The sequence below is a fragment of the Desmodus rotundus genome, chromosome 7 (assembly GCF_022682495.2).
Source record: "Desmodus rotundus isolate HL8 chromosome 7, HLdesRot8A.1, whole genome shotgun sequence".
NCBI classification, from domain to species: Eukaryota; Metazoa; Chordata; class Mammalia; order Chiroptera; family Phyllostomidae; genus Desmodus; species Desmodus rotundus.
In genome coordinates, this window is record NC_071393.1 from 86,710,856 (window position 1) to 86,832,751 (window position 121,896).

General features: G+C 38.2%; 1 protein-coding gene and 1 pseudogene across 9 annotated transcripts; both read right to left on the reverse strand.

Annotated features, from left to right (window-relative positions):
* Positions 1-1,652: 1,652 nt before the first annotated feature.
* Positions 1,653-115,520, reverse strand: NEDD4 (NEDD4 E3 ubiquitin protein ligase). 9 transcript variants are annotated; one of them, XM_053928557.1, is made up of 31 exons: positions 115,363-115,405; positions 102,342-102,415; positions 97,654-97,747; positions 94,729-94,807; positions 94,598-94,636; positions 76,419-76,472; positions 76,242-76,256; positions 47,274-47,324; positions 45,858-45,919; positions 43,390-43,492; positions 38,439-38,605; positions 35,696-35,813; positions 35,438-35,605; positions 31,615-31,680; positions 21,010-21,126; positions 19,544-19,747; positions 17,999-18,079; positions 17,690-17,744; positions 17,539-17,597; positions 16,397-16,462; positions 14,213-14,442; positions 13,344-13,465; positions 13,131-13,201; positions 11,907-12,002; positions 11,503-11,576; positions 11,165-11,225; positions 8,509-8,568; positions 8,316-8,423; positions 7,540-7,636; positions 5,175-5,247; positions 1,653-4,661 (listed from the first exon to the last, which is right to left on the reverse strand). In XM_053928557.1, the coding sequence occupies exons 3-31, from the start codon at positions 97,659-97,661 to the stop codon at positions 4,559-4,561; spliced, it is 2,607 nt and encodes an 868-aa protein (XP_053784532.1). In that variant the 5' UTR covers positions 97,662-97,747; positions 102,342-102,415; positions 115,363-115,405; the 3' UTR covers positions 1,653-4,558. The 9 variants fall into 9 exon arrangements, with proteins under 9 accessions (XP_053784532.1, XP_045057576.2, XP_024423309.2 ...); XM_045201641.3 differs by lacking the exon at positions 97,654-97,747 and having other exon boundaries at positions 115,363-115,520; XM_024567541.4 differs by lacking the exons at positions 76,242-76,256; positions 97,654-97,747 and having other exon boundaries at positions 115,363-115,520.
* LOC112311590 (serine/threonine-protein phosphatase 2A 56 kDa regulatory subunit delta isoform pseudogene) lies at positions 98,465-100,238 on the reverse strand (annotated as a pseudogene).
* Positions 115,521-121,896: the final 6,376 nt, after the last annotated feature.

The window sequence follows — 121,896 nt, forward strand, 5'->3', positions numbered from 1 at the left end:
AACAGCAGACCTTCAAAAGGGGGAATTATCCCAGTGGGCCTGATCTATTCAAGTGAGTTTTGAAAACTAGGTAGCTTTCTCTATGTGGTGGGCAGAAGAGTACACAGAAGGGGACATGGGGGAGATGCTGAGCATAAGGACTGACATACCACTGCTGGCTTGAAGATAGAGGGATCCAAGTGATGGAGACTATGGGTGGCATCTGGAAGTTTGGAGTGGCACCCAGCTGACAGCCAGCAAGAAAATGGGAACCTCAGCCCCAAAAGACAGGATTCTGTCAACAACCTGAAGGACCATGGAAGCAGATAAGAGCCCAACTGACTGATTGCGTGGCTTTGGCCATGTGGGACCCTAAGCAGAGAACCCAGCTGGTCCCGTGTAGACATCTGACCTACTGCACTGTGCGATGAAAAATGGGTGTTGATTTTAACGGCTAAGTTCAGGGTACGGAATTGGTTATGCAGCCATAGAAAACAAACACACCTTGATAATGTTCATTGGATTCCATAGTTCTTGTTGTTACTGTAGTTCATAATCCACTGAGTTTGCCAGCCGTGTGGCTTCAGGTGAATTACTATCCCTTCTTGAGCCTATAAAACCCGCCTCACTGAGTTTTCATGAAGATTAAATGGGATACACTTAAATGTTTACTGCAGACCTGGGCTCTCAGCAGGATCTCAATCAAGCTCCTTCTCTGTATGTGTATTCATATAGTCCCCAATGTCTCCCTAAATACAGAACTTCCTGCATATTGTACAGTGCTGGGGATATGGTGGGTGCTCAGTCCCTGCGCACTGAATGGACTGTACACAGAAACAGTACTCATCATATATTCCACATATATGGTGAATGGGCCTGGTGTGGGCTGGCCGGTGCTCGAGTGGGTTAGCACCAGAGGGGTGGAAGCAGAGGGCAGTGGCCTGAGTCCTAAGGATTTTCTGGATTTTAGGAGAAGGCTGAAACAGCTCCTTCCCAGGGCTGGCCTGGGAAACTTCCAGGTGCCTAGGATGAAGGAGGAAAAGATACTCAGTTCTGAATGAACACTTGGAACTCCTTTTCTCAGAGAAATAATGTGATAAACACTGGTTAGGTTAGAGCCTGGCCTCTTCAATGACCAGTGGCAGTGCCTGAAACCCAGTCCATTTGTAACTTTATTATTTTGTTCTGGATATTTATTTCACTAACAACCCGACGTTTGGAACACGACCTGTCTGTAAAATGGAGATTATCCAGAGTTAACAGTGTCTAATGTATAATGGCATTGTTCATCAGATACAAATTCAGAATTGGCCCTGGCTGGTGTGGCTCGGCGGACTGAATGCCGGCCTATGAACAAAAGGGTCACTGATTTGATTCCCAGTCAGGGCACATGCCTAGGTTGTGGGCCAGGTCCCGAGTAGGGGGCACTTGAGAGGCAACCACATATTGATGTTTCTCTCCCTCTCCTTCTCCCTCCCTTCCCCTCTCTCTAAAAATAAATAAATAAAATCTTAAAAATAATAAATTCAGAATTGTCTTGAGAATTCCATATGTTGCTGCGAAGGACTAGGTCAGAAGATATCACATACACTGGCTTGGAGACATTTCTGTTTCAAATGAATCACAGTTACTTTTTTTTTGTTTTAAATTAGAATAGAACTTTATTTGTGGCATCCAGATTTTATAAGTGATTTTATACTTTAAAATATTCAATAAATTTTGATACACAAATCTTGAAATATATTTACCATATCGGATTTTTAAAAACAAGGACAAATGGCTTCGAATCAGAACAAATTGGGTTAAACTTGAAAATTATATGGAATAATTTCAGCATTACAAATAAAAAATGAGGACAAATACCATTTAAATTTGAGTTAGGATGAAATGCATTTGTAATACAATTTTATATCTGTTAAAACTGATTACAGAGAAAATATAGGCTAAAATTATGTGCTTATAATTTCTAGAAAAATATGATGTCCTTGCTTTAAGAAAATGACCCTACTTACTCTCCAGCCATAGAATGCATTTGAGATACTTTTCTGTCTGGGATGAGGGGCTGTGTTGCATGATACAGGTTCCTTCCAGATGGTCAGCCCCCAACCGGGAGACGGAGGGCATGGCGGTCTGTGGCTGGGGGCTGGAGGGAGTGAGTCTGGTCTCACTAACAACCTGATTTGAGTCACAGGACCATCCAAATGAGTATCAGTCAGATGAAAAGCAAGCTTTATATTTTCTCAAGCTCTGACATCTGCTATGGTATTTTACATAAGTGATATTTAAACAGTCATGTGATAAAATTCTGTTTTAACAAAGATAGTTTTCACATTCAGTTCTACATAAAACGGACATTCTAAAATGCACTGGCCCATGTTAATTAGTTTGCCGATGTGGAGAAAATGGATTCTGGTGGTAAGAGCCATGTCTAGGTAAACATACGTATGTGTGTAGTCAGACATACATGTGTGTATGTATTCAGTATCAGAGATGTTCCTACCTCCTTGCCTATTAGCAGGCATTTTATTTTTAACTAAAGAGATTCCTCTTTGGGAGTACAGTTAGTGTCCACATCTGATTTGACAAAATCTGACGGTCAGAACAAAGCATATTCGGCCTGTATGATACTTTACAAAACACCTCTCTGGAACAACAATCTTAGGCGACAATGAGAGTAGGCATGATGGTTCTCATTTGACAGATGATGAAAGTGGAGCCAAGAGAGGCTGACTACGTTGCTTCAGTTCAAACAGCAGGTAAGTGATAAAATTAGGACTATACCTGGTGGTCTTGCTCGAACACTGGTTAGCACAGTAGCGCTAAAAACACAAGGTGTGTCGTGTTGTGAGCTACTTCCCCTAAGCGAAGCTGTCTGGAAAGTGGTGTTGCTACTGTCACATGCGAGGTCCGCCAGGTGCTGCCCGGTACCCATGATATTATACCGCGCCAACTGAAACCAACAGCCGGAAGCACTTTTTATAGCTCTGAGAGTATATATACACATATGTAGGAGGGTTCATAACATTTATATAGTATTTACAATTATTCCTAAATCCCCAGGATACCATATGGAGAAACAGGTTTAACTTTTTGCAAGAGCATTTTCTATTCATTCCCTCCAAAATAGGTATGAAACATATAAATACAGTCTCAGCATGCTCTTTGACAGGTTCGCTGAAACACTTCCCCTTTCACCTTATTCTGCTCACCCCTACTTGGATTGTTTAAAAACTCATGTGCACACCTGCAAGTTCCTTGAGGAGGAGGGCTAAGGTCGATTTTGGGAAGCTGACCACTCTCACCCCAGGGCCCAGCACAGTGCTCTGTGCTCACAAGACATTCGACAAATGTTTGTTGAATCCCTGTACATGGTTTTCATGTACGTCTATTTGATTAAAGTAAAATTCTATCTGTAGCAGTGTGCTAAAGAGTTTTGGGGTTATAGTAAAACATCATCATTTTCATAGTAAACAGTATTTTTTAAAAGCATAAGAAATGTGGTAATACATTTAATACAAATTATGCATTATAACTATTCTTTGGTTATTTTTTAACAAATTATTTGGTTTTTCGACTAAAGTGACCTACTAAAAATATAAAAAGGCAACTACAGAAATTAGCTTAATGTGTAAACATAATAAACTCTGTAAACATATAGTTACTACATAATTGTGCAAGTGTAAAGAATGACTAGTAAAGGCAAGTACTATATATTTAACTTAGTTCTTCGAGGCATACTTAGAAATACTGCTTTGTGGAGCTTTAGTTTAATGTTGGAGGAAGGAATTCTTTGAACTAAACTACCACCTGAGAGAGCGGTGACTACAGCAATGAACCATGAGGATATGAAGACACGCAGGCAAGAGGACGGCATTCGTGTTTTTCACCCTTTGCAAATCTGAATTTGCTTCCCGTGTCTCATACACCAGTTTGTTCAGTAAAACCACATACTAACAGAAACCAAATACTTTTTAAATGAAGAAGTAAACACTTTTTTTTTTTTTTGCCAGTGAGTCAGTTGACTAAAAGTATAGCTAACACACTTTCCAAGGTTTTACCAAAATTCTGGGCAGTAAGGTGCATAGGCAGGTCTACAAAGGAATAAACAGCTGCGGGCAGCGCTAAATATAGTGTCGTTTACTCAATATTAAAGTATCCTTTTCCAAATCTCAGAATCTGATCCTTTTCAGAAAGCATCAAGCTTTTCACACATGACACTTATCACAAATATTTCACAGTTATAATTTCAGTAGTTTAAGAAAGGACTGCCTGGCAAACACTGGAAAAGAGGTAAATATTAAGGATACAACTCGCTATTTCGGGCACAAAGGACGCAGGTCCTGGAGTGTGAACTCTAACGATAGAATGAAACAACTGTGTAAATGCAACACGTTATTTTAAAGTGGATGAAATACTGGTAAAGCTGTCGCACTATTGCTTCTACTGCTTTTGTATGATGTTCTCCAATAGGTGGGAAGAATCCATGGCTAAGTGTTAGTACTTCCCTGGAAAATTTTAAGTCAAGAATTTGCTTATAAAAACAAGTGGCAGCAAAACACTACAGATTGTTGTTTGTAATCTAATCAACCCCATCAAAGCCCTGAGTGTTCTCAATTGCCGTCTGAAGTTTATCCCACAATTCTTCAAATGACTCATAGGGTGGCAGATCCAAGCGGTTAAAGCTGAAAAACAGAGAGGAACTGGTTAAGACCTACACGGACAAAGCCTGTATCCCCACGGTGAGCACAGTGAGGGGTCATTCGGGATGACCCACAAAAAGATGTTTCATCCTCGGGGGCGGAGGAGATACAGGGTTGCATTCTAGGCATGCACTCTCCCCGTGACTGCGTGGTGAGGTCCTCCTGTCCCACCTCCAAACGTCTGGGTTCCTCTGTCATTTTAAACCCCTAAAAGGAACATCCTAGCCCTTCTTGGGATCGCCCATCATTCATGCGATGGAGGCAACGTATGGTCAACAGTTGAGCTGAGCCTCTCCTGAACTTCAAGCCCAGGCCTACCTGGTAAAGTAACACCCATTCTTGGGTTGGTGTTGCTGCCTCTTGCTCCTCCTCCTCCGTTCCCCGCTGCCCTACATAGCTGCCACCAACAAAGCACAGAGGGGACTAGGCCTTCTGTACCAAGAGGCGATTTGCTTTCTGAGACCTTGTTCTCTCAGGGTGTAAGAAACTGCTTACCATGTATGGGCTCTTGGCAGCTTTTCAGGGGTACCCCACTGTTCAACTGTAAAAGACTGTGGTCCGTTTGAGCCTATAAGGAAGAAGAGTTGCTTTGGTTTTATTTACTCTTTACAGGAAACCCTAGGCATTTCACAACTCACTTTTTCTACTGTAGAACTTAAACATACAGAGAACTAATTTAGTTTCTTTAAACTCCAAAGAAATGGAGGCTGTCCTGGGCTTGATGGCTTTATTGCCCAGCCATGAGGGCTCCTTCCACCAAGTCGCTCTGCCCCTGGGGTGGGACGTCCCAAGTGCTTCTGCTGCTCCTAGCCCTGCATTTCTGCCCACCACCTCCTTCCTAGGAACACCTCCTTCCTAGAGAAAATGAGCGCTTTCTGTCTTGCTTGTGTTCCACTGAAAGTAGCTTTAATTTCTCTGATTATAAAATCTTACTGCAAAACATTAAAGCAATTGAGAAAAATATAATGATGGAAAAACCACTTCAGATTTCGCTATTGAATCTGAGCAAACACCCCATCGTGAATCTTTTGTGCGTGTGCATCTACACAGAATTTTCTGTGTGCAAGGGATCACGTCATAGCTGCCACACTTTTCTTTTATGATGGACATTTCTAGAAACTCTTTTTTCCTTCGGTGTTTTCATTGAGCTCTTTCTCCTCCAATTCTCAAGTCCTCCAACCACCCAGGTAAGTAGTGCTGACAACCCAAGGTGTAACCTCCTGTAATTTTCTCCGTGTCTTGTTTTCTCAAAAAGCATTACTTTTCACACATCACACAATTACGTTCACAGTTAACACTTCAGTACTTCTGCCACTATTTGTTTTCTGTCACGTGACGTCTTCCCTATTTTCCTGCCTCCGGATTCATTCACCTAAACAATCCATTGGGAAAACTCCCACTAAGTCAGTCGATATAAACAACATGTTTTAATTGGCTACATAATATTGCATTGTAATATTAATGTTTGAAGCAGTTTTTTCTTTTGTACATATAAAGGAATTTGAGTTTATATTGTAATGCTAATAACTTTGGCTCTGTGTGTGGGATATTGCTCCCAAGTCTCACAGTTTGTGAAATCAGTGGGTGGCTGTGGGCCTGGGTGCACAGAAGAGGGAAGTGGAGATAGAGACAGAAAGGGGTGTTTGTCGTTTGCTGTGATTTTCTCTAAGGAATGGCCGAAGCCTAGGAGAAGAGGCAGGAAGAGGGAGTCAGGGGAAACCACCATAAAGACAGATGCTAAGAAATCCAACTAAGCAGAAGGAATGAGCACACTGGCTAGTGGCAAAGCTCCTGTTCTCATTCTTCTCACTGTGAGTGGTTATTCTAGGTGAAGTGGCAGTTGCTTGACAGGTTCTGCAAACAAATATAAATGAAGCTTAACAAGGAGACCAGTTTGCCAAGGAGGAGACAGAGGGGGCTGGCAATTCCACCAGGTAGTAACAGCTTTCTCTATGCCTGAAAAAGTCACTTAGAAACTATCTAGGCAGTCCCTGACTTCTACTTCCCAGAACAATTCTATTCTTCTTTGTTGCTCTGAGTAGGGCTCCACTCCTAGCCATACTTTCTCTGAATGATTTGGTCTTCTTGGTACCTTTAAAAGCAAGTAAATATTATTCCAATAAACACTATGTTAACAGATACGAGACAAGTAGTTGTGCCCTATATCAGAAACAGTACTTTTTTTTTCTTGCAAAACACACCTCTAGAGTTATGAGATAAATAGGTCAGAAAATAGATAGGATATGCAGAATTTCACTTTATAGAAAACTTAATTAATAGTAACTATCTGAATAGCAAGAGATATATGCATTCTTATCCCCAGTCCTGCCATTCCCCACGGGACTGAGAAATAGTAGCCTAATGGGGTTCTCCACCCGCCACCCCCACAGGTACAAGGTCTCCATGATCAAATACAGCTTAGACCCCCCCACACTAGTAAAGGTTCTTAAGTCCCAAAGAAATCTATTTAACTTTGTTGGGTCCAGTATTTCCCCATATGTATCCTACCACGCTACTCTTTGTTTTTTCTCTCCAGTTATTAACATGCTGTGGAACTTTGCACGCTGCCCTAGACTCTCACACCACGTGCAACGTTTTCTCCCTAATGGAATGAGGCATTTAAAATTCAAGAATGGGAAGTAACTCAAGTCATTTCATGTTTCCAGTTTCCTTCTTTGCCATCTGATTAGAAGGTGTAAGTACATTTTGGTCTACTTCAGTGTTTCTAATTATATCATTTTCAAAAGCTTCCTTTTTATTAAGCCAAATGTCTGTATAAATGATAGAGGCTTGAGGACTAATCAGCCACAAAGAAGACACCTGGCATTGCCCTGTTTTTAAATGATGTGGAAATCCTTACCGTAGAGTTCCGCAAATCCATTCATAGGCACCCGAGATGTGCCAGTGACAAACTGAAGTAACCTGATTCTTTTTTCTGAATCCATCATTAAAACAGCCTGAACAAGATAAAAACAGCATTTAGGAATATCATTGCAAAAAAGGTAACAAAACTATCCTGAAAAATACGCTATCAGAATTTATTTCGAGCATCAATGATCACTTAGGAAATTTGCATGTTTCTTTTAGTTAAATTTGTGTTTATGGGTGGTTTACAAAGTTCTGGAAAACTTTATTTCCAAGGCTCCTTGGTACTCTTTAGAATGAGATTATAGTCTAATAAAGTGACAAAAATTATTCTCAGGAGTGAGTCAGGGTTTCTAAAAAAATATATTTATTGATATTATTAGACACATTTCTTTTTTCTCTTTTTTTATTGTTGCTCAATTACCTATTTCTCCATAACACTGAAAATCACAGTTAAAGGAGCCATGCAGGAGTCCTAGAGAAATGCTGCAGGTTGTTACAGGTTCTCTTAAGAGTCCCTACTTTATGAAGAAACTAAGAGCCTATGTTAGCTGTCACTGCCGTTTACTCCACCCCGAACATCTTACTTCCCTCTCTCTAAGTGCGGTTGGAGGTTGGGGCCATACCCAGAAGGTAGATGTATACAGTACACAGCAAAGATAGTCTTTGCTGGGCTGCGTTCTGTCTTACCTATGAAGGAAGTTAACTAGTATAGTTACGTATGATTGAATCTATCAAAAGTAATTTATGGAAATAGAAGATTTCAATTACCTTCCAAAACCACTGGATGACTTGGTGGTTGACGCTGTAGCCATTTTTATACTTTGTGTGTTCTCTCCAGTCGTTCACATCGACATCTCCCAATCCACACATAAGAAGCTGCATAATGAGAAATGTCAAACTATAGACAAGAAAAATATAGAGTAAAAAAGTTCTGTTTTAAAATAAAAATAATACTCCTTACCTCTAGTTCATTTTCATCAAAAATTTTGATGAGATCTTGTGGTATTAGTTCAAAAAATCCCTAGAAGACAGAATGTATTTAAAAACCTGGTTAGCAGGGTCAGCTCCTGGGTGCTACTGGAGAAATCCCACATCCACATAGATTCCTACCTTTACACATCCATGGGCTCTCAACTCAACTGAGATTTCAGTATTGGCAAGAAAATAGATGTGACCCTAGTTTGTTCTCTCCTTCACTCCTCAAAGTGGCAATTTTAAAGCTTCCCTGTACTCGTCAAGCCTCCTCCTCCTTTCTGTCACCCCCTCTTTACAGAAGATAATTCCAATATTTGAGAGAGAAAATAGAGGCAATTAGGCAGGATGGAATTTGCTCAACCTTCCACAGCCCCATGTACAAAACCAACCAGCACCAACATCATCGTGGCCTCCTTCCCGCTGCAGTGGAGAAGGGCACCACTCACTCTGTGCGCTCCACCCGCTTCCTCCAGCTCCTCTCACTGAACCTCCTCTTTACCAGCTCACTCTTTATGCATTTAAATCCATTCCCGCCACACCTGCCTTAAAAACAGAACAAACAGCAAACACTCCTTTCTCCTTCTCTTCAAAGCCGAGTTCTCTCTCTTTTTTTAAAAAAATTTTTATTGTTATTCAATTACAGTTGTCTGCCTTTTCTCCCTATCCCAGGCAGTGAGGGACAAATACCATATGATCTCACCTTTAACTGGAACATAATCAACAAAAGCAAAAAGCAAACAAAATATAACCAGAGACATTGAAGTTAAGAACAATCTAACAATAGCCAGAGGGGCGTGGGGAGGGGACAAAGGCGAGTTCTTGACAGTGTTCTATATTACCAAATCTACTTGTCTGCCTCCTGTCAGTCCCTCAGCCCATCGCAATCTGACTTCTAGGCCACTGCTTCCCTGAAGCCGTCCTGGAGAAAAGTTGAAAGCAACTTTGCAGCTAAATCTTATCTTATCCATATCTTATCAGACTTTTCTGCAGTATGGTGTTAAAAACACCTTTGTTTTGGAAACTTTGTCTGCTGTGGATGGTTTTATTCGTATGTCTCTGTCTGCTTATGCTAATTTCCTTTGAAGTTTTCTTTTTCACTGTCCATCCTTTAAATGTTGGTGTCCCCAGATGTCCATGTGTGGCCACTCACTTTCACCTTCCTGTTCCTTCAAATTTTCCATCTTACCAGGTCCACAGCTCCACCGCACATCCAGAGACAATTTCCAAATCCACACCATCACCCCAGTCATCCATCCTTTAAATCACCCTATGCTGTGGATGTCCCCTCCTGAATGCCACTCAAATGCACACGTGGCTCTCTCCCCAGCACCACTGTCTTGGTTCCTAATCCAGTCTTCATCTGGATTACTGTAGGCTCTTTCCCAACTAGCCTTCCTGCCCCTCTAATCTACTACATGTCACTTCTCGAATGATCTAAAATGAATTGAATCCAACTGTTTTATTGTTGAACAGCCTTAAAGGCCACCTTCCTTCCCCTCACTGGACTTCAGAATCTGGTTTTCGGCCAGCTCTCCAGGCTTAGTTTTACCTTTTGCATCCTCTCTTCTACTGTAGAAATTGCTTATACATTCTCTAACGTGTGCACAATCCGTCTCATTGCCACACTTTACATGTGCTGCCCCTCTGCTTAGAGCTACATTTCCCACTTTTCTGTGGCTGAACAATCCCTCTCCTCCCTGCCCTCCGCCCCCTCCCTGCTCTGGTTTCTTCCACTCTTCTGTGCTGCCCTAACACTTTAGGCTCGTCTCTGTCCACTTCACATTTTAGAGTCTTTGCTCCCTGACAGCAGGACCTATGTCTTTTTGCCTGATATAGCACCAGACACACAGTCAGTGAAAAAGTGTGTGATAAATATTTAACAGAAGGTTTTGATTTAGCTTTAAAAATGAACACCCTGACAATAGCCTAAATGTCCATCAGTTGGGGGAAGTCTAAATAACTTGTAAATTTATATCATGAATAAAATGTAGCCACAAAACAAAGGTAGCTGTATATCTTGGCATGGTAAGATCTCCAATAAATATTTTATTTATTTACTTATTTATTTGCGAGGGTAAGGAAGGAGAAAGAGAGGGATAGAAACATTGATGGGGGCCTCTCACATGCCCCCAAACCTGGCCTGCAACCCAGGCATGTGCCCTAACCTGGAACCGAGCCAGCGACCTGTTGGTTCACAGTCTGGGGCTCAATCCACTGAGCCACAGCAGCTAAGGCTCCAATAAATATTTGATAAGAGTAAAGAAAACAAGCCACAAACAACACATATAGTGTGATTCCCTTTAGGAAAAGAAACAAATGGTCTATTCCACTACTCGTATCTGTAGCACTCTTGCTCCTTCGCCCACTAAGTTTACTCCAGGTGAAATGAGTGGGCCCGGGAGGGGCAAGGGGCAGTGATACATGTGAGGGGTACTGTTGAGGTTTATTGCATGGACCTCTTCAATGACTGAGTTTTAACAGTGAACATCTTCTCATTTAATATTTTGTTAACATAAAACTATAAATTGGGTCTAAAAAGTAAGTCACATACACCATTTTCTCTGCTGTGATAAGCCCCAATACTGAAAACTTACGGATCGTACTTGGAAATAACAGAAGAGCGAACGAAAGAGGACGCATACCTCTTTAAAAGCAGCCATTTGCTTCTGGATGCGATTCACAAATCGCCACTGAATTACAAGGCTAAAAGAAACAAAACATTCTGTCTTTTTCACATGAATCAAGAAAAAAAATTCAAGGTATATTTATTTTTTGTTAGAAACAAACAGACAAAAAAAATAAAGACTAGCTAAGCCCAAGGTAAAATATTTAGTGTGAGTGGTAATACGGCATTGTTAAAGAGAAAGAACGCTGAGACTCTAGCTACTGGGGAAAAGAGAGAACGGACAAAGAGTCTTCCTGGAAAGAAGTACAAAATTATATCCAGTAAAGTATTTATTATAAATGGTAAAATACTTACTAAATATATTCCTTTTTGTTCTTATTGGTGACAACTATTTCTGATCCACCAACTTTCAACTCATGCTGATGTGTCTAAAATTAAGCATGATATCTTGATATGTTATTTTAGTGAAAAAATAAAGTATACACATTATAGTTATAGTAGAAACCTGGTGTTTTAAATTAAACCCATTCAAAAGCTAAGAAAACTTAAAATATTAGTTTTACTAAAATAAATACGGAATGAGTCAAATGTCAAAGAAAGCAGAAATTCTTGCTGGGAGGCAGCTTTTGATACTGGAAAGTCAATTTAAAAATAGAGCACAGATATGTTTTGAGTATATACATTATTTAACATCTAAACTAGTTATAACATTTGTTTCATAATTCATGTACCATTTTAATTAATCAAAGTTTACAAACCTGTCCAAAAAGTTCTTCATCTATGACAAACCTGAGGTCCAGTTCTGTTGGATCGTTTTCAAGAATCCATCTTAGTGAATTATAATATTCACTATCCTAGATGGGAAAAGTTACATATTTAACATTTGTACACATGTAAAAAGAAGACACCTGAACCTGCAAAGGAAGTATGCTGAAGTCTGAATGAATAACTGGACCAAAGATGAAAAGGTCGTTGGACATCTTTTCCATGTACACACACGTATTATAAAAAGACATGGACAACTAAGCAAGGGTGGTGGTAAAAATACATACATCAATAAAGTGGTACCTGCTTAAACATTTAGAAATTGACTTCTATGTGGCAGCAGTGGACGTACAAATTTTATTATCCAGTTAAAGCAGATTTCAGAGAAATCGGACTTCCATGGATACTCAGGAACACCTAGCACCTTTCTCACATGGCCTATGGGACTGTGTGAAGTGTTTAAGTGTCTGCGAGGAGGCTGATACTTATACTTATTTATACCTGGCCCAAGTTAAAGGAAATCCTCAAATACAGAACCTGAATTAACCAACTCAAGTAACTGTGCAATCTTACGATTTGTAAAGCATTATACTATTCAGCCTGATATTGTGTCACAGAAGGGGGATAAAAAATAAACGTGGTACCAAGGAGAGGTCTTGGAATCCACGTGCAGACTCAGTGTTTGAAGCTGCTCAGCATGGGCTATGGTCAGGGGTTTAATCCACATGTTTCTGTTTCTTTGTCGTGGCTTAATCTCAAGGCCTTGCCTTTGAACGGCTATTTTGAAAACATAGGCCATTCAGCATAAATGATCACAATTCAAATATGGATGAGAGAAACACATTAAAATGTTGTTGAGCATATTGAAGTATTTAGGGAGGAGTTTACTGATATCTGCAACTTTCTTTGAACTGCATCAGAAAAATAAAAGAGACTGATGGCCGGAGGGGTAGGCAGGTGAAAGGGTGTGCGATAATTAGGCACATAGACAAAAAGCCAATTGTGGAATTTGGGTTGTGGATGCACACATGTCCATTGTAAATTTTATTTTGTTTTATTATCATTTGGAAATTTTTCAAGATAAAATGTTGGGAAAATGATCATTTGTATTTTGGAACATTATAATCTATTAATTTCTTCATCATGAAAAGCTAACTCTTTAAACTATTTAGTTGCCTGTTAAATTATACTCTCTATTATAAGTGAAAAAGACATACCACTGATTCCATATCATGAAGTGTTATTGGTTTGTGGAGCATCATCTTGTAAAATGGGCGGATGAAAAAACCTTGCAAAAATTAAATATTTTAAAAATAATTACAAGTGAAAGAAATCAGACAAATCACATTATAATTATACCATATAATTATGTATAATTATAATGTAATAGCTATAATTATATATGAGAACATTTTAAGCTGCATACTAACCATCCAACAATTTGCCATGATACACTGCCATTCCGGCTACCCGGCCAATAAACTTGAAGTAAGAGAGGTGATCTTCATTACACAGTCCGGAATTCGGATTTATCTGTAGGGTATAATTGTCCCTGCAAAGACAACCACATCTAAATGCTCCTCTTCATATTTCAAATAAAAACTTTAACTTGACAAATAATTGTAAGTTATCTCCCTCTTTTTAGAGTTGTTTACCTCTTTTAGAACAGTATTAGACCACTGGATTTATGGTTTTAAAAACAGTGATTTCTGTCAAAAGGTAGAAACAACCTGAATGTTCATCGAAAGATGAAGGGAGAAACAGACTGTGGTATGTACACACAACGGGATATTATTCAGCCTTCGAAAGGAGAGAAATGTGACCCCTTCTACAATAGGAAGAGCTTGAGGACATTATACTAATGAAGTCAGTCAGTCACGAAAAGATCACACTGCATGACTGCACTTCCGTGAGGCACCTGCAAGTGTCAAATTCACAGAGACAGAAAGTGAAGTGCTGGCTGCCAGGGCCTGGGGGAGTCAGTGTTGAATGGCTACAGAGTTTCAGTTTCGGGTGATGAAAAAGTTCTAGAAATGGATGGAAGTGATGGTGGCACAGCAGTGTGAAAGTACTTACAAGTAATGCCACTGAACTGTACACTCACTTTAAAATGGTTAAAGTGGTAAATTTTATATTAAGTGTATTTTACCACAATTAAAAAAAGTTATTTTTGAGACAACATCAGTTACACTCTTCTTTCTGGCACACTGTAACATGCATTTTCCTTGCATCATACAACTCTGTTACTTTCCAAATAGTGATTTCTTTTTCTGTACACAGTCAGTGGAAAGGTGCTTACGTAGCAGAATATTCAAACAACCCATAATAAGGGTTAAACATCTCCTTTGAGATCAGGAAGAACCATTCTCTGGCGACTCCTCCGTAATCCAATCCTTTTTCACCATCAAACTCAATCCACAGCCGAGCCTTGAGGAAGTCTGCTCTCTTGACACCCATAATTCTCCTGTAAGAGTCCTCGAGAACAGTTGCACGGCGAAGTTTCATTTCGAATTTGTTTGGAATGTCATTCTGAAGACCCAGAGAAGAAAGACTTCTGGTTTAAATCAATTCAACATGACAGCAAATTTCTCTCTCATGAAAGTGATGAAATTCAATTGTATTCTACCCTGTGCCCAAGACCCTTTTTCAGGAAAAACAGGACTAGGAACATTGCCTCTATTTCCTCTACGGTATGAAAGAATTCATGCATTTTCGCTAATCAAGTCATCACAGCGCCTTGTGATTTTTGTATCTGAGGAAGCTACTGATGGTGGTAAGAATGCTCGGGTGACGGCATCAGGAGGGTCACTTAGTAAGCTATGCAGTGTCTAATCACTGGAGTGCACACCTGAAACAAATATAATATTGTGTGTCAACTGTAACTGAAAAATAAAATATGATTAAGAAAAAAAAACTTTTCCCAGAAATATCCAAGTTTAGCTGATGTCTTGGGCCAATTTTAGAAAGTGATATTATTCTAGGAATTTGTTTACATTGATGATTTCAAATAAGTTTTCAAATCCAAAAGTTTATAGTAGTTTTGATTTCCTCTTATACGTCAATTGCTGAAGGGAATGTCAGTTTAGTGCTCCTACGTTTGTACGAGTTGCCTGTGCTTTCACTGTCTATTTTTTCCTCTGAGATGTCCATCATTCTACACAAAATAGTTTAAAACAGCTTTAATTTCACAATTTTAAAATTCCTCTTTTTTACTGTTGCTTTTTTAACTTTATAGATTCCCTTTTAAGTGCTGTAGGTATATTCTGTTTTTTTTTTTTTCTAATTTAAAATTTGATGTTGAACCCATTCCTGTTACCCTTTCTTGGGCAGAGTATAAGGCTATGAATATCCATGAATGTGTTTTGTCTGAATTCTATATCCATTATTATTTAATTCTATGGATTTTCAAACCCCATTATGATTTGATTGTCTCATGCATTATTAAAAGTACTTTTATTCATTAAAAAAATAACAGTCCCTTCTTTATAGAGTTATTGTAGAGATTAAATGAATAATACATGTAACTTGCTAAGAAGAATGCCTGCTATGTAGTGAGAGCTCAGTGACATATTATTGCTTTCATTATGATTTTTGTGTTCTGTGACCTGTTTGTAAAGGCCTTGTTCTGTATCTCCCGCTGTCTGGAAGGCATCAGCAATTAGGTATCATAACATGTCTACAAGTGTTAAGAGTGACAAATGGAGAAGTTAGTCCTTCTATTCCACCAGCATCTTTTCATTAACTGAACATATTTCCCCTATAAATAAATCAACAAAGAATTTTAAGAAGTAGAAAACAAATTTCCAGAGCAATTTTAATATAGTTATTACTGAAGATGAGTTTAAAAAGTTGCTAATATTTTAGGATTTTATTTGGACATAAAAGATTTGTACTAAACAACTGTTAGATTTCATTTTTGTTAAATTTTGGAATGGAAAAAATATCTTGTTAGCGGACCCACCATCTTAAATCTGGGAAAGCAGGCTTCTGGCTTAGAATACAAGAAAGTGTAACCCAATATAGCCACCTAGTGGTAGTATTCCTAAACTGCAGGGAAAGGGGAAAAGTATGAGCAAACTAGAAAAGTGTTGTAAAAAATGGTCATCACCAACAGAGATGAAATAGATGGGTAGGTAATGAGTTTACTTCCAAACACGGAATTGAATCTCCTCAGATTCTACAAAGCCAAATTCTCACAAACCCCATTAGGAAAGTTTGCTTTTTAAAGGCAAAAATTTAATATTATTTTTCTAAATTACAGGATATCTTGAAAAATACAGACATAAAATAATTGTGGTCTCTAATGATAAGTCAAAAAATAAGCATCCTTTCCCTATAAGAAACTATTTTAAATTGTTACAAATATAGAACAAATTCTCTGTTACTTTTTTTTGATCCCCTCCACCCATTTTAAAAAGCATTTCCCATTACTTTTGGTGTATAGAACATTCACTCCTAAGAACTCATTATAAGCATTACTAACCTGCTTCTTCAACTTTCTTCGGAAGAACTCATACTTTCTTTTATAATCCCTGGAGTAGGGCACTGCCTTGAGTTGAAAATTTAAGAAAAATAAAGAAGGTTTAGGTTATTTTATTTTGAAAGAATTTCAAAAGTTCCCCTCTAGGTATTTTATGAACATAAGTTAAAGGCACTGAAAGAGGACATTTGGAAAGAAAAGTTTAATTTAAAGAAACACAAATATAAAACTTAAAAAATTTTAATTTCTCTGTTTAAGATAAAATTGTAGTCAGCAATTCCTATGGCTGTAATTTTCATCATTCAATATTCTTGAAATGCAACATGCCAGAAAGAGAAAATTTCTTCCAAGTAGAGAAATATTAGAAATGAAAATTTCCATTTCTAAAGAGACTTTCTAAGTGATTTCTCCATTAAGGGAACAATTTGAAAAATGTACTTTTCACTTGAACTTTGAGGAGTTGCCTTTTTTATCCATTATTTTAAAAGACTAAACATGGAGACTAAAGAGTAATCTAAAAGAACTATATCTTCATTTTTACCTATTTTCATAAATTAAAAAACAATTAAAATCTGAAAATCTAAAAGTGGAAAAAGTCGCTATATAAAAGAGGATAATGATTTTTCCTCTCAGTTAACCTGACTCAAGAGTCGAATAAACATCCACATGGCGATATTTATACTTAAATATGAGTGTGTCGCATATATAGTGTGCTATATATATGTATATCTTATATCTTACATATACAATAATCTCTACTAAAAGTTCACGATACCACCCTGGAGTGGACAGGGTGCTGTCCATGTCCTCCCCTGCCACACTGCAGGCTCCTCTCTGACCCGCTGTGGCGAGACCATGCCCTGTTTCAGACAACAGCAAGTCCGGGCCTGAGCACAGCAGCCCACGCCTGTGCATTTTGACTGTCTGGCTCACTAGCCTCTCAAAGCTATCAAGTGGGATAAGGATAATGACCTTACATACTTTTTTCTAATAACTGAGACCTGGAGTGGGGGTGGTGACAGAGGAGAGAACTGCAAATGTGCTTTCCTTTCAATGCCTGTAGGGTGATGCCCTTGACCATTCACCCTTGAAGAGACAGGTTAGAGAACAATCCCACCAGAGCATACTAATACAAAGAGACTTACTGGTCCAGTTATTGCTACATTCTGCAACCGAGGATCTTCCCATTGGGTTCTTTTTATATCTGAAGAGAGAGAAAAAAAATATGTTCGTCATTCTTATGCACAAAACTCAGTATTATGAAAATAATGTAATGAAAAATCACGATGCACATACTGTGATTTATGTAGAAGATTCTTCCATCTGTGTGAGTTCTTTCTTCCCATCCTGGCTGTAATAAAGAATGTGCTTCAATTATTTTAGAAACGAGTTTTAGATGTAGGGGTAGAAGAACAGCATTGGTTATATGCTTACTTTAATTTGCATATTTTATTCTTAGTAAAAGGCTTCAACACTTTAATATTACTTATTTAATATTTAATTACTTACTTAATGTTACTTCCAGTTGTTACAGAACTACTGTATTCCAAACTACAAAATGTTTGAGACAGCCAGATGACACTGATAGCAGCTCTGTGAACTTACAGGTAAAGGCCCCAGGTCATTGGAAGGATCAAGTGATGTCTTTCCTCTCAGATGAGCTGGAATTTTCAGTCTTGGATCTTCCTTTTTTGGCATAGTAAATGAAGAAAACAATACACACACAAGTTTTAAGATCACGAGAGTCAATCTGTTACTATGTTTTCTAATATCAATGGATATTTAAACTATTCTCTTATTTCCTTTGCTTAATCTGTAAAGTAATAGTTTCCCCACATACAATGTATCATTCTGAGGCTACAGCATTTGGTTCTCAGATTTCAGAGTTGGGTCTGTGCTGTCATCATGTCTTCCACAGAAACCATTCAGAGTACTCTGCCCCACTCCTAAGAGGCTGTGTTACTACATAGACCTCATCTCCGAATGAAAACTGGTGCGAGAGTAGGGCAGTAAACTTGACTGCATGTTACTTCTGAGGCCCTGAACATGCTTTTCTGCACCTATGTGTTAAGGTACTGATTTATTAATATTTTTGAAAGATAGGATGATAAGCTCAAACAGGTTATTGAAATCAACCAAACTATTGAAAAATATAACAAAATTCAATTTGTTTGGATTAACTTCTATGTATCATTTTAATACAGGGTGTGGCAGAAGTCATGCCTGCTTACGTATGGTTGTAGGGTAATAATATAGGTATAATAATTTATAGGTTTTTTTAAAAAAGATTTTATTTATTTATTTTTAGAGATAGGAGAAGGGAGGGAAAAAGACAGGGAGAGAAACATCAATGTGTGCTTGCCTCTCCCACGCCCCCAGCTGGGGACGTGGCCCGCAACCCAGGTATGTGCCCTGACTGGGAATCAAACCCATGACCCTTTGGTTCACAGGTGGGCACTCAATCTACTGAGCCACATCAGCCAGGGCTAATTTATAGTTTTAATTTGAATATTTCATCTGAAATGTCATATGGTGTGCCTGAGTGTGATATTGTTATGTTACAGAATTACATGCTCATGATTTGGTAATACAAGACTTTGTAATACAGAAAAAGGGGGATTATTTGTGCCAGAGCCTGTATTTTATTAAATTATTTTGGGGTTTTTAGGTACACTGGTCTTTTAAATAAATTGATCACATCTATTTATCTGCTGCTAATTTTTGGTAATTTTTCTATCAGTGGTGAACAAACAGCTAAACAACATTAAGCCTTAAAATTAAAAACCCTATTTTACTTGGCCTCAGAAGAATTTTTTTTATATTAAATGAGGTATGATTCAAAAGTACTTTGGAACTATACAGCCTCAATAAAGGTAAAGGATTATTACCCAATATCCTCCTAAGCATTATGACTAGTGAGTTAAAAACTGGATAGGAAGTAATGTGTCCACATGGCAACCGCCCAAAATATTTAAAAAGTCATAAATATATCTTGAATAGAAATAATACTATTACAAATTCAACAGATCTTTAAATGAATACTAGAAAATATAGGTTGTACTAATGTATACTTAACGGAAACCAAGAACTATACATAAGAGGTTATTACTGTTGTTGTTTTCAACGCAAACTGGACAGCATGAGAGTTACCCAGGTGGTGGTTTTGGTGTTATGGTCAATAAAGAAAGGCCTCCCGTTTGGTGCGTGCCGGACTTCCCAGCCTTTCGGAAGAAATCCTTGCTCCATTTCAGACGGCTGAGTCGCCTGCGGTGCGGAAGCACTTGTGGGGGCCTGTGGTTGCGGGCTTGCAGAAACACTGGGGCCCGAGGGCAGCTGACTGGTCTCCACTGCGGCCTAGCACATGAATTAAATCTTGTTGTAATGTTTTATAGAGAGTGCACAAATAGCTGTGGTTAAAAAGGTAACAACCTGCAGACTTAATAACACTTATAAATAAGCCTAAGCACTGGAGGCTCCTTTTTTAAATAAAGTATTTTGTCCAACTTTGTTTTTAAAATAATTTATAATTTCTCAGCTAATTCTTGGGCAATAAGATGCTAGTTAACGATGCTGTTGGTGCACGTGACAGAGAAGGCTAGGTCAGTGGGCCCGGGCCCCAGCTGCCGGGGGGAGCCACAGTGCCAATTAGAGGAGGTTGTCTTTGTCACTCAAAATACTTATAGAGTGGGGAATTCTCCATACACAGAAGTGGGTTCAAAGGCTGGGTAGACAAAATGAATGGCAAATACCCACGATAGAAATGGATAATTGAAATGTAATATAGTCATCCGATGAAATAGTAGGCAATAATTAAAAGAAGTACACTGGATCTATATATAAAACAACATGGATAGGATTTTATAAACAATGTTGAACAAAAAAAGATTTAGAATTATACAAGACATCTTTGTAAAATTTCAAATGCACAGGCATAAACAATATTTTGCATTGCTTAGCTCTCTTTGAAAGTATATGACATAGGTAAGAAGAATATCCAACAAATTCAAGAAAGTGGTGCCCTCTGGGGAGTAGGACCAAGTGTTTGGTTAAAGTGTTTTATCTGTAAAATTTTATTTTTAAAAATAAAATGTCTAGAAATGAATATGGTAATTTGTTAATGGTGATAAATTCTGGGTGTAAAGAAAGTGGTTATTTGCTATATTATTTTCTGTACTTTTCAATGTTAAAACATCTCTCAATAAGAAAAATGCTAAGATAAAATAAATATTTTCCTGACCACTTACAAGGAAATGCTACAAACACACTCATTGTCAAGGACAGAATGTCATCAACACAAACGTAAGAGATACAAATCACTAAGATTATCTTTCAGCTACATAATGGTCTTAATCCATTCAAATTACAAAATTACCCAATGGATTAGACCATTTACTTTGTTCTCTTATTCCCAATTGGACTTGTTTTACGTAATGTCAAGTGGTAATTCATGCATAAAAGAGATCCACAAGAAATAGCACTTAGCACCAATGTCAGAAAAGAACTAGAACGTGCTAGAAGCATCCAGCATATACCACAAAGTGATGTGAGAGCTTCCACAGAAATATGATGTTTTCAATTACGTGAGGAAACAAGTTAATGGATAGATTGTGGGGTACCTGTACGGGCTTTGTCCACGTGGTAGTTCTGGAATTGTGATCTACATAATATAGTCTTCCTCTTTCATCTTGTTTTTCTTCCCAACCTGGTGGTAGTCCAGATGAAGTAGGCAAAAGCTAAGGTGAAGAATAATGGGAGAATTAAATGTGACTAAGAAAAATCCTTATAAAAGGACCACACTTCTTTGTTACTGCTACCTCTCTTTCAAATGAAACATCTTTCAAATCACACTTTGGAGTGCACAACATGAGTGTGTAACAGCTCACTCAGACAAAATGGTAGGCAACAATGGCAAGCATGGTGACACCGAGAGAACATGGCAGTAGGAAGTCTGGTTCAAGACGGAAGCTGCATTCACCTCCTCTCACAACTGCATTTTTGGAGAAACATCAAACCACCAGGTGACTCAGCCCCTCCTACAGCCCAGATTTGGTGCCCTGCGACTTCTGGCTTTTCCCAAAATTAAAATCACCTTTTAAAGGAAAGAGATTTCAGACTGGCAATAAGATCCAGGAAAAGAGGACAGGGCAGCTGATGGTGATTGCGAGAACTGTGTGAGGTCCCAAGGTGCCTACTTTGAAGGGTACTGAGGCATCCTTGTCCTATATACAATGTTTCTTGTATCTTTTTCAATAAATGTGTCTATTTTTCATATTACATGGCTAGATACTTTATGGACAGACCTTATATATGCTGTCTACAAGAGATTCACTTCAGATACAAAGACACACACAGCCTGCAAATAAAGGCACGTAAAAAGATATTTCATGCAAATGGGAACAAAAGAAGAGTTAGGATGGCAATATTTATATCACGCAAAATAGACTTAAAACAAAGGCAAAATAAGAGACAAAAAGGACATTATATAATGATAAATGGATCAATAAAACAAGAGAACATAACCCTTGTAAACATGCAGCCAACATAGGAGCATCTAAATATATAAAGCAAATGCTGATGGACATAAAGAGAGAAATTGACAGTAAAACAATCGTAGTAGGGGACTTTCACACCCCACTGACATCAATGAGTAGATCTTCCATACAGAAAATTAACACCACCACAGTGGCCTTAAACAATACAATAAACCAGATGGATTTAATTGATATCTTCAGAGCATTTTGCCCCAAAAAGCAGAATATACATTCTATTCAAGTGCACATGGAGCATTTTCTAGGATAGACTACATGTTACGACACAAAACAAGTCTCAGTAAATTTAAGAAGACTGAAATCATGTAAAGCAACTTCTCTGACCATAATGGTATGAAACTAGAAATCAATCACAAGAAAAAAATTGAAAAACATGCAAAAATATGGAGGTTGAATAAAATGTTACTAAAGAATGAATTAGTTAACAATGACATCAAAGAAGAAATCAAGAGTCCTTGAAACAAATGATAATGAGAACAAAACAACCCAAAACCTATGGGACACAGTGAAAGCAGTCCTAAGAGGGAAATTCATAGCATTACAGGCCTACCTCAAGAAACAAGAAAAATCTCAAATAAATAATCTCACTTTACACTTAAGGAACTAGAAAAAGAATAACAAGCTCCAAAGTGAGTAGAAGAAAGAAAATAATAAATATCAGCGCAGAAATAAACAAAATAGAGTGTAAAAGGCAATACAAAATATCAATGAAACCAAGAGCTGGTTCTTTGAAAAGATAAACAAGATTGACAAACCTTAAACCACACTCATCAAGAAAAAAAGAGAGGACAAACTAAATAAAATCAGAAATGAAAGAGAAGTAACAACTGACACCAAAGAAATACAAAGAAGTATAAGAAAATATTAGGAACAACTATATGCCAACAAATTGGATAATCTGAATGAAATGGAAAAATTCCTAGAAACAACAATCTTTCAAAACTAAATTAGGAAGACTCAGAAAATCTGAATAGATTGATCGCAACCAATGAAACTGAAGCACTAATCAATAAACTCCCAACAAACAAAAGCCCTGGACCAGATGGCTTCACAGGTGAATTTTACCAAACATTCAAAGAAGAACTAACACCTATCCTTCTCAAAGTGTTCCACAAAATTCAATAGAAGGGAAGACTCCCAAGCTCATTTTACAAGTCCAGCATTACCGTAATTCTAAAACCAGATAAAGAAACCACAAAGAAAGAAAAATAGAGACTAATATCCCTGATGAACATAGATGCTAAAATCCTCAATAAAACATTAGCACACTGGATCCAGCAATACATTAAAAAGATCAAACACCTTGATCAAATGGGATTTATTCCAGGGATGCAAGGTTGGTACAATATCCACAAATCGATAAATGTGATACACCACATACACAAAATGAAGGATAAAACCATGTGGTCATATCAATAGATACATAAAAAGCATTCAATGAAATCCCGCACCCATTTATGATAAAAACTCTCAGCAAAGTGGAAATAGAGGGACTATACCTCAATGTAATAAAGGCCATATATTACAAACTCACAGTCAACATCATACTCAATGGGCAAAAACTACAAGTGTTCCCTTGAAGTTTGTGAACAAGATGGATGTCCCCTTTCACCACTTTTATTCAACATACTACTGGAAGTCCTAGCCATAGCAATCAGACAAGAATAAGAATTAAAAGGCATTCAAATTGGAAAGAAAGAAGCAAAAACTATCACTATCTGCAGATGACATGATACTGTATGCAGAGAACCCTATTAATTCCACCAAAAAACTATTAGAACTGATAAATGAATTCAGTAAAGTAGCAGGACACAAAATAAATACTGAATGGAACTGGGTGCATTCTTATATATCAATAATGAATAATCAGAAAGTGAAACTAAGCAATAATCCAGAGTTCTAGTCAAGATGAAGGTGTAGGTAGAAATGCTTCACTTCCTCACACAACCAAAAGAAGGATAACTACCAATTAAAAAAAATAAACAACCAGAACTGCCAGAAAACCAAACTTCATGGAACTCCAACAACCAAGGAGTTATAGAAACATTCATGCAGACTGGTAGGAGGGGCAGAGATGGGCAGCTGTAGGCAGAGAAACCATGGCAAGGTGGTGGACCGAACCGGCCAGGCGGGGCTGGAAGACCAGGAAACTAATGACTCAAAACCTCTAGGTGTAAAACATGGTGGGGGTTGCAAAGGTGGGAGAAACTCTCAGCTTCACAGGATAGTTGGTTGGAAAGTGGGGCTAGAGTGAAACAAGCAAATGGCCTTGTTCCTTCTCTGACCCCTCCCCCACAGACAGTGCCACAATGCAGCAAAGAGGGTTGTCCCGCCTGAGTGAATACCTAAGGCTTTGCCCCTTACAACATAACAGGTGCTCTGAGACAAAGAAATATGGTCCAAATGAAAGAAAAGATCAAACTCCAGAAAAAGAGCTAAGTAACCAGGAAATAGGCAACCTATCTGATGCAGAGTTTAAAACACTGGTAATGAGGATGCTCACAGAATTGATTGAACTCGATCACAAAATGAAGGAAGAAATGAAGGCTATACAAAGTGAAATAAAGGAAAATATACAGGGAACCAACAGTGAAGGGAAGGGAACCGGGACTCAGATCAAAGATTTGGAACAAAAGGAAGAAATCAACACCCAACCAGAACAGAATGAAGAAACAAGAATTCAAAAAAATGAGGAGAGGCTTAGGAATCTCTGGGACAACTTTATGTGATCCAACATCTGAATCATAGGGGTGCCAGAAGGAGAAGAGGAAGAGCAAGCAATGAAAAACTTATTTGAACAAATAATGAAGGAAAACTTCCCCAATCTGGTGAAGGAAATAGACTTCCAGGAAGTCCAGGAAGCCCAGAGAATCCCAAAGAAATTGGACGAAAGGAGGAACACATCAAGGCACATCATAATTAAGTTACCCAAGATTAAAGATAAGGAGAGAATCTTAGAAGCAGCAAGAGAAAAGGAGACAGTTACCTACAAAGGAGTTCCCATAAGACTATCAGCTGATTTCTCAAAAGAAACCTTAAAGGCAAGAAGAGGCTGGAAAGAAATATTTGAAGTCATGAAAGGCAAGGACCTACCTCCAAGATTACTCTATACAGCAAAGCTATCATTTAGAATGGAAGGGCAGATAAAATGCTTCCCAGATAAGGTCAAGTTAAAGGAGTTCATCATCACCAAGCCCTTATTATATGAAATGTTAAAGGGACTTATCTAAGAAATAGAAGAAGATCAAAAACTATGAACAGTAAAATGACAAACTCATAACTAACAACAACTGAACCTAAAAAAGAAAAACAAAAACTAAGAAAACAACTAGAACAGGAACAGAATCACAGAAATGGAGATCACATAGAGGGTTACTGGTGGGGAGGGGGAGGAGGAGAATGGGGGGAAAGGTACAGGGAATAAGAAGCAAAATTGGTAGGCGTGAAATAGACAGGGCGAGTTTAAGAATACTATAAGAAATGGAGAAGCCCAAGACTTTATCTGTACAACCCATGGACATGAACTAAGGCACGGGGGAATGCTGGAGGGTGGGGGAGTGCAGGGCAGAGGGGGGATAAAGGGGAGAAAAAAAATTGAGACAACTGTAATAGTATAATCAATAAAATATACTTTTAAAAAAGCAACAATCCCATTTACTGTAGCATCAAAAAGTAAAATAAAATAAAATAAAATACCTAGGAATAAATTTAATCAAGGATATTAAAGACTTGTTCTTAGAAAATTATGAGATACCGAAGAAAGAAACTGAAAAAGATACATATAAGTGGAAGCATACATCATCTTCATGGATAGGAAGAATTACCATCTTTAAAATTTCCATACTACCCAAAGCAATCTATAGATTTACTGCAATTCCTATTAAAATACCAATGGCAGGCATATGTCACATAATTAGAACAAATATTCAAAAAATTTATATGGTACTACAAAATATTCCAAACAGCCTCAGCAATCTTGAGAAAGAAGCACAAAGCTGGAGATATCATGTTACCTGATATCAAACTATACTACAAGGCCATAGTAATCAAAACAGCATGGTACTGGCCTAAAAACAAGCATATAGATCAATGGAATAGAATAGAGAACCTGGAAATAAACCCACGCCTTTAAGGACAATCAATATTTGACAAAGGAGGCAAGAACATAAAATAGGGTAAAAACATTTCTATTCAACAAATGATGCTGGGAAAATTGGACAGATACATGCAAAAATGAAACTAGATCACCTCCTCACAGCATACACAAGAATAAACCCAAAATAGATTAAAGACTTAAATGTCTCAAAACCATAAAATTCCTAGGAGAAAGCAGGCAGCCCTGACTGGTGTGACTTAGTTGGTTGGGCATCATCCCACAAAGCAAAAGGTCACTAGTTCAATTCCAGGTCAGGGCACATGCCTGGGTTGTGGGTTCAGTCCCTGGTCAGGGCATGTACAAGAGGCAACAGGTTGATGTTTCTCTCTCATATTGATGTTTATCTCCCTCTCTCTCTCTCCCTCCCTTCCCCCCTCTCTAAAAATAAATAAATAAAATCTTAAAAAAAAAGAAAACATAGGCTGTAAAAAGCTCTAACATTTCTCATAGGAATATTGTTTCTGATATATCTCCTTGGGCAAGGGAAACCAAAGAAAAAATAAACAAATGGGGCTACAAGAAACTAAAACGTTTTTGAACAGCAAAGAAACCATCAACAAAATGAAAAGGCAACCTACCAAATGGGAGAAGATACTGACTGATGATACATCTTACAAAAGGTTATTATCCAAAGTGTATATAGCAGTCATACAACTCAACATCTGCCCCCCAAAAATAATACAATGAAAAGTTAGTCAGAGGACCTGAATAGACACTTCTCCGAAGAGGACATACAGATGACCAATAGACATATGAAAGGTCACTAATCATCAGAGAAATGCAAATTAAAACCAAAATGAGATATCACCTCACATCTGCCAGAATGACTATCATCAATAAATCAATGAACAAGTATTGGTGAGGATGTGGAGAAAAGGAAACCCTGTTGGTGGGAATGCAAATTGCTGCAGCCACTCTGGAAAACAGTATGGAGTTTCCTCAAAAAAGTTAAAAATAAAACTACCATATGACCCACCAACTCCACTCTGGGTATATATCCAAAGAAACCCCAAACACTAATTCAAAAAGAAACCCCTTTGTTCATTGCAGCATATTTACAATAGCGAAGATATGGAAGCAGCCCAAGTACCATCAATAGACAAGTGGATAAAGCAGAGTGGTGATATATACAATGAAATATTACTGGGTCTTAAAAAAGAATGAAATCTTACCATTTACAACAGCATGGATAACCAAGAGGGTATTATGCTAAGTGAAATAAGCTAGACGGGGAAAGACAAATTCCATATGATTTCACTTATATGCAGAATCTAAAGAACAAAATAAATGAACAAATAAAACATAAACAGGCTCATAGATACACAAAACAAACTGACAGCTGCCAGAGGGGAGGGGATTTATGAGACTGAGTGAAAAAGGCCCAGGGGTTAAGGAGTACAAACTGGTAGTTACAAAATAGTCGTGGGATGTGATATTGTAATAAATAAGCACAGTGCCAGGTGGTACTTGAAATATTGGGGGGATCGCTTTGTAAATTATATGACTGTCTAACCACTATGCTTAATACCTGAATCTAGTATAAAATAATATTGAAAACTAAAATTTTAAAAACTTAATTGGAATGGCTATATTAACATTAAATTAGAATTCTGAGTAAAGAACATTACCAAAAATATAGAAGGCCCTTTTTTAATGACAAAGGGCCAAGTCATCAGAAAGACACAGCGATCCTAAGGGCTTACATACCTAAGAACAGAGTTTCAAAATACATAAAGAAAAAAACGGATACAATTGCCAGGAGAAATATAAAAATTCACGTGCATGGAAAAACTTTCAAAATCCTTTTATTGTGATTGGCAGAACAAGTGAACAGAAAATCAGTAAGCATATAGAAAAGTTGAAAACATACATTATCCACCTGACCAAACTACCCAACTGAACCATAAAACAGGTTAATATATTTAAAAGGATGTAAGTCATACAAAGTATGTTCTGTGCTAAAGTGGAATTAAGTTGGGAATAAATAACAGAATGATGTCTAGACGACCTTTTGAAATAGTTGAAAACCAAATACCACACACTAAATAGCCCATGTGTCAAAGAAATTAAGAGGGAAATTAGAAAGTATTTTGAATTGAATGAAAATAAAAAGACATTAGAATTCATGAGATGCCACTAAAGCAGTACTTGGGGGAAATTTATAGCACTAAACGCCTATAAAAAAAGAAGAATGGTCTCACATCAGTGACTTCAGCTTTTGCTTTACAATAAGAGAAAGGGGAGACCAAATTAAATTCAGATTAAGCATAATAAAGAAAATAAGATAAGAGTAAAAAACAATAAAACAGAAAAATAACAGAGAGATAAATGAAACCAAGCTGGATTTTTTTTTTTTTTTTGGATAAATAAAATAATTTATCTCCTGGCCAGAATGATTAGGAAAAAATGACAGGACAAAACACTTACTTACAAATATAAGGAATGAAGCAAGTGATTTCACAAGAATTGCTACAGATGCTAAAATGCAACAAAGAAATCACATGAAAAATACACTACAGACTAATAAAGTTAGTAGGATTAGAGAGATGTTGCTAAACACAATTTTAGCTAATAAAATCCATTTTCTTTAAAAAACACATGACAGTAATAACAACATACTAAGTGCTTCAATATAGATCATGTCATTAACCTCCACACAACTCTTATTGAGATAATTTATATTATTGACCAAATTGAAGTAATTTCTTAACAGGTCCATTGCTACTATGGAGCTGAGATTTGAATTCAGGTAGTCTTAACTACACAACTTACCACCTATATAGGCCGAGTCAAAGTCACTCCAGCCTTCTTTCTGTAAGAGCTGGGGAGGTGCAGTCTATTATTGTTTATTACTAATGAACAAAGAGGTATGGTTATTTCTAGGTTTACTTAAAATAGTCCAGGTCCGGCCTTCTTTAGTCTTTAGGACCAGATTAGACTCTTCAAGGCTCTGCCTACTCCCCTAATGAGTCTTACACATAAAAACTATCACTAGTCTGTTCACTAGATACACGGTTCCCTAGACACATTGCTGACAGTTATGATGAGGTGTTAGTCTACAAAAAGTGGAATTCAAAGTTGCTCAGCTTTATGAAGATCCAACAGCTGTGAGTAGATAAATGAAGTGTCGTAGAAATTATCTGCACAATGGAATAGCAAGAACTACTGAGATATGCAACACCTCAGAGAAGTCTCAAAAACATCATATTAAGCGAAAGAGGTCAGACACGTAAGACTACATATTGTATGATTCCACTTGTATGAAATTTCTAGAAAAAGCAAAAATGTAGCAACAAAAAGCCGGTAAGTGGCTACCTGAGGCTAAATGTAGGTATTGTAATTGAAGAAACTATTTTGGAGTGATGGAAGGCTTCTTAACCTTTACTGTGGCGATGTTTGTACAACTGTATACATTTCTCTAAAACTCATTTATTTCTACTTAAAAATGGGTAGATTTTATGGTATGTAAATTATACCTCAAGAAAACTATTAAAAAGAAAACACCCTAATCACTGTATGGAGATAAAAAAGGCAGGGAAATAGCTTTTCCAGTGCATAAAACAGAAATCATCTCTAGATGCCGCTGCTCATCTGGCACACTTAAAATTGTTTCTTGGATGAATGCCTGTCAATCAATCAGACATTCAACATTTTCAATGTCTGGAGGACTTAACAAAGACAGTGGGGAAAATACCACGAATCTCTGCTGAAGCAGGCTCCAGTCTAATGCAGGAGGCCAGACAAGTGGCAACAAGTGAGAGTAGGGCTGGTGAGGGTGGCCTTTTGGTGGCATCTGCCTCTTGTTGATGGCCAATACTGACAGGGTCAATTGCACAGGCGGGTGCTGCCCTCCCTCCTCAGCACTGGATCTGTGTCTCTCTCAGTGCAGGGGCACCTTTTTAGATGAATGAGTCACTCTTGGCTTGAGGAATTTTGAGCTTCTGCATTCCTTTGCTGGAACTTCCATAAAAGTGAAAACAATCCCATTTTTCAAAATTAATATATAGACTGCCATTCAAAATCACACATGTTTGATGGAAAAAAAAAATGAGGAGGCCTTTCCAAGTGGGGAAACAGAATGCACACAGACCTGGACAAGGGAGAGAATTTAGGACATGGGAACAGCCTGTCTGGAAGAATGAGCACAGATAGGAATGACAGCAGCAGGAGGCGTCTGTGGGTGAATAAAGAGAAGGGTAGGCTGAAGGGGCTGGGAGCCTGGGAGTTTTCATGTGGTTTTTAAAAAACAAGTGGGGCCCAGGCCCTGGCCAGGTGGTTCAGTTGGTTGGAGTGTCATCCTGTACACCAAAAGGTTGTGGGTTCAATTCCTGGTCAGGGCACATGCCTAGGTTGCATGTTTGGTCCCTGGTGTGGGTGTGTACGAGAGGCAACTGATAGATGTTTCTCCTTCACACTGATGTTTCTCTCCTTATCTTACCCGCCCCCCCGCCCCCAATCAATAAGCATGTCCTCTGGTGAGGATAAAAAAATAAATAAAAATAGAAATTAAATTAAATTTAAAAAGGTAGGGCCCAGTAAGGGACAGATAAACTCAAAGTAATGAGAGTTGAGTCAGAAGGAGGATGGAGGCTGGGAGACCAAAAGAGTCAACAGTCCAGGCATAAAGTTGTCAAGGTTGTACTTGGCTATAAAAAAGAAGAAAGTTTTACCCTTTGCGACAGTATGAATGGACCTAGAGAACATTATGCTAAGTGAAATAAGCCAGTCAGAGAAAGACAAATACCATATGATTTCACTCACAAGTGGAATCTAATAAACAAATTGCACTAACAAGCAAAAGAGTCAGACTCATAAATCGAGAGAGGGACGATAGCTAAGGGGGTGGCGTAGGGGATGAAGGGATTGAGAAAAAGGGAAAAAGGACTCATGGACGTGGATAACACTGTGGTGATTGTAGTGGGGAGGGTAATATACGGGGACTAAATGGTGATGAAAAAGACAAAAAAAATAATTATGGGAAAAAAAAAAGGTTGAAGTCTTGGCCAACTGGTGGACGTGAGAATGAAAAGGAAGGGGGGTGGTACTAATAAACTCCAACCTGGCCACTGAGCTTGCTGACACCAGTACACACTACTGAGTGACTGAACCCTGTGTGGCATTTCACGTGTGGGGCAGAAATGACTGCTATATGCCATAGACTGTGGAAAGAGCCAAGGCCGCTAGACTCCATAATCCCGAACTGCACGCTCCCTGCAGCAGGGACAGCCTCCAGCCAGGACAGCCCTTCAACTGAGAAGCCCGGATATCGCCCACAGTCGCCAGCACTCAAAGATGGGCTTTCTTACTATGGGGGAGATGGTTCAACTGGTTTTGTTTTTAAAGGAACCACCTACTCAATTTCCCCTCCCCTGCACCTCATACCCCAGAGCCTAGATCCTGTGCTGGATCACTACTCTGCTAGGCAGTCAAAGGTCATACTCAGTGTTAAAAAGAAGAAAAAAAAGTTGCTGAGTTTATATTTTTACTGATGATTGAAAGGAGAGGATAAAACTCACCACAGGAAGTGTAGGCTGTTCCTCAAAAGTATAGGCTTGTAAGCTGCCTCTTCTGCTGGAATGATTCTTTAAAAAAAAAGAATGATAATAGTGTTAGGTCTTGGATTTGTCTTTGAGCGGCAGATAACACAGTGGGGGTCGGTATGAGGGGGCAGGAGAAAGAACGCTGGCCAGGAAGCTAGGCAGCAACGTGGAGACTAAGTAAAAGCACTCAGTGCCCTCAACACCAGCACATGCCGATGCTTCCCAGCTTCCAATTCACACTTCTGCCCCCACTCTAGTCTGCCTCCTGGACACTTTCTCTTGAACGTTTAACAGATACCCCCTCGTTGTGCCCCCAACTGGATTCCATTTTTCCTTGTTCGCACCCACTGGAACCTTGTCCAGCAGCTGCCCAAGTCAAATGTCAGTCAGACACTGACCCTCTCTGACCCTTCCAGCCAAGTCAGGCACCAGATCCCATTCATTCTATTTCTTTACTAGCTCTCAAATACATTCCCTCTCTATTTTAGTTCAAGTTTTCATCATTTGTCACGTTGATTATTACTGCAGCAACATCCTAATAGATTTCCTGGCTCCAAGTCTGATTTCCTTAAATCTACTCTCATACTGCATGTTGGAGCCAGGGAATGTTCTATTGTGTGAGCCAGTCACATCGTTCAATGACTTCATACCATCACTAGGATGAAATCTGCAGCCCAGAACACAATGCTTAGTGAGCTTCCTGACCTGGCTCTTCCTGATGGCTCCCACACACCCCACCTCCTGACCTCACCTCTGGACATTCCTGACTATTTGTTTCCCAGAAATCCTATGTACTCTCTTTCCTTGTGTTTTTATACACATGCTGCTGTCACTATCTAAAATATCTTAGCTTTGTTATTTGATGACATCAAAATTTATAATATACATATCAATTAACTCAGAATATCCACTGTAGTATTGTTTATAATAACAGGACTGTAAACAATCTAATATCCCTCAGTAGGAGATGGTCCAATATCTTACAGTTTATTTACACACTGAAATATGCCAGAGTTTGATGACTTTATTTTTGTTAGTGGTTTTAAAAGGAGTAAGTCTATATTTACTGAAATGGTCCAAGGGCTATATTATAGCAAGCAAAAAAAGTAAGTTACAAAAAAGTATACATGAGATGATCTCAGGTTTAAAAAGTTATATAGAAATATATGTGAGCTTATGCATGTTTATAAGTATATAGAAAATGTTCAGGACAGCCCTGGCTGGTGTGGCTCAGTGGATTGAACACTGGCTTGCGAACTGAAAGGTCACTGGTTTGATCCCCTGTCAGGGCACATGCCTGGGTTACAGGTCAGGTCCCCAGTTGGGGGCATGTGAGAGGAAACCGATTGATGTTTCTCTTGTACACTGATGTTTTTCTCCCTCTCTTTCTCCCTCCTTTTCTCTCTCTTGGAAAATAAATAAATAAAATCTTAAAAAAAAAGAAAATGTTCAGGACAATATATGCCAAACCATTAATAGCAATTAAGGAAGCATGTGTTAGAGGTAAGATGGAAGATTTAATTTTTATTTTATATATTTCAATACTGTTTTAATTGTTAACCATGACCATAGAACATTTTTAAAAGAATAAATTATTATTTTTTGAATATGTAACATATGCATATGCTACAAAATTCAAAAGGTACCAAAGATATATGTCCTGCTCACGCTGTTCTTCCCTTCAGAGCTGAGCAATGTTGCCAGTTTCCTGGTCAGCCTTCAAGAAATCTCATACACATATTTATTCCCTGCCATTTAAATAATTTACAAAAAATAAATAGGACATCAAACACACTGTTCTGTACCTTGCTGGTTTGCACTAACTAATATCTCTTAGGGATTGTTCCCTATAACACATACTTCAAAGCTATCTCATTCTTTGCAATGGCTATATAATATTTCATTGTATGGACGTCGTGTGTTACTTTTAAAATAAAATAACAGGAGAAAAGGGAATAGGATCTTATATGATTTATCACTAATACATCAATATAACTTATCCATGGCTGGCGTGGCTCAGTCAGTTGGAGCATCATCCTGTAAACTGAAAGGATGCAGGTTCGATTCCCAGTCAGGACATGCCTGGGTTGTGAGTCTGGTTCACAGTTGGAGCACATACAAGAGGCAACTAATCCATGTTTCTCTCTCACATCAACATTTCTCTCCTTCATTCTCTCCCTTCCTTCCCCTCTAAAATCAATAAGCATATCCTCGAGTGAGGATTAAAAAAAAGTACAGGTAATTAAAAAAGTCAATATAGCTTATTCTTTAAGTCTATGACTGACCTTTCCCACTCCTCTAACAGAAAATAAAAAGAAATGAGTGGAAGACAGAACAGACAGGTAGAAAGAAAGGAGGGAGAGGGAGCAGACTGGCAGATCTGCTCTTGGACATTCACACAAGTATTCCCAGACAGTTGTCTACACTGAAGTTTCTTGAAAAACGTGCTGAAACAGAAATGTGCAAACTTCTGTTAAGGCCAAGAAAGTAAATATCTTTTGCCTCTATTATAACTACTTAATTCTGTTGATGTAGTGTGAAAGCAGCCATAGGCAATACTTCAACATGTGGGTGTGGCTATATTCTAATGATACGTTAGCATATGGTGCCCTGCATATTGTTAGCCCTCGATAAATATTTAGTAATTGAATGAAATGCAGGGGAACTCGAACTAGAATGACTCTAGCATCCTCAGAGAGTAATCTTTGTCTTTCACTGAAAGATCTCTCTTGATGATTCGGATCAGAGAAAGAGCCGTAAAGATCACATTATGGCCGTGCATGTTGGGATGCTTGCTTCTGCTCCCTGCAGACAGCAATTTTTATAGTGGTCACTGGAATGAGAATGTCATCTATCTCTCTGTTGGGGCAAAGTGCATCAGCTCTTACTCACATATGTGTGCTGGTAACATCTGTGGTATAATTAAGGAGGAGAAAAGCAGCCCTATTCCAGGATCTGGCCCAGCACTCATCGGTAGGATAAAGACAAAATCAAGACCACTCTGTAATCATTTCTGAACAGAGACAAAATGTGCACATTTTCCAAGAAATACCAAATATCTCCCTAATCTGGCAAATGCGAGTTACTGCTTCTTCTTTACTAACTATTTCTTTAGCCTTGCTATTGATAAGATTTGAGATACCCTACTCCAGAATTACCCCCACTACCTGATAGCATTTGGGGCACAAGCCAAATCTCGCTTTCTTACACCCTCCCCCAAACTGCCTACACGAGCCCAAATCCATTAAGTCTTTATAACGTCCTCCTACCGAGACACTCATGGTGTGTGCCCTCCCTTGCTGAAATGAATAGTAAACCCAACTTGTTCAGTTACGGGTGGGTTCATGGTGGTCTTTGGCTGAAGAGCATCAACATAATGAACATTTGGACTCCAGCGATCATTTAGATTATCCAAGACCCTGCTCCATACCATAAGTGGGAACATTTGAAAAATGATCATGCCGTAAAGTCCCAAAGTCACTAATACGTTATTATGTGTCATTTAAGACAAATTTTTCTCATTACAAGAAAAAAATTTTGTAAATATTTGAGGTGATGGATGTTAACTAAACTTACTGTGGGGGTCATTTTGTAATATATATATATATATATATATATATATATATAATCATTATGCTGTACATGTTAAACTAACATAATGTTATATGTTAATTATATCTCAATAAACTGGGAAAAGACAAAATTTTATGTAAGTTTGATACTGAATGGATACACACACACACACACACACAAAATATATAAAATCCTGAAGCTACAACAAAATCTAAGAGCATCTTACTGAGCTGGATACTGGCTGACCAGTGGCTGAATTTCCAGAAATAGCAAGTAAGGCATTCAATTCTTCTGCAAGCTGAATCTGAACATCCAAGTTATTTGATGGTGGAGGTGATGAGAAGGCCTGATTGCTATACATGATGCCTTCATCTTCTCTTATAATTTCCCAGTTCTAAAATGAACAGAATAAGCTTAAGCCACACATACTTTAATCTACTGATATAGCATGTGTCTATCTATGAAAAAAGAAAATTATTCATACCTCGGAAGACTCTCGGTTGTCCACACTTTCCATTTCCTCGGATATCTGCCGCCTGGTGGTAAATGCACGCTGTGCTTGCAGCTGAATGTTTCCATCCTCAGCATCTGTTAGGTTGTCCCTATTTTAGAAATACAAAAGCTATCACCCATGTCTGAAGAGAGTTAAAACAATAGTCACATATTCTGTGATCATTTAAAAAATACTTGTATCAGATTGGAATTTACGGTTTTTGGTCAAAAGCTATTTCAACATGCATAGATTAAGTTGTGGGCACATTGGTACCTTGTGGAGTTAAAAATTTTGTGGAAGTATGTATGTAATATGTCTGCCTCTGATATTTTAGTTCGTCACTGTGCCTGTGATAGTGGCTGACATATACGGGCACTCAAAAAAATTGAATGAATGGAAAAGTTGAATGAATCAACTGAATTTCACTAATAATTTTATTATATTATTTTGCCATGTCATTACATCTTAAAGCAGCTCTAGAAAGTTCATAAAAGAGAGGTTTCAGGAATCGCATATACATCTTCTTGAATCAGACAGCAACATTTTCTAAATCAATCTTAAGCCAGGGGGAGAGTTCCCCATGCATGAATGTAGAAGGAGAGTGAACGACAGTGTAAGGACACTGCAATTAAAAAGTTAATACATTAGCTCTGCCTGAAAACGACCACAGGTGAGCTCTGAAAACGGCTCACTATTCACTTGACCCAGAAAACCCCACAAAATCATGCAAATCAAGAGGTTCAGATCTTCGTGTTCACTTTAACAATACTCATGAAACTGCCCAGGCCATCAAGGGTATGCATATTCGAAAAGCCACCAAGTATCTGAAAGATGTCACTTTAAAGAAGCAATGTGTCCTATTCCATCGATACAATGGTGGCATTGGTAGGTGTGCCCTGGCCAAACAGTGGGGCTGGACACAGGGTCTGTGGCCCAAAAGAGTGCTGAGTTTTTGCTGCACATGCTTAAACATGCAGAGAATAATGCTGAACCGAAGGGTTTAGATGTAGATTCTCTGGTCATCGAGAACATCCAGGTGAACAAAACTCCCAAGACGCAGTGTAGAACTTACAGAGCTCAGGGGCGGGTTAACCCACACGGGAGCTCTCCCTGCCACACTGAGATGATCCTTCCTGAGAAAGAGCAGATTGGTCCTAAACCAGAAGAAAAGGTCGCACAGAAGAAAAACATATCCCAGAAGAAACTGAAGAAATAAAAGCTTATGGCCCAGGAGTAAATTCAGCATAAAATAAATACTAATAAAAGCAAAAGCAGGAAAAAAAAAGTTAATACATTACAATTAAATGGTTAATGGCCCTGGTATGAAAAAAAGCATGTCTGGGTTTAGGAAAGGTATGTGGGTGCCATATTGAGGGGCTGGTCTTTCTATTGTTACCTTGGTCATTTATTAGGTATATTAGTCTAGCTATTTGCATTTACTATATCTAGACCATCAGATCAAGATTTTTTACAAATATTTTTTAATAACAAAATTATTAATTTATTTAATGCCCTATAAGCTCAGTATAGTCAAAGGATCAGTACTTACTGTGCTGCTATTGGAGAAGACAAAATTTTGACAGATTTCCCCCCCTGAATACTTAATTCGGGCTAGTCGAAAGTGACAATAACTACAGAGAAAGAAATGTGATTCTGCTCGAGTCAAGCCTGCCTTCATACTGAGTATGCAATAGGACAATTTTGCAGAGTTTTACAGTGTCTTCAGTTTTGCAATGTGTATGTCATTCTGCAGAGATCAGTGCCTCTGAGCCATGGATCACTGGTTTGCTTTGGGAGGATTTGAGAACAGAAAATACTTGTGAAAGTGCTTGGGCTATCATACACAAAATACCAAAGACCAACTTTAGAAGGTTAATGGACAAATAAAAAGTTTAAGTCTGTGTCAGACAGTGGAAGACTAAAGAAAGACTTCAGAAACTTATAAGATAGAAGAAGTGGAAGGATATTTGATAATAAATACAAATAAGGGGAGAATTTATTTACAAATATATAGTCTGATGATAAAAGAAAAATGTCAGTGGGGAGACATAAATTAGAATGAAGGTCATTCTTCTATAAAGGACACATGGACAAAACCAAGGGGGAGGGTGGATGCAAGGGAGGGAGGTGGGTTTGGATGGGGTGGGGAAAAAATGCAGACAGCTGTAATTGAACAACAATAAAATAATTAAAAGGAAAAAAAAAGAATGAAGATCATTCTTGAAAGTCACTCTGCCCTTGATCTGTGTATGGTAGAAATTATGTATACATCGACCATGTTGGCAAATAGGTGTTTAACAAAAGACCCTTGTTTTGAATCCATTATATTTTACAAATAATTTATATTTTTAAAATAGTGTACTGTAAAATTTTAATATATTTTAGGAATAAACTGCAAAAAATCTCTAAGATTTTCTATATCATTTGAAAGAAGAAAATGTACCATTTTTGGCTATATAATATTAAAGATATACATAATTAACAACTTATTAAAATAAAGAAGCAATTACAAGGGTGGTATTTGTGACTCAAATAATTTTGAATATCATCAAATTATTTTTAAAAACAAAGAGCTAAGATATCATTTTTTGAGTCCTGGGCCATAAAAATCCTGGGGCACCCACAGTTTATAGGTCCCTACACTATTATGAATCCATTTGAGACATGACTTCAAAAAGAAAATTAGTGGTCAAAATGTATTCCAATTACAAACGTGAAAGCCATCAGCACATACTGAAGGGTTGGTCTTTTCCACTGTGTTCGTCTAGATTCATGGTTTACATAGTAGGTCCTTCCAAGAACATCCTGTCTCTCTTCCCATCCCGGAGGTAGAGGAGAAGGTTCTTGTTGCTGCTGCAAATGGCAAGCAGCATCTGGTTGGTCCAAAACAACCCAGCCAGGCTGAAAAACAATGTTAACAATTAAATTTATGCTTGATTTTTTTAACCTTATAAGTTATGCTAGAGGAAATAAAAAAAGTTATTAGCATATCTAGTTCCAGAAGTTACACAGAGACAGCATAAGTACACTGTCAATTTTTAGGATCATACTATGAAATTCCATGATAATGAAGACTTTTGTAAAATGATTAACATTTAAATTTTGCTTGAAAATTTTAAAAATTTTCCAAAAATGTTTTAAAACATACCTAATAGGGAAAAATGGATAGAAACAAACAAGCAAATAATAATGGAAAGCACTGAGAAATTGAGAAGCATAATTTAAACTAGAATAAACTTAGGCTGTTCTCTAAATTATAAGCAAACAAATGACAAGCAGGGATGTGTTGTATTGGGCATTGCCTTCCCACAGAGAAGGCACCTTGTATAGGATGGAAATCAGTAACTCTCTGAGATCTGGAAAGGATATTATTAAATGAAGGTGCAAATACGTAGAGGCATGATAAAGAAGTGCAAATGATTTAGAAGTAGTTGCTACAATGAACGCCCTAGTGATTGAAAAGTCAGGACGAGTCTCTGGTGACGTTTTCTCCTCTGGACCCAAGGAAAGCATTTTCATCAAGTTAGAAAGCAGCCAAAGAAAGAAAGTCTTGTTTGTTTTGTTTGAAATGCCTGGAAGGCACTGGAAATTTCCTGGGACTATCGAGGGGGTAAATATTATGAATTAATGGAAAAGGGTAGCAAGAGTTAATGCACATTCTTTGATACCAGAAACCTCAAAATAGAAAAGGGAGTAGGTACAAGGTTCACTAAATATTAGAATGGTTAGGAAAGCATAAATAAACTAGTAAAGGAAACTTACAAATTCCTGAATGAATGAAAAGACTTATTAATATGATCTTGGCTAGGAAGACTCAATCTCACACTGGTGTCAATTCTGCCCAAGTTAATTTACAAAGTTGCCAAGATTCCAATTAAACTACATTATGGATTTTTTAAAAATAATGAGACATGGCAATTCCCAAGTTCAAATGGAAACAGAAACATGTAAAAAATTAGTAGAATTCTATAAAAGAGCAGCACATGGAGATTAACCCTGCCAGATAAAATATACTGTAAACCACAAGAATTAAAGCTGTGTGGCCCTGGATCATACAAAGAGAAGACAGCCCAAGAGGATGGATTAGAAAGCCCAGGAAGAGACTCAAAATTATAGGTATTTGGTACATGATAAAAACATTTTTCAAATTTGTGGGTAAATAGGCCTATTACCTAGAAAATAGAAAAAAAATTACATCACTACCTCCTACTTTATACCAGGATGTTACAGATTGTGCATTATTTAAATATTGGAAAGTGAAACAAAATGTATTAGAACATACCTGGGAGATTTAAGAAATATAGTGTAAGAGTGGGAAAGCCATTGAGTATAATACAAATCCAGAGCATAAAAGAGAAGATTGATACATTTGATTATAAAGCCCCCAAATCTGCACATGGAAAAACATACCACTAAATCAAAGCTTAAAAAATGACAAACTGGCCAACATTTAGTACTATGACAACAGACAAAAATCATTTCCTTAATGTATATAGAGGGTTTTTTTTCCCTAGGCACTGTGGACCCCACACTTAAGAGCTGGTGTGTGTCCACCAGCTGATAGCTTAGAAGATGTAAGATAATACTTCTATATTGAAAACTGGATCTGAACATAAGGAATCAAGAAGAAATGCTGGGAAGGAAAGGAGTGTTTTCTGGCAGCAGGGGTTCCTGCAACAAGGGGCTCCTGATCTCTTCTAGCTCTGGTGGGACTGTTATAGCTGGAGGCAGAACAGTCCTGAGAGGGAGAAGGAGGCAGAGTTATTCTGGGAAAAGGAAGGTGGATGGGAAGTAGCACTGGCTCCCTTTCTTTCTTACTCTCTGTTCTGTTTTCCTTTTTACCTCTTCTATGGGAACCAATATCTCTTTAATTTTTAATTCCCAAACTCCATTCTGTTCCTTCCCTCAGTCCTCTTACTTTTTCTCTCCATCTATGTTACCTTCCTTTTCTCTCTCTCCTTTCCTTTCCATAATCATAACATTGGATCTACATACCTAAAATTTAGTCTTGTATAAATTAAATCAAATTTTATTTCTCCATTTTCCATTTCAAAAGCATGTGAGTTGAATTTTTGTATTTTACTCTCGAAAAAGACTAAGACATAATTTATTGTTGAATATGGTCATTGATTATTTTACTGCAGATTAATGACATTTCTTAATAAAATTGTTCTCACTTCTGCTTTAAATGACTGTAAAAATATTCACAGCTAAAAATATGATACCAGAAAATATTTAAAATCTTCTTAAAGATTTGTCTCTTAAAGGTCTGCTTATTTAATTTCTGTTATCCAAGTAAATCCAGAGGAAAAAACTAATTAATTAAGAACCTGTTTTAAAAAGCCTGTTTCAAGTTTGAAAAAGTACAGCTGTACATTTTAACATTGTTTAGAAAGACTGAGTTCTCCTTTTTACATATAATGTCTCCCTATTAAACATGTATCAGCCAATATTCTTCACAGAATAATTTTCTAAGTGTCAATGAATGTTACTTAATTACTAACCTAAAAGCTGAGATGCAACTGCACACAATTTAATGGAGTCAACGAAGGTCAGAAAGAAAGCATTCAGAGCTACAACATTGTATGTTAATCTTGTAAAATACACCTAAATCTAAAGTTGCAAGGGATACAAAAATCAAGTGTTATATGATTAACTATGTAGCCATCTTACTAAGGAATACCAACTGCCTTAGAGTAAGCCTCTTGTGAAGATCACAATTGTTTTCTTTAAATAGTAGAATTGTGTATATTCAGTCACAAATTAGACGTCAAAGGCAAGACTTCTCTGGTCATTAGCTACACAGAATATAAATAAGCACAGATTCACGTGTCTGAATTCCTATGGCCTTTCATAAATAAACTCCCGCACGCTTATATCCACTGAAGTTATAAGGTGCATTCTGAGGGATTTCAAACATTGAGACTTGAGACCACAAAATGAAGCAAAGCAGCTCTGCCCACAGAAACTGAACTGTGAATGAGGTACCTGTGATACGTCTGCGTGGGCAAAACTTGGAGCAGGTTACTAAATAATAAAATGCTGTTAGCTTTTTAAAAGTTACTAAATAAAGAATTTTCTTTCTTTACAGCAGACATCCTTCATTTCAAACAGAATTTTATTATGCAAAATATCCTGTGCACCAAAATGCCAGAAACTTTGACCCAATAAATATCTTAAAAATGTTAAGTCTGATAAGTCACAGAAAAACCAAAAAGGTACAAAGGTAAATTAAATAAGTGAATATAGACATAAGAAAGGCTACCGAGTTCTTTGGCCACCAAACTAAGGACTAATTATATTCTATGAGTCAAAGAAAAAAGTTCTTTCCCTTATTTCAGATTCCCCCACAAAACAAAATCTCATTTGTGTATATAAAAAATTCCCATAAAGTTCTGTTACAAAAGCTCTGCTTACTCTAGAGCTTTCTTCCTCTTCTGAAGGCATGTGGGTTGGTGAGGTAGAGCCCAGTCTTTGCGGATCCTCAGCTTTACAGCTTTTCTGGAGACCTAACCAGACCCTCAGGCAAAGAGGCCGGGTGACAAGGCACTGTGTGCTTTCAGTAAATGTCACTGAGTAAGATGCTATCTTTGATGATAATGTTCCTGCAAGGGAAGCCTCAAGGGGCAGGTGTTTTTGTCTTCTTTTCAATTTTTGAACTTTTCTGCTGCAGAAACCCTTGACCTCATCTAGCAAAACCGGGTGACTATGCAAATGAAGAACCCGAGGTTCAGAGAAGTTCAGGGCTTGCTAGTAGCAGACCTTGCAGAACAGGATTCCAGTCTCCAAATCCCAGCCCAAATCTATTCCAAACACACAGTCTTGGCTTCTGCCTCACTCACCTCAGATACACATAGGTCGGCCCAAATACTTGACTTGGACTTTCTCTTATCTTGTCACTCATGAAAATTATTAAATTCTATTTGCCCCAAATAAATGTGGCTTTTTATTAGATCACTTGAATTCTCTCTTTTTCTTTCTCCCATTCCCTCCTTTCCTATGAGCTCCATCCCCAACCATGACAGGAAAAGTAACAGGAATTACATTTCATAAAAAGTTCCTAATTAGCAGAGTCACCTCAAAATTTCCACGTATTCAACTTACAAAGTGTTCTTGCTTTGACGCAGAGGAACATGACATGCTTAGAAAACCAAACAACCAGAAACAGTTAATGACAATTATAATAAATGCTCTCATTTATAAACATTGTATTCTCTATTCTCTTACCTTTACAAATGCCATTAATAATGGCCATTCATTCTATAGGAATATCCTTAGAGAAATGTTTAATAAATGCTTGGGTAAAGTAAATAAATATCCAGGTAAATAATTTATATTGAACATTTTAAAAAATTTACTGATTTTAGAGAGGAAGTGAAGAAGTGGGGTGGGGGGGAGAGAGGGAAGGGGAGAGAGAGAGAGGCAGAGAGAGAGAGAGAAGAACACTGATATGTTGTTCCACTTGTTTATGCACTCACTGGTTGATTCTTGTAAGTGCCCTGACCGGGGATCAAACCTGCAACCTTGGTGTATCAGGATGATGCTCTCACCAACTGAGATACCCGGCCAGGGCCTTTATTGCACATATTAACTTCATTGTATAACATTACTTTTTCTTCACAGTATACTAAAATCAGAATTAGGTATTTCATGTTTAGTTTAACCAAATATTTATAAAATCTCACCTCTAATTCCTCAGCCTGTTCTGCGTTATCTTCCTCTGAGCCACTGCTTTTAGGCAAATAAGTCATTTTTAATCTCAGATAACCTTTAACTCTTGATCTGTGACTGTAGAAGAGAAAATAATTACTCACAAAACTATAACACTAGGAAGAAAAGAAATCATGTACTAAGAGTTCATTGAACACCCACCAGCTACTAGAGGAGACTCAATGACAAGTTACAAGGTGGGAAGTATCTAGGGAAAAGAATAAACGGTAGAGAAAAAGGAACATACATAAATAAATAACTGTTACAAGATAATAGTTAAGATACTCAGGAAGTTTGAGTAAAAGATCAGAGAGAATTTAAGAGAAGTTGGTATTTGAGTTGGGACTTGAATTCTGGGGAGGGTTTTGGTCTGTGGCAGTAATGGGACAGGCCTGTGAGTGAAAAAAAGAGCAAAACACAAGGAAATAGATGGGAGACCTAGGGTGCAGTTGAGGAAATGGCAGTAGTTGAATTTGGCTGGATTACAGCGTACATAAAGGAGGTGGAGATGGTGAGATCCAGGAGAAACAAGGGAAGTTGAGGTTTCATTTTGCATATTCTGTGAAGCCAGGGAATTTGGGGGATAGGGAAAGGCACTCTTGGAGATCTAGCCACATTGTATGTGATGACAGAACAGTGAAGAGCAAAGCCTGATAACCGTCTGGAACCTACTATCTTGCTTTGACAGCTGTCTGAATCTGTCCTACAGTAATTCACCTCATCTGTTTTCATATTGTACCACCTCTTTGATTAACGACTTGTCTAACCTCAAGGTTGCTACCCACTGTATTACTATTTAAATTTTTAAAACCCATCTTTCTTAAGCTTCTAATTAAGACTTATCGCCCCCATCAATTGTAATATCCTATTTACTTAAGAAATCTTTGCTTGTCCCACCTTTCTACATAAATTTTTAGGTGATTTTTATAAATATCACCTAAATACACCTGTGTATTATGTAACCAACTAGCCTTTGTCTTTCTAGACAAGGGTCCCAATTCTTTTTTTCTGTATTCAAGTAATACACCTCCCCCATGCCTCCCTTCATTTTTTTAGTAGTTCTTCTGTGTATGTATAGTTCTCATGGATTTGGAAAGTAGACCTACTGAGTGGTCAATAAAATCCCTGATGCTTATATCCAAGGCCACGAACGGTGGCCTGTCACCATATCTAAGGGGCTGGGAACACTCTGACTTGTTGCTATAAAAGACATATACAGAAAACTTGCTCTGATCATGTTTTATGGAGGAGTTTCTCTACAATGGTATGTTTCATGCCTTTCCATGTAGATACTACGCCTGTGGGTTTGGACTTAACGGGGTGAAGAGAAATTTAGGAATGCAGTACGTTTTCTGTCTGAATAAAGCTCTCTCTGCACTTGCAATGATATGTGCAGGCCAGACAGGAGATGTAAATTGTTAGTGTTTAAAGATCAGGATACAAGAAAGCATTTGACAAATTGAAAAGCAGGCTCCCAGGGCAATCAAATAAGAGAAGAAGTATTTATTTTGTTATTCTTGATATGCAGATGTCACAACCAGTGAAAATTAAAGGGAGAAAAGAGACTTATATTCCAAAGCTTCTACTGAAATTAAATATGTGGCTTCTCTTACAGAAAGTAAATATTAATAGTCAGAGAGCACTGTGCCTTTTGTTTTAATATTTCTATTACAGAGTAATTTTAAAATTTTAAATGAGAAAATTTGCTAAGTTCCCATAGTATGCTTTTCAGATGCATTTTCTAATTTTAAAAGCAAGATGAATACTGTTTTCACAGATGTTCTTCCTCCGCTTTACTCTGACCTTCGTGACAGTAAATCCACACACATGTCTTGACTAGATTTTACTTGACTAATTGGTACCGAAGATCAAAAGGAGTTTTACTTAGAGCTTAAACTTTAGAATTGTGACAAAAATCAAGTAATTTAGTTTAGGAAAATGAAATGATGGGTTTTAAATTCCAGTCTTTACTTATGTTATTTTCTCTAAATATTTGAGTTCTCTGAAAGTACTTTTTTTATTAAAGTATACAAAATGGAGTTAGATTTTTCTGAAGTTGGTTTTGTGCATGTTGAGCTGGATATTAGTTCTAGATGAACTAATGTTTGTGATTCTTTAAAACACAGTATGACAAAATTACATATATTTTGTGATGTAAAATCAATATAAAATGACAAATTTTAGCCTTTTAGTCTGGTAAGTATTAGGGGGACAAATCTTTCCCAAAGGGGTATGACCGCTTTTCTGTATTTTCAGAATTTTTGTAGTATGTATATATTAATTTGTAATCAGACATAACAATAAAGCTTTTAAAAATAATATAAAATTTAGAAGTGGATTATTTACAAAGTTTTAAACTTTGAATTTTCAAAGCAGCTACTATAAGATATAATGAAGAAATTTTTTTTGAAACTTAGTACGTTATTATTTTATATTTACTGACCTTCTTGGGTGAAGAACAAAATCCTTAAATGTATATGGTCTCTCCATTCTTGGATTTTCTGTCTAGAATAAAACAGTGGGTTTTCAAGATATATCTACAACACCAAAATAAGAACTTTTCAAGAATATTCATGAACTATGGTCTAAGGCATAGTTAAAATTAAAAATGAGAAAACTGTAGCTTTAGATGAGTGGTTACAATCCACAATGCTTTCACCTTCCAACACCCCAGGAATTTCAACCGGCATCACAACTGCATCTAAAACAAGCTGAGCAGGTGTGCTGTGGAGCCATAAATAGGGTAGGAAGTGAAAAAGCGGAAGAGCCGTGAGTGGAACATGCAGTGTCAGAAAGCTGGCACGGTTACAGCACAGAGACAATTCTAGGAGAATGAAAAAGTAAACGGCATAGGAAATACGACTGAATTCAATATCTTACTAAAAGCTTATCATCACTGAAGACTGTAGAAAGCCAATAAACATTTCAAAAGGCTGATATGGTAAAGTATTCCTTCTCTTTCTTACCAAGTTCAGCAGCCTTTTGTTTTTATTATCGTTTTCTTCCCTGTTACATTTTGCATTGTTAACTACCCACTCAGCATAAAACTCTTGAATTATCATGACATTATTTTACTTGGTTCTTTTCCTGTCTCTCCTTGTCTGTCTTCTCTCTTTCCTCTGACAGACCCGAAACTGTCCAAGGGTCAATGTTTGGCCTTCAATGCTTTCATTTCTCTTGTCTGGACAGCCAAACATTCTCAGAGATTCTGCTGTTACCTCGACAGTGATAACTCTCAATCCTTCCAGTCCCTTTCCCTACACAATTTATTTTCATATCTCTGTCAGCTGCTCTAAGATTTCATTTTTCCTGTTTTCTATTGAAATTCAATAAGGCAAAAAATAAATATATCATATTTCAAAACAAAAGGGCTTTTCATTCTAACTTTTCTACTTGAGTTACCATCCTTATCTCCCAAGTTCAACCTGTATTATCTGTATTTTTTACTTATTTTTTAAACCCCTGTCAGGAACTTGGTCCAATATAGTTTTATTCTAAAATGTTTCTTAAATCTGTCTGTTTTCCTTTATTGCTATATGCTTGGTCCAGATTCGGTTTCATGCCTATATTGTTATAACCTATCTTAGTTTCCTTCTGTGAGCCTAGGCTCTCCCCCTTCTAGTTATTTAGCAGAACATTTCCAAACTGATCTTCCTCAAACAATGTTTTTATAATGTCAACAAACTTCAATGGCTCCATTTCTTATTGGAGTTCATGTAAGGGACCGTGATGATCAAATTAAAACAGAAGATATATTAAGAAATAATAGCATATATTTTAGAAATCAAATATTAATATGAATTTAATTTCTTAAAGTAAAAATAATAAATATAAAAAGTAAAATCACAAATGTACTAACCGGTAATGGGTAAAGAGGAACATCCACTTGACCTAGGAAATCATCTCTTGTCTATAAGAGAAAAGAGAAAAAATAAAATTAGTAATATGCTCAATCCTTTTAGAAAATTTTGATGAACTACTGCCATCATTTACCAAAGAAGTGGAAGGTTTTGTTGTTGTTGTTGTTCAATCCTATACAATACCAATAGAAAACAAAAAGTAATATGCTGGAGCTTCTGGTAGTGGCATAATATATTAGATTGATCCTTTTGCAGATAGTAATTATGTACTCTAAAAATATAAAAATAACTATTTGAAAGCACCATAGATTGACCAAAAGCAGGCAGAAACTGGAGGGGAGTCTATCTTGAAAGAAGGAACATATGGCTTTTCACCTGGTAGTACTCCACAGTTCATATGGAGAAGTGATTAGAACTATACCCAGAAATCTGAGATCTAACTTGCTTGAAGAGTTCTTAGACCTAGTTTGAGGTTAACAACATAACTGGGAAGTGAGGGGGACAATCCCTGAAAGGAAGAAGCCATGAGTCCCTCCAAATCTATATATAAACTCTACCCAAATTCCTAGCTGACTTTTGAAATGCTGAACTGCACATGTGAAAGGTAACGGCTGGAAGGCTGAAAGCACTGAGCACAGATTTCAGCTGATGTTCCCCTGACAATAGACAGCATTCTGTTAACAACTAGCTAGAACAAAAATCAACAGTCTTTAGTGAAAGATAAAAAATCCACTGTCTCCACCATGTACCATACACACTGTCCAGTATACAATAAAAAATGACTAAACACATAAAGAAATATGATCCAGTATCAAATGAAATATAATTAAAAGAAACCAATCATAAGATGAGCCAGAATCTAGGAACTAACAGGGAAACTAAAACAACTATTATACAGATGTTTAAGGACTTAAAAGGAAAATAAGGTCACAATGAATGAATGGCTTGGGACTGTCATCAGTGAAATGGAAAGCCTAAAAAGGAATCAAAAGCATATTTTATAACTGAAAAATATAACTGAATTAAAGATCAGTTGGTGGGCTTAATATATGATTGAAGATGACAGGAGAAAACTTATCAACTTGAAGATATATCCATAGAGTTTACCGTATTTTGCCATGTATGATGTGCATCCATGTTTTTGGCCCAAACTTTCAGGAAAAAAATCTTTCGTTCTAATGTCTTAATTCAATTATTTATTTATTTATTTATCTTTAGAAACAAAATTGATTATCATATTCCATGCACTGGAGGATGTTTAACATCCCTGGACTGCCCCCCCTAAGTGCCAGTACCACTCTTCCTCCAGCTGTGACAACCAAAAATGTCTCCTGGCACTTGCCCCTGCATGGCAAAACTGTCCCTGGCTGAGAACCACTGGTAAAGAAGGTATAAAACAGACTGCTTCGACCAGTGAACAAAAGATTCCACCCTTTTAAAATAACAGCTATATTGAAATGTAATTAGCACCCTATACAATTCACCCACTTAAAGTGTACAATTTTAGAACATCATCATCACTTCAAAAAGAAAACCCATACCCATTTCTTCCCTCTTTCCGCCGGCCTAGGCAACCACCAATCTACTTTCTATCTCTGTGGGTTTGCCTTTTCTGGGCATTTTATATACATGGAATTATACAGTATGTAGTCCTTTACACCTGACTTCTTCCACATACCATAATGTTTTCAGGGTTCATCCATGCTGTAGCAAGTATCAGTACTTCATTCCTTTTTTTTTATTGCTGAATAATATTACTACAGTTATTTATCCATTTATCAGCTGATTGACATTGAGGTTTCCATTTTTGGCTATTATAAATAATGCTGCTATAAACATTTAGGTACACGTTTTTGTGCTAACATAGGCCATATACTTGGAAGTTGAATTGCTGGGTTATACGGTAACTCTGTTTAACCTTTTGAGGAGCTGCCAGACTTTCCAAAGTGGCTGCGCCATTTGACATTCCCACTAGCACCATAAGAGTGTTTCGATTTCTCCAAATCCTTGCCAACATTAATTACTACCTATTTTTTTGATAATGGCCCTCCTAGTGCCTGTGAAGTGGTACTTCACTGTGGCTTTGTTTGCATTTCCATGATGGCCAACGATATGGAATAACTTTTCATGTGTTGTGCTCCTCATTTCTTAAAAACTCTTAACTTCTCAATCTTCCCTAGACATGCAGTCGTCACTGCACAGGCAGTGCCTGGTCACTGCAGGACAGACAGAAAGAAAACATTTCATCTCATATATTCTTGCCACATACTCTTTGTTCATTGATTGATTGCACTCTGTGAACAAAAGCATATTAACAAAAATCTCATGTAATGAAAGTTTCCATGTCTCAAGTCACTCTGGTATATAAAAATGTCATTTAAAAAATTTCTTGTAACACTTTTTGCTTTCATCTTCCTTCTTTGAAACAAGTGATCTGAAAATGAGTTTCTTAACTTCTACTTTAAATGAAATGATTCCAGCCATGGCTGGTGTGGCTCAATGGTTTGAGCACTGGCCAGTGAACCAAAAAGTTGCCAGTTTGATTCCTGGTCAGGGCACATGTGGGGGTTGCAGGCCAGGTTCTCAATTGGGGGTGTGTGAGAGGCAACCAATCTATGTTTCTCTCCCTCTCTTCCTCCCTTCCCCTCTCTCTGAAATAAATAAATAAAATCTTTAAAAAAGAGAGAGAAATGACCTCCAAAAAGCACTGGGGCAACATATTTCTACTACTAGAAAAATGAACAAATTTTCTAAACTAAAAGTCAATACACCTGATCTCAGGAGATGGAGAATATGAAACTAGGAACTATCCTGGAAAGTCTGGGACATACGGTTGGAACATATGGTTGCTATAAATATGGACAATTAGAAGTTCTTTTTCCATTTACAAAGAAACAGTAATAGTTTTAAATTCATTCCTATGAAAGCAAGACAGTCTGTGATGTTCATTAATGTTTCCCTAGCCAACCAATTGTTCCAAATTCTGAATATCAAGCATTTCTTTGCAAGAGTTATTTCCTATATTCAAAGTGCATGCCACTTACTTCATAAAGCAAATTTGCATTTGGTAACATATAATTAATTTAAGAATGCCTGAAAATCTACAAAACAATTCAGAACAGCAGGTGGCTTTAAACTTCAATGGGCACAGTTTAGTCAGTAAATAATACTTTGTCTAATATGTTAAAGATATGAATTTCAATTTCTTAAAAAAATTTTTAGAATGTGAGAAGAGAAAAATCCCAATGGCTGTTTTTGCAAAACTTCAATTAGAACTACAGATGGCTGTAAGTTTAGGAGGACAAACTGTTATTAATTTTGATAAGGCTGAACAGTGACTGAATGTTCTGGTTTAAGAGAATAATATTATGAAAAATCAGAATTTTAAAAACAGATAAGTTAAAGTACCATAGTGTTGAAGAATACTTGACTTTAAAAAGAGTTTCCATTAAATCTGAGTTACAAATAATCCCCCAGGGTAAATGTACAGTAGAAAGAAAAATATTAAAGGAGAATCGCTTCCTCATAACCAGACCCACACAACACTGCCCAAGTTTTCTGCTGTAATACCCAACTTTTCATTTTAATCAGTAAAAGTGAATTTTATACATGAACATTAAATATAGTATAGTTTCAGTCTCAGACTTACCTATCTGCCCTTTTGTAATGAAGATCATTTTTTAAAGTAATTTTAAAACATAGGGTACACTGGGCACAGAACTGAAAGGAAAAAAAGGGCGTCTAGCTTCCAGCTATCTAACTCACCCGCTGTCCTTCCAAAAGGCAACAGCAGTCATTTGTTTTGAGTTTGGATATCCCTTCAGGTTTTTCTTTAGTAGACTGTTATGCATGTTGCTTTTTTCCCCTTCAACAATGTCTCTAGGACCTTGTCCAATATCAGTCCACAGAGAGGTGCTTTACCTCTCTCATGGTTGAATAGCATTCTATACGCCACTGTATAGAATACCAAAATTCAACTAGTTCCCTCCCTATAGATATTCAGGTTGTTTCCAATCATTTGCTATTACAAACAATACCTTCATGAATAAACTTGTATTTGTCATTTTGCATATATGCCAAAGATCATTTTTATTCTGTGTGATAATACAGACTACAGTGAGCTAGTCCGAACTCCTCTGAAATGGAAACAGGTCTCAGTGACTGACTGACTGGCTGTTACAGAAGGAAACAGTGTCCTGAGTAAGCCCAAAAAGACATACAAGTTTTCAGAGATAAAAATCAAGATCGAAGATTCAAGATCAAGAAGTTTGCATTAGAATTAACATCTTACTCAGTGTCGATAACAACTGTTTTCACACAACAGCATTCGAATTCTCTGTGTGCAAATGCCATGGTTCTTCCGTACAGACCACTAGTTCTAAAAAAATGAATTAGGGTGAGCAGTAAAAACACCCTACCAAATAAATTCATAGCTATAAATATGTTCAAACCATTGTTACACATATTATTTAAATTAAGTCAAGAGATCAAGAGATATTTCAGAGATCATAAAAGACGAGTGGAGTTAAAAGCTCTAAAGCTGAGATACTAAAAGTAAAATTATCTGGAAACCTGTTTGTGTAAAGTAGAGTTTAAATTATTATGAGGTAAGAGGTTAAATGTTTATTTGATTTGAATCCATGAAAAGTCAATATTTTTACAGAGGATATTAGCACACGTGAATCTCTGAGAAAAATAGCAGAACTTATATGAATGGACCCATTTATAATATTTTTAAAATGAGGAACCACATATTTTCTGCTTCCAAAATGTTATAAAAACTATTATTTTTAATTAACACCCTCTCAAAATCAATATGACACCCCAGGCATTATAAATAGAAAAAAGGAGTATGAAAACTATTCAAATTTAGCTGAACTATTTTCTAATGTATACAGATCTTATTAAGTAAAATTTCATTGGCATAGCTTCTACCTTCCTACTCACATACAGACTCACTCTGTGCCATGACCTGCTTATTTTAAACATTTTTTTAGAAGTTTAAGATTTATTGATTCAATCTTTTCAGTATGTTGAGAGGAAAATGGTGTTAGCTAAATAAACAGTATAATCTGATCTACGCTATAAAATCATAGCGCTATGGAAACCGGATGTCTTTGCTTAAAACAAACATTCGAAGTCCCAACCTTGTGATTTGCTCAGCCAGCCAGCCTGTCTGGTAGATTTAACTACAAGACACAAACTATACTTGTTCTTTGACAATAGCTTCATACTGCTTGAAAATTTGGGTTCATGCATTCCACAGTCCTTAGCAACCTTCACATTTTCAAAGGTATTTCTTTACCTAAGAGGAGGGGGCAGTGGGGAGAGAGCCAGGAGAAACCTCTCTCTAAATCAGTTTCAGTTTGAGTCTCCTCTGAATTTCAGTTTCTCCACTTTCTAATTATCACAAACTTGTGAAACGGACGATGTACCTTGATAAGTTCCTCCATCTCTACATGCTTTAAAGCAGGGGTCCCCAACCTTCTGCAGCAGACCTGGTACCAGTCTGGGCCTGTTAGGAACCAGGCGGCACAGCAGGAGGTGAGCTTGAATGTAATGAGCTTGAATCATCCCGAAACCAACCCATCTGTGGAGAAACTGTCTTCCGTGAAACTGGTCCCTGGTGCCAAAAAGGTTGGGGACTGCTGCTTTAAAGTTAAGTTTGTAATGTATTATGAGGATTTTCAAATATAAATCATATTTTTCATCTGCTACAAAAAAAGAGAGAATCTAAAGCAGACCAAGAGTAATAGGACTCAGGTTGTGTTGTGTCAAACATGAATTGGATTTAATAATTATTTTTAAAATTAAAATTTACTATATCCAACATACTTGTAGAAGCAATTTTTATGGAATGCCCCTCAGCTAGAGGACTATACAGGTGAGAAGAAAGTCTTGCATTTGTTACAACTTTTCTCCCCTCCTCAAAAAAGGGGAGAAGGTTATTAAGTTTTCCTATTGTTTCAAATTTATATTTCTAAACAAAGGAAAATAACAAGAGGACTAACGTATAGTTATAATTTAACCAGGAAATACCCACAGCTAGATAATTGATAAAAGGGGTAAGCCTCTTCCTCTCAGAGGGTAAAAATATTCATTCTTGATTGAAAATAGACAGAGAGAGTCTACTCTTCTGAGTGTGACTTAATTGTGATACTACCTTTTTTTTTCTTTCGAGGAATGTCTCCCAAGCTACCAGGGAAGGAAAAGGTAAACTTTCTTTGAAAATTGATTTTAGTGAGAGAGGGAAGGGGGTGGCTGAGAGAGAAGCACCGATTTGTTGTTCCACTTATTTATGCACTCATTGGTCGATCTTGTAAGTGCCCTGCCCGGGGATCAACATGGCAACCTTGGTGTGTCAGGACGATGCTCTAACCACCTGAGCTACCTGGCCAGGGATGGAAAAGGTGAACTTTTGAAGCAATGGAAGCTAATATTCTCTGGGGAATTTTATCTACGGTCTAAATGAAAACCTAATCTAACAGACAGCTGCCACTGGTAAGATATAGTAGCTTTAATTCTAAGAAACCAAAGAGCTGTGTAAGATCTCAGATATGTAATTTATAAACAAGTAAGTATGAGATGACCTAACATAATCATTTTAAAGTGGACAAAACAGAAGCTGTGGCAGCTGAGGAAGTGTCTAGAAGCTTCGGCTCCCAACCTACTATAGAGTTTCAGAAAGTTTAGGTTAGTCATCTCAAGTGGTTTTCAAACTTCAGTGGGTGTCAGACTCATTTGGAGGGCATATTAAAGACAGATCACTGGGCTTCACTCCCAGAATTTCTGATTCAGTAGGTCTCGGATGGGGCCCGAGAATGTGCAGTTTTAACAAGTTCTCAGGTAATATTCATGCATACGATCCAGTAGTCACACCTTGAGAATCACGTCTTTACTTAATCCTTGGAGAAAACCAGGAAGAGTAAGCAATGATTGATAACAGCTGACGATGAATAAGCAGGGTATCTAAATGTATCTTTTATCCCACTTACTTCCAAATGAACTTGGTCATTTTAAGAGAACACACAATGTCAAAAAGGAAAAAGGACTCATGGACATGGACAGCAGTGTGGTGGTTGTGGGGCAGGAGAGGATGTAAGGGAACTACACGGTAACAAAAAATACAATAAGAAAAAATTTAAAAGATAACACGATGTAGATGAAGACAAAGATAACATCTAACATCATCAAAGATAACATCATTTTGCTCCTCTAAAAGAAGCAAAATGAGTCAGATATCTATGTATTTGCATTTCTTTCTAGCTTAAGTTGTAAAAACAGAAAAAATTGTAATTTTGACTCTTTCAAAACTTTGAAGATTGACTGCTGCATAAACATCACTCCCCAAGTATGCTCGGAGGGATAACGGATTTGCTGGGTACTAAAAGAGTTCAATGGTGATCACATATTTGGGAGACATTTTGTTAAAGAAAGTTCAAAAGTTTATTTCCAGACTTTAGGAATTTAACTTTACTAGTTGCACTGTGACATCTCAAACAAGATAGCATGTGGTGTTACAAACTTATTTGTCAATGGGATGGGTTTTATGTGAGGCATCTTACAGACTGGTGAGGAATATTTTTCAAAAATATTGGTCCAGAGGAAAAACTATAAATTCCTTAGCGTGGGATTCCAGGCCCTCTACACTTGTTTCTCTAATCTACCTCGCAGTCTTACCTGTTAACACAAGCCTCCCCAGTGGAACACTATGCCTTGGCTCTCAAACTCTTGCCTGTGTAAATCCTATCCACTTAAGATGCCCAGTTAAATGTCATCTTAATACAAATTTTCTTGATGAGACTAAATTGCTAATTTCCTCCTCTGACATTCTACTCACCTTGTATCTTTTAACATCTGTGTTATAATTCCCTTCTACTCCAATGAGACTATAAATTCTGCGAGGTCAACAAATGTTTGTGATTGGCTTCTAAAGCCAGGCTCTGTGCTAAGTGTAGGAGAATGTTCCTGATATCATAGAGCCTACAGACCTGTGTGGTTGACAAACATGCACCTATAATTAAAATGCGTGTAAAAACTGAAGGAAAAATACAGAATCCTATGGATGTAGATAGGAAAAGAGTTAGGGAAAACTTTCATTCTTTGTTATACCCCAATCTGCCCTGCCTTGATGGGTATTTAATACCTAGAGGTAAATTCCAAATTATTAATTTAAAAAATATTGAAATGGCCTGACTTATTAGAAAATTATACCATCTTTATATCAATTAATACTTCCTTTGTGAAAACTAGCTATTTAGACCTGAAAGTATTCTATATTTGAAGAGAATTTATCAGGAAGAAAATAGAAATAGTTCTAACATTAAAAAAACAATTCAGCAATATGACAGGAAATGCTACAATAGCAAAAGAAGATGGTTATCAGATTTCCCGTGTGACTTAAAGTACCACTTGCCCATTTCAAAGGGGACAGTGTGTTGAACAGTATTAGAGAAATCATTGAAAGGGTTAAACGACTTGCTCCACTCCCTGCACTCTGCCTTCTGCAACCTGGACCTGAATTTAGTTCTGCCATGAGTGTGGTAACCTGGTGATGTTTGTGCTCCAGACTGGTTTATTGATTACCTGACCACGTCTCTCACTGCTTTGCCTATGGCCTGTGATGCTGGATCATTCACTGGCGTTCCTGCCTGCAGGACTGAATGGTATTTTCTTCACATGTAAGAGGCTGTTTTCCTTACAAAGGAGTGGTAGGAGCTATTCCCTACACTTTCCCCCGCCGCCCCTCCCCGGGCTTCCCCATCTGCTCCTGACCTTTTCTGCCCTCTAGTGACCATGAGCCACTCTCCACTCTCGGCATATGGAATCCACCACTTGGAATCTGCACAGAGTTGGTAGCTTGACAGAATATTTTGTGTGAAACTCTATTATTCAAGTCCCATGAGATTATAACCCTGATCTCCTATTGATACTATCCACAAATTAAAAAAATACATCCATGAGAGGTGAAATACACAACTCACATAGACTTCGGTTCAGATAAAACTACCTCATTTATATGCGGTGGTAGAATGAAAGATTGAACAATTTTTACTTTTTGTAATGAATAATGATTTCTCAGTTAAAAAATATTTCAGAATATTCTTGCAATTTGATGACCTATTATCTGGTCAAATACAAATTTCACTGATCTATAAACCGTTTTAAAAATTTCTCCCAAGGCTAGAGACTCATAATTTCTATTTGAGAATATAATGTATCAATGAAAACAGGAAAAAGGGGGGACAGTGGGTTAACTGTTGTTTAAGAAAATAAGAAGTCAATGGATTCCTTTAAAGCCAAATTGTTCTCGCTTACAGCAAGACAGGTACAGGAGAGAAAAATAAGTCCACTGAGTGTGGCTCCCCTCCTTCAGCCACCACAGCTACCTGGCACTGCAGCCTGAGGAGCCTTCTCAGTACCCTGGAGCGCTGTCAAAGCTGCAGGGCTACCAGTGCTGTGCAGCTCAAACATCATGTTCTAGAGCAGCAGGTGGGCTGCAGGAATTTTTAAAACACGCAGTACCTGTTGGGGCACTGGCCTCTTTTCCTTTAGATTGGCAAATTTAAAAAATGACAACAGCCGACAATAGCCATCCAGTATGAATGAACGAAAGTGTACCTATTTTTTGTCAAATTGGCAAAAACATATAACTTTGGGGTGTGCTGAAGAATTTTAGCAGTTAGTTTATGTGTGCCATGAGATGAAAAGGGTTGAGAATCGCTGTTCTAGAAGAACCTTGTCCAGTGGAACTTTGGGCGATAATGGGATGCTCCATATCTGTGCTATCCAATGCGGCAGCCACCAATCACGCGTGAGCACTTACAACGTGTCTCGTGCAAATGAGGGTCAGAATTTTAACTATGATTTAATTTAAATTAATTAAAATCTCAATAGCCACATGTGGTTACTGGCCACTTTACTGGACAGACGGAGTTCTAGAAAATTTTTTAGTGAAACAATATTTTTTGATTTTAAGATTTTTAGTTCTTGCCCTGGGATTCAGACAGGTGCCCTGAGCTGACTGATTTCTTCGTGCCACCATATTCAGAATTGTGAGTCTTTTTCTTTTAAGTAGGTTGGCTCATACCCAAGGAAAAGTTGAGTTAAGCTTTTCAAGAATGCTCCTGAAAAGGAAGTCACCCGAAAGAAAAGAAAGGGAGGAGAAGAGATGAATGACACGACCACCAAAGTGTTGATCACTGTCAAACTGGGGTTCACCGGGGGCACTCGGGGGGCTCAGGGCATTAATCTTTCCACTTTGGTGTGTGTTGGGAATTTTGGTGTGTGTTTATTATTTTCCATAATAAAGAGTTTTAAAATACTTGGGAAAAAATATAGGCAGTTTATAATGATTCAGGTAGTTTACACTAGTTACTGAAGAAAAAGAATGAAATTCATAAACAGCCTTTTAGGAGGTAGAAACACACAGTATGTGTTATTTGATCAGTAAAAGTAATCAGAAAGAACAAAGTCATTATAAATACTGGGTACCAAGTCAGAAGCATAGAAAAAAATATTTGAAAGATAAACTGGTTCTCTAGTAACAATGTGCTCAAATAATAACCCCTGAATTTAGCTTTCACTCAACAATGGCAATAAGAAAGGACTTGATCGGACTGTATGTTCTACATAGTGTAGAACATACACTCTGAATCATCAGATTGTAGTGAGTCCAGTGGGAATTTTCCTTTAGACAACTCTTTTGTTTCTTTCTGATGTTATTTTTTACTATAATAACGGGCCCTAAGCAGCTTTATCTTGTAGATTGCTCCTGCTGCAGGGTAGAACGGAAGTCCTCCTGGCTTGCGAGGTAGAGGGCTTTACAACACACAATAGAGCTGTGTTTGGTTCCGATATGACATTTACTAGTTTATGATCTTGAGAAGTCATTTTAACTTTTCTGAGTTTGTTCCCGACTTCTAATATGGAGATAATCACTATCTCAGAGAGTTTTTTGAAATGTGGTATATAATATATATTACCTGCTTTAAAGTTTTATAGATACACATGCAGGGTTAAGAGTTTAAGACATGTATCAGGATTTTCTCCAAGGTAAAAAATCATCATAGTTGAGGTTTCAAGTTCGAGTGGCAGTGAGCATCTAATGTTACACTCCAGTAGAAGGTCATTATGGTCTGCTCTTCCTGCTGGTCCTGTAATCAATCCCATTTTTAATAGGGCTATTCTCTTCCTCAGAGTGGCAAGTATGTACGTTTACATTTAAATTGCCAAGAATGTCAAAGGTTGGGAAATATGTTAAGGAAAACCATATATTCTATTATAAAGAATATTTAATTTCGTCTTTCTGGAAGTAGCTCCACTTTTAGAATACATACAATGTATTTCAGACAACAGGTATAAAAACCAGGCCCCTCACTTACTGTGAATTAATTAAATTATCATCAGGACTTAAGAATTTGGTAAGTAAATATTACTTTTAAGGCCTATTTTACCCTGAATCAACTCAGTTTCAGAACCATAGAAAGAAATCACCTTTATTCCTAGTTCATCATTAACCATGGCTATAAAACACAACTGGGCAATCATTGGGGAAGTTTATTTTCTAGAGAAACAAACTGATCTCTGAGAAGAGACCTCCAGATACTGAGTTAGAGGCCTCCCAACAAGGAAGCCTCCCAGTTGAAAAGCCCTCCACCATTCAGAGCCTCCAAATCACCTCACCATGACTCATTCTCAGATCAGGCAGACAGCAAGGTTCACCAGGCTCCTGGAGAAAAATGTCCAGTAACAACACGAACCAAACAACAATCCAAAAAGGGACCTACAGGAACCAGAGACAATGTAGGACCCATATAAAAATAAAACAAAACCAAACAATCTTAAATATAATATTCTCAGATAAATAAAAGATTGTATTAATAAAATAAGAACAAAAATAGGAAAGCATCACAAAGAAAGATAAAACTTAGGAATTAAAATAACCAAAATTTTAAAATTAAAGAGAAGGAGAAACTTGAGGGAAATATTCCAGATAGTAGGATAAGAAGGCAAAGAGGCAGAAAACAGGAGAGAATAGTAAGTTATAAGATCAGTCCAAGAGGCACAAACTTTGGCTAATAGGAATTCTAAGAAGAGAGAACAGAGAAAGAGCAGAAGAGAAATCTTCAAAGAAATAAGAACTGATTTAAAAAATAGGCACAAGTATTATCTCGATAAAAAATTAAAATTGGCCAAAAATTATACAGGCCACCACATGTCTCAGAGCTTAGGAGCTCAGCTGCCTGAAGTATATTATTATATATTATACTCATTGTACTTTGTTTATTTTAATGGCTTCTGCTGTCTTCTCATCTAAATTATAAACTCGTCAATGTCAGGAATAATATTTGCCACTTAGAGCAGCACATATTCTATTTCTGATAAATAGTTGTTAAACTCATTTGCTTTGAAGATGACTTGAGTTTCCATTAAGCTCTGTGACTCTTTCAGAAGGTTCAGTCTTTCAGCCTCGGTACAAAAGGTAAAGGTCATTCGCAGCTAAAACAGTTACTTGAGACTCCAGGAACAACTCCGAGAATCCAGTTCTTACATCAAGTCTGGAATGAAGTCATTTTATTAAACAATGATAACTTTAAAGCTAGTCAAATGGCCTTGGTTTAAATACCCTTAAAAGTTTTGGCCCACTCAATCCTCCTTAGAAAACTTGCTCTGGACCTCCATCCAGACACATAGTTCTACGACACCAGTTAGTGGAATATGTAGGCTATGAATCAGACTCCACTGTGGAAACTAATCCTTGAGTCACGATCATAATATTCCACTGGCATCTACCCCAGGGACAAGGTATTCGTTTAAGAGTGCCACTCTTCCTTGCAAAGGATGGAGCATCAAGTAGCTCCCACACATCACTACAGTCATCACTTAAATATCCCAGTTTGGTTATCTGTTTATGCAAGGCCATCTGGTTATCCTCATCTCTCAGCATACTCCAGTCACCTCTACCCCACTCCAAAGGGTCCCTTGGCTTCACTCATTAATTTAATAAATATTTATTGAGTGTCTATTTTGTGCTAGGCACTGTTCTAGGTCCTGGGGATGTAACAGTTAATAAGACAAAAAGTCCCTGTTTTAGGGAATTACATTCTAGTCAATTAGAGCCCAGAAATGATTACCCTTTTGCTCACTCCCTTTTCTAGAACTCTTCTCTGATCAGTTCTAGAAAACTTACATTTGCCTGCCTGCTTGCTATCTATTTCTATCTCCCCATCTTGAACTTTTGTTTTTGCTATGTTTCCTTTTTCTCATCTTTTTTAACCTGACATATTTAGTATCTTATGAGGTTTCCTGAAATCAGGCTAAGCTATTCAGTAGTCACAAAGACTACAAAAAACCCATCCACCAATAAGATTTCTGAAACTGCTCCAATGGAAGAACAGTTACTAAGATTTTCATATACTGATTTATACTAGGGAAGTAATATGTAATTTTAAGAAGCACTAGAGTTATATATAAAGGATTTTTAAACTTTCTCCTTGTACAGCTATCAAAAGGACAGTTTATAACTCAGCATTGATTAGACGTATATGGTGTTTCAATTCATCACATAAACCAATGTAAGATTTAAACATTCTTCATAGTAACCTATACGGCACTGCTAGAGGGAAAGTATATTGAAAAGACTAAAAATGTTCACAAAGAGGAAGACATAAGATATGGCCTGAATGAGCCAGAATAATGAAGAAAAATATAACATTTCAACTGCATATTTTTCAAATCTCATGCTGACGGGGACAAAATTAATATAGGCAACAATTATAAAAGTGACATAGACTAAAATAACAGCCGTGATGAATTCAAGAGATTTCCTTAAGTAGAACTGCATGCCTTACAGACCAAAATTTCTAAGTCCTTAAAAGAAACTAAAATGTGATCCTGGAAAATTTAATAGTCAGAATTCTGGAAGAGTCATATTCAAGTTCTTTTATGAGGCAGGTAGACAACCTTGCTCGTGACTGTTTCTTGGTCTGAACAATCTCTTCCGTATTACATGGCCTCAATCAGTAACTAGCCTAAATGCCTAAATCGGTTTCAATATCTTCCCAAATTATATGGCCCTGACCACAGTATACGTATGGCTCTTTTTTATGTAAAAGCAGGAGAGGGACTCATTGGATACTTCAACTATGAACTGTATTACTGTTCTCATAAAAGAACGATCCTAAGCCTTTGCTTCTGAAAGTGTGTTTGGGGAAAGAGTAGCATTGGTATGACTTGGGAGCTTGTCGGAAATACATAACTCTTAGGCCCCACCATAGACCTATTGAACCAGAATCTGAATTTAACTGAAAATTTAATAAGCCATTCTTCAACCACAATCCTTAAAGCATTAGAAGGCAATACCTACCAACAACTTTTTGAAAGAAAAATAAAAGAAAAAAGGAAGTAGTCCTGGGTAATATTAGTTTAGCTATATCACAAAATATATACTCTCAGCTTTTGTAAGGGGGATTAAAGATAAAAATTCTGTTAAAAATATTTCTTTACTTAATGAACAACTGCATTTAAAGACATTGTCCACTGTACTACAATTACCCTTGGTGTAAATTTCTTGCTGCTTTATATTTTCTGTTAAGATCAGCACAAAACCTTTCAGAGTGTTATGGTTTTATAATACATCTAAGTCAAGAGAAGGCCTAATAATCCTCCCCACCCCAGACACCCTACAGCCTAAGTAGAGACATCGTGGAGTTTCTCGGTCAAGGTGCTCTTTGTTGTAACTTGCCATGAATTGAGCTACCAGGTACATAGACATGCTACTGCTTGTACTTCCAAGTTCTCAGATCTGCTGTAGTTACATCTAAGCAGTTTAGTTAAATCTCAGTGAAGGTAAAATTGCTTTTCAACAACTGCTGCCATGTTGAGCACCTTCCCCACAAGATCTCACTCAGTTGGGACAGATCTGTTCACCTCTTGTTCTGAAAGGCTTTCTTACACCTCTAAGCATCTGTCTCCACCTGACCCTAGTCTTCCAATCTCACACATGGGTAAACAAAGAGTACTGAATCACACACTTGAGCAATACTTCGGGTATTTCCTGGGTATGTTGACAACATCATTGGTTCATTTTCTCAGCACTCACTCGCTCCTTTGGCTAACTACCCCCCTGACCTCAGCACATTGTCTGGCCACACCCAGGGACTCTGCCAAGCCCCTTCTGACTAAATAGGCTCCTGGTCCTGGCTTCTCCTGGTCTATCTCGTTCCACTGTCACTCATAATGCAAAGGGAGAGTGGGTTTCCAAGTGTGAGGCCTCACAACAGCCTGCACCTAGTGGGCTCCATACCCTGGAAGAAGCCAGCGACATAAAGACAGAAAGGTATGTCTATTCTCCAGGTAGTTTCTAGGAATAGGCCTTAAACCCTTGTTTTCTACACAGAAGCTGTGTTTTTGTTTTGTCTTTCTTTTGGTGGTAGGGAAGAGCCTGAGAAAGAGTAATGCTGTTCACATTGAGTTATGACTATTCATAGGCAGTCTCAAGTTTTCACTTCTAATTTTGTTTCCTTCATTTCATATTGCCAAGTCTCCATTTCGGTGTTTACTGTGCATACTCGCTGTTCTACAGTTCTGAGATGGAAGAGCGGAGAGGTACAGCCTTTCCCCACCCCCTAGAAAATAGACTGCAATGTTCTTGTACACAGAGAACCTGTCTATGCACCTTATGTTTACCTACTACTGTGTCTTCTGTATGGTAGCCACTAAACATACACCTTGCCTACACTACTTTATGCCTATTTTACGACATTTAGCAAGCAATCTTCACTTGCTGTTTTGCTTCGTTACCTGTTTCATTCTTATTTCAACCAGGCTGTTCCATTATTTTCCTGAGAACACTTTTGCTAAGGTCCCCAAGGACCTCCGAACTGCCACATTCAATGGATATATAAATTCTGAGGTACCGTATGCCATGCGCCTTGAATTTTTCCTTCCCTTGACTTCCCTGCCCCTGTGTGTTCCCAGGCTCTCTGCCCCTCTAGTGGCTCTTAGTCTTCTCTTTATCTCTTCTTCCACCATCTCCCCAAAGCTCCCCAAAGTCGGTGCCCCCAGAATTCTGTTTTATTCCTACCTACCCCTAATCTCCTTGTCACGTTCAGGGCTTTCACTTTATTCTTACCCAAGGCTTCGACCATACGCACAATGCCCAAGCTCCATTTGCAGCTCTCATGTCTCTCCTGAGCCCTGGCCCTGCATCTCCACCTGCCCTCCTTGATAGTACTACCAGGCCTATCGTTATGTCCGCTTAGTAATGCACGATTTCTCCTTCACTCTCCCAATCTGGCCTCTTCTCCTGAATTCCCTATCTTAATTCATGATGTCACCATTCACTGTAAGTCGAAGAAAACTTTGATTCATTTATAATCCATAGTGCCATAAAAACATTATTTAAAAACACACAAATAAGCACATTACAATCTCAAGGAATGACGTTCGTTGCCTAACTACTTTCTGTTAGCAGGAGGCACACCGCTTTGTCTTTAGCATGACACAAAGACAGAAAGGCATGTCTATTCTCCCGGTAGCTTCTAGGAATAGGCCTTAAACCCTTACTCGTTTTCTCCACAGAAGCTGTGTTTTTGTTTTGTCTTATTTTTGGTGGTAGGGAGGAGACATTACACCCAATGGGACTCCAACCCACTTCTAGTTCATCATCTCCTCCCACATCCCTAGACTCCCTATGCTTGAGTCACACTGAACCCTTTATAGTGTGACTCTTCCACACAACTAGCGTTGCATGTGTGACTGCTTCTGCCTAGAGCCATGATTTTCAACAGGGTTAATTTTGCCTGTAGGAGACATTTGGCAAAGACTGGAGACATTTTTTGCTTGTCCCAAATGGAAAAGAGGGCCGCTACTGGCACCCAGTAGGTAGAGGCCAGAGATACTGCTAAACATCCTACAAGGTGCAAAACAGCCCCATACAACACAAAGTATCCAGCCCTCAATGTCAGCAGCGTGGAGATTGAGAATCACTGTCCTAGACTATCCTCCCTGATCTCTCTGCCCGCTGAACTCCAACTCACCTACCAAGATTCAACTCAAATGTCACCACCTCTGTGAAGCCTTCCTCTACCAACTAGGTTCTCTTCTCTGTACAAACCCTGTTACATCTTTCTCACTTTCTCCTATACACCTCTATTTTAGCACATTGCACGTTAGACTGAAATTTTTTTTTGTTTACTAGTGTGTCTCTGTGACTAGAATAGAAGTTCCCGGAGTAGAGACTGTACTTTATTACCTTTTATTCCCAGTGCTTGGGTCAGGGCCTGGCAAATAGCAGGGACTCAAATGTGTGTTAGATGAATGAATTAAAAAGGATACATCTGCAGAGAAAAATCAAAGTATTTCTGAAGCAAACAATTCAACTCCCTGACCCACTCTGAAATTAATATTATAATTCCTCAGTTCTAAGAAATATACATATACAAGCATGTATTTCTCACTAAATTTCCAAAGCTGGTCATTAACATTGTTGTATCACAATTTGAGAGTCAATATTTATAAGCTATGTTGGTTTTTATAGGAAAGATTGTGTTGTTCAAAATAAATGTAACCAAATGTCTCTAAATATGCTGCTAAAGTTAATAAAATAAGGATTGAGAAAATAATAGAACACTAAAATGAGTACATATTTAAGACATTTATTTCAGGAAAAACAACTAAATAGATTATTGAAACATATACTCTTGAGATTAGTGTTAAAGCCTTTTGAAATAACTGAGACATAGTTTTTTAAAGTTATACTATACTAAGCTTAAGCAATTTACTTACTTGGGATTAAGGAACAAAAAATGAATAAAAAGTTTTCCAACAAAAAGAAAACAATGTAAAGCCAAACTTTCTCACAAAACTTGCATGTGTGGGAAGAATGGAAGACATGTATAAGCTCGGGGGAAACGGCAAGGTACTTTAAATAACAGGGTAATGAAAATCCTGAGCATCCTCGCAATGTAATATAGGAGCTTTAGAAAACAACAGAGAAAAATAAAATAATAATAAACTATTATAGATTGGGGGGTAGTCATTTTTGTAACTGGATTAAAACTACCTTAGCTCCTTAACCTGATAGACCCGACAAAACATTACACCCAATGTTGAAATATCAAACACCTACTTTCAGATCAAAAGTCATTATACAGTTCATTAAGCCTTTACAAAAGTAATACTGTATTTCAAAAAGCATATGTAATAAATATATGTCCGCTGTTGTTGTATTCTTTGATAAATAAATGAAATAAATCATGCAGACTACACTAAAGTCTCAACCTCATTCTAAGCTGGAAACACGGAACACAGCCCTGTTGCAGATACAGGTAAAAGTTCTCACTGGATTTACAAAATTAGCCATTAATGAGCTGTTGATGATAAGGAGCTAGAAACTGGATACTATGCTGCTAGAGACTAGTAACTAAACACATAAGAAAAGAATATGTAGTCCGCTCAGTGCTTTAGAAACAAGGGTCCCCGACCAAAGCAGTGATTCAATTTCACGGCTGCTCGGTACAGATAGCTGACATTACTAAATGCTACTCTAATATCAACTTGTTAAATGTGAATCCAGACTCAGCATATCAGAATACTAACCCAGACTAACTGGAGTCATGGGAAATATTTTGGGAGTTGTTTATTTATAAATGAGTTACAATATACCACTATAATTAGATTAATATATAATTATTGATAAACACAGGATTATTTCTAAAACCCCATTATTGTTGCCACTGCTGTTTAGAAAAAACAACATTAAGTATTTCTTAAAACAGTCTTTGATTTACCATTAATCATTTAGATCAATTTAGATCTAGTATATGTTGAATTTAAGGGTCACTATATTGCTTATACTTTTATAAAGATTTTTTTTAATAAACATTAAAAAAGGGAACAACTTAAAGTTCTGCAGCAAATTACACACTTTTGAGTATGTTATAATCCAATAGTCTATCCCCCAAAATAGAATTTGAACAAAGTTAAGGCTGACAGAAAAAAAATATTTGTGAATTTACCTAAGTTTAAATAAAACAAATAAAAGTGTATATTTTTAGCCGTGCAAAAAGCAGTTAGTCACACTTTATAAAAAAACATTAAAAATACTATTTTCAAAAGCATAACAACAACAAACTATATTATTACTGCAAAATCAACCATTTTAAGGATATTTCTGTATTTCTAGGTTAATCCCTGCAGATTAATTACTTCATGAAATGTAAAATAAATTTATAAAATACATGGAATTTCAATTAGCAAACTAATAATATGTTTCTTCATAGTATCACTTCATTGCTTTCTTTTAAGGGATAAAATAGTTAAACAGATTATAACATCCTAAAAGCTAGTTTTTAAACAATTTTGTAAATAAAATGAATAATTCTAAAAGATCAGAATATGAAATCTGATCTTTATTCATCTTCAGGAAAGTAGTTGCTTATATTAACACCTGAGTATTGGGTAATGATTATTATTTACCAGATTTCAAAAGAGAAAAACAAACTAGCAATTACTGACTATTTTATTTACCTTAAGGTACTTGTCCAGAGGTTTTAAAGAAAGTCTTTAATATAGATATTGAGTGTTACATAAACACAGATAAACAGATAAACTACCCACCTGCTCCCCCCCTGAAGTACTTTGTACCGGCATCTAAAATTGGTTTAGTCAGAAAAATTTTTTAATTTCCTGGTATTAAAAATGTTTTAGTATCCTGGCAAGACCTTGCAAATACAAAATTTTTTTAAATCTATTTGAAGTCAAAACACTTAACTTTGGAAAGGCCACATTACATAAAGAACTGCTTCAGTTAATATTCACTAGAGTTAAATTACAAGCAAAGTTATCAAAATAACAAATTAGCGAGGTAACTAGAATATTATGGGAAATACCTAACAACTGAAACCAAATTAAAAAATATAACATTTAAATTTCAATATTGTTAAAAGAGTAAGTTACATTTTAGAAGGCAGTTTTAATTGGCAGCAAAAGAAAAACAGGGTGGAAACAAAATTCCTGGGGTTAAGGGTATATGCAAATGAAAATGCCATTTATTTTTCCTCTGCTTTAACTAGGCAACATAATTGTTTTTTCACAATGATCTAATAAATACATGTATTTTAGAAAAACATTTTTCTCTAGATTCATCTATAACAAAATTTTCACGTTTTTACATAGGGTTTTTATTGTTTAATATTTTAACTAAGCACTCAACATTTTACTTTACTTCACAATGATTAAGGAAGGGAGAATACTATATGAGAATTTTTGAAAGTCAGAATAAAAAATGGAGTTAGAAATTAAACTACTGTGCCACGTGAGGGAAGGGAAAAACATACCAGAGTAAAGTGTTATAAAATAAATTATTATTTAAAGCTTGTTTTTATGCTACATAAATGTTTTATGGCTTAACTCCCTTTGGAAAGTTTTTTTAATGAATATTTTCTACATTGGTAAAATAACAGTGAAAAATTATTGCAGGTTCCTCAGATTTACAAATATTAAGTTTATTACTACAAAAATACTTGCTAGCTAAGGACCAGGAAAGTATATAAAACTGCTAAGTTATAATAAATTTTAACCAACTATTCCATAAAGCTATTCTAACATAAATTAACATTTACCAAGACCAGAAGAAAACTTACCTTACAAGAATGCTTCGAAGAATTAGATAGTTCACTTGTGAAATCACTATTGCTGTCTCTTGGTAAATTAGCAACTTTACCTTCCTTTCCAGATGCGAACTTGATGAGTAATTGAGGTGGTCCCCCTTTAGAACAATTGTGCTTAAGGCTGGACAAACAGGAAACGTTTGGATAAGTTCCTCCCAATGAAATACTTCTTTGTAAAATAGCATGGCTTTTGTTTATCTGTAAATTTGGTCTTTCCAATGGTCCATTGGTATTTATTTGATAATCTATATTTTGGAAGGATGGTAAACATGAAGGTGTCCTACGCGCAAGCTTAATATACTCTGAATCAGAATTAAGCTTAATGTCTGACATCCCTGGTTTACAATCACCATTTGCTGCTTCACAATCTAATGTAGTTGGTTTTTGTTGGGTGAAATGCACTGAAACACAAGAATATCCTTCAGATGACTTTTCAAAGGTAGTCTGATTTGGACTATTATTTGCAGTAACAATTTTCTTTTGCGATGAGCCCTTCCTGTGAAGTGGTCGAATGTCTCTTACTTCTCCGGGAGCACAGATTGTTTTAGATAACCGGAGTCCATTGACAGCTGTTGAAAGAAATCCCTTCGCACTAGCACCATCCTCATTGTGGGCAGTTTCGTTGGGAGAAATAACAAACTGGTGTGAGGTTTGATAGGATCCTTTGCTTGGAAGAGTACCTGTATTTGTTGGAGAAGTCGGTGGGGTATTTGAAGGACTCCTAGGAAAAATGACTAAGGATGAACAACGTTTCAGTGGAATTTTTGAGTTCCCGCTCACTGGCAATTTCATAATCTCTAGTCCATGTTCCAAGTCATCCTGGACAAAAGGAATTGTACTCGTACTTCTTGAAAAAATTTCACGTGGAGTAGTATTCCTGTTGGGCACACTTCTATTCGAGGTATTGTCAGAATATAAATTTCCACCAAAAAACGTATCATCAGTTGGTGGAAAAGTATAACCACTGCTGTCACTGGTGATACTGTTGGTGTAAGAACCTCCACTCGTGATACTTGTGCACGACCCATAATCACTACCGTTGCTGTTGTAAGACCCATGCTCACTGGTCGAAAAGTTACCAAGGCTACCACTGCAAATGGCAGAGCTGCTAAAAAGGTCGCCATCATTCACAGCATTCAGTTCGTTATCAACCACAGCATTGCTGTAAGCGCTGTCCTTCAGGACACAGGTAAACGAAGCATCATCACCATCAGCTACGCCACTGCTAGATTGAAGACATCTACTGTACCTTGATGGCTGTAGTGAAATCTGTAGACAGCTGCTCTTTTTATTAACATTTTCAGGTGAAGGAGCAGATGATCTCTCGTGAGACTTAACGTTTTCCTTTATTAACGGAGGTAGCGCAGTCTGTCTGGGAGTCAGCTTCATTTGAACAACGTTAGATGCTGAAATCCGTGTTGGTCTTTTGAAGCACATGGGAACACTGCTATCCAAATCATCTCCGGAGGTTTCTGACAAAGGATAAGTATTACTTCTTCTGGCTGCAAAGTGCAATCGTAAGCTTTGTGCCATTTGTTCTCATTTCCAAACATGTTAAGGGCTGAGAGTCATAACAAAGATCTCTGTCGGTAGACAGGCGAGAAGCAGCTGCACTGCGTCGAAAGAAAAAATCATTTGTGGTGCCTGAAAGAGCTCTTAAGTAGTAGTCTTTATCCTAAGTAAAACATTAGATACCAGATATCAGAGAAAGAAAAAGACGACCCATTCCTGAGACTGACGTTTCCAAACTGTCTTGAATTGCTTGTAGTCAAAATGCCTTCACTTACAAAGCACTTGATTTCCAGCGACCTTTAAGCTGAGCTCAGCTGCAGCACACTGCCTCAAACACTGCCAACCTTGTTTCAATTATACCTTCTCCAATTTGCATGAATGAGTAACACAAGAACAACAATCTTCTAGCATTTCAAGTTGAAACAGTATTTTTTCACTCCAGCTCTATTAAATGAACATTTAAGTACGTGAATCACAGCGCCTATACTTTCTCCAGCAGAGTTTGACCACTAATATTTTTACCCATAGGGATAAAATTACAGGAAGTTGGTAGGAATGAAACCCCATGTAATTGAGTATCAAATCGAGGATTGAATTTCCAAATAGTAGCCATACTAGGAATCTAGTCAAGTTAGTTAATGCAGAAAGGAATAGAGACTGTTACATTTGTTTAAGGTAAATTCAAACAGTTATACAATTTGGAAATACCAAAACTGGGGGGTGGATTAAAATCTAGCATTAAATCAAATAGAGAAATATTTTAGCTTCCAAAAACACGTCTCATACAAAGTGAAAGCTTAAGGACAGAAATACAAAATTTGCCTAGTAATACTATTGCAAAAATTGAGCATACAGCTGAAAGAAAAAAGTTTAAGAGAAGCTGTCACCAAGCATTTTCTCCTATAATTTTAGGGCCTTTTCCAGCCAAGTAGTACGGTCTTTAAATGATGCCATTTATATTTTGACTATTAAAACTCTGCCAAGAAATAGCCTAAGCAAACATTCCATTAAAAATATATGCAGATTAGACAGAAAAACTATACCCCAATATAGTTTGAGCACACAAGATATTTTATTCCACTGTCTCTGCAATTCATTCACTTAAGAGAGTGTTTTGGTAAGTAAAGAAGTCTAAAAAGAATTTAACACATCAAATAAACATATCTGAATGCCAATTCTGTTCTGAAAAACTCTAAGAGCTCTTTGCTGGCCCCTACTGGTGCGTTGAAACAATCCATCTAGCTGTTTGATATCTATAAAGAAACACACACCATGCTTCATATTTTTTTATATAAACAAAGTACATACTTGTTTACATTTCTGAGTACTAGCACTGCCCTAGAGGTGGAGTTACTACTGCTGATAAAGCTCTCATAGTAGAGAACAGTAGACTATTTGTCCTCTTAGGGGTTGTGATTTTGTACATATATTTTTTTTGCTTTGTATTTATTTAACCTTTACTTTATTTTCAGTTTACTAGGTAATAAAAGTTTAATATTTTAATTTCTGCCCCAAATGTCATAGACCAAGGTGGTACCCTATTTGAAAGAAACAAATTTATTTTTAAATAATACTCTAGGGTATATTTAAACCCCTTACCTGAATTTTATAGCTGGAACTCCAGTAATAAATATATACTGGCTCATTCATAGGAAAGTAAAAGGTAAAATGGTTCAGTTGTTTACACCACATGGTACTACACCCAAGTTGTATTTTTCTAAGTAAGTTTTTTTTTCTCGAAGTAAAAGCAAATATGTAAAATAAATACTTGCACTTTGTTTAAAAAAGAAAACTCCATAAGATAGATCTGTTCTCAACCACGATTTTCTAACAGTATTTTTAATCAATTAAGACATTAAAAAAAGAAATACAGAATTAATTAAATTATATTTCTGACTGGAATGAAACAGTACTATGTTTTAGAATGTGTACAGTAATTGTAGACTTAGTAAGAAAATTATTATATTATTTTGGTTTTGTATAATCTATCTCCTTTATGTTTTTATAGACTTCAATAAATATTCCCTTATAATACTTTTTATTTATAGAAGGAATGTCCTAATCTTTCCACTATACCTTCAAATGACTTCAGCTTTCCTTCGTGAATTAGGTTACGGGTCTGATAATTCAAAGAATGGATCACTTTAATGGTGATCTAATCAATGAGCTCTAACTGTTCAATGTCTGTGACTTAAAACTTCCAGTTCATAAATAAACAAGGCTCCTCCGGGGGTTCATATAAAATGATGAACCTCAAGTATGTGGCCAGATAAATGGTTTCTCTTTGGTAAGCGTCACTATAAACAACAGTTTCATGTCCCCTAACTAGCTTTTAAGCTTCCTGAAGTGTGATGGCCATAACCAAACATTTTTTCTGAGCTCATGCTGGGCACAAAGTAAGCATGAAGTAACACCTCAGAAGAGGCTGGATGGGTGGGAGAATGGTGACCACCATCAGTTACTCTGAATGCCTAATGCTTTAAGGATTTTTTTTAAAAGCTGATCCAGCCACTACCCTAAAGAAATATCAAAGAGCACTACAGCTGGACAAAAAAGAATGATGCTTGAAAAATTTGCAAAGAGGGCTTCAGCCAAGGAAAAGTAAGGTGAGAGAACCACATGCTCTCCCTAACACTCCAGTCTCAGTTCTGTGCTAGAGAGGCTGAAGAGTTTGCATTGCTGACGCTGGTCTGAGATCACACAGGACCTGAACCGAAATTATAGCAGCTGTGTGTGGAACCTGGGGAAGCTGTAAAATGTAGCCCTCTAACCAAACAGATGCCCAAAGAGGGGCCTTAACTCAAGTAGAGAATAGCTGGAGAGCAGTGGCAGCCCTCATCTGGGAGGAATCTATGCAAGTCCTAGAGAATTTCACGTTCTGAAATAAAACAAATAATGTCTTAGGATTAGACTGAAGCTCAGGACCCCATTTTTTGATTATCTACACAGAAAATAATGGGCTGCGCTACATGCTATGGATGGGCTCTAAGAGATCATTCTAGTCATTGACTAGAACTTCGAGGGCCAAAGTCCACCATGAGGATGAAATGCGTGTGTCAGCTTTGCTGAGCTGTTTTGCCCAGTTGTTTGGTCAAACACCAGACTAGATGGTGCTATGAAACTATTTTTTTAGATGTTATTAATACTTACATCAGCAGATTTTGAGTAAAGCAGATTACCTTCCATAATGTGGTGAGCCTCATCCACTCAGTCACAGGCCTTAATCAGCAAAGACAGGTTCTTGAACAAGAAGCAATTCTGCCTCAACACTACGACATAGAAACCCGGCCTCGGTTTCCAATTTACTGGCCTGCCCTGCAGACTTCAGACTCTAGACTGTAACAGCTCTTATCCAAGTCTTCAATCGGCCATCCCTGGCCCATAGATTTCAGACTTGCCAGTTTCCACAGTCGCATTAACCAGTTCCTTAAAATCCCTCTCCCTCTCTCCCTCTCTCTCTCCCTTGCCCTCTCCCTTTTGCTCTCTCACACTCTGTTTCAGTCTCTCCCCTCCTGTTGGTTCTGCTTCTCTGGAGAACCTTGACTCACACAGCCAGTAAAACTGACAAGCACAGCATCTCCACCCAGAGGACAGAATACAGACGTCTCCTAAAGCTTCGGAGGCTGGATGTGTGCGGGTGGACCTCAGGTCAGTGACACAGAAGCTCCAACTTTTTCATCGGTGGGTAAAATTCTTTTAAAGGCACAAAATTCTGAAATGTCCTATCAATGGCAACACCGCCATCGTTATCACCATCACCAAACTATTATAGTTTATAACCCTCAAGTCTAAAAATTGGCTGAAAAAAATGAATATTTCTCAAAACAAATATCATTATACTGCAAATTTTCCCAGATGACTAGAAATTGATTCTGCTGAAAATTATGTCCGTGCTCTTCACTGCACACCTCCAAAGAGAATTTGCTAGGGAAAATAATACATTCTTCATTTAGCAGTGAATGCTACAGGAGAATAAAGATAAAATGATATTCACAGTGCGATAGGCCATTACGGCCACACAGCCAAGCCTGTTACTCCACCAATGGCTACAGTGTGCGTGACATCGCAGGTGATTTGTACACTTCCATCACCTGCGAGAACTAGCAACAAACCAGGGGTTAGAATGACGCGTACCACGCTGTTCTAATTATGTCTGGCTCCCTTTTTCTAGTAAAGTGAGCTTCTTGGGAAAATCTGTGTTTCTAAGACATAGCAGAGTATCTAACATACTAGATATCTTAGCATACCCTAGTTAATGCAAAAAAAAAAAAAAGGTATCAGAGAACCATAAATGCATGAGTCCATGAATGTTAAATAACCATATTTGAATCATGATGAAAAATTTTCTGAGTGCTTTGATAGCCAGCGTCTAATTTTATCGTCACAATAAATTTAGTAGATAGGTGGGGTAAATGTTATCCCCACTTTTTTAAACGTGAGAAGATATTTTCAGAAGGACTGAATGACTTGCCCAGAGTTACAAGCTCAGGGACCAAACCACAGGCAGGACTGAAAGAGGACTTCTAACTCCTTAGTTTGGGGACCTACAATATCTTGATTGAGGCACTCTTTTGTTTTTGCTTTTAGCTTTAAAGGTTTTTTAAATGTTTATACCTCACATTTATAACTCTAGAAATATCTCATTGTTAATATCAGAGTCAATGCCTTTTTTCTTTTGACATATAATGGTACCCCGTGTACTACTCTGTACATAGTAAATGCTCAAGGAGTGTTAATGCACCAATCAGAGTACCGAAAATATCAATTTTGGCAATGAAGAGTCACACCATACTGAAGGTAGTGGCACAAAAGCCTAGACAACTAGGGTGAAAAGCACAAATACAAACTATCCCTCCTTGTGGACAACATGCAAATAACTCACATAAAATACTTCACCAATTATACACCCAAGTATCAGGGGGAAATTCACTTCAGTATCAATAACAGGAAAAATAATGCAGTAATACTACAACCCAGCAATTCAAACCCAAAATATGAATCTTAGAGATACACTCATACATGTACATCAGGCAACATCGCAAGAATGTTTATCAGTCATAAACAAAACTGGAAGCAACACTAACATCTATTAGGGTGGATAAATGCATAAATTAAGATATTATGGGATTTTCAGATGAAGGAAAACTGCATCAATGAAAATGTGTTGTAGATCAATCTTACAAATATAACAAAAAAGTATGTCACAGATGAATATATACAGAGTGATACCATTTTAATAAATTCAATATTATGCCCTTGCTGGCGTAGCTCAGTGGATTGACCACGGGCTACGAACCAAAGGCTTGCCAGTTCGATTTCCAGTCAGGACACATGCCTGGGCTGAAGGCCAGGTCCCCAGTGAGGGCCACGTGAGAGGCAACCACCCACTGATAGTTCTCTCCCTCTCTTTCTCCCTCCCTTACCCTCTCTAAAAATAAATAAATAAAATCTTAAAAAAATAAATTCAATATTATGCAAAAGGACTGTGGTTTTTTAGGGATACATATATACAGCAAAGAAATGACGAACATAATATTCCCCACAATACGGTACTTGTGGGGGAAGAAAAGGAGATGCTATTGGGGAAGGTCCAAGGGGTCTTGAAGACTTTGGTAATGTTAGTTCTTAAGTTGAGTAATAAAGTACACAGATATTTGTCTTATTATTTAAAATAAAAGTTTATATTATGTAAACTGTTTTGTATATATATCTCATAATTAAAAAAACACCAATTCTAGTAAGGAGACTTGGTTTGGGGTGGTGAGCACACAGTACAATATATGGAGCATGTATTATAGAACTGTGCACCTGAAACCTATATTATTTTATTAACCAACGTCAACCCAATCGAATCAATAAAAAGGAAAAACAAAATAAAAAACATCAATACTAAATTTCACTTGGTCCTATCTAGGAGAAAAACAGATCTGTAGAGGCAGGGGGAGGATGGGGGGGGGGACATTCACTATTCTATAGAAAAAAGCAAAAATACAAACAGAAAACGGAGGGCTTTGCAACTGACCATATTGATAACCGAATCATCCACATCTGTCACTCAGCCTTAAAAACTTAGATTGCCAGCTAGTGATGAAGTCTCCTTTGGCAGCATAAAAGCACATTTGCATATTATAGTGCTAATTAATAGATTTTGTTTGCAATATCTTTAGTTACTAGTATGGCTATAATTTCTTGAAGAAAAAAACATATTATGCAGTCTAATACTAAAAACAGATTTTTTAAATAAATCCAGTGTCTGTGTTAGCTAAAAAATAAATGAAACTGTTTAACTTCCTTTTTTAATCAGATAAGCTTTTGAACACATAACACTGTTCTTCAATTTTCATGTTCAAATCTTACAGGTATTAAGAGGGTTTGAAATAGGATCCCTAAGAGACAAAATTAGGAAGAGGAAAGGGCTTCAAGATAGTCTTTAGGAAATCAGAAATCAAAACTATCCTTAAAGAAAAAGTCAGGTTTAACTTTGCTTTTTGCCACTCTAAGAGACGATGATCTTTTACAGGACTTTATTTTATTGACGTACAGAGGATAGCTTTCCTCTGTAGAAGAGTAGGGATTAGAGAGTGGATGGGTTGTTACAACTGGATACAGGCAACCCCCCAAAATCCACTGGAGTAAGGAAGCACAACCCAAGATACTCTGGACCACCAACCAGGGTACATGGATGAGGATGAGAGAAGGCAAGACAGAGAGGCTGGCTTTCCTGTCATCTCCTGTCATAACAGGCTTTGAGTAAGACCTTGCAATCCAGCGAGAACTGACCATCGGGAGAGGCGCCTGGGAGGAGAACGGAAGGAGAGAAATAAATTGGATCTATCCAGAGTCTCCATAACCACCCCCAAATCATCTCTCATGCCACAGGTTCCCAAACCACCTTTCCTCACTGCTTTGCTGCAGTATACCTTGTTTCATATTTCTCACAAGTGCAATGTAACTTACCAATCGATTTTCATCAAACACTTCAAAAAGAAGTCGGTGCTCCTGAGGATGGACCTAAGTAAAAGAAACACAGACTTTCTTTAGAGACAAGTGAACAGTGACCCACAGAGACTGAGAATAAATACCTGAAAATGTTGCCATTTCCTAATTCCTGTTCTTTACAAGATATTTTTTTTTCTGGATCTATTCTATTTTTTATTCTTGTTTATTCTATTAGTTCTCCCTACAAGATATTTTAAATTACATGAGATACTTAATACAAAAGCAGACCAGTCACATGTCACCTATTTTCTAGTGACTTTATCATAACAGCAAGGTGGACTTGGTCGCTCATTTTTCCAATTTCTCTAAAATAGAATGAAAGGAAGTAAAATAACATTTCAAAAGTTATTTAAATGTTTGCCAGCACTTAAAAATATAGACTAGATTTAAACTTATTATCAATTTTATTTACTCACTTTCTATTCATCAGGTTAAAACTATCCAAAGTAGATGTTGATTTTATGGGAATTTGTGTCTGAATCCTTTTCGCACTGACTTGATAAAGGAATTTGTTGCTTCTACTATAGAACGTACAGGAGTAGTCAAAAAGTATAAACCGAGTTTTCACTTATTGTTTATATTTTATACATGAGTAAAAACTAAAATGCAGTATTTTATTTTTCATAGCTGATGCTTCCATTTTTACTGAAATATTTCAATGAGTTAAAATCTACTTAATATCTAAAAGAAGTCAGAGAAAGACAAATACCATATGATTTTATTTTTATGTGGAATCTAAAACACAAAATAAATAAACAAAACAAACTCATTGATACAGTTAACAAATTAATGGCAGCCAGATGGGAGGGGGCTGGGGCCCTAGGTGGAAAAGGTAAAAAGATTAAGAAGTACAAACTCAGTAGTCATGGGTACGTAAAGTACGGCATAGGGAATAAAGTCAGTAATATTGTAACAACTTCGTGTGGGGTCAGATGGGTACTAGACTTGTCAGTATGGTCACTTCATAAGTTATATAAATTTATAGTCACTACGTTGTACACCTGAAATTAATATAATATTGTATGTCAACTGTAATTGAAAAGATTAAAAAATATTTAAAAAACTATTTGATATCAAAAACAAAGAAAATCTTTAGCAATTTTAATACTAGCAGTTAAAATGTGTAAGATAATAGAAAACATATATATTGGTCTCTGCCCTGGTTCCTGGCACCAGAGCTCCTAAAACCCTTGTCATTTCCTAAGCGATAGAGTGCTAAGAGCATCTTTTGTTCTAGTATTTAGTCTTTGACCCCGATTCCTGACTCAATCCCTTCAATTTCCTGGGTGATAGGGGTGTTTTTTTTTCTAGTGAGGTGACTCTGCGTGGGCTCCAGGATGAGGGCTGGTCACCAGAAAGAACAAGTCATGATTAGAAGCTTGGAATTTTCAGCTCTGACCCCTACTCTCTTGCGAAGGAAAGAGGTTTGAAAATGGAGTTTGTGATCGATCATGCCCACGTGATAAAAGCCTCCATGAAAATTCCAGAAGCATGGGTTTGAACACATCCACATCTGGGGAGGGTGATGCACCCCAGTCCCCCAGGTACAGAAGCTCCTGCCCTTAGATCCCTCCCAGACCTCGCCCTATGTGTCCCTTCACCTGGCTGTTCATCCGTATCCTTTATCGTGTTTTTAATAAACTGACAAACACATTAAGTGTTTCTCTGAGTTCTGTGAGCTGCTATAACAAATTAATGGAACCTGAGGAAGGGGTCATGGGGAACCTCTGATTTGTAGCCAAGCCAGACAGAAGTTGTGGGTGACCTGGGCACCTACTACTTTAGACTGGTCTGAATTGAGGTCAGTCTTGTGGAACTGAGCCCTTAACCTGTAGGATCGGATGCTATACCGAGGTAGGTAGTATCAGAATTGAGTTAAAACATAGGCCACCCCATTGGTGTTGCACAAAATTGCCTGGTGTGGGAAAATAACCTCCACACATTTGGTGACCAGAATTATGAGAAGTAAAATATTCTGTGTGTGATTAACAAAGGAAAAATACAGGAGGTAAAGAACTAGAACTATTTTCCCTGTGATAAATATATTGGGTTGGCCAAAAAGATCGGGTTTTTTTGCCCCTGTAAGATGGCTCTAGTTGTTTGAACTTCATTCAAAACAATTTTGTTACTCTGTATTGTGACAGCTGTCATACCAGCGTGCATTTTAAAAAAACCTTATCAAAATTGATGAATTTTTGTGTAGTCATTTTAGTTTTAGAGATGGAAGAAAATACACAACGTTTTTGGCTTTATTATCTCAGGAAAGGTAAAAATGAAACTGAAATGCAAAAAAAGATTTGTGCAGTGTATGGAGAAGGTGCTGTGACTGATCGAATTTGTCAAACATGGTTTGTGAAGTTTTGTGTTGGAGATTTCTCTCTGGATAATGCTCCACAGTCAGGAAGACCAGTTGAAGTTGATAACAATCAAATAGAGACATTAATTGAGAACAATCAACGTTATACCACAAGGGAGATAGCCGACATACTCAAAATATCCAAATCAATTAAGTCATCAGTGAAAATGAAAAACACGTCTTTTATTTTATGGAAAAACCCATACAGACTTTTTGGCCAATGCAATATATCCCCACTCAAGCCGATACAGGACGATGTATAAAAAATTCTCACACTTAGGTTGACTTTTTTCCCTATGATAAATATATTACATTGAACACTGTAATATTTTAAAACTTAGTTTTACATGTCAAAAGCATTGCTAGCCTTGATAAAAGAGATACTTAAATACCTAAACTTTACTTCCTTCTGAGAACATAATCCTAATTGTACCTGCGGCAATGTGCCCAGAATCACCACACTGCACAACTCGGGGGATAATTTTTTGAAGTATAACATATATTTAGTATAGATTAGTATAATGTATACTAACTTTAAAAATACAGCTTGATGATTTTTTATATGTGTTTACTGTGTCATCATCACCAAGAACAACATATCAAACACTCCATTCCACCTTATGTACCGTTTGCCATGTGAATAGAGCCCTCTGGACTTGTTCAGCTTTGAGACTCTGAATATCTCTATCCAAAAATGGTGACCAAAGAGGCCAAAGTGATAGCAGTTATTGGATGGCACTTCTAGAGAAGCTCTTTAAATAGGGCTGTCTCAACTGGAACAGATGGTCCCCAGGCCCTTTGCATTTCTTTTTCCTGCCTGGAACCTGGATTGGATAGCTGGCACTCCTATAGCCATATTGTAACCATGGAGGAACTCTGAGGAAGGAAGCCCCAATCACCAGCTAGACACCATACGAATAGAAAAATAGTGTAAGACAACAATATTTTCTAAGATGTAAAGGAAGTTTGGAGAGAGGAGATGAAATTTGAGCTGGGACTTGAAAGATGGGAAGAACTGAATAAGAAAGTTTAGAGAACATTCACAGCAAGGTGATGGCATGAGGAAAGGCATAAGGAGAGAATGAGTATGTTCCAAGGAGATCAAATGGGTAAGAACACTTTGGTATTAAAAAGTGGCAAGAAAATTTTGGTTAGTTAGCCTAGAGCCGGGCTGAAGTCACTGAAACCCAAAAAGGGAGTTAAGACTTGATTGACAGGGAAGAAAATGAAGGTTTTAGAAGAAAAATGACATGACATAGGTCCTACGTAAGTATTATTTTTGTCAAGTGATACACAAAATGAATTGGACTGGAGAGAGACCCAGGAATCCACAGGGACTGTGGTCTAGTAACTCAGAATGGAGTGATGAGAGCTCAGCCTGGGACTGTCCCCATGAGAACAGGGAGGGAGACGAGGCCATGAAAAACATTTTGAGGGAAAGAAATCTGAAGTCTCAGTGTCTATCAAAGTACCTGGCAGACACTGTAGCCATTCAATATCAATAATGAATATTCTGCCCTGGCTGGTGTGGCTCAGTGGATTGAGCACCGGCCTGCAAACTTGGGGGTTGCTGGTTTGATTCCCAAGCAGGGCACACACCTGGTCCCCAGTAGGGGGTGCGCGAGAGGCAACCACACACTGATGTTTCTCTCCCTCTTTCTCCCTCCCTTCCCCTCTCTCTAAAAATAAACAAATAAATAAAAAAATCTTTAAAAAACCCAAAACGTATAGTAAGTTCTGTAAGCTCTAGTAAGTTCTAAGTCCTAGAAATTTAGCTGGTGGATTCATAAAAAAACAATGTAGGCATATTTTAAAAAATAGCTTTATTATAGTATAATTCACATAGCATACAAACGACCCATTGAAAGTGTGCAATTCAGTGGTCTTTAGTATATTCATGGAGTGTGCAACCACCATTACAATTTTAAAACATTTTTATCCTCTCAAAGGGAAATGCAATACCCTTTAGCAGTCACTGCTAATTTCCTCTCAACCTCCCCTTTTTCAGGCAACCTGTACTTTCTGTCTCTGCAGATTTGCGTATTCTAGAAATTTAATGTAAGTGGACTCATACGATATATTGTTTTTTGTAACTGGCTTCTTTCACTTAGCATAATGTTTTCAAGGTTTACCCATGTGGAGCATGCATCAGCATTTCATTCCTCTTTGTAGACAAATAATATTCAATTGTACGTATACATCCCATTTTGTCTGTTCATCTAGATTGTTTCTACCTTTTAGTATAATGAATAATGATGCTATGAACATTTATGTACAAGTTTTTTTGTGGACATGTGTTTTAGATACATTCTAAAATAAAAACTCCAAAAAGTTAAATGAAACAGATAAATATTTTTATAATCATAAAGCATTATATTAATAGGAAGTACCTTACCATTTTTATTTACTTGTTTTATGTCTTCCTACTTTGTTTATCTACAGTTATGTATAACCAACAAATTTTAAAATAAATTACAGCTACACCACCATGGGCCCTGGCCAGGTGGCTTGGTTGGTTGGAACACTGTCCCCATGCACCAAAAGATTGTGGGTTCAATCCCCCATTGGGGTTAGTATGGGAGGCAACTGATTGATGTTTCTCTCTCACTTCAATGTTTCTCTCTCTCTCTCTATCCCTTCTTCCCTCTCCAAAATCAATAAATATATCTTCAGGTTAGTATTAAAAAATAGATATACAGCAAAGCTATCATTCAGAATGGAAGGACAGATAAAGTGCTTCCCAGATAAGGTCAAGTTAAAGGAGTTCATCATCACCAAGCCTTTATTATATAAAATGTTAAAGGGACTTATCTAAGAAAAAGAAGATGATAAAAAATATGAACAGTAATATGACAACAAACTCACAACTATCAACAAGTGAACCTAAAAACAAACTAAGCAAACAACTAGAACAGGAACAGAATCACAGAAATGGAGATCACATGGAGGGTTATCAGCAGGGAGGAGGGAAAAGATACAGGGAATAAGCATAAATGGTAGGTGGAAAATAGACAGGGGGAGGGTAAGAATAGTATAGGAAATGGAGAAGCCAAAGAACTTATATGTATGACCCATGAACATGAACTAATGGGGAGGATGCTGGTGGAAGAGGGGGTGCAGGGTGGAGGGGGATAAAGGGGAGAAAAAAATGAGACAACTGTAATAGCATAATCAATAAAATATACTTCAAAAAAATAAAATAAGAAATAGATACACAGCCAGGGGAGAAAAACCCAAATAGCAAAAAAGATACATAGTAAATTATAATTTTTTTCTCTTATCCTTGTCCCACCCTCAGAGAAAATATTGTAAATAGTTTCTTTGGTCCTTCCAGAGATATTTTCTACAAATAACAGCATTTGAGAGGGCATTTCTAGATGTTTATTTTTCCCCCAAAAGGTGTAACATGTACACAAGGTTTTGCACTTTTGTTCCTTTAACCTATTTTGAAACTAATGCTCTGTCAGTATACATATATATATCTGTCTTTTAAAACAGCTGACGTGAAAAAATTAAATAAAACATTAAAGAGCTGATGTGGATTTCATTGTATGGGGGTGCATAATTTACTTAGTGCTTTATTCATAGGGTGCCCCTCTTCTCCCTAGCCAACAGAATTCTGATTTCATTCAAATACTGGAAGGTGTGTCGGGGCCGACAGCCACTCCCCACCCCCAGGGGATGAATCCTGATTCCTTTAAGCCTCAGAGTAACTCCATCCTCCTTACCAAGGATGGGGTTAGAAGTAAGCACATGACACAGTTCTGGCCCAAGACATATGCATCAAAGTCTCTTGGGGGAACTTTTGGAAAAGTTTTCAGAGAAACACAAGGGAAAACTCTCCATTTCTGCCTCTGGACATCATCGAATGAGGCTGTGATGTTTGGAACTGTCTCAAGCATCTTGGGACCATGGACAGGAAGCCAGAGAGTCCCAGAAAGGCTGGGTCAGACGTGACTCCGCTCTGCTGCAGCAGTCGCCACCCTTCCTCTATGATGCTTTTTGTGATTAGAGATAATAAATGCACTTATTGTTTACAAGACAATATTACCTGTTCCCTGAAATCTGTCACTTGAAGCTGAAAGCATCCCAAATGATATACTTCCTCCGAAGATCTTTCCTTAATCTCCTAGATCAAGGAAATCCCCTAAATTCCCTAATATCCCCCTGAGAGTCACCCCCTAACATCTGGTTGTTCCTTTCCTCATGCTGAGCACACTGGTAATTATTTGGGAAACATGTTCATAGGGCTTCACAGTAGACAGTAAGCTTCACTGAGGGTGGGACTGGAGCCATCTCATTAACCAGCATTAGCAAAGTGCCTGGGAAATGAGCATAGGAAAATATCACGCCAATTGTGTGTGCGTGTGTGTATGTATAGGTGGAGGAGTATAAATGTATTGATAAAAATACCAGAAGATCACATAATCAGTGGTTTTATGGAGATTAAATTATGGCTGATTTTTATTTCTCTTTATAAAAATACCTATTATGTACCAGTTACGTCGTTCTGTAATATAATACAAATACACACATGAACATACACGCATTAGGTAAATATAACATGATGAGTAGGAATGCTAACAATACAAAGAGAGCACCAGGGGAATGGAGGGAATGGAGTGGGCTGCCTTCTTCGTATGTTCGTGCACTGCACTTACGCAGAGAACATAATGTGTGCCTTGCACCTGATGCAACTTTTTTTCATCCTGTAATTCGTCTCCCTTGGTCTCATGTGAGCAACTATACATGCAGGGTTTACTGTAATTTGCTGCTGAGCACTAATTCCAATTTGGAGTGTCCTCTGTTTGTCTCGAACAGTAACAGTGCCCCAGAAAAGATTTCTTTGAGTGTCAATGTTTTCTCAGAGATATAAAGGCTCCCATCAACTTCTGACCACAATTTCCATTTGGCCAAGTGCCCAATAACCAAGTTTTTATTGTGGTATATTACCTCAACAGACAGTTTTACGTGAACACATTCGATTGAAAACATTTTGTGCTATGTATAAATAATAAGTGACAAAGGGGAAGGTAGGGGCCCGTACTTTGTACAGAATAATGCCCTTTGTACAGAAAGTACTAAGTCACCATGTATTTTCAGTTCTTTATCTAGCTGTGATGAATCAGCACTGATCCACTCAAATTTATCTAGTTATCTCTGCAATACATTTGCAAAATTCTGATAGAAATAAATGTGCTGCCTATGGTCTCAGAATAAAGAAGTGCTGGCTAGAACACTTGGTAATAGTGAAATTATGGTAGAAGAAACAATGAGTAAAAGGCAATAGAGTCCTACCCTGGCTGGGTGGCTCAGTTAGTTGGAGCATCGTCCTGTACACCAAAAGGTTATGGGTTCGATTCCCGGTCAGGGCACATACCTAAGTTGTGGGTTTGATCCCCAGTTGGGGCACATATGGAAGGCAGCCAACCAATGTTTCTCTCTCACATTGATGTCTCTTTCTTCCTCACTTTCTCTCCTCTTGCCCTTCCTCTCTCTCTAAAATAAAAATTTTATTTTTTAATATATTTATTGATTATGCTATTACAGTTGTCCCATTTCCCCCCCTTCACTCCACTCCATCCCGCCCACCCCCTCCCTCCCACATTCCCCCCCTATAGTTCATGTCCATGGGTCGTATTTATAAATTCTTTGGCTTCTACATTTCCTATACTATTCTTACCCTCCCCCCTGTCTATTTTCTACCTACCATTTATGCCACTTATTCTCTGTACCTTCCCCCCTTCCCCCTCCCACTCCCCTGTTGATAACCCTCCATGTGATCTCCATTTCTGTGGTTCTGTTCCTGTCTAGTTGTTTGCTTAGTTTGCTTTTGTTTTTTGTTTTAGGTGTGGTTGTTAATAACTGTGAGTTTGCTGTCATTTTTACTGTTCATATTTTTTATCTTCTTTTTCTTAGATAAATCCCTTTAACATAAAATAAAAATTTTAAAAAAGCAGTAGAGTCCTGAACCTGGTTTATCATTTACAAATGACCTTCTTCCTTATTTTTGTGATAGCATCTCTAATTCAAAAGTAGTACTAACCCTGGCTGGTGTAGCTCAGTGGATTGAGCACAGGCCTGCAAACCAAAGCACTGCTGGTTCAATTCCCAGTCAGTGCACATGCCTGGGTTGCAGGCCATGTCCGCAGTAGGGGGTGCACTAGAGGCAACCACACATTGATGTTTCACTCCCCCTTTCTCTCTCCCTTCCTCTCTCTCTAAAAATAAATAAATAAAATCTTAAAAAAAAGTAGTACTGAATTTTGAGCATCCTTTCTAATAAGAAATCAAGATAAAAAATGAGAAGATTTTTAGTTACAGTTTTACTTTTTTTTTTAAAGTATTTTTTCCTGGACTGGTGTGGCTCAGTTGGTTGGGTGTCATCGTGCAAAGCTAAGATCACTGGTTTGATTCCCAGTCAGGGCACATGCCTGGGTTACAGGTTGGGTCCCTGGTCAGATGCATGCAAGAGGCTACCAATCAATGTTTCTCACATCATTGTTTCTCTGCCTCTGTTTCTCCTTCCTTTCCCCTCTAAATAAATACAATTTTTAAAAATTAAAAAAAATTAATTACAATTTTAATTCCTCTAACAGATACCTATATTTTCTATTTCTATTCATACTGGCTTTGCTAAATTTTTGGCCTTTAAAGTTTGTTTTCATTTTAGCTAAGTTGTTAAAATTATTGCCATCAAGTTGTCCATAATATTACCTTATTTATTTTTTGTCTATAGGATTTTTTTTCATTCCTTATATTGGTTATGTTTTTTCCCCTCTCATGTTTGGACAAGCTAGGTATATCAAAGAATCACTTTAGTTTCATCTATTTTCTCTACATTTTATTCATTTTCCATTTCATTAATTTCCATTCTAATTTCCTTCTATTTATTTATTTATTTATTGCTTAAAGTAGAAACTTAGATCATTGACTTCTTAGTCTTTTTTCTTCTCTATATAAAGGTGGAAATTTTTCTCTAAGCACTGAATTAGCTTATCCCATATTTTGATATGTTATTCTTCATCCATTAGTTAAAGTGTTTTCTAACTTTTCTTATGATTTCTTCTTTAATCCATGGCTTATTTAAAATGTTGCTTAGTTTCTAAATATTTGTGGATTTTCCAGGCATATTTGTGTTGCTGAATTCTATCTCAACTCTGTTGTACTCAGAGAATATACTCTGTTGCATCTCAACCTTTTAAATGTATTCAGACTTGTTTTATAGCCCTGTATATAGCCTCTCCTCACGGATGTTCCATGGGCATATAAAAATGTGTATTTTTCAGATATTAGATGTAATGTTCTGTACACGCCAAATAGGTTAAATTTACTGATAGTGTTTTTCAAATCTTTTATGTACTTACTTTTTCTGTCAGGTTGTTTTACCATATCGAGAGGGAAGTAACAAAATCTTCAACTACTCTGGATTTATCTATTCCTCTACTTAGTTCTGTCAATTTTGCTTCATAATTCTAAAGCTCTCTCACTAGGCACATACAAATTTAGGGTTATATGTCTTCTTAATAAATAAGCCCTTTAATAATCATGTATTATGCCTCTTTATTTTTGGTAATATTCTTCATCCTGAAGCCTACTTCATCTAACTTTGATACAGTCACATCAGGGTTTTGTTTGGGGTTTTTTAGCTTCATGTTTGCGTGATAAATCCTTTTCTGTACTTTTCCTTTTAACTCGTCCATGTCTTTATACTCAGTGTTTATCTTCTGTAAATAGCATACAGATGAACCTTATTTTTTAAAAAATTACTGAGATGGCTGGCTTCATGACTATCACTGTTCTAGTTTTGCTCTATTTGTCTTTATTCCTCTTTTATTCCCTTGAAAATATTAATCAAGTACTTCTTGGTATTCCATTTCATTTCTTTCATTAGATTTTTACCTATAATTTTGTTTCAATTTCTTAATAGCTGCTCTGAGGATTATTACATGCATCCTTAAACATCACAATTGTAACAGCCAGAGTTAAGCCACTCCCATCTCCTTCAGATCCCTTTCCAGGAAACCCTCATAGTTGATTGACAGTCCCCAGTCAATCTTGCATCTTTGCATCTACCCATTGTGTTCTCCTTGCTTGCTACTGAAGACTGGACACAGTGGGGTTTCAACAGCCTGGCCATTCTTGCCCAACACAGGACTTCTCTAACAGACAACCTTTGCTGGGAAATTCTCCATCACCCTGGATGAGACTTTCTCAGAATGGAGCTCCAGTGTAAGTCTTTTCCTCTCCAGTCTTTTCACACCTCTCCTTGCACAGGTGTTAGGCCTGCATTATGATAAGAAGACTCTCCCCATCTGTGCATCCTCTGTCTTTGACCTTCATATTTAATCCCATCTTGGTGTCTGCTTCTTAGAGGGCTCAAGCCAACACTGATGGTATGGGTAGTGGGGTTTTAGGATCAGCCCAAGTGCACCTGGCAGACCAGGAACTCCCCTCCCCATCCTGAGCTGAATGTAGGACACAAAGTCCCAGACATAAGGTGGTGGCCCAGTTCCTAAAGATTTCTCCAGTGATGTCCCGGGAATATGTCCTGGTGGAGGGGAACACGCTTGCCAGCGTGGTGTTTAGGCACTTGAAAGACAGGGAGAACAATGCCTACAAAAACAATGGAGTTGGCTAGTTACTACTACTCTGTGTTGCTGACTTACAGAGAGATAATGAAAAATTAAGGACAGACAGCTAAAGGTTAAATATGTCAGACAGAGGGACTCTTTGGTATCTGAGAAAGAGGACTGCATCTTCTGGAGTAGAAAAGAGGACACAACTGAGGAACAGTCTCAGATGTGACAGAGATGCAGAGCTCACAAACATTTAAATGCTCAGCCACTGCAGGTCTAGTATGTTCAAGTCAGGGCCCTGGCTGAGAAAACCTGGGACCCTGACGTGTAGTCAGGAGGATCTGGGTGAATGCTCCTGAGGTTTTGGTTCTGTAGGTCCCTAACCCTTGGAGCTGGCAGAGTAGCCCATCCCTCTGTAGTAAGAGCTAGCACCTCCCCCATGCGGGGAGACACTGTCGAGGCTTCTTCCCCACAAGGAAAAGGGGTTTCTCCTCAGGAATTCCTCTAACCTCTCTTCTAACTACCAAGATAATAATAACCAGTGTTAAATCCCAGCAAAACCCAGCTGGGCTTGATATACGATGAGAGATTATTATATTTGGAAGCAGCTTCAAGAATTAAAGAGCATGCACTAGTAGGAGCCCGAGAAATACCCCTGAGACTGTAACACTTGATCAAAGGAGCAGAAACATAAGACTGGATAAGCAAGATCTCACTGACCTGGGATTTAACATCCTGTCAAGGACCCCGTGAGATGAGGCAAACTTACTGCTAGGGTGGCTCCTAGAAACCTGAAAAAATAATGAGCCAAGTGGAAATGCCTGAGTCTCCCTAGCAGATGGCAGAATTAAAAGGTCCATGAAAGTGGCCATACTCAAATGAAATATATATAAATATAAATGAAGATATATATATATATATATATATATATATATATATATATATATATAGCCTCATGACATATCATGAGGCCAAAATACCTACACATTTTTATGCCCAGAGGACACACCATTAACCACAGCGATCAGGCATATGTGCTGGACACAGGGGCAGCAGCACCACCAGGAAGTTCAATGGTGGTTCTCTTGGGCATGCTAGGACTGATGGTAGGAAAGGGGGTCACAGAGCTGGGTTCCTACACAGTCGTGCAAGGAGATGATCCTCCCCATCTCCAGTAATAGAGGCCAGCTGGTGGCATTTCACTGCCAAAATCAAGGGGGCTGCAATTACTGTAATGACCAGACAGATGAGAGGGACAGTGAAGCAGACCTGACTTGATCTGCAGAGTACACAGCACAGCAGCCCCAGGGGCAGAACAGGCACGTGGCCAATGAAGGTGCAGTGAAGACTGACGTACAATGAGAAGACAACAACAGAGAAGCTAAGGACAGTTTCCCTAATTAAAAAATCACAATCCCTTGTCCTATTCCCCAACCTGAGCCAATAGTCTGATCGAAAGCCCATTGACTAAAGAAGTGACCTAGTCCTTAGAAGGAAGGACTCTGCCTCACTTCAGGAAGTATATGTTGTAATGATCTCCCCTCCTCCTCTAAAAGGGCTACGGCCATTTACTTGGATGGAGTGTATACAGGGTAAAATGAATACTCAGATAAACTGAGGACTGTTGGAAACAGGGTCTGTGTTAACACCTAAAAACCCAAATCATCACAGCTTCCCTACTAGAGCAAGGACTTGCAGGGACCAGAAAATAAATGGAGTCCTGGCTAAAGTTCAGCTTACACAGAGTCCACTGGCTCTGTGGGCCCACCCAGAGTCATTTCCCTGGTTTTCGAGTGTAAAATTGGGATTGATGTACTGGAAGTTGGGTCTCCTCACTACCACAACCTTGATGGCTTATGGGTTAAGAACCCATAGTGAGAAGGCCAAGGGGAAGCCTCTGAACTGTCCTATCTCTGGTCAAGATAGTAAATCTAAAACAACATTGATTAGAAATGACCACAAAGCACAAACAACAAAAGAGAACAATAGATAAATAATAGAAAAATAGCTAATTTTTAATCAAAATTTAAAACTTTTGTGCTTCAAGGGACACCATCAGTAACATTAAAGGATAGCCTACAGAATGGAAGAAAATTTTTGCAAATCATGTATCTGACAAGGAGCTTGTAATTTAGAAATATAAAGAACTACACCTTAATAACAGAAAGACAAATAACCCATTTGTATAACGGGCAAAAGATCTGAACAGACATTTCTCCAAAGAAGATATACAACTGGAAAATAAGCTTGTGAAAAGATACTCAATGTCCTTAAGCATAGGAAAATGCAAATCAATGCAATTAAAAAATGGGCCAAGGACCTGAACAGATACTTCTCCAAGGAGGACACGCAAAGGGCCCATAGACACATGAAAAAATGCTCAACATCACTAGCCATTAGAGAGATGCAAATCAAAACCACATTTAGATACCACTTCACACCCACAAGGAGGGCTAAAATAAAAAGACAGATAATAACAGGTATCATTAAAATGCGGAGAAATCAGAACTCTCAACCACTGTTGGTAGGAACGTATATGGTACAGCCACTTTGGAAAACTCTTTGGCAACTCCTTACATGATCCAGAAATCCCACATACAGGTATATACTTCTCCAAGTGAAAATCTACATCTCACAAAAACTTGTACACAAGTTATGTTCATAGCACCAATATTCATCATAGTTAAAAAGTGGAAAGAACCCAGATGTCCATCAACTGATACATGGGTAAAGTATGTTTATCCATACAATGGAAAAGTATTTGGCAACAAAAGGAATTGATGTACTGATACATGTTATAACATGATTAAACTTTAAAAACATTATGCTAAGTGAAAACAGGTAGACACAAAGGACCACATGTTGTATGATACCATTTATACAACATGTACAAAATAGGCGAATCTAAGAGACAGGAGTAGATTAGTGGTTGTGTGGGAGAGGGGCAGGTGTCGCGGGAAAAAGTGGTGACAGCTTGTGTATTTGGTTTCTTTTTGGGAGTGATGAAAATGTTTGAAAAATGATTTTGGTGATGACTGCACAGTTCTGTGCACTAAAAATAACTGAACTGTATACTTTGAGTGATTTGGATGTTACATGAATTATATCTCAATAAAGTTGTTTAAAAAACAACAATATTGCAGCCTGATGGGAATGCTAGTGATAAGTACCACCAGAAAAGACCTAAAGGATATGAATGTGGCTCCCATATGTTCGTTTAATTCTCTAGTCTGACCCCTGCAGACATCAGATAGACCCTGGGGAATGTCTCTACCTGTAAGGTCCACCACATAATAGTCCCGCTCGCCTGCTGTTTCCTGAATACAAGTCCAGAGTGCCCTCACAGCAGCTGTGGACCCGTCTGATGGGACCCGTGCCATGTCCACTGGAAAGTATGCTCCCTTTGGGGAGTTGGACCTCTAGCTCGGCAGAACCCAGAGTTCCAGGGATGAGAAGCACATAGTCCTCCACGAGGTCTTTGGCAATAATGGTAAATGGGGCCACTCCTACTTCTACTCCTTTGTTCCTGGACCTGTGTATACTTTCTGTTGTGAATGTACACAACGTATGGAGGTCTCTGGTTTGATGAATAAACTATATCCCATTTCTGCAGAGTATCGCCTCCACAGTGGTGCCTCAGTTGTGCCTTCAGTAGGCCATCGCAGCTCTGTGAGGCTGCCTGCTTCTGGATGGCGTGGCAGGTGATGTAACCGATGGACCCCATGGTCAAGGACTCATTCCTGAACCTCCTCTGTGAATTGGGTCCCCTGGAAGGATAAAATGTGTGGATTTCCATCCCTATGGGACACGCATTGTATAAGCCCCCAGAGAATTGTGCTGGATGAGATTATGCATATAAGAAAGGAAAACTTATACCCAGAAGTAATTGCAGGACAAATTTCTGGCCCTTTCGGAATAGAAGGGGTCCAATTTAGTAAACTCACCACAAAAATGGCTATGGTCAGGGGGGTTAATGAATGGTCTATAATTATATCTTCTTTTTTTCTTATCCTCACCTGAGGATATGGTTATTGATTTTAGAAAGAGGGGAAAGGAGGAAGAGAGAGAGGGAGAGAAACATCAAATTAAGAGAAAAACATTGATTGGGTGCCTCTTGTGCACGCCTCGACGGAGGACCGAACCTGCAACTGTGAAGCACTAGGTATGTACCCTGACCAGGAATCAAACCCACGGCCTTTTGGTATATGGGACGACACTCTAACCAACTGAGCCACACCAGCCAGGGCTGCAGTTTATCTTCTTATAAAGCTTTGTCTGGTTTTGGTATCAGGGTAATGCTGGAGTCATGAATGAATTGGGATGTGTTCCCTCCTATCTATTTTCAGAAAGATATTATATAGAAATTGAAATTGTTTATTCTTTAAATGTGTGGTAGAATTTAACAGAGAAACCATCTGGGCCTGAAGTTTTCTTTGTTGGGAGGTTTTTAACTTCAAATGCAATTCTTGGAGACATAGGACTTTTCAGGTAATTTATTTCTTAAAATTTGGTAGCATGTGTCTTTAAAGGAAGTGGTCCATTTCATCTAAGCTAATGAATAGGGGCGCAGAGTTGTTCACAGTGTACCGCGTTATCCATTTAATGGCTATAGGTTCTGGAATGATGCCACTTTCTAAGTGGAAACTCAGATTAATGGCCCAAGATCTTTCCTCTTTTCTAATGTAAAGTAATGCTATATGTTTCCCTCTAAGCACTGCTTTAGATGTATTCTATAAACTTTGATATGTTTTTATTTCATTCTGTTAAAATATTTTTAATTTCCCTGGAGATTCTTATACGACCCATGGGTTATTTAGAAGTGTGTTAACTTTCAAGTATTTGGGAATTTTTCAGATATATTTGTGTTATTGATTCCTACTTTAATTACATTATAGTTGGATACCATACTTTACATGATTTATATTCTTTTAAAATTTTAAGCTTTAGTTTTTGGCCCAGCTTACTCAGTAAATGTTTCATGTGCAATTGAAAAGACTAAGTAGTCTGTTGTTGGGGTGGACAGTCTGCAAATGTCTACTAGGTAAGACTTATTTTATAGTTTTGTTCAGCATTTCTATATTTTACTGAATTTTTGGGTCTATTTCCACCTTTGTCTATTTCTACTGTCCCTCAATACTGAGGGTATTGAATTCTCCAAGGAAAATGGTGTCTTTGACGATTTCTTTCAGTTCTATCATTTATTACTTTATAATTTTGAAGCACTGATGTTAGGTGTACATACAGAATTGTTATGGCTTCTCGATGAATTTGCTTCGTGTCTTATTTGTTCCCGGCTTTTTGGCTATATGTCTTTATTATTTTTTAGTAGTTGCACTAGAAATTACAATATACATACTTAACCTTTCATGGTCTACTTAAAGTTCATACTGAACCACTAGAAGTAAAATGTAGAAGCCCTACAAACATAAAGCTCCCTTTACCCCCACTCTTTTATGTTATGGTTACAGTATTTCACCTACATAAATTAAAAATTGTACCAATGTTATAATTTTTGCTTTCAACAGCTGTACATATTTTAAGGAACTCAAGAGAAAAAAGGTCTAGTATAATTAAACAGAAAAAACTCAAGTCTGAAACTATTATAATTTCAGACATTTACTATTCCTGTTGTTCCTGTTGCGCTTCCTTTGTTTTTGAAGGCTTAAATTTACTTCTGATACCACTTACTTTTAGCCTAAATAATTTCCTTTAGCATTTTCTTTCGAGCAAGTCTGCCAGCAATAAATTATCTTATTTTTTCCTCAGCTTCAAACACTATACTGTCACTCCTGAGGGATGCCTTTTTAAGTACAGAATTCTGAGTTGACTGTTCTTTTTTCCCTTTCCTACATTAGCCAGACAATTTTATCAGTTATTGGAATCATTGTTCCCCTATGCATAATGGGTCATTTTCCATGGCTGCTTTCAAGATTTCTTCTTTTTCTTTGATTTCAGCAATTTGATTTTGTGTCTGAGCCTAGTTTTCTCTGCATGTACTCTGGGTTTCACTGAACTTCTTTAATCTATAAATGCATGTCTTTCACCAAATTTGGAATTTTTTAGCCATTATTTCTTCAAATCTTTTTTTTTTCACCAATGTCTTTTTCGTCTTCTGAGACTTTAGTGACTCAAATATCAGACTCCTTTAATATTGTCCACAGGTTCCTTCAGGCTCTACTAATTTTTTTCCATCTTTATTTTCTGATCTTTAAATTAGGCTATTTCTACTGATTATTTTCAAGTTCACTGATTCTTTTCAATGTTATCTCCATTTTGTTATTGAGCTCATCTAGTGACTTTAAAATTTTTTTCAGATATTATATTCTTGTTTTAGTATTTCTATTCATTCTTTTCTATGGTTTCTAGTTCTCTGCTGAGAATATCTATCTTCCCATCTATTACAAGGGCGTTTATCTTTACCTCATGGAGCATAGTTATAATAGTTAAAATAGCTGCTCTATAAGGTTTTACTGATAATTCCAGTGTCTGGGTCATCTTGGGTTTTGCATTTATTGACTTTCTTTTTTTTGAGAATTGGTCATATTTCCATGTCTTGTGTATATAAAATAATTTTGGATACATGTTGAATATTTGTTGTGAAATTGGATCCTGTTAAAATCCTTAATAGCATTACAGTTGTGCATTGCATGAGGCTAAGAACTCTGACAGAAAGGCCTAAGGAGACGTTCTCGGTTTGAGGGCCCTCCTGAGGAGCCTGGAATAACTGCCGGCTGGAGCTTGCTCATAGGGTATAGTGAGGCGGTGTAAGGGGGAAGGCAGGAATGTGCATGAAGGGTGAGGGAGGACATGTATCCATTTATTGGCAGGCCTTCATCATCTCTCTCCTGGAGTAGTCTATTTAACAAATGACTGGGAGACACAAATATTATCTTTAAGGAAAAACACCAAAATATGCTAAATTGGAATAAGCACACCAGATAGTCTCTAAATCAGAATTAAACTAGAATAAAATAATTCCAGGCTTACAATTTTTACCCCTTCATTACCTTACATATGTGGGTTTTCATAATAAAATAAATGGTTCCAGGACCATGTCATCTTGGGAATAACTAGATTAAACTATTTAAATTTTTAAAAATCTAGCCAAATTCTTATAAGATGCATTTTAGAGTATTGTGAGAATTTATTCTAATTATTGAGAAAACTTTTTGCTGTTTTAATAAAATAAAATGCATACTTACTCTGAATAATATTTCTTCATTCCATCTTGGATCCAAAGTCTAGAAGACAATAAACATAACTAATTTTTTATATTTTGTCATATAAAAATAAAAGTAAATTTAAAAATTTTTTGAAGCCTGCCAGGTCTGACCTTTTTAATGGTTTTCGTTTGCACACTTGTTAAAATTCCATTCATTGGGTCATATAACGTCACTCTCACATAAGGATCACTGTTAAAATTGAGAAAAAAATTAATTGTTGCTTATTCCCAAACTTAGATTACTCAGACTATAAAAATCACAAGAGTTCTCCTTGTTAACAATTTCTACAATTATTTCCTACAATGAAAAGTTAAGGGTTTCTTAAGCAGGGGTAAGAATTATAGCAATTTTTGCCTCTTGTTAAAAACCTAAAGTACCATGTTAGTGAAATAGACAAAAAATTACAAAGAAAACCTTTTAGTCACAATTTAATGACTTCCAACCTTTTTAGATTTTAAAATTTTGATTTTTTTAATGTTCTTACTTCTTTTGGGTTAAGATGGTTAATTCAGTGGTTTTTGAGAACTAGCTTTGCAAGACCTCAGATTGTTCTAAGTTATCTCACGGGTGTAAACTCTACAAAATAAAGGCAAAGTGCTTTCAGTTCAAAATAATCATGTCGTATAACCCGAGTAAATGGATATTTTAAAAATTTATTTTCCAATTGTTCATTAATAGGATATAAAAATATGACTGATTTTGGTATAATGACTTTGTATCTTGTGGTCTTGTATCTTATTAGTTCTAGGAGCTTTTATGTAGATTTCTTAGGGTTTTCCATGAACATAATCATGTTGTCTGCAAATACAGCTGTCTTCCTTTTCAGCCTATTTACTTTCATGTCTTTTCCTGGCCATATCATGTCACCAGGCTGTCCGGTAGAGTTGAATGGAAAGTGAAAGCAGACAATCTTGTCGTATTCTTGAGTTTAAGTAGAAAGCTTTCCGGCTGTCACCCCTGAGTTGATGTTAGCTACAGGTTTTTCACAGTTAGCCTTAACAGGTTTACGACATTCACATCTGTCCCCAGTTTGCTAACCATTTCTTTCATGGATGGTGTTAAATTGTGTCAGATGCTTCTGCTTTTATTGAATTGATCATGTCTTTTTCTTTTATTCTATTAATATGGTGAATCTATTAATATAGATTGAGTAATTCTCAGATGTTAAACCAATCTTGCATTTTATGCTTAGCTTACTGAGCATTTGTATCACGTATGAGTGTTTTAGATTTTGTCAAATGCACCTTCTACACCTATTGAAATGATCATGTGTTGTTTTTCTTCTGTACTATATTAATATGATGAATTAAATTGATTTTTAAAAAATGTTGAGCAAATCTTACATTACTAGGGCAACTCCCACCTGGTCAAATATTGTTATATATTGTTCAGCGTAGGGCTACGAATTTTTCTATTTCTTCTGTGATTCTTGATCAGTTTAGGTAGAAGTTTAAATTTTTTATTGATCCCTTCAAAGACCAAGCTTCTGATTTCAATAATTTTTCTATCATTGTCTATTTCACTAATTTCACTTTATCCTTATTTTCATCCTTCTACTTACTTTAGAATTAATTTGGTCTTTTTTTTCCTAATTTCTTAACATTGGAACTCAAATCATTCATTTAGATCTTGCTCCTTTTCTAACATAACATTTTAAAACTCTCAACTTTAATTTAAATATGACTTTAGCTGTACCCTACACATTTGGATATTGCTGTATTTTCATTTTCATTTTGTTCAAAATGTTTTCTAATTTCTCTTGTGATTTCTTCTTTGGCCTATAGATTGTTTAGAGGTGTATTAAATACTTGGGGTTTTTCTAGATACCTTAATGATATTGGTTTCTAATTTAATTACATTGTTATCAGAGAACATCCTATACATAATTTTAATCTTTTCAAAACTCGTGAGACTTGTCTTATGGCCCTACACATGGTCTATGTTGGTGAATGAACCATACGCACTTGAAAAGAATATAAAATTTGCAGTTGTCCGAGTTATTGTTTTACGGCCCAACATATTATGGCGGGTAGATCTGGAGTAGCTCCTATTATGCCCATGTCCTAATGCTCATGCCCTTTGTTCTACACTCCTCTTAAATGTGGGAAGGACCTATGAATTCTAACCAATGCATTACAGCAAAAATGACAAAATGTATGTGATTGCATTACATAAGATTGTAACCCATCTTCCTAGGAGACCTCTCCTTTGCTATTTCTGAAGAGACAGGCTTCTAGCTTGTGAGCTGCCATATGGAGAAGGCCATGTGGCAAGGAACTTAGGGTGGCCTCTGGCTGACAGCCAGCAGGAAACTGAAGCCTTCAGTCTGGCAGCCTGCAGGTAACTGAATGCTGTCAACAACCACATGAGCTTGGAAGTGGATCCTTCCCCAAACAAGCCTCAGAAGAGGCTATGGTCCTGGCCAATACCTTGATTGAAGCTTTATAAAAGCAAGAAGCAGAGGAACTAGCTAAACTATACAGAGCCTCTGACACACAGAAACTGAGATAATAAATGTATTCTTTTAAGCTGCTAAGTTTGTGGTCATCTTTTATGTAGCAGCTTTTATGTAGATTTCTTAGGGTTTTCCATGAACATAATCATGTTGTCTGCAAATACAGCTTTCTTCCTTTTCAGCCTATTTACTTTCATTTCTTTTCCTGGTCATATTATATCACCAGGCTGTCCAGTAGAGTTGAATTGAAAATGAAAGCAGACAATCTTGTCGTATTCTTGAGTTTAAGTAGAAAGCTTTCAGGCTGTCACCACTGAGACATGCTTGCTGTCTTCACTCTTTTTATGCTTACTGTCTGATGGCATATTTCTTTGCATCCATTGCATTTCAACTTAGTTGTGCTTATATTTTAAACGTACATATCTTTTACAGACAGCACATAATTGAGTCTTGACTTCCAAGCCATTCTAACATTCTCTGCCTCATGTTTACCTTAGTCCATTAATTTCTTTTTTCTTCTCAGAGACCCACTTCATTCAGTTGTGTACATTCGGGGACATCAGCCATAGGTACAACCCACCTTAGCATGTATCACTCTGGGGAATAAACCACCCTGTGCACAAAGCCATGGAACCCAGGTCTGGCCCTTCTAAGCCCCTTGTTCCTCATGGTACCTGAAAGGGACAAGTGAAGGCCAGCCCAGCATTAGCACAAACAAGAAAATAAACAGGTGTTGGGGGGAGCCATGCTTAGGGAACTGCTCCCTGCTTCCTGCCTCCCAGCTTTGGGAACCCACAGCACAGGTAAGCAGTCAGCCCCAGGTGGTTCCTCCCATGTCTATGATCCCAGGACCGCTACTCACCAAAGAGGGGGCACAGGGTAGGGTGTGTGTTCATCCCCTTCCCTTGATCCATCGCCTACTGTCCATAGCCCGCGTTTCTCCTTTTGGCTTCCCACATGGTCTTGGTCAGGCAGAGGGTAACAATAAATAATATAGCCCCCTCAGCCTGTGCACTGCTGGGGTGGGGCTCTCTTTGTGCTATTGGGTGTTCGCACCCCTCCAGCTATTGACTCCAATGGGGCCAACAGGCCTTGACATAACTTTGGTGAGAATAATCTCCTTCTGCTCCCTGTGTGCCTCTGCAGGGGAGAGCACCAAGCATCTCAGGGCTTAACCCGTCTGTACTAGCCACAGGGAGGCACGAACCCATTTGGGGGAGGAGGGACCACTCTGTGGGTGTCCCTGCTTGAAGTGCCACATCACCCTCCCTAGAATAGCTAGAGAGGCACTGCCTTGCTCCAAGTCAGCCAGTAGGGAGCAGAGGGTAGAGGGCTAGGGCTGCATCCTAGGGCTGAGTGGGCTGCGGCTCCGTGGAGGGAAGGCGAAGGTGTCAGAGAACCTCCTGGCTGGCAGGTAAGAACTCTTCTGTCTGCCTGTGAGCCTCTGGTGCCTTAATGGTGTTCAAGTCCTGAGGCAGTTCTGACTTCCTCCGAAGCAGTACTTTCTCCCTCTTGGTGTCCTTCAGCTTCTGCATGTTCTCTCTCTCCATTGTCCTTTTCAGATGTCCTCTGCTGTGGGGGTCTCTGTCTCCATCAGGTACACAGGAGGCAGGGGTGGGGGAGCTCGGAACGTGGGATGCTGGGGATTAAGTCAGGCAAGCTCCTTGATCTTTTGCCACATCGCTTCTCTTCTCTTCATTTAGAACTGGCCCTTCTGCTTCCCTGCCTTATATTGTTGCAGTCATCGAACAGTTTCTGATTCATCTCCATAAACAGCTTCAGGGCACTGCAGATCAGACCATGGAATGTCTTGTTCCAATGGCTCTTGGAGTTCCTGTAAAGTGCAGGGAACATGACGGGAAGAACTAGGGGAGCATTGCCACTCACCAGGCTCATGATGTACTCCTTGTTCCAGTAACAGAGAGCACTCTCTGCCACCTGGATATGGGGACTGGAGACACACTTGGCAAGCTGGTGGAAGAGTAGTTCCATCACTCTGCTGAACTTTGAAGGTTCAATGACGTCCAGAATCTCCTCTAGCTCAGTCAGGAACATCACCCCCGTGGGGCTGTGGATCTTCAGCCAGAACTTGTGAAGTCACACAATCACCGGATCAGTGCAACTGCTCTCCTCCAGGAATTGTACTGCACGGTATGCCAGCTGAGGGTGGCAGACACTCAGGGGCTTGACCTTGTGCAGGGGAAGCAGGACACAGATAAGGAACATCTTGTGCTCTTCCTCAAGGGGCAAGGGAAAAGCATTGATGATGCTGCCCAGGATCTCCAGGAGCTCCGCAATCCTATCGTGATGCTCCATCTCACAGAAGAGTCTTTGTGGCCGAACTGCCTACAGATATAAGCCCAGAACCACAGAAACTTGCCACAGATTCAGTGCAAGATGGTCTTGAGGAAGTCCTGCTCTTGAGGATCCTCACTGTCGGTCAGGTCCAGGGAACAAGGACAAACTGGTTAATGTACTTCTTGGCTACACTTGCCTCAAAATCAGGAGACTCACAAAAATGTACGAAAAACTCATACACAAGCTGGAGATGTAGCCAGGTGGCTTCCAGGGTGGGCTTATCTTCCTCTGGGCCAAACTTGGCCCAGGTGGGATTTGAGGAAGGTGTCAGTGTCTGGAAGAGGTTCACTGGAAACACGGTGGCAGTCTCAGGGTAAATGGCCTCAGTGACAACATCGCAGCTATGGGTGACACGCTTTACCACTTCGTTGAGTCCTGTCCCTTCACTTACTTGAATTTGAGATCACTGAGTGGGTCTGACACAAAGTCAAAGAGGACACAGCACGAAGGAAGCTTCTGGGTAAACAGCTCCTCCTGTTCCTGGGTTGGCAAATCTTTCAGGGCAGGAAGCTTCTGCAACTCCCAGTTCTTGCTGAGACAGAAATGGGAAGAGCTTTGCCGCGACTTCTTCTTGACAATCTGGGGCCCCCCTGAGTACTTGATTTTGCCGAGCTGCATGGGGGGTGGCATGCCATTGCTGGGACATTTGATGGATGACTGTGGCTGAGACTCTGGCTGCAGCTGGGCCTCCTCAGTGCTCTCACCACCGCCCTTGCCCAAGCTGCTGGGCTTGGCCATACCTCTGATAAGTCTGCCTTCTCCTTCTTCAGTCTGGACCTGGCACGGAGCCAGTGGCCCCACTCAGGCTCCAGCTTCTCTCAGGACCGCACCCTGCACCCCCAGTAATGTTTACTGTCACTATTTGTATGATTAGATTTCTGTCTACCAATGTATTTGTTTTCTGTTCTTCCTCCTCCCTCTTTTTTCTTTTTTTTAACCATTTGCTTTTTCTATCCTGGCCTTTTTTTGCTTTTCAGGAGTTTTGTTTAAAAATGTCTATAGTCCATAATTCTTGTATAGTATTTTTAGCAGTTTATCTAGGTATTACAATATACACCCTTAATTTTTTATTCCACTTACACTTAATATTGTTCCACTGTAATAACTGGGTCCATAGCCTACAACTCTCCCTGTCCTTTATGATACGACTGTTATATATATTCCATCCACATATAATATTTAAATTCTGCAAGACAATACCGTAAGTTGTGACTTTAACGGGCATATGTTTTATTTTTTAAAGTTATGATAAAAACAACAAAATGTCTGAATACTGCCAGATATTTAACTATTTCTGATGCTGTTTATTCCTTTCTGAGGACCTGAATTTCCATCTGTTATCTATTTTTTTTATCTGGAAGAACTCCCTTTAGCTTTTCTTATGTGCCAATGACAGTCTCATAGTTTTCTTTTATATGAAAATTTATTATTTTGTCATCATCCCAAAAGATATTTTCACTGACTATAGAATTCTGTATTTGACTGTTGTTATTCTAATGTTTTATTTCCTTCTGGCCTCCATAGTTTCTTGTGAAAATTAAGTCCTTAGTTGAATTGCAGTTTCTCTTATGTATTATGTCATTTTCTTCTGTTATGTATTATGTCAGGATTTTTATTTACTCTTGGCTTTTAATAGTTTGACTACCATGTGCCTCAATATGTTTTTCTTAGTGTTTATCCTGGATGGTGTGTTTTATGTATCTGTATCTTTCATCAAATTTGAGGGAAAATTAGCCATTATTGCTTAAAAAGAGTTTGCCTCATTCTTTCCCCTCTCCTCTATTTCTAATCTCATGTGTGTTAGACTGTTTGATGTTATGTAACAAGTCTTCAGTCCTCTGTTCATCCTTTTCAATTTTTCAATCTTGTCCCTCTCATTTTCTAATTGGGAAATATTTTCTATTGATCTCTCTTTAAGTCCTCTTCATTCTGCTCTTGATTCCATCCCAGACTTTTAACTTCAAATATTGTGTGTTTCAGGTCTGGAAGTTTCACTTTTTATAGTTTCTCTTTCATTCCTGAGATTTCCAATCTTTTTTTTGATTGTGAGTATATTTTCTTTTCTCTACTGAGAATGTGTTCCATTCTCCTGGTTCTGTGTGGATCACATTATTCTGGATTATATCCTGGATGTTATAAATATTAAATTGTGGAGAGCCTGAATTCTGCAATTTTTCTCTGATTAGTATTTGTTTATTTTACCATCTAATTAATTATCTTACTTGGACCAGAACCACAAACCCTGTTTCTTGGGCAGTAAGCTTAATCTCTATTTATATCTTTTGTCTTTAGCTGAGTTGCTTTGAATCTACTTCATAAGTATGATTCAGGGTCAGCAGGAAATGTCAGTAGACCAGTTTGGGAATCTCTCCTCCAGTTCTTTCCCTTCCCAAGTCCCCACCATTGCCATGTCTTCTTCCAAATTAGATCTTCTGATTTCCCAGGCCATGAAGATGGCAATTTTTCCAGGTGCTAACTCCATTTGGCCTCACACTAATTCATAAAATTGGGAACTCACTCACTACACCCTCCCCTCTCCACACATGGACTCCCCACTAGACTGTGCCTGCTCCGTCCCTTCTCCACCGCCTTCAGGTGGCTGCTTTCTGTGTTATGTTCAGAGTGTATGGCTGTGATCTGCTAAAGAATTAGTCTGTTATAATTTTATCGATTCCCAGAAGCAAAACTCATAAATGTATCTTATTAATTATATCTTTGTATAATTTCACAAATTGAGTAATTGAGACATTAAGGAATTTAGTAAACCATCAACTGTAGCTATTGTTATTCTACCTTAAGCAGCTATTTGATAATATTATTCAATGGTTCATCTAACCAAAGTTTTAAAAAATTAGTTAACAAGTGCAAATTTAAAAATTATAACCCAAATTAATATACTTATATACTTACCTAGCTCCCAAGATATCCTTCTTGGCAAGGCCTATTCCAGCTATAACTTTCACCCTCACAATTCGAACATTTTCCTAAAATACAAAGATGTATGTTTTATTTTCATGTACTTTATAACTTATCTAAGACACATACATTTAAATATATGTATCAAGTATAGTAATCAGGTTATTAAAATTAATAGAATACTTTTTCAAGAATTGATTAAAAGCTACATAAGAAAATAATGAAAACTGTCATTTGTAGATGATTTGATTATCCACAAAGAAAAGCCATAAAAACTAGAGTCAAATTGTTACATTAAGAATTTATCATTGCTTCCAAGAAAATCTACAGCAAACTTATTAAAACTAATATGAATTTATCATTGTTGCTATGTATACAATAACACAAGAGTTCATAATCATTTGCAATAACTATTTAGGATGGTAATTATTTTTATAATCACATTCAATAGATTATATGTTAAATAAAAATATAAGGTATTGACACTATAATGTATCAAATAATAAATTTCTTGGGTATCATAATACTATTATGATGTTCTATAGAATAATGTCTTAGTTTTAAGATACACATATTGAAATATTTAGGGATAAAGTATAGTAAGTCTGCAACTTAAATGCTCAGCAAAAAAAAAGTTGAAAGTGTGTGTGTGTGTAAACCTGGGGAATAAGCAAAATGCTATCAATTTGATGGGTATGCAGGTGTTCATTACACTACACTTTTAACTGTCCTTTAGATGGTGAAAAAGTTCAAAATTAAAAGGTGAGTAAGAAAATATAACACAGGATGAACCTTTTAAAAATTCTCAAATAAGCAAAACTGTTAGACACAGAGAAATAAAATTAATAAAAATATTTAAAACTTCTGTGGATAAAATTATTTTAAAAATTACTGAAGAACATACAGAAGACTTAAATTTTAAAATTCACTATATTGCCCTGGCCAGTGTGGCTCAGTTTTTTGGAGCATTGTCCCGTAGACTAAAAGGTCATGGGTTCGATTCCCAGTCAGGGCACACACCTAGGTTGCAGGTTTGATCCCTGGTCAGGGCACCTATAAGAAGGCAATGAATTGATGTCTTTCTCTCTCTCTCTCTCTCTCTCTCTCTCTCTCTCTCTTTCTCTTGTTCTCTCTCTTCCCTCCTCTCTCTCTAAAAGCAATGAAAAATGTACTTGGGTGAAGATAAAAAATTCACTATGTTCATAGATGGAAATAATTTTTGTCTGTTTTCTCTAAACTAACCTATAAATTAGATTCAATTTCACTTCCCCTCCTTGGATTTTTTCATAGACCCTAACAAATGATTTTGAAATTCATAGGGAAGAGTAAAAATGAGTAAAGCAGCAAACAATAATATCCAATCACTATCTTATACTGTATATAAATTCCAGATTCATTAAAGTCTAAAAGTGAAAAAGAAACCTTTAAAATTTATAAGAAATTTAAGAATATTTATAGGGCATTGGGGGAGGAAAGAATTTTACAGCTAATGGAGCAATTTGGTAGGTTTTACGTTAGGATCGTATACTTCTGTGTGAGGTAAGAAGCCGTGAGCAGAATGAGAACTCAAGGGGACAGACAAGGTAGAAGCACCTAAAATAAATACCGTTGAAAAATTATGATTATCCAGAACACATAAACAGTTTCTAAAAACCAGTAAGTGCAATACTAACAACCTAGTACACGAAGCCATAGAGAATGGGCAACAAACACACGAAAAGGCCCGCAATCTCAGAGTCAGCAGCAAGCTCTCTAGTCCACTGTGGATGGAAGTGTAAACTGAACAGTTATTTTTAAGATTTTTGGCAACATCTACTAAAGTTCTAAATTAATAACCCAGGAATCCACTTTTACATATACCCTCTAGACATACCCTCACTCATGTAGTCAAGGACAGCAGCGCAAGAGTATCCACAGTAGCCTTTATAAGATTCAAAAATATGAAATAGATGTTGCCCAACAGATACCCACCTAACCAGTTCTGTTCTACAATTGTCCCACCTCAAATAGTCATGTTTCCTTCTGAGGAAAGGTCTGGGTGGGAGAAAATATACCTATTATAGAGTATTTATTTCAATCTTCTTCCATTTCTAAATACTACAACCACCCTGATTCCTGAAGTTTTCACTGAAAAAAATATGATAAATGATCTATGCTACTAGCTCCAAAACTCAGATGATAAATTCAGATAGCACAGAAACCCTTAAGTACAGACACTAGATAAAATAGGACTTCTTCTACCACCAGTTAAAATTGAGTGCATAGCTGATCTTACAAGAAGGAAGGGAAGTGCTCAGGTATCAGAAATAAAAATAGAATTAAAAACCAGAGAGGAAAACATGTAAACTGAAATTTCCGTTTTCTACAGAGATTGATTCGCAAACACTTGAAGAGATCTGCAGATTTGTCATTTCTCAATGACAGGGTGAAACAAAATGTTAATGTTATCTACACAGACTGCTTCAGTAATTAAAAGCAGCTTTCCAGGGCTGCAGTTTTCCCACAATTCATAACAGCTATTTAATGCTGCTTAATCTTCTGTCACCAACACCCCACAACCCCCAAACTAGGAAATGCAGAGCTTAGGTCCTTCCATCTCTCACAGGTCTTGGAAGACTTTTTGTCACTCTCTTCATCCTCCTCCCCTCCTCTGTTGCCCCCCACACCCACCCCACCAGTCTACTTTTATAAAAAAAAGATGTATCCTGCGTTTACTCATCTCTGAGTTTTTATACAAGTTGGGTTCCTTCTGCCTGAAATATTCTTCCCCATCCCCTACACTTTCACTGTTAAAGTCCTATCTCATCTGAGCAGATTCCTTTGAAACCATTTAAATGTAATTATTAATATTATTTAATGACACAAAATAATTATAATAATAATTGGAGAATCAGGGTTCAGAATGTTATCTATTCTGTGGTAACTTTGTAAAACCAGGTATGCAGATGGGTAAAAGTTAGAAGCAAATGCAACAATGAAAATAGCTATTAAAGTAATGAGATGATAGAGGGTTTTGTTTTACTTATTAAGCTTTTAATAAATTTTAAATTATTTTTTCTTTAAAAAAGTTCTGTCCTTTCTTTAAAGGCCAAATGCCATCTTTCCTGAAAGTCTTACTTGAATCCTCCCTTCTCAACAGAAGGACATTTATACCGCGTCTGTCACATACTATCTTGTATCTGAGGCAATAAACTGTGTTTTCTCCCTAGTAAAACTGTAAGATTTTAAAGCTCAAGAAACTTGGCTTTTCCTTATCTTTGTATTCTCTACAGAACCCAAAAGAATACTTGGCACATAGTAGGGGTTGACAAATTCTCAATTAACCAAAAACCTTTCTGAAGTTGCCGAAAGTAGGACTAAGGCATCCTATCAACAAGGACAAGTTTGCACAAACAGTGAGTCTTGCACACTGTCTGCCAGACCCACACTCACCAAACAGAGAATTGGAAGTCTTCTCTCTGAGCAGACTGAGTGGTCCAAGGTGGGGAGAAAAACCAGACCCTACAAATACTTATATGTGAGGGCCCCACAATAACATGGTAGGTCAGAAAACCCTACTGTGAAATGCCCCAGTCAATAGGACCTGCCCATTTGTACAGAGGATCTGTGTCAGCAAATGAGGGAATCAATCAGCAAACAGGAAGGCAGATTAAGGAAACAGTGGATCCAACACAGAAAGGAGATCAAGAGAATTCTCACGATGGTGGCAAGTGGAAGCCCAGACACGATGGCTGTACCACAGGCACAGAGGACAAGGAGTTCAGACAGACTGCGACATAGCAAGAGGCAGTCTCCAACAGGAATGAGGAAAAAAGAATCAATAGCATTCATGAGAAATATATCTATACATCTGCATATATATTTTTCACTACTCTGAGTGGTTTTAAAATCCTGTCATGTTACAATTTCATTTGTGATAGGCATACAAAAAATCTAAAGCAAAAAGTGCACAATACATAACTATAAATATGGTACAACAGTTCAGACATGAATGCTGCTGTGTTTACATAGTAATTTAATATAAACATTGAATATTTATTTAACAGAAAATTACTACAGTAGGAGGGCAGGATGTGTATTTTTTTTTTTACTTTTTTTTTTTTTTTTGGCAACACATGCTATGTAAGTCATGATGACCATATTTTCCAAAGTAAAAATTGGAACCTATGGATTGACAGTAGTTTTCTTCCTCTGGTGTGTAAATTTAGTTGAAAAATTTTACAAAAATATAAATGCTAAATCACCTTCATTGAAAAATACATAAAGTCCGGAGCATCCTCGTAAAGGTAGAGTACATGATTGCTACATACAATACTTGCTACACACGGCCAATGCGCCTCGGGAGTTTTAGCAGCAACAGCCAAATAAACTAGACTACTCGGAACCCTTTGATTCATAAGAGAGCCACGGTTCTAAAATGTATCCCCTGGACCAGCAGGATGAACATCATACGGGAATTTATCAGAAACACAAATTTTCAGAGCCTGCACCGAGTGAATCAGACACTGTGGTGGGTGCGGCCAGCACCCGGTATTTTAACAAACTCTGCAGGTGATTCTGATGGATACTAAAGTTGGGGACCACAGGTAAAGAGCATGAGGGTAAGAAAGGGAAGTGCTGCAGTTAATGCGGTTGCAGGAGTTTTCCCCACTGAGGAAACTAACTTCGTTTATTCAATCAGTACTAACTAACTTCCGAAAAAGAACAGCTAATCATTACTTTACATCTTCACATGGCTTTTAATTTTTTTATTTTTTAAATATGCTTATTGATTTTAGAAAAAGAGAAAGGGAGAGAGAGAGATAGAAACATTGATGTGAGAGAGAAACATTGACTGGCTATCTCCCATATGAGCCCTGACCAGGGATTGAACCTGCAACCTAGGTATGTGCCCTGACCAGGAATCGAACACCCAGTGTTTTGGTGTATGGGATGATGCTCCAACCAACTGAGCGGCACTGGCATCTTCATATTACTTTTAAATGTGACAACACCAAATATGCTTATTTATACATAAAATATCTCTGAAAGGATATACATCAAGCTGATAACCTGATTTCACAGTAGGTTTACTCATAATGGTCAAAAGCTGGAAACAAAGTGTTTAACAAAGGAGACTGGGTAAACATCTGGTAAGTTCCTATGGAATACTACTCAACAACGAAAAGAATGAGCTACTGATACAAACAACCACATGGATGACTTTGAAAAACATTATGTTAAACAAAAGAAGCCAGACACAAGAGTCCATACTGTATGGTTCCACTTATATGAGTTCCAGAACAGGAAAAACTAATCCACAGTGATAACAAGTGGCCTGAGTAGAAAGAGTAGAAAGGGGGAGTTGACTAGAAGAGCCCAAGGAAACATTCAGCAATGATGGAAATATTCTCTACCTTAACTGGGTTGTTAGTTACACATGTTGAAAATTGCTGTCCATCAAATTGTACATTTAAGATCTGTGCATTTCACTCTGTAAATTTTACTCCTTCTCCACCTCTCCCTAAAAAAAAGGAAAGCATTTTCCAACATTTTCAGACAAAAACAAAAACTGAAAAGGCTCATTACCAGCAAACACTAAGAGAAATTCTAGAGGATGTACTTTAGGCAGAGAAAAGTGATCCCAGATGCAAAGCTACATATGCGAGAAGAAATGAAAAAATAACAAGCAAAGATGATGTTAAATACATGATGAGCAAACAGTATTTTAAAAAACAATGTTGATGATGACGGTACAACATGCATGCATGCCCGTGCGAACATTTAGTGGGCTTCCATTCCACTTGGGATCCAGTTTAAAATCCTTAGCAAATGGCCTTTGTGCCCTGACTGGGCTCTGCCCTCCTCACCTCTGCAGAACCATCCCCTAACACCGTCCCTCTCGCTCTACCGCTCTAACCTTCTTTACGCTCCTCTCCATCTCCTCTGTTCCATACACAGTTCTGTTTACCTGGAGAGCTTTTTGCCCCCTCTTCGCCTGGCTCCTGTTCATCCTCAATTGCAGTTCAAAGATGACTTCTGCAGCCTTTCCTCATGCTCTCGACCCTCCTCCATACCACACAAGATTAGTTCCTCTTTTCTATTATATACTTTCATCCTACACTCCTTTTCCTTCATAACATTCATAAAGCACGTATGTCTGATTATATATTTGATGTCTGTCTTTCCCTCTAAACTATAAGTTCAGTGAAGTCTGTCATCATTACAACCTCATGGCCTGACTCAAATGTCTTACACATAGTAAGCGTTCAACAGACATTTGTTAAGTGAATACAAAATTCAGTGACTTCGGAGGTCCACGTAAAAGCTATAATGATAAAAAAAAAGAAGATATGGAAGGGAGAACATAAAAACAACCACAAGTTTTGCTCATGTTCTATTCATCATCTTCCTGAGAATCTCTCTGTTAAATTCTTTTATTTGGGAAACTATCTCCAGCAGCACAGTGTGAAGACCAAGTCTTTGGTACTAAGGAGGTCAGGTTTCAGTCCCAGATCAGCTCCCTATCAGGAGGGAGCCCCTGAGCAAATCACACCACCAGATTCCCATCTGTAAGGTGGGGGTAACACTATCTACCTTTGAAAGACCATTTAAAACTACAGTATGGGAACTAAACATTACAGCTAAAGTATGAGATGATTACAACTGAAGTATGATTACAACTGAAGTATGAGAACACCTAACCTGGCACCTGGCATATAGCAGGTGTTCAATTAAAAGCAGCTGTGATTATATTTAGATTGAGTCTTTTACCCTGAAAGAGTTTATATTAAAGCATCTTTAGGTACTGACACGACTGTTTGTTTACATTTCTCTCTTTGTTGCCCCAACACGTCTCATACTGGTGGAAGCCAGGAATTTGGGTCAGGCCATGAGGATATAACGTTGGACTACAGACACATTCATTCCTCAAGACGTTCAGAAACGTCTTATCAAGGCCTTTTTTCATTTGTCCGTGCTGTGTCTTTCTCCCTGCATTTACCTCCAGGTTTCTCCTACCCTCCCCATTCACTTATTCTCTTAAAACTGTGGTAGGAATGGCAAGGGAGCTGGACTAAATAGAAGCTTCCAGGGGAGAGGCCAGTAACACTGATTGCCATAGACTTCAGCGGAACAGTGGGGTTTGCAATTCAAATCAGCAGTCTCACATGTCTCCAGGCACTGTAGAATACTCCTAGTGCCAGATATAGCTAGCGGATGGGAGAGTCAACTGATTTAAATATCCTGCTCTGAAGGATGTCAAATACCTATGCCAGATGACTCAGTAAGTGACAGGGCCAGAATTCTAACCTAGTCACATTCCATTTTCTTTAGCCCTGCTCACCTTAAATACTTTATTTATAAGGTACCTCCAAGATTCTATTCCTGTGTGATGTATGAATTGCTAATAGCTCCCTCTCTCTCTCTCTCTCTCTCTCTCTCTCTCTCTCTATATATATATATATATATATATATATATATATATAGCCTCCTCTTCTCTTCCTGGTGCAGAGGAGTCGATAGCAGGCCTACCTGAGGCAGAGTTCAGGGTCTGGGGGCAGGTTCATGGAGGTGCATGGTCAGCATGCTCACCAGCATGGGGCACTGAAGGGACAAGGCAGGTGCCATAGAGATGCTCAGTAGTGTACTTGCTGGCATGGGACACAGAGGGGAGGAGGAGGGTGCTGCGTAGAGCTGCAAAGGCTGTCCTCCCACTGGAGCTGAAAGTGGGGTGCACGAGAGGCAGAGGAGATGTCTGCATGGTTAGAAAATCAGTTACACCAAAAACATAAGTAAATGGATTGAGCATGTAAGTAAATACAATGAGGATAATGAAGGTCAGAATGTTCACTGTTAGAGAAGGTACTTACGGCTAGAAAGAACCCTGGGGTTTAGATTTGAATTGGAGAAATTGGTATAAATTAATGATTTCTAAATATCTATATACACGCTGATGTAGAAATAACTATAGATTTATGTGTACACTTATGTATGTACATGTGTGCCGTACACACACACACTTCTGCACTCTGTTTCCTGAGATGGCCGAGGAGCAACAACACGCAGTAGCAATGAGCACACTGAGCAACAAGATCTTAGCCTCTAAAAAACATTTTATTAAATAGAACCACTGTTCCTAAGAGAAATGACTGCTCCAGACAGCACTGGGCAAGGCAAAACACAAGATGAGCCTGGAACATCTTCTGCCAGAAAGAAATGAAATGTTTAAAGAATGATAGGGATTTGTCACAATGACCTAAGTAAGAACCTCCTTCCCACAGGCCAGACTCGGATAATTTGAGCAACAAAATATTTAATGAAAGTAATTAATTACAACCTAATGAATAAGGTGGAATGCTACAAGTACATGCTGATATAAATACAAATGAATAAATAAGTGAAGAGAAAGGCAAAGCTCTTTTTACAATGCATGCCAATTAATAAAGATGAAAATAAAAAAAGTGATGTTTGATTCTGGTAGAAGTCATCAATGGATGCTAAAGCTGGTGGGTGGTGGGCTGCTGAATAAAGGATAGGATACCGGCATAATCTCTGAGTGTGCCCCCACAATATACTAACCAATTATAAAGGGAAAATGGCCACATGACAAAAATGAAACCTGGTAGACATCAACATAGCCGAGTGATCAAGGTTATCGTTGACAGTGATAGGACTAGTCAACATCATATACCCCTTGATGTGATGCACTGAGTACACAGCATCATCTCTGTGATTCCTGCCAGGAAAGCATGACCTTCATATGGTCATGAGGAAACAGTAAACAGACCCAGGCTGCGGACTATCATACAGGTTGTATATATAGCCTGTGCTCCTTAAAACTATTAAGGATAAGAAAGACTAAGGAACTCACACAGATAAGAGACTGCAAATACAGGAAAGGTACATGCACCGTATTTTTCTCAATGGGATCTTGGATCAGAAAGGAAAAAGAAATGATCAGAACATTTGTCAAAGACTGAACGGAATCTGTGGATTGGATGGTAGTGTATCAATGCTGATTTACTGGTTTAGAGGGTTGGATGGCTATTATGTAGGAAAGAATTCTTGTTTTAGGAAAATACATTCTAGAGTATTTAGAAGTGATGAGGCATTGTGTCTGCAGCTTGCCCTCAAATAGTTCAGAAAAAGACCAATAAAAATGGCAAAAAAAAAAAAAGCCCAACAAAGAATTATGGGGCAATTGTGGTAAATATCAGCAGTTGGAGACACTGAATGAGGATTTAGAGTTCTTCATGCTGTACTTCCAAACTTTCTGTTGGTTTAAATAATTAAACAGCAAATTATTACAAATAAACTACATTTATGCACTTCTTTGGTCCCATGGAAACCCATGAAAAAACTCTAGGATGATGCTGGAGTTAAAGAGTTGCAAAAATGCAGTAATGGCATAAAGGATACATGAAAGATTAGGCTAAATACTAACGCAGCTGCTGCTTCAACTGTGCTTCTCCCTCTTTGTGTGCAGTGAATAAAGGATTGGGAACTTTGTGCCCAGGCTCAGAATAATGCCAGAGTAGGCAGCTTATGCTTCTGCTCAGCATTAGTGGGTCGAGAGGTGTCAGAACATACACTTAGTTATCTTGTTACTTATGCATTGCAGTAGCTGACACCATCAAAAGCACCCATCCTTCTATATGTGCAAATTGTGGAGTGGAGGAAGGAATCTCAACTCTTTCCTCCTTCTTTCTTTCCTTGTTTCAGTCAAGTTTCAGTTACAGGAATAGAAATCATACAATAGAGGGAATTAAGTGTTTATAAAATTGTTGGAAGAGCTGGAGGGGCAGGCTGTAGGTTGGGCCTCTAGAGGCCTTGAAAATACCTAAGTATTGGCCCACCCAGGAAAGTGCCACTTCTGTCCCAGTCAGAAAAGTAGGTAATCAGAAGCCGCCACAGTCCTGTTGACTAAGAACACACCCAATTGAGACATCAGGAAGCCACCACCACTACCACCTCTACTTGCAACTTCCTATCAATAGCCACCAGACAGTGGTACCAGGTACCAGAACACTGTTGCAGAAAAACTCATTGTCTATATGACCATTCTTGTCAGCAAGAGAAACGAAAACAAAAACAAAAACAAAAAACCCAAGAAGTTATACTCTACTTCATTTCCACCTTCCAAATCTCAAGTAAGTGCACCTGATTAGGACACCTATTTCACGACTCATTTCCAGAAGGCTAAGGGCAAGAGTCTGAGCAACATGGTGTTTAGCTTTCTAGCCTCTGCATAACAGGGAAGTCCAGTGGCACAAGGGTGGAAGGGATGCTAACCTCTGGTCCTCATATCTACCTCACCAAAGATTCATGGGAGTTAGCTTCTACTGTTAATCCCAAGAGACTGTCAGAGCCAATTTGGTGTGAATTATATGACACTACTTCCTTAGTTTGTTATGCTTTAATGGCAAAATTCTTTACGGGGAGCCAGTTTCACCTGTCACTGAAAAACCCAAGTGGAAGAAGAGCGAAAACTCAGTGGAAAGCAAGAGGCATTATGATCTAAACTTCAGCAGGCTTCAATACTAACATGCTCATGCAGTGCGACAAAGTGGCTATCAGTATATACTAGTTAAATTACAAGTCTCTCACTATCTTCTATTTCATCTATTTGTCTTTCTCCTTGTTTCAGTTTCAAATTCAAAATAAGAATCATCTTTTCTTTTTTGGCTTTAATAGAAAAAGCCACCTTACTTCTAATCAACAGACTAGTCTGAGTTTTAGCAAAATTACATAGTTCAATGTTTTTCTTTTTAAATGATAACGAGGGGGAGGCTTTTCTAAGCCTTTTATTTCTGTGATGGAGGAAAAAATAAATAGCCCATGACAGTGATGAGATGGCAACCTCTCCCAGAAAACAAGCAATTTCTGTCCCCCACCAGACTGAGCTCCTCACAGAACAGGCGGAGACTGTTGTTTCTCTCTGTATCCCTGGTGCCTCGTATGCTACGTGAAACAGAACAGACAGTTAATAAATGTTGAATGAATAACCTAAATTACAGTGGAAGAAGCGGAAGACAATACTTCACCATCATGTCTTTTTATCTTCCTGTCTCATTCTCTTGCTGAAGTGGACAAAGTGTACAGAGGGAGTTGGAAGAACACTGGAGTCATGGTACTGACAGCCATACCCACAGGGTGGGCCCCGTGCCATCACACTTCCCAAAGTACACATCCTTCAGCAAGTTCAGGAAAACCTCATCTCAAAGGGTGGAGTTTCTGGCCTTTAGCCCCAGTTGTTTAATGACCCACTACCTGCCACAAGTTGTTTCATCTCAGCTGGGCAGACGGTGATGCGAGAAGCAGATCACTGAAAACACGGATCCTGTACCAAGAGGGAGGGAGTAGACAGTGAATGGTACCTTTAGCAATATTCTGTCTATGATCAACCGGCTCTGCCGTGAGTGAGACGAGAAACCTGGAATAGCATGGCCTACTGTCCTCGCTCACCCCTTTGAGTAACAAACACACACAAGAACAACAACAACAAACAACAACAAGGGAAAAAGTCCAAGGCCAGCCAGATTACCTTGGATGCCAAGTTGAGGTTATCTGAATTGGACAGCTTATTGTAGCAAGTGAGGAAACCTGACTAATAAGAAGAAAGCTATCATAGGTTCAACACTGCACTATTTTCCTCTGATGTCTTCTGCAGAACACTAGCTGGATATTATCTTAAGCGGCAACATACTGACTGTTGTTTCCAAGGGACTGCCAAATTGCCACCATTTGTCCTCCGCCTCTTTGCTTCTCTTCTGGTAACAATCACTAATAAATTAAAGTTTCATCACGTTGCGTAATCATTCTCAAAACACTCAAGTAACTGCATCAATAAGTTGTCCACTGTTTATAAACAAAGAACCTTCAAGAGAAATGTAAAAAAACACATTTTGTAAAAGAAGTTTAAAGATATTAAGTTACTAAGAGCAGGCACTATTACAACACTGTTAGAATATACATAAGGAATTGGTTGAAGGATTTACATACAGTTAAGTGGGTCCGATCTTGAAACATATACGTGACAGTTTAGTCAGTCAACAAGAATGCGTAAATTTAATGTTTTTCTCCTCCAAACTATTAGACTACATAGGCTTTTCACTTCCCAACCATTCCCATTTTTGAGACAATCACCGAAAACAGAGGGGAGCCACATCTCATTTAAAATAGAACAATCCTTTCAAAATGGCTCGTGTTTCATAAGGGTAAGGCATAACCAGCATGTTACTTGACTGGAAAGAAACGGCTTTGCCTTGTCAAAGTGCAGAACTTAATTTTCAAAGCGAACAGTTATGGGAAGTTCTTTAACGTACTTATACTTTTTCAGCTTTATTTTTTTATATCAATATAGACTGGTGAAATATAGCATGAACTTTTCACACTTGAAACTTGTTGCTAAATATGAGGAAGAAAATCCGTGTGCCTGCTTTCCCATCCCCGTCTACAGTGAGGCTTAAAAAGGACTGCAAATAAAAAAGGAAAAGAAAAAAACCCCAACTAATCGCAATTCACTTGGAAGTCTTCAGCTCAAAGTCCATAAAGTTCAGTATAGTGGGCCTCTGCCAGAGCAGGCTAATCAACTGCCGGGATGCTAAGCTCCCGGGAAATCCACCCCTCTGCAAGCAGCACCTCCCACGGCCCCCCTCCGCAGCTCAGGCACACTTGGCCCGGGGCAGCGGCAGGGGCTGGGGGGTGATGCGCGTCCCCGCGCGCACTCACGCACGCCGCTCGCTGCCTAGCCCCTTCCGCAACACTTCCTTAAGGAAACTGACGAGGAACGCGGCGGCTCAGGGAGGAGAGGGGTGTGGAGTGCACAAGTTTGCGAAGGAAATGCGGCTCCCTAATGCAAGCCCCGACCCCAGCACAGGCGCGCCGGGTCGCCCCCGGGTCCCACCGCGCCTCGCGCGTTCCCGGGGCTCGCGCACAGCAAGGAGGGGGCTGACAGCCCACACCCTGGCCGCTGCCTCCTCCTCGGGTCTGGCCGCGATGGGAAGCCCGCCCCGCAACCCCACGGCCCTCGCACCTCATCCTCCGGGAGCCCGACAACCTCCACCTCGCAAGTTGCCATTTCTGAACGGTTACGGCAAACCGGACGCGCTCACCCCGCCCAGGGAGTGGGAACTGGAGTGGGGAAGGGAAGAGAGGGGAGGCGGGAGGAGTTGGACGAAGAGGAGGCGGTGCTCCGACGGCGGCCGCAGCGCCTCCCCCGGCCTGTGGGTGCTAGTGGACCAGGCAGCGCAGCGGGAACTGGCCGCTGCGCCTCGGCCGGCGGCGCGCGTGCCTGGGCTCCAGCGGTGGGGAGCGCGCGCACTTGCCGCCCCCTGGCTGGGGCGTGGTGGTTGAGAGACCCGCCTGGAGGAGTCGTGCAGCCTCAGGGCATTGTGCCAGGTAGGCTCTGGAGGCCTGGAGAACATCTGCCCCGCCCCTGGGAAACGAAGCCACGGTTTTCCTCAGCAACAAGTCACCCTGAGATCCGCCCCGCAGCTCGGCCTGTGACTGCACACGCGGGATCAGGAGCGCTTCATCTCAGCCTCAGCACAAGCTAAGGATCAGATGCTTTCGCACTGGCGGGGATGCATCAGTTGGTTGGGCCGTCCTCCTGATACGCCAAGGTTGCGGTTAGATCCCCGTCAGAGCACACTCAGGAAGCAACCAATGAACCGATGAATGGATAAAGTGAAACATCAGATTGATGGGATGTTTTCCCCCCTCTTTCTCCCTTCCTCTCTGTCTCTAAACATCAGTTAAGAAAAACAACAACAGATGCTTTCTTGCAGGTGCTTTTTTGTGGGTTAAGGCTGTGATTTCAACGGAAGCTGGACCTTGGGAACTCTAAGGAAAGTCCCGTCTGAGCGTTGCAGCAAACGAGGAGGCCTGAAGGGGTGGCATCAGTCCTACACTCAGGGTCTGAAATTCTCTTCCTGTGATTTGTAAACACTATACCAATTCATAAGCAATTTCCTGTTACTTGGTCTATCTTTAAAGCTTACAAATAAAGCCCAACCTCCAGGCGTACCGCTCTAAACCTGCTTAGCTAACCCTTGACCAGTAGCTCTACCGGAAGGTAGCGAAGAATGGGGACAAATAAAATGAAGGAGGACCTCCTGTGCTATGGAGTTATTATGCTTATTTTACAGTCATGTCTAGTAGGTTTTATAGTTCCATAATCACAGGAAGACCCCCACCAAATAAGCACCCATAAAAGAGAACGGGGAAAATTGTAAGCACTTGTCAGAACTCATATTATCATTTTTCTAGTTGTAAAAATTTGCAGAACTCTAGAATTCCAAAATCTAATTGAAACTTTCCTTAAGGAATCCAGAATAAACAGTTTAAAGTCCTGAAAGGTGGTAACAAGACTATAGGCCATATTATTAGTTTGTTATATAAGATTTTGTTATACTTTAATTATGTTTGGCAGGGTCCACTTCATATATATGAGGTATCAGAATTCTGTTAATACACAATCCAAATTTTATCATCTGTATTGTAGGGAAAAGGTGGTAATTGATAAACATGAGTGAAAAATTCCAGAATGATGAGGAATTTTTGGCTTAACTAAATTGAAAAAGCCATCATAGCATTAATTCATTTTATAAACTGTCACATACCCATGCTTTTTTAGTGGGTAGGTAGTAAAACAGATTGAAAATATTCAGTATGTCCATTTATTTTAGAAATAATACTTTCCCTTAATCCCTCTTTTTCTGATACACATTTTTATATTTAATTTAAGTAGGACATTCATGCTATTTCAAGGCACTTATATTAGTGCTACTACAAGTTTTAATAAATGGACAAGAAGTATACATACTCCCTAAAGCCTGTCATAAAATAACCAGAATCCCAGGGTTTGTAAGGTAAAGCATCAGCTAATACAGTACTGAAGATGATTCCAAATGTCATTGATTTTACTCATGATTTCTTATTCCTTATGCCTGAACGAATTAAACAGGCAGCTACCAATACATAATGACCTCTCTTTTCTGCTCTTGGCCCTTGTGCACCATTGCAGAGACTTGAGGCCTATTTCCAGCTGCCTCTGGGTACTCAAGCTTTGCATCACCGTATGGCTGCCATTCCACTCAGTATGTGGTGGAGATGGTGGGTACTTCTGCAAAGCTTTCCAGAAGGAAAGGCCTTTGGTATTTAACAAACTTGCTGAACTCCATTATGTCTAAAATATTCTTTTCATTTTCATATAAACATTAACATCTTTGAATGGTAATTTTGTTTCCTCCTTTCCAATCCTCTCAACTTGCATTTCTTATTCTTATCTTAGCGTTCTGTCTAATACTTTAAATAGACAGGTTGATAACTTGAATAATTGTCATGTTCCTGGCTTTAAGAGAATGACATTTGCTGTTGGGTTTTGTTTGTGTTTTCATTTTTGTTTTTTCCTATTCTTTATTTGGTTAAGAACTCCACTTCTATCCCTAGTTCACTAAGGTTATTGATCATAAGTGGACATTGAATTTTAATGAACAGTATCTTCTGTAACTCTTGAGATGATCCTTTTTCTTTTAATCTTTTAATATGGTAGGTTTGATAATTTATGCAATTAATTATGGTAAATTTTATGTGCAATGAGATCATCATTTCAGATTTTCTCAGTCTTCTCAGGTTTTAACTTAATCAAATAATTATTTTTCTTTTCTCTCCTCATGAGTGGACACTAAGTACAAGGAGTTTACATGTAGTTATAGTGAAGGAAGAGGTATCTTTTTCCCTGTTGACCCTCTCTACTGAAATACATAGCTGTGGTCACTCTACCCATCATTCTCCGGTTGTTGTTCCATCTCTAAGGGCTCTTCTGGCTCACTAGCGCTCTCTCAACCATTTTTCACCCTTTTTTAAGGATTTTGGAAGCTTCCACATGCAATCCCCTGCTACTTTAGAGACGTAGATCTTGGGGGATGAACTCTAGCACACTGTCAAATCACCGTATCGTCATTTCTACTCCATCTTATTGCCACTGTATTCAAAATCTAGGCTTTTGAGACAAAAAAATGTTTTTTTGCAACCTATTTTCTTGATGAGTTGATTCAGAGTTCTATTTGGAAACAAAATGAGCATTGACTCCTATTTCTCTTCATTCTGTATTAACAACCCTCCCCTGGGGGCAGTAAATATACAAAGCTCGCACTGCTGCTGCCCGGGTGAGGGAAGAGGGGAAGGGAGTGGGATATTCCAGGAATAAGTAGTTACCAACAATAAAATTTCACAATAATATTGTGCAACAGCTTCCACACCTTTCCTAAGCTTCACACATGGATTTCTCACCAGCTAACTCTGCCTGAATGTCATGAAAAAACCTCAAACTGAAATCACCATCTTCCTCTATCCTTTGTCTCTGGAAATGGCATTACTACTATCCAGTCTCAAATGGTAAAACTTCAGAGTATCCCACTAACAATTTGTTATACAATAGAGATTCTTCCCTTTCCCAGCTCAGAATGTTTTTTTTCTTTCATCTTATTGCCATCCATGGCTAACAACAGTGCACCCTCCATCCTCTGGTTATTGGCCCAGACAGGAAGATGACACTGTCTTTCTTGAGCCACTGCTTGTCTTCTGAGACAAAGGTTTGTGTGTAGGTGGTTTATTTTGGGACATGCTCCTGCACTCAGCTCCCACTGCTTCCCAAGGACCAATCATACACATCTCTATCCAACTATTGATTTGGTGATGTCATATTGGTAGCTTAAAATTACCCACAGAGTGAGTATCGACAGCACAGAAATTGGCAAGCACTGCAAACCAGTGTAATTTTTTAAATTGTGGAGACACAGTTATTAAACATTTACTAGCATACTACTAATAATAGGAACATGAGCAAGGGCCTGAGAAAAGTAAAACAGAGGAGATAAAACCAATGCAATAGTTTTTGAGTTCAATCAACATTATTGAGTTGATCTGCGGTTCAGTCTCAGTGCGGACCCAGCATAGGCACATGGAATGCATCTCATTATCCTCCCAAGAAAGTTTTTATCCACTGGTTTCCGTTCTCCATTAGACAGGGGTTGCCTCATAGGATGTTAACTCCCTTACATTTCCAGATTGGCTTGCATGTAGAATGCTGAGTGGGTCCCTTCAGTCATCTCAAGCAGCAGCGACAGTGAAGCCCAGGTGCAGAAAGTGAGGGATATGCTAGACAACCGAAGTGAGTTGCTGTCTGATTACAACTCTGTACAGTGGGTTGCTACAGCAAGAACTGAAGTAAAGGTCAGATGAGAGGACATGAGGCAGCCTGTAAGAGGACTCCCATACGAGGGTTAGTAGGGTAAGCTGCAGCACCTACTGCAGTAACTGGTCTCAGGGTAGCAATTAAAATTCATCATCTCGGCACAGCTCACGAGCTCACCGATGTCCGCTCAGACATGGACTTTTGCTTCTTTCACAGCAGCGCGTCCTAGCCTCTTTCTCTATCCAAATAAAACTTGCTTTCACTCTCTCAGGGGAAAAAAAAAAAAGATTCATCATCTCTCTTCTAGGTTTCCTCCTCCCTTGGCCAGCACTTCAGTAAGGCTGAGTTGTTGCCGGGTGCTGACTTAGATTTTTATCCCCAAGGGATATGAGCCGTCGGTAATACTAATCTTATTGAGCCTTGGATGCTGTAATATCTCATTTACAGCTGTCACTGGACATGCAAGTACTAAGATACGCCCCCATGAATCTCCTGAGTTGCATGCATACTCTTTGTTGTTTAGCCCCACACTAGCTCCTTGGGATAGTCAGAGCCAATCCCTCTGCCCCCTACCAATATAGTAACTTTTATTTTTGTATGGGTCCACTAGCATGAGAAGCTAAAAATGACCAAGTGAGAGTCGTAATTTCAGGTATAGTGGGACCCATACAGAGTCTCCTAGAAGAAGTGTCCCCCTATTGACCGCAGGAACTAAGACCTCTAATCCAGGAAAGCTTAACTTGTGGGAGCAGGAAGCACAGGTTCCATAAACAAATCCCTGAGAGGACTGTGAGAAGAGTCCAGCCTCCTTCTACCCTTTGGGTCAAAGATCTGAGAGTGTAGTTATTAGAGACCCAACCCCCTATGTCGGCCATCATACTGTTCATTGTAGTAATGTCCACAGGCCTCTGCTCTTCCAGAACCCTAACATCCTTATATAGTTTCATGATAATATCTACTATTTCCACCCCGGCCCTACAGAGAGTAGCCAATGAGCGAAGTTGCCGGTGGCCCCCTTACCAGTGTATTCCTTGTTGCCTCGGTGAAGTGTCCTCTTAGGAGACAGAGTTGGGTGGTGAGTCCTCTGACCCCACATTATAAACTAATCTAATATTCTTCCTTCCCTGAGACTTCTGATTTTTTCCTCAATGATCTTGCCAAGGCTGTTAAGCGTCTCTACCCCATTTGATGTATGTCACAGTCATGGCCAAACCTCAAGGAACAATTCCAGCAGCATATTAACACTGGATGCAGGTATTCTTGCCCGGACTTTAACCCTTGAGTCATGGGAGAAGGCTCCCATGTAGAGAAATGAGATAAATTCTCCTCGTCCAGCTTTTATAGTCTGCCCTTTGTAGTCAGCACTTTCGAGACCCGCTCATGCCCTCTTGGTTTCTGTCAGGCATGGTCATTCTTGGGTGTGCGTCACATTTCTCCCCAGGACAGGGACAATGTCTCCTGCTTTAGGCCGTGCTATGACCTGACCCCAAAATGCATCCGTTATTTATCTGGAGGAATTGATGGGACGGGATCTTGAAGAGGACCAGAATCATCTTGAGCGGCTCCTGCCTCATGTGACATCTTTGCAGCATCTTCAGTGAGGGGGCTGCTCAACGCTAATGAAAGCAAGGCAACTGCTTCTGCCCGCCCAGAGAGTTACGGAAACATCTGGGTGTTTCCAATCGGAGTACTGGAGGAGAATCTTTTTCTGGCCTCTTCCAGCTTCTGGCAGCTGTTGGCATTCCTTGGCACATGGCCTCACCTCTGTGCTCTGCCTTCACCTTGCCTTCTCTGTGTTGTTTCCCTCTGCCTCTCTCTTCTGAGAACACTTGTGATGGCATTTAGGGCCCACGAGGATAATACAAAGTAATCAACGTATCTCAAGAGCCTGAGCTTTATCACAGCTGCAGAGACCCTTTTCCAAATAAGGTGATATTTATAAGTTCCAAGGTTAGGACTTGATATGTTTGGTGGCCATTATCCAACTTACCACAATGGGGTCTCAGGTTTCTTGGGCTCTTCCAACCAAAGGTCCCTCTCTGAGGTTTCGGGGTCCAGTCTTCTCCCCACCAGAGCCCTCCCTGGCTTTGGCATGACCAACCTGTTGAAGACACATATTCAGTCTCCTATGTAAGCTTTGCCAACATTACTGTTAAAGCTTGAGCTTTGTTTTCAGCACAGTCCGCCCAGAGCTGCAGGAGACAGATGTCTTTAATGCTGTCGTGGAAGATTTCTTTCACTGTTCTATCCCTTTGCCCAAGCTCACTCCCTGCCTAAAATGCCCTTCCGCTTCACCTTTCTTTGCCTGGAAGGCAGTTACTTATTTTTTAAGATCCAGGCCAGTCTATTCCTTGAAGTTTCTTAGTTCTG

Coding starts and splice junctions, on each gene's coding strand:
- NEDD4 (XM_024567537.4), bottom strand. CDS start 69,482: ATGGCACAAAGCTTACGATTGCACTTTGCAGCCAGAAGAAGTAATACT. Junction 45,920..47,273: donor TTCCTCTTTACCCATTACCG/GTTAGTACATTT, acceptor GTTTTATTCTAG/ACAGAAAATCCAAGAATGGA. Junction 11,226..11,502: donor AACAAAAAGGAATATATTTA/GTAAGTATTTTA, acceptor TGTTTCTTTTAG/CCTTGTAATTCAGTGGCGAT.